Source organism: Anser anser, assembly GCF_964211835.1.
Source record: "Anser anser genome assembly, chromosome: 3".
Lineage (NCBI taxonomy): Eukaryota > Metazoa > Chordata > Aves > Anseriformes > Anatidae > Anser > Anser anser.
This window is the reverse complement of record NC_139722.1, coordinates 13,696,779-13,840,957: the sequence shown is the minus strand read 5'-3', so window position 1 is coordinate 13,840,957 and position 144,179 is coordinate 13,696,779. Positions and strand designations below refer to the sequence as shown.

Genomic DNA, 144,179 nt, shown 5'->3' with positions numbered 1-144,179 from the left:
AGTACCTAAAGAGGGCCTACAGGAAAGCAGGACTAAAAAAAGAGGGACTCTTTGTCAAGGAGTATAGTGATAGGACAATGAGTAATGGTTTAAAACTAAAAAAGGACAGATTTAGACTAGATATAAGGAAGAAATTCTTTACTCTGAAGGTAGTGAGGCACTAGAACAGGTTGCCCAGAGAAGCTGTAGATACCCCATCCCTGCAGTGTTTAAGGCCAAGTTGGATGGGGCTTTGAGCAACCTGGTCTAGTGTAAGGTGTGCCTTCCCATCGGAGGGGAGGTGGAATTATATGGTCTTTCAGGTCCCTTCCAATCCAGACCATTCTACAATTCTATGATAAATTGTCTTCCCCAGTTTCCAATTTTCATCCAGTCACTGGGACTTGGTTAGAATTAAACAGAATCAAACCTAAAAAAACTGATCTTAATTACCAATCCTTGGTATTTTCTTTATTACTTTCGCATGCTACGAAAACTTTGGAAGTGTCTCTTTTTTATGATAATAGAATTTGATATAATGTTACTCAGAAAACAGTTTCCTGTTTCTCGGGAAACATATTTACTATTATTACCAATCCAGACTTTTGATATCCACCCTACATTCAAAGAAAAAAAAAAATCTACCTGCCAGTACGAGGATCTGGGATAGACTTCTTCCACAACATTTTCCATCTCCCTTTCTTTTGCATTTCACTCAGCAAATTTTGCCATACCTCCTCTCATCTCTCTGGAACGCTTTACCTACCGTACTTTCTTCTTGATGTTTTTCCTGATCAAGTTCTGTATTAAATTTCCAGCCCTGACTTTATCTCACTAAATCTAAGTGATGTCACATAACTTCCTTGTTTGTTTATTTTTTGTGTATGCTAACATTGAGGTTTCTTTTCATTTACTTCCTATTGCATTGTATACATAGCTAAGAGTTCAACAAAATATGTTGCTCCGTCCACTTGTATTTTTTGATCTCCCTCCCTCTCCCTCCCTCTCCCTCCCTCTCCCTCCCTCTCCCTCCCTCTCCCTCCCTCTCCCTCCCTCTCCCTCCCTCTCCCTCCCTCTCCCTCCCTCTCCCTCCCTCTCCCTCCCTCTCCCTCCCTCTCCCTCCCTCTCCCTCCCTCTCCCTCCCTCTCCCTCCCTCTCCCTCCCTCTCCCTCCCTCTCCCTCCCTCTCCCTCCCTCTCCCTCCCTCTCCCTCCCTCTCTTCTCTCAACATGTGAACATGGTCATTGGTCCCTTGCCCATACTTTAAAATTTAAACTTATAAATAGGTCAATAACTATCTCCTATCTCAGCAGATACATCATGGTATTTCCTAGCAGTCATCTGTTACAGAATATCACGCAGTGCAATATAAACAAAACTTGCCAGGGAAAACTGATTTTGGAGGATTCTTAACTTAGCTTTTCATAGTAGAAGGTAGAGTCACTCAAAATATTGAAGTTTTACTGTTGTGCATATGATGACAACCTCACCTTTTCTAGAAAATTATGTGTTAAATGTGTCCAGAAAGTGAAAGTCTCCTATTAATTCTTCATTTTACCTTAGCTGACCTCCAATATGTGTTTTTCAGGAACTGTATCAAGTTTTTAACATGAATAACAATTTGGGAAGGACCCCCAGCTCATTTAAAAAAAAATGGAATAAATAAATGAATATGTTTAAAGATGTTATGTGCTTCTGCTGGTCATTTCAATAAACAGCAGTATTTGTCTTGGGAATTGTGAAAGCCTGTACTAAATGTTTCATATAACAGTCTATCATACAGTTATAAATAAGCTAAATAGCTATGAGCTGCTGAAATTTGGTGGATCTGTGAAAAAATCATACAGTTTCTAGACTTATCTTTGCAGTTCATATGGAATAGCCTATATAAAAAATGAACACTAGAAAACAGAGGAACCAATAAAACTAGAATATTTCAAGTATTAATTAACAGAGTAAATAAAGCTCTCCCACGAGAAGAAGAATTTTGAAACTGGGAGAAGTAACTTCTGCTGCTGCCACCATCCTAAACAGGACAGAAAAGCAATGCCCTTACACAAAATAGGGTATAAAAAATGTGTAACAAACTCTCAGGGTAGCCCAGAGAACAACTGTAACATTCTGCACAGTCTACCTATTGCATTCTCTGACAGTTACAGATTATGAAACCTTTTTTTCCCAATTTGGGAAATCACTAAGATTCTACTAGTGCTTAACCTATCATCTGCACAATGATAATGATGGCAGTTTTACAAATTTATCTATCCAGATCCTCCTCATGTATTTATGTCCCTAGAGAATTAATACTCAGCAGAATAATGAGCAATAGACAGAACCTGTACATACATAAATAAATAAAATAACATTTAAAAAATACAAAAAAAATATTCAAACTGTAAGTAATCCATTTTAAACTTGAATGCAGAGCTTGGTTTCCAGAAGCCCTTTACAACATGGGGAATGCTAGACAACTTTGGGGAAGTTGATTATTCTGTGATTCCACTGTAGTCCACGTCTAGGATTTCTTACAGAAAGCAAAACATATAAGGAAAGTTGAAGAGATTGGTGGATTTTCAGTTACAGTTTCAGTTTCTAGACCTATCTTTGCACTTCACATGGAATAGTTCCATTGTAGGATTGGAAGTGGCCAGAATGCAGACCCAGAAATAAGAACCTAGAAGTGCTCCAGACCCACATATTCACAGCACATGCCAGGGAGCTAAACCTACTATATAAATGACCCATGGTATTTCTGTCCAAATGTCTGCACCAAAAAATGTTCAAAAGCCAACAGTGTCTTCTAAATCAACTTATTACCTGGAACAAGTGAAGTCTGTTCAGACACTCATGCTAAAGTCTTGAAAAGAACAAGACCAGATCCTTTGAACAACCACTGCAAAGCAAGGCAAAAAGGATGCAGCATCTAAACTACCCTGACAACCAAGAGCATTTCCCAGCAGAATCCCCCTTTCCATCCTGTAGTCATTCCTGTGAAAGGCAATAGATAGTGCAAGATGAAATGAAAGCTCCAGTTCTCCTTGTCCAACTCAGCAGCTGAGAAATTGCTGATTCTGGGGCAATGCTGACTAGGAAGATGAAATGGTGGCTTCAGCAGACCCAGGAATATGAACTAGTTCCATGCTTATAAAACAACTGAGTGAACAAGGGGGAGAGAAATCTGGGGACAGATCACAAAAGAAAGGGAAAGGAGAGAAAATAAATGAAGACAGATTAGCAGCCTGCAAAGCTAGTCATGCACAGACTAACATGATCCTTCTTTTTTTTTTTTTTTTGGAACCATGTCTCCTATTATCAGACACCTAACAATTCAGCACCACACTCCAAGCATCACGGATACAAGTGCCTTCTGTGGTGATGCTTTCCCTACAACATGATTCTCCACACACAAATTGCAATTCTGGTAAAGACCTATATGTTTTCAAAAAAGTTCTCTACATGACATCTTCAAAATGCCAAAGCTATACTGGAGAAACTGTTACAGAAAGGCCTTCTGAATAGGCCTGTAACCCACAGCCATCAAGTTCAGCTGTTTCTGAACAAAGATTCATTTTTTTGAATTACGGTTGTGATCCAGTAGATCAGTTTTACAGAGTATGCTACTGAGTTGCAAGAGAGTAGGTAATGTAAGATAAATAAAAACAGAGAAAGAACTTTGAGAGACTAATGTTTATCAGCTCAATGATTCAAAATACTTTCATGAAAAGAGTTAAAATGCTAGCAAAATAAAGAATAATGAAAGAAATAATGAAAGAAAGAAAAAAAAAAAAGGCAAGATCAAAGATAAGCCTGTCCCGAGGAACAATGGAGGTGGACTTTTCCCTGTCTGATGACTACCAGATGACAGGGACTTATCAGGTGTCTCAGTGGGAGTGGGAACATATAATGATTAGGCTAGTAAAATATAAATCCTAGCTATCTATTATTAACAAAGAGAAACTTAACATGAATTAGCAGGTGGCCCAAATCCTGCTTGTAGAGTCTCTTTGTATATGGCTCAGGACGCACAAACAAAAATGTCTGGGTGGAGGGGAAGTTACATACCCATGCATGAATAAGGAGTGTCATCATGAATAAGGAGTGTCATCAGGCAGATGACATTCACCTTTATTCTCAGCATGGTTTGGGAAGTAAGTAAAATGAGCTGAAGAGTCTGCTGCTTGTATTCAGTAGTAATTAGGACAGAGAAATCAGTTCTCAATTTGAAGTCAGTGCCAAGCCAGCACTTCCTCCTTAATCCAGGGAGGTTCCCTGGATGATCTCCAGGTCCAGCTCAGTCACCCAAAATTTCCCCCTGAAACCTCCTTCACTGGTATGCACCCTCTGTCAATAAAGTTCTCATGGGGACACCATGAAGAGGGAGAATCCAGTGCATGGCCAAGAAATGGCTAATTATTTACTTAGGCAATGTGTAGCATTACTGCCATCCCCAAAACAATATCATTGATTTGGCCATCCTCAAACAGAAGGAAAGCAGCGCTCAGAAACTTCTCATAGCTGAGCATTGTAAATGCTGAATAAGCTCCACAGCATCCCACATGCTTGTATAGGCCATCCAGCTGTGCTAAGATTATTATCATCCCAGGCTCAACAATGACTACTTGTTCACTACATTAATATCGCCTGTGAAACCCAATCTTAGCTTGGCCAGCAATGTTATAACAGATGTGTGGTAGGAGATAGATACTGTCGATGAAAGTCACAAAGCTAGGCGTTCATGAAAATTATGCTGTATTGCTGGACTGCTTCTTCGTGCATGAATGTGGAAACATGTTCATGTCCTTCAGCATGGCCTTTTCCAGATTCTAACTACTCTGGAAGTTTCAGGACTTCTATGACCTTTCACTCCTGACAGCTGTAGTTAACTTAGCACATAAGTAGAAAAATGTCCTACATGGACCATAGAGTTCATTTGGGACAAATATAAACTAAACTGAAACAAAATAAAGGTGTCCACTGAGTATTGATTACTCATTTAACAGACCAGATGATCTATTTGCAAACGGGACCTCTTTGTTTGATCTTACAGACCATTTCATAAACTCAGAATAATGGATTAACTTTAATGGATTCAGTGAGTTAATTTGTAAATTTCTTCATTGAAACAGCTTTCAAAGAAGACTGTCTCATATAGTCTTCATATGCATGTATATGTATATAAAATTAGATAATCTCATGAAGAAACCTGAGCACATAAATTGTAGAAGTGTTGATCCAGCTATCTTTAGTACAAAGGCATGAGGTAGGGTAGCTGGGTTTTGAACACTCATATATACACATTCCATCATGGTTGTTTGTTGTTTCGTGGTGTTTTTTTGTTTGTTTGTTTTGTTTTGTTTTAATATAATTATTTACAGTTACACTTTTGCCCAAAATGAAGGCAGTAAAACAGATGGAGTGTAAATAAGTAGCTGAAAAAAAAATCAGTTGTTAAAATGTACACAGAAAGCTTTTGCTTTCAATTTATCTTGCTATTGCTGAAGGTGATGTTTTTGAGGCAGTGGGGCAGTGATGAATGACAAACAATGATAACTGAAGAAACTATTGAGTCAGGTGCAGGGAATTAAAGACATGCTGTAATGACAGTCCTACAACAAATGTCTGTCCAAGCCAATCATCCAGGGGCTTGTTCCAATTACAGATTGAAAAGCACTAAGCTTATGGGGATTGTATGCTTTCAGATATTTATTTGCTAACATTTAGAAATGTGGGGGATCTTTTTGGTCATCAGCCTCAAATTTTCAGTTCACGTTTGAGGGGTTTTCATTTTTTCTATGTAACTCTTCCTTTTTTCCTCTTCTGTTCTGATCTGATAATATGCTTTTCACTTGTACATGGTTATCAGAGGTCTCCAAGCACACCTGAATCTTTAGAAAAATTAGGGTTCAGCTCAGAGGACTGCTAGCTTTGCAGGTATTATGTTTGTCACTCACATTTGGGACCTCACAATGTTGAGAGTTATCGGCACAGACCACCAGCTGGCACAGTATTCCTGCTAGACATGCCTGAGCATATTATTACCTATATCCTTTGCCTAAGCTATCTATTTTGCATTTTGCTCTTTGGATGAGTTTGCTCATGTGCTGCATCACATTTTAAAATAGAAAGCAAGAAGCAAAAGACATCAAACTTTTGACACTCAAAATATAGTTGCCAGATCTGAAGACAGTCACCCTAAGCTCCCTTTATAGTGGTTATGAAGGTACATCTGCAGAGGGCAATTCATCTCATGTATCTGAAGTATCTAACTGAGATATCTTGCTTCAACTTTACAAAGTTTTGCATCAAAAGTGATAGCCAGAGACACTTCCAGTGATGATACTACTGACTGTTTTTAATAAAACAGCCCAGTGTCCCCTTCCCCCAAACCCCAGAGTCTTGATTCCAGAAGTAAAATATCTGAGTAATTTATCTTCCCCATTCCAAATCATCTGTTAATACTTCAGTTAAAGGATTCACACCTCCCATTTTATATATCTAAAGTAGCAAAGGATGTGGAGGAGGGAGACTTTGTACGCTGAAGCTGGGATAAGATGCAGCCAGAAGCATCAGAAGATGCAGATGCAGAAAAAGCAATTTGTAACATGGCTCTTGCTTAAGTGTTAGGCAAACAACCTGTAATTTAACACATACGATTTCTAGAAAACTCTGCCATCATCAATTTTCTACTTGATGATTGGGCCTTAGACAAAATGGAGACATATTTCATAGAAAATGTCGAAAACGCAAAGCCCAGGGGTTCCCACCATGTTAGGTACCAGCTCTGAATTAGGAGGTACCAATGGTGTTCCTTGCTACATCTCAGACAGAAGTCCTGCATTCAGTTGCAGCTGAATCTGGTATGTCTGCACTGAGTACAGACATTTGCTCCAGTAAAGCACCTTCCCTGAAACTACAGGGTAGGGACTGATCCACTTGGCTGGCAAGTGGTTCTGTGAGTGCATAAACAAATGCAAATTGATATTAAAGTCTTTGAATTTAATGTGTCAGATTGCAGGGGATTTGAAAGGCTTGTTTTCATGTTTCTTAGAAATGCCAACATTTAGCATGTTGCCTACTTAAAATCCCAACACATAAATGCTAATTAACTCCACATAATATAGTGGAGATGGGGTGCCAAAGTTTCAATGCTGAGGACCTAAACTGCAGAATTCTAGTGCTGAACACTATAATGCCTATGGTTTTTTTTGTGTTTTTTTTTCTGTTTTTTTTTCCTTGCTTGTTTTTTGTTTGTTTGTTTGTTTGTTTTAGAACTAGTCATAAAATTATTGTTATGAAAGTACAGTTTAGGAATTTAGTAAGTCATGGAACCTACGCAACCTCATTAAATCTGAAACCTGTATCATCTGTCTGGCCAATGGTGTTACCAAAACTGCATGCGCAGAACAAATTACTGTTTACAAATGTAAAATAATGTCCATCATTGAAAAAGCTAAAGAGAATTACAATCAGTTCAGTTAGCTCAATGTCTCACCACACTGCAGTAAAAGCAGCTATGCAACATTTCACAAATCCATTTTACAGCAACAGAAACTAGTGCATAAGGAAGTGATTCCTTAAGGTCTCAGGACATATCAGAAGATGGTCAGAGGCTGTCATGACCATGACATTCTGTTCCCACTAGAGCCAAGGACAAAATTGCTGTTGATTTCAGTGAAGACAGAACTTCAACCTGAAGATCATTACTCCCAAATATCAAAAGACATACATTTCTGTAAGTATTAACACATAATTTGTTTTAAAAAATAATAAAAAATAACATTTTACAGTCTACACTTTCTGTTATAGAAACATAATGAATGAAATTGACTCAATATGAACAGCCAAGGAAGCAGTTTTTCTTGTATGTATTTTTAATATATTGGTCAGCAAGTTCTGTCATTAATGCTGAGGAGAGATAAGCTTAGGACTTCATCTTCACATAAAGATAGCATTGTACTCTTCCAATAGCATATGCAGGAATTTAATCAGAAACTAATAATGTATTTCATTTGTGCTTGCCTTGCTGTAAATTAAATAGTGTAATGTAAATGAAAACAGTACCAAAGGTAAGGCAGCAAATTTCACATTATTCCATTTAAGAAAGCAAAGGTCAAAGTTCATTGAATTCTTTTTTTCTGACTACCAAAAGAAAGACAGTAGAGCTCCAAAATATACAGTTACTAATTCTCCATCATAAAGGAACAGGTCCCACACCATGAGGAGACAGAAAAACAGAGTATGGTGTAGAAAATTGAGCTTGATGAGATAGATGGGGAAAAAATACTCCACTAATAACTAATCCCTCTTCAGCCAAAAATAATCCTTGTAACTGAAAAAAATAATAATTTTACTTAATAATTTAGCTGTATTGAGGATGTATTTTATTGCAAAATGAATTCATAACAGGTAATAACTTCACAAACTAGAGAGTCTTTAGAACAGAAATAACATTCTGTGATCAGCCTTTCTCCAAATTTCATGCCTCTTTTTTTTCTTCAAATATCAGATATATCAATTTCAGAGGTTTGTTTTTTGGTTGTTTTCTTTTTTCTTGCAGATCATGCAGCAACACTCCAGTTTAACCAAAACCCAGAAGGAAATAAATGTGGAAGATGTGTACAGATTTACTGTAGTTATGAACTTGTAGTTCTTACCCACTGTTTTAGGTATTTCACTCCAATGACCAGCTGCACAGATGTTAGCACTTTCATGAGTGTTAATAGAGCAAATTAACAGGTAAAATATCTTTTTATATTTATGGAGTGATGAGGACTGTATAATCAAACTATAGGATATTCACCCTTACAGTTTTGACTGGACATTCAATGTTTCATAAAAATGCCTAAGTTCTATCTCCTACCCGTAAAATTATCCACTTGACTGACACTGAGAATATTACATTGAAAAAGGAGGAACATTTTTCTTCCCCGCTTCACATGCAATTTGTAGACCCAGGCATGAGAGCACAGTGAAATTCAGCCTTCAATTATTCCCACATTTCAACATTATTATGAGTCAACACTCATATGCAATATCTATTTTCAGTCCAATTATTTAGAGAATTATACAGACACTAATAAACATGACAGTGACTTAAAATGCATCAACACTCTTACAACATGTGCTGAAGTAGTAGCAAACAATCATTTTGGATTGCCTGGGCTGATGTAGACTCAGAAAGGTTGCAATCTTTCTCGTAGAAATGTGTGGAACAGTAAAATTTTAGGGATGTATCTGAATAATTTATTCTGCCAAAACAGGGTAGTCAAAATGCACAGCTAATGTATTTTGGTTTTATTCCAACAATTTCTTAAGATATGGGCAAAGGAAAGGCTGAGGAAATCTAAGGATCTACATAGGAAGCTGGGATCACATTGAAAAGGAGACAGGGAAATTATTTACAAATGAAAAGCAGAAGAAAACAATGAGGAAACTAAGGTTTCTTAGAACAAATGAAGGGCCATAAAACAATATACATCTACAACCAACCATATTAAATTTCAACCACCTGGATATCTGCTGAGAAAGCTATACAGCAGGCTGTAAGCAATCCAGGAGACTCCCAGAGTGCATTGGGGATAACTTCCTGGTCCAGGTATTAGACAAACCAACCAGAGGAGAAGTTTTACTGGACCTGGTGCTCAACAATGCAGATGAACTCATTAAAGAGTTGAGGACTCGAGGCAGTCTGGGCTGCAGCGACCATAGCTTGGTTGAGTTTGTGACCTCAAGGAATATGGGCCTGGAAAAGAGCAAAGTCGGGACCCTGAAGTTTACAAGAGCAAACTGCCAGCTGTTTAAAGACCTAGTGGAGGCTGGTAATGAGTGGTGTCCCTCAGGAGTCTGTCTTAGGACTTGTACTGTTTAATATCTTTATCAGTGACGTAGACAGTGGGATTGAGTGCATCCTCAGCAAGTTTGCTGACAACACCAAGCCGAGTGGTGCAGTTGATCCAACAGAAGGAAGGGATGCCATCTAAAGGGACCTGGACAAGCTTGAGAAGTGGAACCACAAGTACCTAATGGGGTTCAACAAGTGTAAATGCAAGGTGCTGCACCTGGGTCAGGGCAATCCCAGACATGAGTTTGGGACAACTCATTGAGAGCAGCCCTGAAGAGAAGGACTTGGGGGTTCTGGATAAAAAGCTTGACATGAGCCAGCAGCGTGTGCTTGCAGCCCAGAAATCTAATAGCAAGCTGGGCTGCATCAAAAGAAATGTGACTAGAAGATCAAGGGAGGTGATTCTCCCTCTCAACTCTGCTCTTGTGGGACCTCATCTGGAGTACTGCATCCAAGTCTGGAGCCTCCAGCATAAGACAGAATTGTTAGAGTGGGTCCAGAGGGCCATGAAGATGATCAGAGAACTGGAGCACCTCTCCTATGAAGAAAGGCTGAGAGAATGGGGAATGGTCAGCCTAAAGAAAAAAGTCTCCAGGGAGACCTCATTGCAGCCTTTCACTTCTTAAAGGGGCGTTATAAAAAAGATGGAGAGCAAATTTTTACTCAGGTAGATAATGATAGGAAAAGGAGAAATGTTTTTAAACTAAAAGAGGGTAGATTTAGATTAGATATAAGGAAGTAATTTTTCACTATGAGAGTGGTGAGGCACCAGAACAGGTTACCAGAGAGGCCCTGGGAAACTTGATCTAGTGGGTGGCATCCAAGTCCATGGCAGGGGGGTTGGAACTAGATGATCTTTAAGGTCCCTTTCCAACCCAAGCCATTCTATGAGCCTATGATTCTATGAATGAAATTAATTGAAATAAGTGTGTTAATTATATAGAAGCATCTCATACATATCTGCAAAACTATTCCACTCATACTAAGAAATCTTTATGATGGTGGCAGAGGACTTGACATATGAATAGATTATGATGGAAATTATTAAAGAAATGGTACTCACTGTTAGCAATGAGCTCCTACAGGTGTCCTAGCATCACTTAAGGATCTTCAGTTCAGCTTCCAAATTTATGCTTGTTTTGGCTTTATTTTATCAGTAATCACTAAGTCTAGAGGAGGAAATCCTTTTTCTTTTTATATTTCACATTAGCAATGGGATAGTCTGGAACCAACATCAAATGCATTGCCAATAAACCACTGGCTTGTAGGTGATGCTTAGACTACCCAGATTGATAGATATTTCCTTTTAATTTAGTATTTTCACAATGAAACAATACTCCATAAAGCACTCTAAGTGGTAGCTTTAACTACTGAAGTTGCAAAATGGTTTACCTTGAACTTAATTTTTAAAAGAAAACCTAGCTGAATGGACAGCAGGTAACTGTCAAAGGATTGAGAAAGCACATGACTGCACATCATGGTAATTTATTTATTTTTTAGTAAAACATGATGTAATTAACTCTGGGTACTGCATGAAATGACTGGTTTGGAAAATTATAAACAGATAAGATTTTGATAGCAACATTACAAGTGGATTTCTGTTGGCATTTTTGCCACTTGGATATTCTCCAGCAATATTGCTGATTCATCTGCAATTTTCATCAGAAGTAGAAATACAGATGCCAATGAAACTAGTTAGGCTTTACGGAAATCTTCATGAAAGTAGAACTAGAACATTTTCCATTTGGCATCTAGAAATTTGTTTCTACACCTACAAAAATATTGGTTTCATAAAAATAAGAACATCTCTAGCTGTAAAATTTAATGGATGGGTGCTGTAAAAGATGTAAAACCCTTTGGGGAATAAGTCTGGGGTTTAGTAAACACTGTCAAATTATATTAATGTATCTTTAAGACAGCCAAAATGGGAACATCTCAGGCTTGATATTAAGACTGTTCAAAAAGACATATATTTTATTTAAAAAAAAAAATGTGGAGTGACAAGAGACAAGTAATGCTATTTTGAAATACATGCATAAATTGTGTGGGTTTTTTCTTTTTTTTTGCTTATTTGTTTTGTTTGTTTGTTTGTTTGTTTGTTTTAATTTTTAGGGCAGCACACCCTACCTGAGTGATGTAAGTAGCAAACCTCTTGCTTCAACTCTATATTAATATTATTCAGCCACTGGGGTTTGAAGCTGACCTTAAATTGACTTGTTTCTGGCAAGGTAAGAAATTCTTTTGGAATCACATACAGCTTATTTCTGCTGCCCTTTAAATCATTGGTAATTTTCTACTCAACATCAGCATAAAGAGCTTTTCCACTGTTGCTATGGGAATGTCATGTTTCTCTCCGTTATGTGATTCCCCACATACACTGAATTACATACATCCCTCAGCAATGCATTTGTACTTCTTTTGTGTACACAGTCATGACAACATGCATACTGTAGAGAAAAGCATAAAATACATGCTGTATGTCAAAATGCTAAATCAGTTCAAGCAAGGCAATCGGAACTGTAAAAGATGCACTGAAAAGTTTTTTCCTATGTCAAGCCTCAACCACTCCTGCAGTCACCTAGAAATTAAGAAAGAACAATCTGAAAACAAATCTCTTGAAGTAGTGGAAAATGGTGGACTGTCACAGAGTCTTCTGACAAAGATGATTTCTTGTTATCCTTCAGAGATCACCAGGTTTTATTCTCATACTTTTGGGGGGTTTTAATCTAGATCCTCCTTCAGCTCCTCCTTTTGATCCTCTTAGACTGTACAGTAAAAGGAGTCTTTGTACATTGCCAATCAGTCCAAGTACATTTTCAGCCAATAAAATTGATATCTTACTGATATAATATTCAGCAAACTTTACAAAAATTATTGATTAACCTTCCAAAAACACCTTGAGACACATTAGAATTTCCCATCAATTTTAGCGTTGGGAAAACCAACAGTTAAATGGCTCACCCTAGGTCTGGGAGTAGGTCAGTGTCCAGAACATAAGATTACAGCTCCAGTCCTGAGATCATAATGCTCTGCAATTTTGTTTCATGTATGTCATTAATTGTACCATCTGTAAAGGGCTTTGGAGACAAGTGATAAAAATAAGCCACAATACATTGGAGTGCAAAGACTCTAGACACTTACAAATGTAAAGTGTTTTATAGCAGGCAAATCAAACTTAAAAGCTGCCACTTATAGTCACTTTCATTTAGGTTTTAAGAATCATCCTTCCCTACTGATGCTGCTTAAAAAATAACTGTTCCCATTACTTTCCCATACAGCTATAATCATGTCACTGTTTTCTATGGCTGTCTCACTCCCAGAGGCTTTCCTAACCACCCTTAAATGATTTGGATACAGTTTCTCACACATTAATATTAATACTTCATTGTCAACAGCAAACTCTTTAATTGCTTTCATAGTGAATACTTGATGTGTCTGGGTAAGCATTCCTTACTTAAAGTTGTTGCTCCGTTAGTAATTGTAATTATTGTATATGCCACAAATAAAAGCCTGAATTTAGTATACTTAAAGAGTGCAAGATATGAGTAATATATTACCTGACACAGAAAGTAAGGAGAAACTCAGGGAGAAAATGTGAATATACAGAAATGTACTGGAGAATAGCTGGTCTGTAAAATGCAAGTTCTTTTTAGAGGTCAGAGTACACATTACCTTTTTAAAATTTACATTTTCCTCTTACTTTTCTTTGGTTTGAAATCTCTCTAGCATAATTTCTGGGAAGTAGCCAGAATTTTCTCTCAAATGCAAGCCTAACTGAAATCCATTTTTTTATCATTTTCCATTAGAGTAGTTTTATTTCTTTTATGGCTTTCCAAACTCTGCACTGCAAGCTATACAGGCTTGCAAAACCATTGCACCTTTAGATGATGCCTCCCTTTTAAAGGCACCACCATCATTTTTTTCTTTTTCAGCAGTAAATTCATAGAGAGAGTCCAGGAGTAATCTATGTCTTTTCTTTTTTAACTCTACTTTGCACAGTGTATGAATTGTTGTGTCATATGTTGGGGAGTTCAGAAGCATCTCTTCTGGCTCATCCCTACTGTGGCAGCCTTCTACTCCACTGCTTTCCTATTACTGAAGTTAATTTATGCAGACTTTCTGTGCACACTTGGTCTAACTGGTCTTATATCCAATAAATCCCAAATCCAAACAGAAAAATAGGTGTTTAAGTCACACTGAAGATCTTCCGTCTTTAAAGAAGATCTTAGGGTCATTTTTAAAACCAGCCTCCAGTGCACTAGAAAGTAATTCACTGGTCAAAGCTCTCAGTCTTTGGAATATCCAATATCATAAAATCATACAATGATTTAGGTTGTAAGGGACCATAAAAATCATCTAATTCCAAACCCCTGCCATGAGCAGGGACATCTTCCACTAGACCAGGTTGCCCAAAGCCCCATCTGACCTGGCCTTGAACACTTCCAGGGATGGGGCATCCACAGCTTCTCTGGGCAACCTGTTCCAGTGTCTCACCACTCTCATAGCAAAGAATTACATCCTTATATCTAACCTAAATCTACCTTCTTTTCATTTAAAAACATTACTCCTTGTTCTATCACTACACATGCTGATAAAGTGTCCCTCCCCATCTTTTCTGTAGGTCCCCTTTAATTACTGGAAGATGGACTCACTGTAATAGGTCCACGTCCTTCTTAACATTGGGGTGCCCAGAGCTGAACGTAGTACTCTAGGCGGGGTCTCATGAGAGCAGAGTGCAGGGGGAGAATCACCTCCCTCAACATGTTGGTCATGCTTCCTTTATGCAAATTTGATACAAATTTAAAATATTGCTTCTCTTACCTCCCCACACCTACAACCGTCATGTAATCAATGTGGCGTGGAGATACTAATTTTCCCTTGAATCTGTCCATAAAGAAAATGAATCACTATCAACTTAAGGAAGAAATGCATGAAAAATACAGTTCTTCGTCCTGGTATGTAGAGAACTTACCCCTCTATTTTGTTACTTTAATAGCAACTAAAGTAAAAGAGGTTAACAGCTGAAACTCAGACGTTTAGGCATGCCAATTTGTGATTCAGGTGCCTAAATTTCTTCCCTTTTTCCATTATTCTTGATTTCCGATTTTACATTTTCTTCAGTGACACTTCACATTCAGATCTGTGCAGCCATTATTCATCTTTCTTTCACACCCTGTTTAAACTCTGGGAAAAGTTTCCTTCTGGTACTTTACTTACCACTATGTCCTGGTTCCAGTTAGGACAGAGTTAAGTAGCTCATAGTAGCTGGTAGGGTGCTATGTTTTGGATTAGGATGAGAAGAGCGCTGATAACATGCTGATGTTTTAATTGTTGCAGAGCAGTGTTTACACCAGGCCAAGGACTTTTCGGCTTCTCGCTCTGTCCTGCCAGCGAGCAGGCTGGGGGTGCAGCAGGAGCTGGGAGGGGACAGACCCAGGACAGCTGACCCAAACTGGCCAAAGGGGTATTCCATACCATCTGACGTCATGCTAAACAATATATAGGGGTGGCTGGCCGGGGTGGGGGGGGCCGGCTGCTCGGGGATAGGCTGGGCATCGGTCAGCGGGTGGTGAGCAATTGCATTGTGCATCACTTGTTTTCTTACACATTATTATTGTTAATACTATTACCATTATCACTATTATTATTATTATTATTATTATTATTTTCCTGTCTTAATAAACTGTCTTTATCTCAACTCACAGGCTTCACTTTCCCGTTTCTCTCCCCCATCCCAGAGAGGGAGGGGGGAGGGTGAGCGAACGGCTGTGTGGTGTTTAGCTGCCAGCCGGGTTAAACCACAACACACTACTTCTAGATATTCCCAGCATGACTAGATTATACTCTCAACAGAGTCAGTAATAAAACTCTGGCATTAGCAGAACTAGCTAGATCAGTCTTGAGAATTTCTGGTTTGCAAATGTTATTATTAGATTAGTGAATTTAGAGTAAAATATCCTGAACCATGACATAATGCATGATACTGTAACTGTGTTAACCTTTTTCCCCACAAAAAATAAAACTCTCTGGGAGTCATTCTGAAAACAGTCCTTTCTTTGAAGATTTCTTCAATTATAGCTCAATCATTAGAACATTTCTTAATACCATTTAGGATCTACACTTAATTAAAAAAAAAAAAAAGGGGGAGGGGGGGCAAGAGAGAGTCCTAGTTGTTAATGAAACCATATCCCTACTGTTTTTTGTTTTGTTTTGTTGTCATTGTTTTTGTTGTTGTTTGTTTTTGTTGTTTGTTTTAAATCAGATATGTCCCAGGAAAAAGGCAGGAATTAAATATAAAATATTTGCCTTTTAGTCATCTATCTACTTGACATGATGCTAACTTTGTTCTCATGAAATGTGTCTTCCCTACATCTGCTTTACTGTTAACCTAGATAATCTTCCATCTTTATAGCACTGAATGTTTTCTTCTGCCTGTAGGGAAGAAAAAGAAATGTTGCATTATACACCAAAACGTTTCTATAATATCTCTCAGGTTGTATTATGGAGAAATACACAATTTGCAATGAGACCTAAGGTACCAGAGCTTTGAATTTTATTTGCCTCAACCTTCTCCTTAGGCTCACTATCAGAAGGAATCCAAAGACCTTTAAAATGCACTTTCTGTCAAAGTTTTATTCCAGTAAAAATGTTAGAATATTTAACATTTTAAATGGAGAAAATTCAACATGACCAAGAGAGTGAGAACAGAAATAAAAAGGAGTTATGAGCAATTCCCTCCTTTACATTGCCTCCTTGCAAGTGAGTAATTTCTTCATTTTTTTTTATTTGTTTGTTTTATACAGAAGATAGAGAAATAATTAAATGTGAGGGAAATATAGTTTCCAATAAGAGGAACTGTTCAGCAACGTCAATGAGAACAAATTTGAATAAAAATATCATAAAAATATGATATTGTGACTTTAAGAATAGGATGAAAATAAGAAAAAAAAAAAAAGACAAAAAATAAAAAGATTTTGGGAAGGTACGTTTCAAAAATCCTGAAAATCAAATTTAAAAAAAAAATAAAAATCTGGAGTTTAAATTAAAGTACAAAAGTACTACCTATTTGTTGAAGAGGAAAAGTAGGAAGAAAAGAAAAAAGTTAACATTCAAAAAGAAGAAAAAGTACATAGGAAGTATAAATTAGGCCATGTTATTAAACACAAGTGTGGAAGAATTGTTTAAGTAGATAAGAATAACAGAAATACCAAGGTACAGAATGACATGAAAGTAGAAAGTATTACTGACTGTTCATCTGCCTTCACCACAAATGGTTATAACCACATAGCTATAAAAACAGTAATTTCAGCAGTAAGGTAGTGAGATAACAGGGTATGAATTCAGCCTAGTAAAAGGAAGGAATGGTTAGAAATTTCTTTACCAAACTCTATTTGACTACAAAACTACCTAAAAGAACTCTGATCTGTTGATGGACTTTTGAGCACTACTAAATGATGTTTGATACTCTGGAAGACTAGAAAAAACTAATGTGGTGCCCATCAAAACAGAAAAGGAGCATTATAGACCAGTTGGCTTGTGCTTACAGAAAAATACTGTAAAAGGTAATCAAACTATTCATAAATACCTAGAAGATAACACAGATATAAGTAATAATCTTCATAGACTTTCAAGAACAACTTGCAGACCAAAGTTACTGCCGCAAGGTGGTAACTAGTCTTGTGAAGATGAGATAAAAAGAGTGTGTATCATTTATCTTGACTGTGAAATGATGTCTTGATAGTGTCTCAGATGACCTTCTCATAAGCAGTTCAACCAAATAAATAAAGCTGAGGAGAAACACTAACATTTGTAAAGAACAGTGATTGAAAACCCATCCTTACACTACAGCTATTAGTAACTGGCTATCAAAATGGAAAGATGTGATGAATACAGTTCTCCAGAGACCTATCCTAAGCCCTGAATATGGAACTATTCAATATTTTAATTAATAAGATATCTGATAAAAATAAATTTAAAAAAAAAAAAAAGAGAGAGAGAAAATTAAATCCTTATGCCAAGCTCGAAGTTTGACAACAAAATTAGGGTTCAGACTGATCTTGACAAATTGAAGGTATACTGAGACAGAAATAGGGTGCTATTCAACTGGGTAGGTACAAGATACAGCTTTTAGGAATAAGTGTGGGCATAAATGTAGAACAGATAGCTGGTGATTAGAGAGCAGCATTACAGAGTCTTGGAATCACTAGGGTCATAAGGTGAACCTGAGTCAGCAAGGTTATAAAGTTGCAAGGAAGAAGACATGCCCACATGAACAAAGACTGTAGCCTGCAGAATACATGAAGGAATATGTCTACTCTACTCAGTACTGGTTACGCCTAGATTTCAGTATCTTGTACAATTTCTGAGCATCAAAATTCAAGAAATATGTCACCTACTGGAAGAGACTTTTTGAGAGAGTTGAGAGACCATCATAATCCAACAATAATTTTATTAATGTGAAGTATTTAACTGGAAATGTTCTCTACTGGTTTTGCCATATGGTTTTTTTATTATTATTTTTATTAATTTCACCAATTTTTTCTAAGTCCAATATCCTTTTTATATGATTATATACAGCTCTTTCCACTATTGCACATAGACAGAACTAGACTGAAGATGATGCAGAGGCATGCAGAGTGGGAGACTTACTTATACAGCCCAGCATCATTCACTGCAGAAGTTGGAAATATGTAGTACTTGGAGAAAGAAAAGCAGTGTTTTTTATGAAAAAGGAAGATAAACATTGCTTTGGGGAATTCAGTTCTGTCAACATAATGGAAAAGTCACTCTATTCAAGCATTTCACAAGTGATCATTAATTGTATGTTCCTCATTTCCTGTATTTTAATTAAAGGCTATGATTTTTCATTTGAATGCTTTCAGCTGCAGTTGAAATCATAGGAGCTGTGCTATATTTAAATACAGAGCACTATATAATACAGCGTATTCTGAGATAAATCAGGATATTTAATATTGGCATTCAAAAACAATAGATGTTTCTGTATGTCACATCTCTCTGACCATGTTCCCTCTATGTTAGATAAGAATAACAATTATATCATGAAACTGCAGTGTATATATAAAACTAGTGTTTGCGAAGCATTTGCACATTATAGTAAGGACTGCTATAGAAAACCTGTGGGGAACATTATCCCTTTTGTCTCCAGGGTAGTAAAGATAGAATGCAATCACATCAACAACCATTCATTAGCTGTGAAATAAATGGGACTGAGCCCTGGAGAAAGGTTATGCTCTAATGTACACACGAAGGTCTAAAAGTACAAGCAAGCTTCACAATAACATTTCATGACATCATATTCCACAGTCAAAATCTCTCAAGCTTTTAATATGGCTTATTAAATTTAGTAAATATCTATATAAATACAAAGTACTGAAGAGAATTATGGAAATTATAGTATTATCTAAATACTAATGATTCTGTAGTGTATATAAACCAGAAAGATTGTATATTGCATACAAGTGTATTTCTGCCTTTTTGGCATGCCAGTGGGTTATTTGAGAGTAATACTTTGCGTATCTATGAGGTTACTCCTGTCAGTGAAGTAAACACAGCTAAGCTCCAGAGATTTAATTCAAAACCTGAAGAAAACTGAAACTGGGATAAGCCGTGGACAATTCACAGCACTATTCAGTCTGAACCTGTTGCTCCCAATTTTGGAGAGAATGCCCTAAGAGGAAACAAAATATTCAAGGAAAGTGATCTTGGTTGTCACGCACTAAAGAATGCAAGAATGACATGAGAATAAGAGCAAATGTGGAGGAACTTGATGCTGTTGCTTCGTGTTTAAACATACCTGTAAAGGAGTCCTGAGAATCTAGTTTCTTTTCTATTGACTGCTTAAAAACATCACATTGTAAAACTGTGGTACAGGAATGTTCACAGACTTAGTCAGAAGGACACTTGGATACTATAGCCCAAACAACTGAAACAGATAGGTGTTTACATGGTCAGTCTATCCAGTGTAATGGTGGTTCTGGGCATGATTCAGATTGTATTAGGTACTTCAATGTGTTCAGCAGCAGAGAAAAGGGTTTTATAAATCACTTCTTTAGTTTTACTTATCTAAATCTTTCTGATCAAGCAGCCTCATCCCAGCTACTTGGTCATGCTAGTCTTCTTCAAAGTACTGTCATAGGCATCATGTCTCATTATTTCCTCAGGTACATTTATATAAACACAGCTCTGTATTCCAACACCCTGTATTCTAACATGTCCAACATGATCCAGCACTTGTAATTCAACCAGAATACCATTCTAATTTTATCATAGAAAGAAAACATAAAATTTAGCCAAAAGCATTTTTGTGTGTCATAGATTATATAGAGACCTCTTTTGGATACCTTTGCCATCAGAAAATTTGTCAGCCTGCTTTTACTGCTTCGTAAGAATTTAAAATCCTGTTTGTCTAAATGATACAATTTTATGCCTTCCAAATCTTCTGTGTCAGCTGATTTAGGTTTTTATCTATTTGTTTTATATTTATATTATTAATATTATTAATATTATTAATAATACAGTGTTAATAATGTAAATAATAATATAATTAATAATGTTTATATATTTTTTATTTTATTTTTATATGATATAGTTATAATATTTATTTTATTTATATAGTTAGTAAAACAAACTGTGTCTAAATGTGGAAGACAGTGTCTTTCTGGTTAATATTCACCTACTGAGACATTATTTCCTAGGCACTTTGAGGTGTTTTGATAACAATGTTTTATCTTGAACCTCTTCCACAATGATGCCCTTAATTTAAGTTCAGTGATCATATATACTGTCATACACAATAAGTATCTTGTTATATGTCTATGTTTTTAAGGTATCAAATAGTTTCTTTTAAATTCATAGAAAAATCCTGTCTGATGTAGACTAAAAGAGCAAATAATTAAAGTACCAATTTATTGTAGACACCATTAAGTAAAAATGTTTTATAAGTCTCACAGTAGTGTAACTTTGAGTTGAAAGAGACGAAAAACAAAATGAGATCGCTAATAAATTGTCAATGTTCTCTTTCTAAAGTGCCCAATTTTCCATGATAGTTTTCTGTTAGTCTCACCCTGTATATGATAAGATATACAATTTATTTCACAGTCACTTACATTAATTAAAACTGTATTATATATTGACAAGATGCTCAAAATACTTTTGATGCACTTCAGTGATCTATTATTAAAAATTACTTAATAGAATAATTGTAGTTTCTATTGGTTTGTTAGTTTTCTGATTCTCATCATGTATGACAAATTTACTCTGCCAACAATATGCAATTTCAGCACAGAACAGGAAAATTGTATCCCCTGGTCTTTGAACTCTAGCCCCTTGTCTGTCAATCACAGAGATTTCATCTCTCCTCTAAATCAAACACAATGTACTAGCCACAACCATACACAGGCATGATATCAAAGAGAGCTAATTAGCTAAAACCACTCCAAGTTGTTAAGATGCTTAGCTCAAAATGAAGGAACTCATGGTTTCTTATTCAAAAGAACATTATCCTAGATTGTTTTTTCTGCATTTGCACCGCTCTCAAAATCTTAGTTTTCCACCAGTTCCCCCACTCAGGGGGAGGAGGTAGAAGAGGGTGGACGAGGGGAAGGTGTTTTCAGCTTGGTTTTTTGTTTGTTTGTTTCTCACTTCTCTAGCTTGTTAATAATAGGCAATAAATTTTATTAATCTCCCTATGCTGACTGGTTTTTGCCTGTCACGATAATTGTTGCTGAGTGATCTCCCTGTCCTTATCTCAACCCTTGAGCCCTTTTTATCATATTTTCTCCCCCTTTCTCTTTGAGGAGGGGGGAGTGAGAGATCAGTTGTGGTGGACCTCAGCTGCCCACTTGAACAAAACCAACCACAAGTTAATATCCAATTAGTTTAAGTTAAACAGAATTTGTAGATCAGGAAAATATTAAGAATGGTGAGGAAGTATGAAAATGGCTTAGAAAGTACAGGGCTAAGCTACTACTGTGGAGAATTTAGAGAATTCATTTCTACACGTTATACTACAGTAATGTATTCTGAGTAAAATGGGATTTCAAGCTTGGGAAAACACAGATGGAAGGCTGAGGGTTGAAGGTGTGAAACATGTAGCAGGCCAACAAGGGGGAAAAGAAAGAGAAAAGAGATTGATTTAAGTAGAGGAGTTGAATCTGACCCTCATCTCTCAGTTGAAATTGGACCGTATCTATGTGGTAGAGTTGAATTTCAATTTAAGAAAAATAATATTGATAAATATATTGAATAAAATGTAGGGTATTTCTTCAGTTGCTCATTAACATCTATTGCAATTTAAGTTACAGATGCATCTTGCCTTTGTGTGTAAAGAAGTTTTCATGGACCTAGTATGTAAGATATAAGTGTCATAGGAAACCTGAATCCTTCTGGATCATCAGATAAAAGCCTTACACAAGATTTTGGTGATGCACCTTAAATGGTGCTAGATGTCTATGGAAGGACAATTAACTGTATCTTAAATGTCGACTTTAAACTGAGTTCAAGCTTTTAGATTTCTGTTGTTCACTACGGAGCCTGAAACATCTGTCATTTCTGTAAACATTTGCATGTGGACACCTATTACTCAATTCAGTGAACCCTTTGCAATATCGCCAGCTCCCCGAATAACCCATACTTGAGAACTGATCTTTTCAATAACAGCAGAACATCAGAAGGCTCATCCATCCATATGTCAAACAGCACTGGACATTTGGTTCAAAAACTGAATCAAGCCCCTGCTATTTAGCAGATTCTCGTTTGGTTTCAGTGGGATTACCCATGTGACTTTGTTATGCTGTGCTAAAGAAATTTCCATGATCACGTTTGTTGCAACTATGGTTTGGAGGATTTATAAATACATTACTTCTGTGAGGTTTCATTATTCAGTTTTCCTAGAGAAAAGGATATTGATGAGCAAATAATTTTTGGACAAGTAACCATTAATCTTGAATCTATCAATCTTTCAGCATTTACAAAAAATTAATACATATCTGTTAATTATTCAAATTATCCAAAAAGGTTTAAAATGAATACCAGTCCATGGCTCAGAACAAATTATTTAAAAAAAAAAAAAGAAGTACACAAAAATACTGTTTTTGTTGTTGGAGGGTTTGGGATTTTTTCATTCTCTTTGATCAGTTTTCAATTTATAATTAAACACAAACTTGAAAGCCTGGAAAATTAGAAAAAAAAATGCATTTTTAACATTCAGATGAAACGGGAAAGAGGTGAATCATTGATTAGTGTTAAAAAGGACTACCCAAATGTATTATTATAATCAAAAACCAAAACCGATTCACCTGCTTCATCTGAATCTCGGGTTCAGATAAATGTGAAGCTTTCATCTTTTAATATTACATTAACAGCAGGACTCTTTTTATTGGGAAAATACCAAAAATGATGTAGTCTCTGATTTCAGATGGCAATTACTGTTGTTACAAAAATAATATTTACAGTATGGAAAATATTGCACCATGTTCAATTTACATGGTTGAAAATGACTCACATTAACATATTTTAAGAAACTATGATTAATTATAGCATTTCAGTTGAAAAGATAAAAATTTGCATTTGAGAAGCAGTATCATCTATGCAAAGGCTGGTAAGTTCTTAAAAGTCACTTTCAGTTGTGTGGAAGTGCCTTAATATTTGAAACATGGACAAATGAGATCGTTGAATGCCTAGTTAGACAAATGAAAGCAACATTCTAAAAAAATAGTCATTTTAAATAAAAAATTCAAATATTTTCCCCAAATCTACCAGATATGAAAGAAAACTTCCCACTAAGCTACTAAGCAGCTTTTGTTGTTATTGCTTTCCTTAAGAAGATATCTAGCCAAAAATTAGAAATTCACCCCCTCTGCTGAATGAAAAGGAAAGACACGTTCCAGGGTGGGGAGCTGAGTAAGGCAGATTGATCAGCTCTCTGAGTAACAACCAGTACAACTAAGAAAAGGCAACAGGTTATAGCAGTAGAAGACTCTCTTCTGAGAGGTACAGAGGCACCCGTTTGCCAACCTGATCCTCTCTTGACAAAACTGCAGCTTACTAGAGGCTTGTATTGAGTATGTCACCAAGAAACTGCCAAGCCTCATACAGTCTAATGACTGTTATCCTCTGCTGCTGTTTCACGTGGCCACTAGTGATAAAGCCAGGAGCAGACCGAGGAGTATCAAGGAGTACAGAGCCCTGGGAGCAGCAGCTAAGGACCCAGGAACGAAGGTAATTTTTTCATCAGTCCTTCTGGTCAAAGGGAAGGGGATTGAAAGTGACAGTCAAATCAGGCAAATCAACATACGGTTACAGGATGGGTGCCACAGATGGGATCTGCATATCTCCACGCTGCAGCCTGTGGAGGAGCCCCCGGTGGAGCAGGTGGATGTGGCCTGGAGGAGGCTGCGGCCCATGGAGAGCCCCCGCAGGAGCAGGCCCCGGGCCGGAGCTGCAGCCCGTGGAGAGGAGCCCACGCAGGAGCAGGGGGTCTGGGGGGAGCTGCCGCCCGTGGGGGACCCGTGCTGGAGCAGTTTGCTCCTGGGGGATGGACCCCGTGGTACGGAGCCGTGTGGGAGCAGTTCTTGAAGAGCTGCTGCCTGTGGGCAGCCCCCGCAGGCTCAGTTCGGGAAGGACGGCATCCCGTGGGAGGGACCCCACGGGGAGCAGGGGCACAGAGGGACTGTGAAGGCGCGGAGGGGACAAAATGTTAGGGACTGGCCGCAGCCCCCACTCCCCGTTCCCCTGCGCTGCTCGGTGGGAGGAATTGGAAGAGGGTGGATGGGGGGGAGGTGTTTTTAGTTTTCCTTTGTTTCTCGCTTCTCTAGCTGTTAGTAATAGGTAATAATTTTTTCTAATCTCCCTATGGTGAGTCTGTGTTTCCTGTGATAATTGTTGAGTGATCTCCGTGTCCTTATCTCAACACTTGAGCCCTTTTCATTGTGTTTTCTCCCCCTTTCCCTTAGAGGAAGGAGAGCGAGAGAGCGGTTGTGGTAGAGCTCAGCTGCCCAGCAGGGTAAAACCACAGGGTAAAACCACCACACTATATATTGTATATATATTACAATCTTTATATAACCATCTTTTCAATATCTGCTTTCCTCTACTACTGACTCATTTTTTCTCATGTTAGTGGTTTTTATCATTGCTGCTGCTTTTCTTCTTCAGTGGTGTTAGCTAGAGCTTTACTTTGCCAGCACAGACAGAAATTCCACCTTGCCTTTCACCACGTACCATATTCCTCTCCTGTCACTCTCATGACTCATCTATCCAGTGAACACCAAAGTAAAAGGTGCAAGTTGTCACATCTGTATTCTCTTAATACAGCTATTATTATGAATTATACAGATACCTAAATATAAATTGTGCTTGGAGGTCATATAATTGATCATCTGCATCCAGGTAGAATCAACAACACCTAAACCTTTCCTATCAAATAGTAGGTCTAACCTACTTTAATATAATAAAAGAAAAAAAATTTAAATGATGATCTTGCTAGCTGCTGCACTGGCAATCTACTCCTCGCACAGGTATCATTACCCCTGAAACAACTGATCTAAGTCCCTTTTGTTTCAGTTACGCTCACCACTCACCATTTTGGGAGAATCAATGAAGTGAAATACACATTTAGGTGTAGTTAGCATACATCAGCATTTGAATTGTTTTGAGCCCTTCTAAAATCCAAACAGAAACACACAGTGTGGAACTTTCATGTACAGGAAAATTTGCAGCATTTTATTCAGTTTATGAATAAAGGAACCAGTGATAGGATTGCCCTCTATTTCTGATTCATAACTTAGTAGATATTACAGTTTCTTGTCTTCTAAAATTGTCTCTTTTTTTTTTGCTTTTTTTTTCTCCCTGTCTTCAGACCTCTGATTGCTTTTATTGGACCTTTCCAGATTGCACAAAATAGTTCCGCTCTATTCATGGCACATACATATAACTGAGGAAGTCTCTTGGCCAAAGCATACATATTTAGTCCCTTGTTCTTTAATTCAATTTCCTAAGCAAAGTTGGTATTCTCCAAGAACTTCAGCTAACAATAAGTGACAAACTTCAACCTCCAAAAACATTTACATTTTTTCATAAAAATTTCATGCCATCAATCCAGATTAAGAATTTCAGAGACTGAAGACTACTGATCTGCCAAAACGTTAATTTGGAGGGTAATAGTATATAATGTCCAAAATTGTATTATATTATTTTGCACCATCTGAAGGGTTTCTTTACCACTCTTATATATATATATTTATATATATATATAAAGTTTTCATGGCTGCTCCATACCAGGTGTTATGAATATTGTTCACTAGGCTATTATTTGTGTGAAGTAGTGAGTAGAATAGGAAAAATGTTATGGAAACACTGGATATTGTTTTAGTCACCAAAGTAAGACATCTTGACATCATCATGTTATCTCTACTGCTTTTTAACCCCCCTTTTGAAAAATGGGAGGCTCAATAGCACATTGCACATCCCATTGAGAGCCATCCATTTCTATTAGTCCAACCTTTTGCTAAAAAATTAGTTCATAGTGTTACAGAGATGAAAGAGTAATTTTTTTCCTAGTATTAGTTTTTGCCCAGAGGCTAAACAGATCCTGTGTGAATTTCAAAACATTTCTCAAATTTGTAAGTAAGTTGACATTATTTTTAAAAACTCATTTTTCTCTTTTGCTCTTTTTTTTTTTTTCAAACTTTTATATTATAGGCAGAGATATTAAGTCGATCTATGGTTAAGGTTGACTGACGTTTTCTATGATAACATTTTGTTTTCAATGGCTTTTAATTTTGACAAAGTATAACCATAGGGACTAAAAATGTACTTGCCAACTGACTGCACTAGGTTGATTTCCTACTTGCTTGCTTCAACCAAATCAATTCATGCATTTCCTAAAAAAGGGACATAGAGAAATATTGTTTTCATATACTAAAAAAAAATATTGAAAATGTTTTTTGAAGAAGGCCTAACACCTTCTTTCTCAGAAGAGGAAATTGAAATTTAGGAAGAGTTGCTTTTCTGCTGATGATGCCAGATGCTGCCTCTCCGGACTCATGTGGGCAGTCAGGTGGATCCCCTGAGGGGTGAAGTGGCAGTCCAGACAGGTGACTGTGGGGAGCTCCGGTATCTGGAGACCCACCTGGGTCCTGAGGGAGGAAAGGGCTTTTGTGGGTGCAGGTGTGCCCTGCTTAAGGAACTCCTTGAGCAGCTGGCTGGGCTGCAGCGAGAAATCGGCAGCCTGAGGGGCTCCTGGGAGTCTCTGAGGGTAGCAGACAGGAGGTGTCAACCTGCCCCTGCTGATACCCTGCAACCCCCTCCTATGTCCCTGCCAGCAGTAGAAGCTGACCCAGCAGACCACATGCAGGACAGAGGGCTTGACTGCCCACAAGAGAAAAGGGGCTGGACCCTCGTCACAGCTCGCAGCAGAAGGAAACATTTGCCCCCGACACCCACGATGCCACCAACCCCCATGGTGTCCTTGGGAAATAGATTTGAGGCTCTTAGGCAGGAAAAGGAAGAGGTTGAGGGTCTGGACAGTAGTCTGAACCCGGGAAGCAACCCGGAGAAGCGTGTCAACACTGGGGAAAGTACTCAGCGTAGGGATAGGGACCGGAGGGGGCGCTGCATCACAACCAGTGCCACAAAAAAAGAACGGAGAGTGTTAGTGATAGGAGACTCCTTGCTCAGGGGCACTGAGGCTCCCATTTATCGACCAGACAATCTATCCAGAGAGGTGTGCTGTCTTCCTGGGGCACGTGTCGGAGACGTTAGGAAGGCTCTGCCACAACTCATTAAACCAGAGGACTACTATCCTCTTGTTGTCATTCAGACTGGATCCAGGGAAGCTGCAACTAGAAAAATGAGGTATATTAAAAAGGACTTTGCATCCCTGGGAAGGATGTTGAAGGGATCGGGGGTGCAGGTAGTGTTCTCCTCTGTCCTCCCGCTGGGTGGCTGGGACCCAGAAAGAAGGAGGAGAACGGGACAGGTAAATGACTGGTTGAGAGGGTGGTGTCCGGACCAAGGATTTGGGTATTTCGATCTTGGTCAGTCCTTTGAGAAGCCGGGTATGTGGGCTGATGACCGCCTCCAACTCAGCAGGTGGGGCACAAGTGTGTTGGGGAGCAAGCTCTCTGGACTGGTTACCAGGGCTTTAAACTAGGTTTGACGGGGGAAGGGAGGGGAGCTACAAGTGACAGAGAAGGGCTGGAGGAAGTTGTCACTGCTGTCACTGTTGAAGGCAGAAGGGAAGCACCTCTGAGTTGTCCGATAGGATTGTCTGAGGGCTCCTCAGAGATGGTAATGATCCCGATACCCCGTCCGGAATCTTCTTCTTGCATCCCTCCAGAGGTAACTGCGCCCGCTGCTTCCCTCAAGTGCCTGTACACCAATGCGCAGAGCATGGGAAATAAACAGGAAGAGCTCGAGATCTGTGTTCATTCGCAGGGCCACGATCTCACTGCGATCACAGAGACGTGGTGGGACATCTCGCATGACTGGAATGCTGTCATGGAGGGCTATGTCCTTTTTAGGAAAGGCTGGGGAAGCGAGGGGGTGGGGTTGCCCTTTATGTGAGGGAGGAATTAGAGTGTACCCAGCTCCACCTGGGAGAGGGTGAAGGACAAGTGGAGAGCTTGTGGGTGAGAATTAAGGGGTGGGCTGGTATGGGAGACACTGTTGTGGGGGTGTACTACAGGTCACCAGATCAGGAAGACGTGGTCGATGAGGCCTTCTACAAACAGCGGGTAGTAGCCTCATGATCACAGGTGCTGGTTCTCATAGGGGACTTCAATTATCCAGACATCTGTTGGGTAAGCAACTCGGCCAGGCACGAGCAGTCCAAACGGTTCCTACAATGCATTGAAGACAATTTTCTGACGCAGGTGGTGGAGGAGCTGATGAGGCGGGGGGTGCTTCTGGACGTTGTCCTTACCAACAGGGATGGGCTTGTTAGGGGTGTGAAGGTTGGGGGCAGCTTGGGATGCAGCGACCACGAGATGGTGGAGTTCAAGATGGAACTTGGTGGAAGAAGTAAGGCTAAAAGCAGGATTGCTACCCTGGACTTTCAAAGAGCCAACTTTGACCTCTTCCAAGACCTGCTTGGAAGTATCTCCTGGACCAGGTTGCTAGAAGGCAAGAGTGCTTGTGAGAGCTGGGCTACATTTAAACAGCACTTCTTCCAAGCTCAGGATCGGTGCATCCCTAAGAGTAGGAAATCAGGGAAGGGGGGCAGGAAACGTGCGTGGATGAGCAAGGAGCTAATTGATAAGATCAAAAGGAAGAGGAAGGTCTATGAAATGTGGAAAAAGGGCCTGTCCTCTTGGGAAGAGTATAGAAGTGTTGTCAGGGCCTGCAGGGACGCGACGAGGAAGGCTAAAGCCCACCTAGAGATGAGGCTTGCAAAAGAGATAAAAGATAATAAGAAGGGTTTTTTTAAGTATGTAAACAGTAAAAGGAAGACTAGGGATAATGTAGGTCCCTTGTTGAATGAGGGGCGTGTCCTGGTAACAGGAGATGCCAAGAAGGCGGAGACACTAAATGCTTTCTTTGCTTCAGTCTTTGCTTCAAGGACTCCCCCCCGGGACTCCTCAACCCTGGTGGGGGAAGAAAGGGGCTGGGAAATGGAGGGCTCCCCTCTGGTTGACCCGAGGGTAGCTGGGGAGCGCCTGAGTGGGCTCAACACACACAAATCCATGGGTCCTGATGGGATGCATCCACATGTGCTAAGGGAGTTGGCAGAGGTGATCGCCGAACTGCTCTCTATCATCTTTGAAAGGTCCTGGAGAACAGGAGAGGTGCCTGAAGATTGGAGGATAGCCAATGTCACTCTGGTCTTCAAGAAGGGCAAGAAGGAGGACCCGGGAAACTACAGGCCGGTCAGTCTCACCTCTGTCCCTGGAAAGGTGTAGGAACAGCTCGTTCTGGATGTCATCGCCAAGCAATTGGAAGAGACGAATGTTATGAGGAGTAGTCAGCATGGATTTACCAAGGGGAAGTCGTGCTCGACCAACCTCATTGCCTTCTATGATGACATCACCAGCTGGGTAGATGGGGGCAGATCAGTGGATGTCATCTCCCTTGACTTTAGCAAGGCTTTCGATACTGTCTCCCATGACATCCTGATAGCAAAGCTGAGAAAGTGTGGGATAGATGAGTGGACAGTAAGGTGGGTTGAGAACTGGCTGACTGGCTGAGCTCAGAGGGTGGTGATCGGTGGCGCAGAGTCCGGCTGGAGACCTGTGACTAGCGGCGTTCCCCAGAGGTCGGTGGTGGGTCCGGTTTTGTTCAACATCTTCATCGACGACCTTGGTGAGGGAATAGTGTCTGCCCTCAGCAAGTACGCCGATGACACGAAGCTGGGAGGAGTGGCTGACACGACAGAAGGTTGTGCCGCCATTCAGTGAGACCTGGACAGGCTGGAGAGATGGCCAGGAATAAACCAAATGAGGTTTAATAAGAGCAAGTGTAGAGTCCTGCACCTGGGAAGGAACAACCGAATGTATCAGTACAGGCTGGGGGACGACCTGCTGGAGAGGAGCTCTGAGGAGAAGGACCTGAGGGTCCTGGTGGATGACAGGTTGACCATGAGCCGGCAGTGTGCCCTCGTGGCCAAGAGGGCCAATGGGATCCTGGCGTGCATTAAAAGGAGCGGGGCCAGCAGGTCAAGGGAGGTGATCCTCCCCCTCTACTCCTTCCTGGTCAGGCCTCATCTGGAGTACTGTGTGCAGTTCTGGGCTCCCCGGTACAAAAAAGACAGGGAACTCCTGGAAAGAGTCCAGCGGAGGGCCACAAAGATGATACGGGGCCTGGAGCATCTTCCCTATGAGGAAAGGCTGCGAGACCTGGGTCTGTTCAGCCTGGAGAAGAGAAGACTGAGAGGGGATCTTATCAATGTGTATAAATACCTGAGGTGTGGGTGACAGAGGAATTTGGCCAACCTCTTCTCAGTGGTTTGTGGGGATAGGACAAGGGGCAATGGCCACAAGATAGAGCACAGGAAGTTCCGCACCGGCATGTGAAAGAACTTATTCACGGTGAGGGTGACAGAGCACTGGAACAGGCTGCCTAGGCAGGTTGTGGAGTCTCCCTCTCTAGAGATATTCAAGGCCCGTCTGGATGCCTACCTGGGCAGCCTGCTCTAAGGAACCTGCTTTGGCAGGGGGGTTGGACCCGATGATCTTTCGAGGTCCCTTCCAATCCCCTTCGATTTTGTGATTATGTGAAAAAATGTGATTTATTGTTTTTATGAGAAAGCTATAAATGGGATCAAGCCTACAAAACGAAAGAGTAAACAATTCTTCCTTTTATGCTCAGTAAAGAAGGTTTTAAAAATTTATGTCTAAATTTGCTACGCAAATCCATCTAAACCTAACCATCCAGAAGAAAATGTTGAAGCAATGAACTGTGAGTTGGATGAACACTCAGCTAACATAAGTAACTCATGTCTATGCTAAATTCTGCTTCAGAGATCTGGGTATTAGATCACCTAATATCATGAGGAATCATTTAGAAGGATTGTTTCTGAAAATCCAGATCACTGACTAAAACTAAATAAAGAGCTTTCTAATTTTTCATTTCTCTTTTTTCCCTCCATTCAGTAAAAAAGGTGCTTTACTGTTAGGGAATTCAGAGTTTCTCAGGGAAACAAAGAGGAAAAATCAAGTATCTTATCCTTCTGGGAAATATTTTGGAAAAGGATCTGTGAAGCTTCCTGTGCTTAGTGAATACCATCTACTAGCCACAGTTGCTTCCTGTGTATGCTCCTACCCGCAATGCAAGAAGTGGTAGAGCTCCCATTTCCTCCACTGAACAAAAAAGAAATCCAGCTCCAGGTTCCTGAAACTTGTTTTCCTATGCTCTGCTGGGGCTGTTTTATAGAGAAAGTGAAGGTAGAGCAGTGAATTAAAGTTTCATGGTGAGCTTTGTCACTGTCCTATGAATCTATGTTGATGTGGAATTGAACGGAGAATGATCAATGATAGGGTTTGGTGAAATTCACTGACACTAAAAGAATTTCATCCTGATATGGGAGACCAAACCAGAGGGCTACACTTTTAAAGTAAACAGTCAGAGCATCAGTTCAGGCATTTTTTTTATAATTATCGTAGCTGATAAATTGTTAACACATCCTCTAGACCTGGTTTTGCCTCAGTTAGCAAGCACTCCCTAGAAAATTCCCAAGCATAGGGAATTATCATTAGCCACAGAACTGTTCCTAAGTACAATATGGATGCAAAGAGAGTTTAACTGTGTGGATGAAAGCTGCACTATGTCATCTTGCCTGAGGACTAAAAGTGCTCCCCAGAAAATATTGTTTTCTAGTATAGACGTAGCCTTCAAATCACATTTACACATTGTCTTGATCTGAGAGAACAGCAGAGGCCTGGAAATATTTAAATGAATGTGGCATAAGATTATAGCTTTCTACAATTTGAGAATATACACTCCTGTTGTGCATACCCAGCTCTCAGAGATTAAGAACATTAAGAACTACCAGGCCTGTAAAACACTGATGGATATGAGCACAGACTTGGCTGTCATTATAGAAAACACCATAGTCAGTGGCAAAGCCACTTAGAAAATTCCTGCCCTTTCATATGCCACTTGTTCTGTCTTTATTCTTCAATTTAGTGTCCCCTCCACCGTGTCTATATGGTTGTCTGCAAAGTCATATTGTAAATCGTTCCATCGAGCCAATCTGGATCAAAAGTGACAGGATGTACTTTAGGGGATTATTTTCATCAGAGTTCTTTCTTTTTCATTCAGTTTTGGACAGATAGTGCTCAGCCCTGACTTTTGGTTGACGTTTTAAACTTCCCTATGTTTTGAGTTAAATGAGGCATTCCTTCACAATGCAGCATGACTGTAGGTTACTGAGGAGTGTCATGGCAGAGATGATTGCATCCCAGTGGCAGATATGATTTGTGACAGTGATGTCCTTGGAGAGCTGAATGGTGAATATTAGATGGTTATTAATAGATGGTTATTAATAGATGTCATCAGTAAAGACAGCAATGCAAAGTTTCTCTTTTTTTCTAAAGAAATGGTGAATAAAATTAAGACATTAAATCAAGATAAAAACTCTCAAAGATCAACAGAGAATCAATTTTGTAATTAGTATATGGATGTTATTTCCATGATTATGGCTTATCTTATTCTCTCTTTTAAATTACGTTAAGCTGACATGGAATTCAGAAATCTGAAGATATAGATAGCACATTTACAGGTATTTTGAAAGTTACGCATCTTTGAAAAATATATATGGTATATTTGTATTGCTCAGTCCTAATGCATAATGAATGTGAGACAGTTTACAACTCTTTCATGTATACATTACCTAAAATGTATTATATAGAAAGAACATTGGCTCAGGTCTTATCATAAACTAACAGAACCAGAAACTGGCAATCATAAATATTGAAGTCAAGTAATACTCTTCTGCTCCCCAAAGGTAGCTAACAAATGTAACAGCCAGCCATCGGTGGAGTATCCAATGCTGTTTTCGGGGGGCAGAAGCCAACCAAACCCTCTGCTGCACTATCTGTTAACACTTCCTAAACACATTGTCTGTAGCACTTCATTTTCTACAAGAAAATTTTCCAAACTGTTCTGGGAAATAATGTTTTATGAGCACCAGGAGGGAATCAGCTTGCTCCTAGAAACACATCAGCACAACCTGGTGTGAACAGCAGGAGACTGGAAATTCTTATTTACACAACTCTATCCATTCAGCCCTTTTGAGCAAATGGTGATTTGTAGTAAAAGCTTGTGTCACAGCCTCAGCAAGCTCTCTGCTGTGCCTCAATTCATCTGTGGAGCCAGAACAGAAGAATGCAAATATTATAATAATGATGATAATGATGATAACTCTTAGAAATAAAATATGGAACGGCTGGACTATGTAGACAGTTTACTGAAAGGGTCAACGTACTTCACCATTTTCCTCTGGTACACTGGATACAGCCCGTATCCTATGAACTGGCACAGCAAACTACTGCAGCTCTTTGTTTCCTAAGTGGATATCACAGTCTGAGACACACAAGTTATTTTGGCATTAGGAGCATTTGTTTTTGTGACTCCAAAGATATACCTTGACAGCTTTGCCAGCATGAATAAAAAAATATTTCAGCACTACATTTTCTTTCTTTATACACAGATATATCATATGTAATGATACTACTGAAATCTCTATGTTCTTTTAAGAATATATTATTAAATGACATTGTTAGATAAGCAGCTTGAACATGAGGGGATATGGCCTATAACTTTTTTAGCTGAAATATGATCCTATTGCAATTAGTCATATCACATGTTACTCTGATGTATCATTCTGGTATTTTTCTAATCAAGATCTCAAAATGTATTTTTGGGTTAACCACTCTAATCATCAGTTCTGTCCTCCGTGCTTCACAAAAGGAAGTATAGGTAAATAGACACTTCCTAAGATAATGTACATGGAATAGTATTTTGGAACAGACTTATGTAACAGTAAATTATTCTGGTACTCGCTGTATTACCGGATTCATACTTTGGCAGTAAATCAGCTCTCTGACGAAATCTTTGGGGTGACACAGAACTCAGATATGTGGCAGTAAGAAAACACTACACTGAAGTTCAGCATTAACTCATTTAAAGAAAGAGATGCTTTCTGAGCATAAGCTTTGAGTAAAAAATCCTGTTTATTTTTGTTATTCTCCAGTTTTACAAATAGCTTTCAAGGAATTTATATAGTTCTTTTCTTCTCTGGTATGAGTGCAGCTTCATGTACGCTTCCTGCTTGAACTGGTGGACATTGCAAGGTTAGCACAGAACAAGCAACATGCACCTTTCAACAGAGATGGTCAAGAGTGCTGCTTCACACAATGGACACAGCTGTGTGGGAGGAATATCATTAACCTGGCTTGCTCACTCCTCTCAGGTAGGTCTCTGATGGGCAAAAGTCTCTTTTCAGAGATCATACACCAGTGCTATTCTGCAAGAAACAATTCTTGCCCCTGCATTGAATGTGTGTGTGCTAAGAAATACAGAGACACTATGTGGTTTTACACTCGCTACTAAAGGTATGAGGGAAATGTCTGGTCTGATATTAATATATAGGAGATGTAAATACCCATTGATTTCAGGGTAAAAAAAAAAAAAAAAAAAGAAAATGCTCATCAGACTGCTGTTTTCTCTGTTACTTCTGCATGCTTGTTTAAGTAAGGGCCAGCAATACTAGAAAAGTGATGAGACCTGCAGATGCATTATTAATTTTAAATTTTCAGAACACAATGGAGGTTGTTCTTCCTTGTCATAGCCTTTCCACTGATGTGTTTGAAAACTGATACTGTGGCAGGCACAATGGCAAGCAGTTTACTGTTGGTCTCCACCCTGACCTGTTAAAACTTATTTGTCATTACAGAGCCCACGCAGGGTAGCATCAGATGATCATAATCAAACCTGTTGAAACAGAGCTATACAGTATTGCTGTGATATCTATGTCCAGTTTTATGGCTGAAGAGAGTACTATTCAAGACAGAAGTAACATGCACTAATATGTGAAGGATATTCAAGGAAAACAGATAAATCCTGAACACTATGGAAGAACTCTATTTGCAACAAATCTGTGTGAAAAAATAAATAATTCATTACAGTTAGATACTTACAGACATTATTGCCCAATAGGTATTGCCCATAGCATTCTAACCCAGGGCCCTACTATTTAAGACACTGTCTTCTGTGCTTTAATTTTACAAAACCTCAGAGTGGTTGAGGATGGCAGGGACTTTTGGGGACTTCTCTAGTCCAACCCCCTGCTCAAAATAGGGTCAGCCAGATCAGGTTGCACATGGTTGTGTCCAATCAAGTTTTGAATATCACCAGGGATGGGAACTCCACAATCCCTTTGAGCAACCTGTTCCAATGTTTGAACACCTTCACAGTATTTAATTATTATTATTATTTTTCTTATTCTTAAATGGAATTTCCTGTATTTCTACTTGTGCTCATTGCTTCTTGTATTTTCACTGGGCACCACTGAAAAGAGCCTGGTGTTGTATTACTTACTAACCCCAACAACTTGTTTTTCTGATTCCCCCATGGATAAGATCCTCCCTGAGCCTTGTTTTCTCTTTGATGAACAGTCCCATTACTTCATACGTGGCATCACAAATTCAGAACTGAGGGGAATTCCTTGATCTTCCTCGACCTGCTGGTAATGCTTCTCCTCACACAGCACAGGGTGCTTTTGACCTCCTTTTCTTCAAATTTGCACTGCTGTTTCATGGTCAACTTTTGGCAGCCCTCAAACCCAAAACCAGTTAATTTTACAGAATTATTTGGAATTAAATATCTACTGAATAAGTCACTTTTCTTCATCTTTCCTTAGGCAGACATCCTGGATATGTCTCCCCAGTTAAGAATTATTTATAGAATGTGTTTTATTTATTTATTTATAGTAGCTTCATGAGGAGAACTTGAGATTTTTTTCCAGAATAGTGTGTAGCTTTTTGATAGTCTGTGATCTGGGCATTAGGACCTGCTGAACTATAAGAAAGCAGATTTCTTAACTTTGAAATAAATTTGTTGACTTGAAATCCCATAGAAAATGTTTGTTTGCTTGTTTGTTTTCCCAGTTGGAAAACTCTGGTTTTCAACTATCTTTTTATTGAAGACGTATTCAGATGCTATGTTTTGATAAAGCCTGTCTCTTTGGGAAACAAGTGAAATTAAGATTTTGACAGTTATATACACACCCATAAGCGGGAAATATGTGACATAACTTTTGGTGAAAGCTAAATATCTAGGGTTTTCAGATATGTAAAAGATCAAAGAGCCACCATGGGAAGTCTCAGCGACTTTTCATTACCTAAATCTGAATTATTTTGTTGTAATACTCTAAAACTGAGCAAATAAATAATAATAATAATAATAAACACCTGTTAAGGTTTGTGTATGTATATATATATATATTTGATCAAATTCTTTATAATTTCGTAGAATCATTGAATATCCTGAGTTAGAAAGGACCCACAAGAATCATCGAGTCCAGCTCCCAGCTCCACACAGAACCACAAAAAAAAAAAAAAGAAAAGTATATATCCAAGAACATTGTCCAAATGCTTCTTGAACTCCAGCAGGATCAGTGCCATGACCATTTACCTGGGGAGCTTTTTCAAGTGCCCAGCCACCCTCTCAGTGAAGAACCTTTTCCTAATATCCAACCTGAACCTCCCCTGATGCAGCTTCCTGTTGTTACCTCAGGTCCTATTGCTGGTCAACAGAGAGAAGATTTAATGCTGCTGGTGTTGATTGCTTCCCTTTTGAACTAGTCTGTGTTTGTAGTGATTCTAAGAAGAAACTGATCTGTTCAAGTACAGGCAGGTGTGTGTTGGTGATTTATTTCATACCGTCTCTGCTCTTTGGATTTGAAATAAGTAACAATGAACTCCTTCCAATTCTACTCTAAGCTTAGGTCAGGGCTTTACTATTCTACAGCCTACTCATTACACATAATGGTATGGGGTGATTATGTGATATAGCTTGCTGCCCAGAAAGAACAATAGGGACAATATTCACATTTTATTTTTGATTCTCAGGCTAAATTTAAATTGTATACAAGGAACGTTCCTCCTGGTATGATTCTTAATGAGTACAATAGCTTCTGGAATTCATGCCAGAATACTTAAATGTGGTAAAACTGATTACATTATAAATATCTTCTTAGCATGTTCATTTCTCCTGCTACTTAAATACACTTCTGTTTTCACAGAAAACAATGCTTGTGGTTAGTGTTCTGTAGTACTCCTGAGGTGTGTTTTGTCATTTTCTTTCAGTGGTGTACTTGCATAGCATGTACAACCCAGAAAAATTAGAAGATGCAGGAAAAGGGATGTTGAAAATCCAAACAAATATGTTAAGGTCCATGATCTACATGGAATGAATTTGTTGTTGTTGTTGCCCATTACTATTTTGTTTTAAGAACAGAAGAGTAGAAAGGCATCTGCAATCTTCACATTGTTAATGTGAGCATCCCTGGAAAGTACCATTCATATGCAAGACTCACAATGAGATTAGGCTGTGAATCCATATGCTGCCCATCTCTTAACTTGCCTCTATGGAAGCTGTGTTATATACACAGTGTGTAGAGGTTAGGGGCTGGTTAAGGATGCCAGGCATCTCACACTTTATGCCTACAGGTTCTTATGTCATTGTTAGATATGTCAACCTTGTAGCCTGTAGAGGTCTGCATGTACCAAGGTTCCCCATTGTATTGTCTCAGCAGTTGTATGTTTTTGATGGCTGAATACACAAGTCGGACCTTGATTTGTCTGTCACTTCCAGAGACTTCCAGCTTTTGTAGTGTCTGTGATGCCAGCCTCTGTTGCTATGACACTGAACTACATTTAGTCTTGCTTGCCAGCTCAGTAGTTTCATGCCTTGCTACTTAACAACAAAACATTGAGCCACACTTGCTGAAGAATGCTTTTCTGGTTGGCTTGAATGGGAGATTGTTCTTCTCCTGTAGAGTTCTTTGTGCTTTATATTATTTCTCTATAAGGAAATCAGACTCTGAAGAACACATTCTGAGCATAGAAAATGGACTTTTTTCAGTCCATGTTCCCTGAGTGTTGTTTTCCTTCCACCTAAGGCTATGGAACAACATGGTATTTGAAAAGGGAGAAGTGGCTAGTGTTAAATCCTCTGTGTTCTTCCCCACCATGTCCTCAGGGACTGTCTAGATACATATCAAATTGCAAAAGCCTTCTCCCCAAGGCCTTTTCATCCTCTCAAAATCTGTTGCTCACTTTATCTTCCCAATGATTCCACACCCGATTCACACTTTTACTTTTCTTAACATTAGTTTTCATCTAGATAGCCTCTCCTTTAAAGAAGATAATGATTTATCCAAGCAGCAGCAGGTGCCCTTCATCACTCAGGAGGCAGGAGGGACTTTGTACTTGCATGTCACTCATTGGCAAGAGTGTATATGAAAGAAAGGCTCTGACTAAAATCAAAGGTGCTCCAGAAGTACAGTGAATTATGAGTCATTTTGTCAATTTTTTTTTTATTAGATTCTCACAGAAGTAGTGGTTTTAAGATGTGTGACATATGAGTGGGCCAAAAATAAAGCTCAAAATAATGCTCAGGGCTTTTTTGACCTTATGTTCCTTAAAGATCTCGTGTTTCTATCCAGATCCTTACAGACTCTTTCTCTTGCTTCCAAAAGGTCTTATTTAAACTATCCTGAGCATTCTTAGTCTGTTTCAGTCAAAAGTGGATGGGCAAGTCTTGAAGGGATTTGACAAGGTGATTGTTAAAGACAGTCATATCAAGGAAACCTCTCCAATAAAGAAATGTATTTTTTTATGCAAAAACATTTTTTTCACTCATTCTAAACATGCTTATCATTTGTCACAACATTTCAAATTTGCTGAGAAGAGAGTAAAATTCACAGTTGTGCAAACACTCCTGTCGGTTTTACTAAAACTGATTTATATTCCAGTTTCTCAATGACATTTCCTTTAGTTGTGAGATCAAGGATCATTTTTGGGATATGTGTAAGTGCATATAGATGCATGGAATGGGGTCCACCATATTTCCATACAAAAACTGTGCAAGTTACAGCTGGATAGACTGTGAGATGGAACTTGATCAAAACATTTCCCAAGCACCAAGTAATAAGACAAGGGGAAATGGCCTCAAGTTGCACCAGGGAGGTTTAGGTTGTATATTAGGAGAAAATTCTTCTCTGAAGGGGTTGTACAACATTGGAACAGTCTGCCCAAAGAAGTGGTTGAGTCACCATCCATGGAGGTCTTCAAGAAACATGTTGATGTAGAACTGAGTAGCATGGTTTAGCGGTGGACTTTAGTATTAAGTTAAAGGTTGAACTTAGATCATTTGTTCTATGATCATCTATGATGATCTTAGATCATCTTAGATGAACCTGAATGATTCTATGATTCTATTTTATATAAAAAGAGACAGTACAAAAGTCCTACTAAGCTACAAAAGCAGTTGAAGGTAGTTTCATAAGGAGGTTTTGTGAGGATTTGACAGATTAAAAGCTAATGTCACTGCTGTCACAGTCTCAATGGAAATCCATCCTGATCTCATTAACAACAAAGAGCTAGAGACACACAAGAACAATGAACAGAAATGATTCAGAATGCAATGGAAACTATTATTTAGATTCCAGGTCTTCTCATATATGCACAAGTCATAGGAAAACACAGAACAGGAGAAAAAGCTGCTAGAATGTAAAAGATGAATGACTTAATGTAAGTCAGAGTTTAGCTTTTTTTGAAGTGTTAAGAAACAGATTTCTGCAGTAAATCTGTATCTACAAGGGAGTTTGTGTCATAATAAATTGTATCAAAATCATGAGAAATTGCAGGAATAAAATCACAGAAGACAAGATGGTTCAATTTAAAGTGTTTTCAAATTTTAAAACATTTTCACTCCTGTCCATCCAGCTCAGGCTCAAAGTGAATGCATTTTAAACTTATTGGTTGGTATAAGTGAGATAACTTCTTAATAAGCCATACATATATTTGAAAAAGAATATAATCTTTTAGATAATTATGCATGATGTAAACTGTAAATCTTAACCAGTTAATTTGAAAGCAACTCTGTAACTGTGTGCTGATGCTTCACCTTTAATTTAAGTATCATTTTATGCTTTAAGAAGAAAAACATTACTAAAGAGCGATTCAAATTTCTGAGCTTTTTTCTTTGTGTGTGTGTGTGTTGTATGTCTAATATATCTTTGTGTTTTCTTTTTTCCTGAGATCACATTTTTTGCGATTATTAGGTTTTATTTAATTTAGCAGTCCTGAATTGGGATTTTATGGGACAAATCAGAAACCGCTATATGCTAAACATTATTTGAGACATGCAGCTTTAATGATGGTACCTGGTTGTCTCATTTTGTCACCAAGAAACAGAAATGCTAAAATAATGATCCTAAATAAAAGAGTTTCGTGTAAAAATTAGAGACTGAAAGCTGAACTAGAGATCACAGTGACTTTTAGTATTTTAATGGTAAATAATCTTCCTTTTGTGATGCTTTAAGATGTCGTGGATTTTCACCATTGCCTTATGAAAATGTATAGTTTAAGCTTTAAATAATAGCAATAGTAGGTTTTATTCTGTTCATAAGACGGTATTTCTGATTTCACAGAGCAGCTCATTAAGCTTCTTAGCTGATTTTATTACTTTCCATGATTTTTTTAAAATCTTCATAATAGCTGTGCTTTTCCTGATGCAGTAAGATCATTGCCTCTCATCCTGATTAGTCCTGTCTTTTGGTTTCTTTTACACTAACAAGCATGTATATATTTTATTACAGTATAACTACTTGAATAGAACCTTTTAGTTCTTTTGTTGTTGTTGTTTTCTTTTGTTTTGTTTTTTTGTTTTTTCTCTACTTACTGGGAACTCTTATTATGCAAAGAAAAATGATGTGGAAAATGTATAGATAGCTCTTCCTAGCACAACTATATGGCTTTTCCAGTTATATAACACCAGACTGCTATGTTTCCATTTGTTTTCCTAAACAAAGGTGTGTAGTGTCAACTGGGAATCCATACCAGTGGTCTGGTAGCAATGGCAAGAGATCTATGAATGACCCATTGAGTGGACAGAAAAATGAATGAAGGCATTTGAAACTGTACTAGATGCAAACTTTTAGGCAGCTTGACAGCACTAGGCACCTGAATTTCTAGTACCTTTCATGGAACATGGTATTTCTTGATTGTTTACACAAGATAACTGAATTACTATATTCATTGTTCTAATTCTAATGGATCCTAATTAGTTGTTACTAGAATAAATCATAAAATAAATGGATATTTTATTCCTCAATCCAAAAGAAATTATATGTTGTTAAAGATATCTATTTTAACAGTGAGATTTCAGGTCCAACAAGAGGGACCAATTGTATTCCATACCTGGGATGACAAGCTGTTTCTTCAGGCTTTTTGAATGAAGTTATACATCTTTACCTTACAGCATGTTTTATTGTGGGTGCATACATAAGGTAAGAAGAGGGTTGCCATTGGTGGTTTCACTCTGATGAGCATCTAAATTCCACCAACACTGCTCTCTCACTCATTGTTCTCCCAGCTGCTGTTGTGCAACAGTTTTTTTTGTTTGTTGTTGTTTTTGTTTGTTTTGTTTTTGTTTGTTTTCCCTTTCTTCATTTCTGCTCTCCCAGAGGCCCAACCAGCGTTGCTCACTGGCTCAGCTCTGGCCAGCGGCCGGTCCCTTTTGGAGCTGGCTGGAGCTGGCTCCGATCTGACATGGGGCAGCTGCTGGGCTCTGCTCACAGAGGGCACCCCTGCAGCCCCGCTTCTACCAAACCCTTGCCACATAAATCCAAAAAAATGGGATCTTATCATAAGGATTAGTTAATTCGTTTAAAATAGGCAAGTCCTTCATGATGATCATAGAGATCTACACAGTGGAAATTATCCCAGAGATTTGCACTGCCAATAGTTTTGGTGTTCAATGTGCTGCTGCCCAATTTATCTGTGTGTGAGTTATTGATGACCTCATTTAGGTCTCCTGTATTTGCAAGAGAAATGTTTCCAATATTTTTGAAACCCCTGTGGGCCAGAGTGGAAGATTCATGGGCTCCACAGTCTGCCGCAGAAGTGTTTTATATCATTACAGTGGGTGCATGATGTGTTCCACAGAGCATGACATGAAGGCAAGGGTGTCATGTATGTATGCAAACTCTAATAAACCAGCGTTGAAGAATAACACTGGTTAAAAGAAGCTAACTTTAACATTACTTCCTCTGCACTATCTGTAGAGGTTAGCCCCTAAAGAAATCTATTTCTTCAGCTGCTGTTAAGGTTCCTCTATGGAGTGAAATAGTCTCTCCCAAAAGAAACCTGGAAATTGACTTACTGAGTGTAGGTGTAAATGGATTATAAACGAGTACCAGGGAGAGAAACAATTAACAGGCCTATGTTTCTTAGCCTATGTAAACAAGCAACAGAGGCTCCCTATTCAGCTGCTGTGACATTTAAAACTAGAGTGAATAAAAGACTAGGAAAGAGGATATCTGTAATAAGAACAATGACATAATGTAGCACTAGATAAGCAAGTATCTGCAAATCTTTACTGAATGTCAAAGCTATTCAGTACCACCACCAGTAGGACAAAAATCCAAAAAGATAAGTTCTTCATTTCCTTAGCCATAATTTCTATAATGACTTTAGGTCAACTCTAAAAATAAAATGTATATTCAATCTACCCAGGATTCCAGTTTAATTGAGTTCAAACAACACTGGCAGAGATGGAAGAGATTAGATGGCACTGACCTCCTGTGGGTAAGAATGAGGACCACTACAGTAGTTGGTTGAGCTAGTGTCAGCAGGGAGATAAGGGATCAGCTTACTATGAATCTTTAGCTCAAGATATAAATAAAAGTTTCAAAGTACCTTTTAGTAAGAACTGTCCTTTGTACACTGACCACAAAAATATACACCAAAATGCAAGACAACGATGCATTAATTAACCTCCAGTGTGTGATAAACAGCAGTGTGTGATAAACACTGTATCATAAACAACCCAGTTTCTAATGTTGTTGGTAAGTCTGATGTAATTGCTAGTCCAGTTGTGTATTTTCTGAGTTATTTGTGCTGTATTGCAGAAATGTCATTGTGGATAGGTATGAAAGGGGAACTGAATTTACAGCATATATTAAGGATTAGCACTCAACTTTACAAGTTTCCCTTATTCTGCATTAGCACTTATACATATGACTGTGTTGCAGTTATAATTTAAAAGAATATTTTAAGGTACACTGCATTTTTTATTTTCAGTTACTAAATTAAAATGTTAAGGGTCACCAACCTGCTAGTTTGCCTCTTGCTGCAACACAGTAGAATTTGCAATGCAAATGTGACAGGAAATTTGAAAATGGGAAAATCCTTTCTGTTAATGCAGAACACTGAAAAATGTCCATATCCTCTTTATGGACATATATATATATTTAAACTTAGAGTATATAGACAGATAGATTGTGAAATATTCATAGATTCACACTGTCCGTGATATATAAAAAGCACCAGTTCTTGTTGGATATTGTTAGGTACTGACTTTCCACTACATTTTTGAGAATACATTCCTTTTCAAAATACTTCAAGTCATAACATTTTCAATTAAACCATGGTATTGCTTTATTACTATTGTCATTCTTATTATTTGCTAATCACAATAGAATATTAAAATTACTTATTATATGAAAAGACAGCTTATCCCACAAGATTTGCTATGTTTTTTTTTCATGTTCTTTAGAGTTTGCATAAGATTTGCCCTTTTGTGGGACTGAACCACCTTACATTACTAGGGAAGACTCCACAGGGATTTGTTAGATACAGTCTCTCTTGGGACACTTTAAGTTAAAGGTTGAAGTTAAATTGGAATACCAGTCATCAATTTCCCAGCCAGAAATACAAAATTTTGAATTCTAATTTCTTAGACCAAATTTTGATTCCAGCCTTCACGAACCATGTATTCATAATTATATGGTTGCAGTTTTTCAGATACAACTTACAGTACATGTAGGCACAATTTCCTGTCCATTAGGTTTTTGGAAGCTTTTCAGCCCTTGCACATTTATCTGTTAAGTCTCAACTACAGGGAAAATTTCACAGCTTTAACCTGAGATCTTAACTTCCATGTATTTCAGTACACAATTCTAGTTCAATTTCTGGATCAAATTTTGACTGGGTTAGAAAAGGCTCAGTGTATGCTGGAAGAAAAAAAAAAAAAAAAAGGTACTCCAAAAAAAAATTAGAATTATTGAAACAGACTGCAAGATTATTTCTTTTAGATCAGCTTAAGTTAATCAATGAAAGATCCTATAAACATTTCAGGCTATATTGAATTATTAACATAATTCCATACAATTGCTCGTAGGCTTGAAGTTGGGCATCCCTTTATGTGCATGCATGATCAAGTACTAAGTGTTCTGAATTCATCCCATAAATTCAAAGGCAAGGCTAGTGTACAGAACTTGAAAAGTCAGTCCACCTAGCAGTTATAGAAATGTATGTGATGTACGCTTGTTTTTGTTCCTTATGTATGTGTGTATGAAACTCTCCCTTGTTAGTAGTTACTTCACAGTATGAAATGTTTTTAATTTGTCAAAATAATAAAAAAATATAAATCAGAAGTACTGCAGGTGGTGATGAGGGTTTGGGGAGTGGGAAAAGTCAAGAAAATGACAATCAATATTTCATCAACATATCTCAAAAGGTTTCTAAAACCCCATTTACAAAATATGAGACATTTTAAGACAGAAAAATGTTGCATATAAAATGCATTAAAAAGTGAGCATTTGCCAATTTTATTGAGAAAAAATATAGTATATATTTTCTGCTGAATAGCTGTATATTTTAATAATTTATTACATCCTCAGCACACAGAAGTAGTGGCTACTTTCCCTATTTTATCTTTGGCATGGAGATGTAGGAAAAAAAAAATGAAAAAAAATCCCTGGAAGACTCAATAGTCTACCAATGTGATACCAATAATCTGACAGCACTTTGCTGCCCATAGAAAAGTCAGAAGACAGAGTCAACATATCTACTTATACCATGGAACTTGGCTTAACTGCCTTTGGTAATTTTTTTTTCTGAAAGATGTAGTAAGTAAATTCCTCAGCGTGGGGTGAAGCTGAGAAGACGATGGATAGACTCTGGTCAACTGATGCTACTCTACCAAGTTTATTTTATACATAGCACATAGTTCCCTACATGCACATGTGAATTTTGGGTAACCTAAGAATGGCTTCTCTGTGTTCAAAGGTGGATACTGCCTGTGTTGTCCTCTGTGTGGCTGTAGGAGAGTGTGGATAATGCAGAAAAATGTTTTCATACACTTAACTAGATAGCTGTAAAATGCTTTTTCACCAGGGGGGATCTGTAGCTGACATCTAGGTGCATCTTTCAAAACAAAAATTGTGCTGGAGTCTGTTCTCTGCCTTTGATGTCAGCTAGCATAGTTTGACTGCATCTTTACTAATAAAATATTTTAGAACTCAGGACAGGGTAACCACATCCAAACTGCTTACTGGGAATGGTATCTGTTCTAGACTAGCTATTAAATCATGGCCAGAAATAGTTTGGGAAATCTTGTCTGCGATTCTAAAAACCTAATAGTTCGGGTAATTATATTTCTATTATGGCAAGTATACCTGTGCGTTGCTTAATTTTCTAGTACATACTCATCCTTAAAAGGGAATTTCCCTCACCTGTTTTAGCAGTGAGATACATCTGTGTATTAGAAAGCCTAAATTAATATGTTGACATATAAACATCCATGGAGTGCTGGTTGCCTACACTCCAATTATGGAGAGGAAAAATCAAGTCAATAGAGTTACTGGAGCTTATTCATCTTTTAGTGAAGGGTGATTCATAGTCATTGACCACAGACCAGGGACAATCAGTGCATTTTTGAATCATAGTGTACATAAGAAATCCAAATGGGCATGACAAGTATGAAAGCGCCCATAGGGTGCTTGTGCCTTTGTGGAAGAAGAGCTGGAGACCAGATAGGGTATTTCAAACAGCACTAGGTGCCCTTGTTTAGGCAGCTGAACCTGACTTGGTCGCTTCGAGAATACAGTTCATGCAAGCTGCTTTACATTCCCATTTGAAGATGGGATATATAAGTCCTGGAAACTCTTAATTTTCTCCATAATTTTAAATGGAATCTGGCATGGTTCTACCATTATTGCCTGTTGGGTGACTTCAGCATCTACAATATAAGTAGATAAGATCAAATATTTGCCCATATATTTGAACCTCACTACTATATTGAAAACAAGTATGTAGTTTAACAATTTTTTTTTCTAGAAAGAAATGAAAGATTCTCTGTAATGATTCTGCTTTCATTCTAACATATCAATAGAGGAGATATGCTGTGATATGCGGGAGATGATGGGAAAACCAGGCCTGAACATGCACAAAGGTAAGAATTCACTTCTGATGTTTAACAATAGGATCAGCTGATACAATGTTCCTTGCAAAGATCTCCTATGGTATCATCAAAGGAAGATCTGAGCTTCTCTCATTTATGAGAATGTGAAAGCAAGACTTCTTAGCAGTATGGGAATGACTGCCTAGCTGATTAAATTCTGTTCTCTTTATGTTTTGTGGTTGTTAGTGGTGGTTGTTTGTTGTTTTTTGTTTGTTTGTTTTGTTTTGTTGTTTTTTAATGGATTCACTGCTGAATCCAAATTGTAGAGGAACTATTTGAATGCAAATTATAGATTTTTTTTCCTGTTTCATTTGTCTTATGTATTGCATGTAGATAGCAGCAGGAGGGCTGCAGAGTTGACCTCTATGAAAAAATATCAGGGACTGCCCTGTGACAGACAGAGACATTTCTAGGTGGTTCCAGCCAGCTCTGCTATGGACTCAGCAGTTGGTGGCACCTCTGTGAAAACATAACTTAGAAAAGACAAAAAGCAATGGACAGGCAGAAGAGGAAGGAAGCAAAAAGAATGAAAAACAGCTGCAGGAATACCAAGCTCAGAAGAGAAGGAGAAGCAAGAGGAGGAGGAGGAGGAGAAGGTGGTGGAGGACAAGGATGAAGAGGCACTCTGTGGTGCTGGAGCAGATATCCACTGGTGCTCATGCAATCATAGAATCATAGAAACATAGAATCATAGAATAATTTGGGTTGGAAGGGAACTTAACAATCATCTAGTTCCAACTCCCCTGCAATGGGCAGGGACACCTCCCACTACATCAGGTTGCTCAAAGCCCCATCCAACCTGACCTTGAATATTTCCAGGGACTGGGCATCCACATCTTCTCTGGGCAACCGGTTCCAGTGCCGCACCACCATCCGAGTAAAGAATTTCCTCTTTATATCTATTCTAAACCTATCCTCTCTCAGTTTAAAGCCATTATGCCTTGTCCTATCACCACACTCTCTGACAAAGAGTCCCTCCCCAACTTTCCTGTAGGCCTCCTGGAAGGCACTGGAGGGCCTCTATAAAGTCTCCCTGGAGCCTTCTCTTCTCCAGGCTGAACAACCCAAATTTCCTCGGTCTGCCCTTGTAGGAGAGGTGCTCCGGCCCCTTGATTGTCTTCATGGCCCTCCTCTGGACTTGTCTTCCATGCCTTTCTTGTGCTGGGAACCCCAGAGCTGAACGCAGTACTCCAGATGGGGTCTCATGAGAGCAGAGCAGAGGGGAAGAATCACCTTCCTCGACCTGCTGGCCACGCTTCTGTTGATGCAGCCCAGGATGCGGTTGGCTTTCTGGGCTGCAAGCACACATTGCCAGAGCACGTTGAGCTTCTTGTCGACCAACACCCCCAGGTCCTGCTCATCAGGGCTGCTTTCAGTCCATTCTCTGCTAAATCTGTATTTGTGTTTAAGATTGCCCCGACCCAGATGCAGGACCTTGCACTTGGCCTTGTTGAATTTGATGAGATTCACACAGGCACACCTCTCAAGCCTGTCCAGGTCCCTCTGGATGACAACCTTTCCCTACAGCATGTCGACTGCACCACACAGCTTGGTGTCATCAGCAGACTTGCTGAGGGTACACTCAATTTCACTGTCCATGTCACTGACAAAGATGTTAAACAATATCAGCACTGACCCTTGAGGAACACCACCCATTACTGATCTCTATCTGGACATTGAGCTATTGACTGCAACTCCTTGAGTGCGACCATTCAGCCAATTCCTTACCCACCAAGTGGTCCGGCCATCAAATAGAATCTTTCCAATTTAGAGAAAAGGATATCATGGCACATGGAAGCCATGGCAGAGCAGGTGAATATTTCCTGAAGGGACTGTGGCCTATGCAGAGCCTACATTAGGGCAGTTTTATTGAGAGCTCTACAGCCCATGGGAGTACAGTACTGCTGGTGGAGCAGGGGAAAGTGTGAGAGAATAAGTGGCAGAGGAGGACCATTATGCACTGACCATAATCTTCCATCCCACTTCCCCCCTGCACCATTTGGGACAGAGAGTAGAGGAGTTGGGAGTGAAGGAGTGAAACTGAGCCAGGGAGAGGGGGAAGGAAAGGTGTTGTTTTAATATTTGTATTTGTTTTTCATGACCCAATTTGTTTTATTTGAAAATAAATTGATTTTCCCCAAGCGGTTTTGCCTGTGACAGCAACTCATAAGCAATCTCCCTGTCTTTATCTCACCCTCCAAGCCTTCTCATCCTACTTTTTCCCCCTGCCCCTCTCTCTTTGAGGAATGAATGAGCAGGTGGCTGGGTGTTTGGCTGTTTCCCAAGGCTAAACCAACACAGCTTCAGACACAGTTGAGATTAGCATATAATGCTAATGTAATGCATAGCCTTTACTAATGATTTCTAAGAACACATCCTTTAAAAAAAATAATTAGGAACTGAGTTTCTTTGTGATATTGTAACTAACATGTTTAGCATACATTTTTAATTAAGTTGCCTAAAGTGGGGCTAAAGCAGAGGAGCAGCCACTAAGGGCTTGACTCATTTGCCAGTACTCAAGAAACTTATGCCATATGAAGTAACCTGGGAGATATCTGGCACTTCAGAAAGGCTTCCTGTAGGTCTTATGTCTTATCTGAGCATTGCATGCACATATTTTTCTTATGATATCTGAAATTACACTAGATGCTAACAGCTAGTTATTTCTTTGGAGATAACAAATATCTCTTTAGACTCTGCTAACTGAACAGACTACATTTCTTCAAACTAACATAGCAAATCTGTAAACACCTAAGTATGGATACTTGCATTTAAGTGACAATGTCAAACTGAATTTTACCCTTCATAAACATTTTTTTTATTTTAATTTTATTTTATTTTATTTTTTATGGTTACTGTTTGCAGATGTGAGATACAAGGTCTGCTCTTTCTTTAGCTTGACAATTAAATATTTCATCTCCACGTTCACATGAGGTGCTTCCATACCAGGTTCCATTTATTGTGGTAACAGAAGAAATATATTTACAATTTGGATGAATCTGTATCTATTGTACATCCCAGAAAATAAATAAATAAATAAATAAAATTCTACATTGAAATAGATTCTGTCAAATTCGCTCAGCCTTAAGCAGAATACTATGTACACAGAGGCCCTTCGTAGTTTAAAAGTTTGAGAAATATGCTATAAGTAAGTTAAAACTAATCATCTTTAATTTAGGCTGTAGGTCTTCTCAGCATGACTCATACCCTCATCATTATCTTACCCTTCCAGCATTACTAAAATGCTACTGTAATTAAGATCAGTATCTTACAAAATTTATCCTGAGGAAATTTACAACAGAAAAAGAATATGTTTCAGTTTTTGACAGTATGAGACATAACCTCCCTTTATGTTCGTAAAATTGACAGTATATGACTCCACTATATGGTAAAGAAATCTTCTATATGATTAATTGTTGTGGTTTAACCCGGCCGGCAGCTAAACACCACACAGCCGTTCGCTCACCCTCCCCCCTCCCTCTCTGGGATGGGGGAGAGAAACGGGAAAGTGAAGCCTGTGAGTTGAGATAAAGACAGTTTATTAAGACAGGAAAATAATATTAACAACAATAATAATGATGATGATGATAATGGTATTACTAATAATAACGTGTATGAAACAAGTGATGCACAATGCAATTGCTCACCACCCGCTGACCGATGCCCAGCCTATCCCCAAGCAGCCGGCCCCCCACCCCGGCCAGCCACCCCTATATATTGTTTAGCATGACGTCAGATGGTATGGAATACCCCTTTGGCCAGTTTGGGTCAGCTGTCCTGGGTCTGTCCCCTCCCAGCTCCTGCTGCACCCCCAGCCTGCTCGCTGGCAGGACAGAGCGAGAAGCCGAAAAGTCCTTGGCCTGGTGTAAGCACTGCTCTGCAACAATTAAAACATCAGCATGTTATCAGCGCTCTTCTCATCCTAATCCAAAACACAGCACCCTACCAGCTACTAGGAGGAAAATTAACTCTGTCCTAACTGGAACCAGGACATTAATGTATTTAAATACACTGCTTATGATTGCAGAATACCAAACAGGTAAAGCTAATCTACTACTCTATTAGGAATAATGTGACTTCAACAATCAGAATTAAAATGCTTAACAGAGTTGCTCCAATGTTCAGCTCTATTTTCAGTCATTTCAAGTATACATGATAAGCAAGGAACGTTACCTGAAGCAGTATTTTCAAAGACATAAAATACAGATAGAAGGATAGAGAAGTATGTACAAAGACACAAAAATTAAATAGTCTTTCCCCCAAGTTTTACAGAAATATTTAAGTACCAATATAATATATTAAATAATTCAGGTAAATATACGCATGAAATATTCTCTGTTGAAGACCTTTTTTAAATTGAAACAAAATAATACAAATAAATAAACAAAGTCCTCAATCAATTTCAGAGGCAAAAAGTAATCATTTTTATCCAACTTCACGAAAAGTGTTCAGCTTCATTATGTTAAGCAAGTTTTAAATCAACAACTGTGGACAGCTGTGTAATCAACAGTGTGACCAGTTTGTTTTATCAGCTCAAGAGCAGAATTTTTACATTAAGATCTTCGTTGTGATTGTAGTAGTGAACACATAGTGGGATTGGTGAAGCTGATAAGAAAAGTTATGTGTTTTTTTTTTTTGGGGGGGGGGGGGTTGTGGCTGTTTTGTATTTTTTGTCCACACTTAAGAGGTACTTCTCTGGACCATGATAAAGACTCAAATACCTGCAGATGCCTTCATTTTTTCCTACACTCATTATCTCAATGTATACATGGGATCATCTCCATTACGCACACAAATAAAAAATATGAATTTACCTTATGATTCCTATTATTACATCAGTTTATTTTGCAAGTAGATATTTATTAAGTAAATATGATTAGGAGTAACCAATAGTACTACAGTGTAAAAGTTACCCTCTGATGTTTGTGTTTTTATACCTAACCTACCATGCAGAGAACAAGGCAGACCAGGAACTGCTAGATGAAAAAAAAATAGACTAAGAAATTAATAAAATAAAAGCTAAAAGTCAAGTAGAAATTTCTGGTTTTAGAAAACCTCGTGTTTTTTACAGTTAATATTAAGGATATTCCTGACACTGTCTTTTTACAAATTTGTATGAGAAAAATAACATTTCGACATCAACAGTCTAAAATACAGTAGCTATCTTTGCTTCCCAACATTTTATTTTTATATTACTTCATAGATAATTTCGTATTACATGAGGGATCTAGAACTAAAAACACAGCTATTTTTATGACAGTTGGCACTTTTTGTCCTACCCTGTCAGAAATGTCAAAGCAAGAAAATTTAAGAAATGTGTCTGTCCTGTAAAGATATTTACAGTGTTTTAGTGGACTTTTAATCATTTTTAAATAAGCTAACTTCAGTTCTTGAAGTAACCTAGCAACAGAGATAGAGATTTATATGAGTTTCTTTACTTCAGACTTGCTGTCCTGATTTCAAAGAGATCCCAAGGAACAAATAGATGAAATTATATGAATAGATCAATTCAGGAAAATTATTATTGTTGTTGTTTTTATTATTATTATGACTATTAGTTTCATTACAGGCCCTGATTTCCCACATAGAAAATCAGAAAAATAGTCCCTTAACATTTCACTTATAGAAAATTAGAGGAGGAAGAATACTCCTAACTCTAGGGATGCATATGAATAAAAGCATCTCATCACCTCTTTGTAAATGTGATTGAAAAATATCTTCATTGAAGACAAACAATGAAATGGAACTGCATGTATCAATTTCACTGACTTTGCCATTCTGTGAGAGGACCTTGCTCCGTTCATCATTTCTTGGGGCCTTCTTAACCGTATGAAACTTTTAAATCATTCAGCTCTGCTGGTCGGTGTGATAGTAGATTACAGAGGCAGCACTTCAAAGCTGCAGGAGCATGATCCATTTTCACTTTCTTTTGAAGGGACATGCCAGAGTTATTCCAACCAGTTCAAAAGGCAGGGAAACAGGGAAATCAAAGCGGTAATAGAAAGTACAAACAAAGCCTAATGTCTGCTGGGCCTGATTCCCATACTTCAGCCCTTCCAAGCACAGAAGGTTGACACTTCTTCTCCTTTACATTTAAAGGCCAGTTCATCCTCCCCTGTAGGTAACAGACAAAGGAGTCAGTAGCATACAAGCATCTGCTCTTTCTTCTTTATTTCTTCTTTCCTGGGTTGCTCCTACCTTTGTGTGCTAATAGATATCATTTACTTTTGTGTTGTCTATCATACTTTTATTTTTTAACTACATATATTATCTGCAGCCCTTTTCTGAAATAGACTTTGACCCCTCTGGCTGCTATTCCTTTTTAACTGGGCTGCAGTTCTCTATGCCAGCTACTGCTAATTGGTCCCTTAGTTGCAGCTAGAGAAATAATTGGTTTATATTGGCTTCTTTGAACCATGATAGTGTCTTTATATCTTATCTTATTCACAATACTCCTGAATACCCATCATGCTGAAAGATTCAGAAGTTCAGAGCTTTAAAAATTCTAATACATTTGGTATTAAAAACTAGTTCTCAGAGTGTGTCTTTGGATTTGAGTAAGGTTGCCAGTCTTAAACAATATATTCTGGCGTAATTATAGGTGGAGATTGTGCACAGATTCATTCATGGGGGTTCAGCAATCAAAGGATCTGCCGCTGTCTGACCTAGTAGAATACAGTTGGCTTGTTTTCCCATAGAAATATACGTACACCCTTCACTGAAATCCTGTCAAATGAGGTAACATACATCTTTATAGTGGGCTGTGACCACACCAAGAGAATAAAGGTCACAGTCAGAGCCCTGTAAAAGACACTGATAGATTATGATGCAGAGAGATGACAGGACGTATTATTTGTTGAAAAAAAAGTAACAGTGGCAACATGGCCACTTCCCCAGCTCCTGGAGCACAGCCAGGTACATTGGTATTATAACATAAATGAGTTTGTATAGCACATTTAACGGTGTATCAACTTGTTTCATTTACCTGATAACAGCTTTTTATTATTCTTAAGAGTTTGCAATTTATTCTGTTTGCTTTTCATTTTTCTTTGTAGAGCATAAGCCATCCAAAAAATTTTGGCACGAATTTCAATGCTGTTTACATTATTAGACCAGCAAATGTGAGGTTATTGCACTTTATGGGATCATTTTGATTTGTTGTTTGTTCAGCTTCTCTTTTCATCAGTGTCCAGCAACAGTATTCTCTAATTGTTCCATTTATTTTGTTGAAATAGTAATCAACCATGTATTGGAAGTAATCAGCTCTAGGAAAATGAATACTTTTTGATGATTTTTACCTATATACTCTTGTTGCAACTTCCAAGGTGTGACTTTAAAGATGTTTAGTGCAATTTTTGGCATACTTCCACTAAAATTTTGTGACGCCATTTTAAATGAAAAAAATATTTCATTAAAGTGAAAGATTGGAATCCAGAATAAGTGGGTTATTTTCTGAGTTCTCTTATAGCTCTCTGAGTACTTTGGATTCTGTGATTAGCTGGGACAAAGTCACTTTGGACTCACATGTCAGTGTTTCTCATGCAACTTAAACAAGTAAAGCACAAGCACCCAAACAGTAGGGTAGCTGGATTATTGAAGGAAGAACTTTATAATGAGATTTGTCTGAGTGCTTCATGAAACAGCATATTAGCTACAACAAAATGTAATGAGCTCTAAAGACTCATCTACCTATTCTTTCACAGCTACAGAAAAATCACGTCCCTGGAGAATTTACTACAAACGCAGGAATGCTACAATGAATTTTATAGTACAAGCGTATGAATAGGGATATGTGCACCTTCTATTAAGGTTTTGTCCCCTTCTATTTTTGAAGTATAAACATTTTAGGATTCACTGGCTTGCTATATATTACTGTTTTATCCTTGCCTTGAGGATATTGATCTTAAATGTAAATTGCAGCATCTGCACTCTTCAGATCCTAAGTTATCAACAAGTCAGATTGATCTGTACATATTATGAAGGTTATTGTGAAGCTTATTTCAATTGATTCATTTTATTCAGCAAATGAGTTAGAAAAGGATAGAATTTTAGATTTTGTGACCTGAAACTGTGTACTGAATACTAAGGTCTCTGAGGTTGATTGAATATATTTTTTAATTGATTTTATTTGTTTGCTTTTTATCTGTTGTGCAGAACTTCATTCTGTTAAATTACAAAACAATAATTACTGAGACCCTAAAGGAGAAGTTGGAAACATTAGTACAAGAACACTATTTCAAGATGTCTTTAAATTCAGTGTAGCAGAACAACATAGTCAATAGGCAAAGCAACCACCCTAAGTTGAAGTGAAATCTGAGAAGTCTCATGCAACAAATTAAATTAACCATTTAACACATAATAGCACAACCATGAATAAAGATGGTTACAAAGAAAAAATGATTGCAAACACACAGATAATACCTGTCCTACTGATCTATTATGACTGAAATTAAATAATAATAGTAATAATAATAATTTATGTCAGATGGAGCCATTAGTGGAGAGAGAGGTGTTTTAGATGTTGATTCCAAGGAACTTAAAATGGAGAAAATAAAAGTTTAACATGCAAAAAGCGTTCCCAGTGGGAAAATGTTTCATCATTCATGCACACATACTTTCATGCTCTTTGAACAGAATTTCAGAAGGAAGATAATCTGTACCACATCTTTAAAAACACCTGAACAATTTAATTCACTCTCTTCAGTGGTGAGATATATTTAAAACAATTTCTCTTTAACCTACACAAGGGTTGCATGTTTTTTCCTTTGTTCCTAACAGTTCAATTATCTGGGTCGTCCTGGGATGTGTCACCCTGGGAGTGCCAGTACACCTGGGTGGAAGATGGGCATTTTAGGATTGCAATTAATCATGTGCATGTAGGGTTATCAAATAAAGTGGAGCCTATGGAATCTAGCTAAGTGCAGATTTAGCTCAAATAGATACAATTAGCATTGAAATAACAATTATAAATTATAAATTTAACATTATAAAGAAACAACTTTTTTTTCTTTTTTTTCTTTTAGTTTGTGGTTAATTATTCTCCTATGTGATCTTAGCAATTATATTTTGGAGTGATATTTAGCCAAATCCTCTAGTAGAGGACAATATAATCAATGGTTTATTTAAATACATTTATCTTCAGCTTTTGCTGAGTTTTGATAGTTTTAGCAAGATCTCTCTATCTCTGAAAATAATTACTGCATTACAAGTTTTGGCACTGCATTACATAAACATACCTATTTTTAGAAAACAAGGAGGAATTACAGATCTCTGTAATTCAAAACATAAGATGATTAGTTTAAAATTATATCTATCAAAACAATGTATCTCTCAAATCCGTCTTTTCTGTAGGTGTTACATATATATATATATATATATGATTGAAACATTTTTTCCCCCGAGGTAAGCTCAGAAGATCATCTACTGATTATTTCTTTTGATGAAACTGTATTTCTAAATTCATTTCCAGAGTGCAGTGCATTCTCACTTATTGCACTGCTGGAAGATTTAAAAAGAATTTTCAAAAAAATATATTCTTGAGATGCTCCTTTTCTCTCCCCCTCTCTTTAATTTTTGTGAATTGTTGTAAACAGATTGATTTCATTTAAAAGATATTCAGGGACAAAAATCTTAGCAGATTCATACTTTTTTTTTTAATGGGGACAGAATTAGGAGCTGTTCCTATCACTTTTCCATCATCCTAGCCTGAAATAAAAGAAAAACTTTATATACAACTATGCAGATTTTGGGTTAGTACTTGGCCATAAATATAAATTTGAGTGAAGCTATCCTAAATCTTACTCTACTGCTTTCTTATCCTACTGGAAGCTTCAGCTGTGAAACTATACTGACTCGTACCCTTGAAGATGTGGTATCAAGGATGTTGACCCATATGTCAACATTCCTATGTGCAGACAAGGAATACACTCGGTGAAAGCTTGAAGAGAAAAATTACTTTTTTCAAGATGATGATATGAAAACAAACAAACAACTTGAATGGATCTTGAGTTAATGAAATCTCTGATAAAGAGGTGAAGTCTTTACAGATCCTTGAAACTAGTCTGCCTCCCTCTGTGTATGTGAGAGCAACAAACTTAGAGAGATGGTAAAAAGCCACAGAGAAAGCAGGTGGGAATCCAGTTTCTCCCTTTATTTTGTTACCTGAGCTAAATGGTTTCATACTTGCTTGGGTATTTCTGCGTGATGATGCAACCTATTGTATACCCTTAAGTCACTTTGTGCCTTCTATATGATTCTATTTTCATAGACACATACTGGATTTTTTTTCTTTATATCCTTGAAAGTAACTTTTCTCTAGAGATGGAAATGTACAATTTAATTGATACTTTAATTGCCATGGTTTAAGAATAAGAAACAAAGAGATAAAGTTTTATTAAGATCAAATATTATCAGGAGATCAAATCTTAAAAGCTTTAAACTTACATTTAATTTCTAAGATAAATATTGACTGACTGTATTACTGAAGTTTTTTGTTTGATGTTTGGTTTTGGCTTGGTTTGGTTTTTAGCACAAACAGCTCACAAACTTCTTGGTACAAATCTTCAGGTATTTTATGAACTGCTGATTTCAATAGTTTAGAATCTGGAGTCTGTAAATGACAAGTTCATGCCATCCAGTGGGGACCAAATAATATATCACCAAAGTGGGAGTCAGGTTGATATGCTTGCGTAAGTAAGGAGGGAACCACATAGCAATGAGAGGAGTTAAAACACACAGACTGTAACAGTAAAGGGTAAAATCAAGATTTAAAAAGTCACATGCCCGTTTAGATCAAAATTGACCCCCAGATCAACAGACTGAATATAATGAAAATCAGGATGGATTTGGAGACAGGGACAGGCAATATGAAGGATTGGGAAGTAAAGCAGAAGCTCGTGTAATTCATAGATTCCCTACAAAACTGTTTACTAAAATGTACTTGACATTTAAAAATCCTATGGTGAAATTTCTGTTAAGAAAAGCTGTCATTTTTCTAATCAACAGAATTATGTTAAAATCTATTATACCTCCATTTTTTCAGATGAAGGAATTAACACTATCCTGTGAAAATCCAGGAAAAATCTACAAAGGATATATTTTTACTCATTTCTGTTGGTGGTGATTGCACCTATGAGATTCATTCACCAGATGACAGGTGTCTACAGAGTAAATATCTGTCTCATAGAATCATAGAATAGTTTGGGTTGAAAGGGAACTTAAAGACCATCTAGTTCCAACCCCCCTGCCATGGGCAGGGACACCTCCCACTATATCAGATTGCTCAAAGCCCCATCCAGCCTGGCCTTGAATACTTCCAGGGATTGGGCATCCACAGCTTCTCTGGGCAACATGTTCTAGGGCCTCACCACCTTCTGAGTGAAGAATTTCCTCTTTAATCTAAACCCACCCTCTTTTGGTTTAAAGCCATTACCTCTTGTCCTATCACTACAGATCTCTAAGTTTGCCTCTTTAAAGTATTTTTCAATTTACTGAAAACAATAAGGCAATTCTATTATATGATCATTCTAATACTTCCATGTCCATCTTGTGCTGGGGGCCCCGGAGCTAAACACAGTACTCAAGGTGCTGTCTCATGAGAGCGGAGTAGAGAGGAGATCACCTACCTCTAATAGGATATGGTTGGCTTTCTGGGCTGCAAACACATTACTGAGTCATGCTGAGCTTCTCATTAACCAACACCCTTCTCATCAGGGATGCTCTCTATCCATTCAACACATAGCCTGTGTTTGTGGCTGGGATTGACCCAGCCCAGGTATAGGACCTTGTACTTGGCCTTGTTGAATTTCATGAAGTTCGCACAGGCCCACCTCTTAAGCCTGTCCAGTCCCTCTGGATGGCCTCCCTTCCCTCCAGTGTGTCCACCCCACCACACAGTTTGGTGTCATCAACAAACTTGCTGAGGATGCACTTGATCCCAATGTCTATGTCACCAAAGATATCAAACAGCATTGGTTCCAATACCAAAACCTGAGGGACTCCACTCATTACTGATCTCTACTTGGACACTGAGTCATTGACCGGAACTCTTTGAGTGCAACCATCCAGCCAATTTCTTAACCACTGAGCGATCCATCTGTCAAATCCATGTCGCTCCAATTTAGAGACTAGAGACAAGAATATCATGAGGGACAGTGTCAAATACTTTGCACAATTCCAGGCAGAGGATGTCAGTTGTTCTTCCCCTATCCACCAATGCTGTAACCCCATTGTAGAAGGCCACCAGACATTTCAGGTACTGTTGGTCCTTAGTGAAGCCAAGCTGGCTGTCACCAATCACCTCCTTATTTTCCATGTCCCATGGTCTAAGTAGCCCATCATGGTCTAAGGGTCCTTTATCCAAAGCACTGATTAGGCATTTGAGTTTAAAGAATAATAATAATAATAGTTAAAAAAAATGAGTTTAAACATCAAACAAAGAGATGGGTGGGGAATGGAATTAACTCCATGGCAATATAAGGATCTGAACTGAATGGTTCAAAACTGATTTTTAAATACGGAAAAATAGCCAGAATATTATATTTCCAGAAGAAAAAACACCTAAGCATCTGGTGACTGCTTCACATGCTTATACTAATTAAGCACCTCCACAATGAGGTAACTGAGTAGCCAGGAAATTTTGAAGATTGTTGTCAGCAGCCTCATGAAAAAGCCAGTCTATAAAGAGTCTATTCCACCCTTGATTTTATATCAAACCTCCATACCATAATGAAAAGTTTATATCCGGTATTGATAATGGAGTAAGACATCTTCATTTCTTTATTCCAGCAAGTAAATCACTTTGTTTCTCTCACTCCATGTCATATGTAAGGAGACAAATTATAGCCAAAGGTTCTAGTTAAGTGAAACATTGTCTTAATCTTACTGGTACTCCGTTATATTACATTTGTTAATAGGAAACTGGCATTTGTCTCTGTGAGTGATAATTGATATATTGATCATTTGAGAGACTGCACTTTATCGCAAGCCACCACACCAAAATCTGTTCATTTGGAAATAACATGTAATACTATGTTACACAGTGTATTCATCCAGTCTTGGCAAGTGAACAGGTGAAAAGATAAATTATTGACAGCATCTTAGAATTAGTTTGGTTTTCTCAGATAAAACAAAGGGAAAAAAAACCACATCTGTGTTCTTAACATACATATTTGCTCTTGTACATCAAATAATGTATTACTATACACTGATGAGATCAGATGTAGACTGCTCTTAATCTGAAAGAGAAATCTTAGTGGTAAATATGATTCCAATATGAGTAAAATTAAACAACAATACCTTTAATATCACTGGACATTTTACCTGATTTGGAGAGAGTGGGAGGAGTGGGGAGAGCAAATATTTGCCAAATTTACCAATAGTGGTGAAGAATTATTATGTAAGAGGGAAAAAATATATACAATCTGTCCAATGCCAAAGATAGTAAAAGCTTTTATGCAAGAAAAATATGAAACCTGGTGTTTTCTTACTCATTTGATGGCAATATGGAGTCATATACTGACCTTACCTGAAAATGATCATTTATGGTTTATATTATATCTTATATCATACTTGTGTGATGCTATGGTCCTTCAATGCATTAGAAGTATACGGAGCATAATGTCTGAAACTTTTTGAAAATGTAATAAAAATTTACATTTGAGGTAATATTAAGTAATATTAGTTAAGCAAAAAAAACTTTTCTAAATTAAAGGGAAAAGTATGGCTTGGGTCAAATACTACACATACACACTCAAGGCATAGTATGTAAATAACGTTATTAAAAAAACTCTTTTTTTGTCTTTGTTGAAATGAACTGATGTAAGTCAGACCACAGAACAGGTTACTGTAACTCATACTGGGTTTGTTTCCCGTGGGAGCAAATTATAGGCATGGGGTTCAGTTAAGTAAGAATAAAGAATGTTTTCCACTGGACATTGACCAGTTCTCATACAGCTCCCCACAGAAAATGACAGGAAAGGTTTGAGTGTCATCTACTTCTTCATGCATATCACATAAATCATATAAATCTGGACCTTTCTATGTGCACTATAACTTTAACCATCTCCAGTGTTATCCTTGCATTCACCAGGGCTGGATTTCATCCATATATTCTTGCAAATAGAGCAATATGTGAAAATAAATTGTTTCAACTCTGTCATCAGCTGCTGGAAACTAAGCAGCAAATAAAGTTATCAAGCGAGCTTGTGTAACAATAACTTCTCAAAGATCAACAGAATGACATTCATACCTAGTCCTTTTCTTGCAGTCATATACTATACAATGGATCTGGTGTAATGGAATCATAGAATATATTTGTTTTTCCCTTCATGGAGATAATACCTACACCATTATTCCCACTGTCTGTCAGCTTTGATGTCACCTCAAAAAACATTTGAAAACAGAGAAACACAGCCCAAGTAAACAGCTGTAGATACAAAGACTTTCTGTTACCAAATGCCCCTTTCATTCCCTTAACAGCCATTCCCACAACCCACTCATTTCACTACAGTGACTTAATAGCTTCTTTTCCAGGTGCAGCAGTAACCGTGACAAATTTGGCAAGCCAAATTTCCCACAATTGACAAACCTATCTCACCACCTCTGGCTATGGCTCAGGCCACTGAAGACTCCACCAGTGTACAATAAACAAGCAGAAATAAATGTGCCATTCTTGTCCAATGCCTCCCACTTCTCAAATTTGGCTTTTACTGCAATATCTTGGAGACCAAATAGCAACATTTTATACCAACATCTGAAATACATTTTATTTCAGCTGACATTAATTTGCTTTAACATTGAGTAGGTGGTGTACCTTGAAGAAAGTACAAAAACAAAGAATAAATAGTTCAATAAATATTTACCACTAAAACCAGTCCTTTTTCTGTATCACTGCACAAATTCTTCTAATCAGACTCTAATTTGTAAGGCAAGACCAAAAAAAAATTTAAATGCACTTTGTCAGGTCTTAGAGAACCAAAAGATACCTCTGACAAGAATGCAAGAATGCAGAGAATGCTGGTCCTATACTTTTCTTATAAACCACAAGAAAGAGCATTATAGGCATTTCTTTTTTCTCGCTACAAGCTTATTTCAGGTCACCTTACGCAATATCTTTCAGGCCTGATAGGGTATCTCACTGCTTTTCATACTTCAATAACTTCACTGACTTCAGGGAGTTCTTTCTGATTTACACCCGTGTAATGGAGCACAAGATCAGGCAGCTGTTCCTTCCCAGGAGACAAGAATTAACATTCCAATTTCAGGGAAAATCTACTGCAGGCCAAGTAAAGACCTTGCAATGTCTTGATGTTAATGTGCTGTATCCCCTCCATGCTAATCATACCAGAACAGAGTTTCAGATGATGGAAATAGTTGTAGCTTCAAAATTTTATTATTAAGAGTTATACTGTTCTCACTAGCTGAAGATCCAGCCAGTCATTCTATAGCACAGTACGCAGCACAACAGAAGATGTCTAATCAATTTTTTACATAATTAAATAGGGAAAAATATATTAATAGAACATTATGGTGGTGGTGTCATGTACATAATAGACAACATATTTAAAATTATAGCCCCCACCCCAAGCAATTTTAACTCAGCTGCTTTGTGTTAATATATTAAAGCATTAAAACTAATATAATGTGCTGCAAAACAGAATACAACATATTTGCCAGGGTAATGAGATATCATCAGAGAGGGAACTGTAACTTTTAATTTGCTGATTTTGGTGAGCATAAAATCTAACCCTTGGCATTATTTTCCACGTCTTACTATTTTATTATTTCACCTTTTTAGTTTCGCTGAAGTTAATTATTTGCAATTTATAAAGGAAAACATTGTCTGTTGATCCCATACACTCTATCTCCAGCTCTTGAGAGAGAAATGTCTTTGATGTAAAAATAAGTTACCCAATATGAACATGAAGGATAATTCACAAATCAACAATGCAGCAAATACTAGAATACAGTTCTAAGCAGAAAAGCTAAAGTGGTATGGCCCTCTTCAAGTCAAGATCCTACCAGTAGCAAAATTTAATTCTTAGAGGCCAGTGATATGAAATATTTTTTTTCTAAATTGTCATTAGTATCTCAGACAGCAAAGGTCGAGGAAATTCACTGCCAAAATCAAAGCAATTTAAATTTAACCTTAACAGATTTCAGAACATATTCATAGTACACACTAGATGCTATTACTAGTATGTAATAGTACACACTTCTGTACTATTTCATCTAAGTCCCATTTGCACTCAAGAGTGTACAAAAATATTTATGACTTAAAATGGTATATAGTTATGTGGCTACCATTTATGTTGAAGAAAATTGCAATAAAATGTTCTTTTTATTTTTATTGTGGAAAGAAATAAACATGGAAACTTATAAGGAACATTGCATGGTTTGCACGCACAATAAACTCTCAAAGAATCAGCACTCTATATCTTTTATCCAAAGCAGCCTTAAGCAAAGATAAACAACCTTTTATAAGTTAAAAAAGAATTGATTCAGTTCAGTGAAGTGATGGATGATATAGGGCTACAAGGTAACTAATTATTAACTGTAACATTAAACAAGTAGTTAACAAAGATTAATCTTCAAGTCAGTTTACAAGCACAGATAACTCATTAGATTACTATTTTTTTCTTTGTGCCAGAATAATAGGAATGATGCACAACTCTCATTAATGAGGATGTTATTTCCTCTCTGCATGAAGACTTTTGAAATTTTTGTTTGAACATCATGTTTGATATGCACAAAAAAGGCTATGAAGCAGATGGATCTTAATTGGACAAGCAACTAGAATTTAGAGTTAAACATGAATTACTAATTAGTTTTCTTTTTTAAGATTAACCTTTTCTATATTGCTCTGCAGGACTGTAATTTCCTATTAAAATCATCACTTTGTCATGTTGATGAGATATTGACTCAATGTTTATTCAATAAAATTTGTTTTTAAATGTTAAACATGGAAATCCATGTAATATAATAGACTCTTTCAAAGTTCTGCTGAAACATATGCTTGGCACCTGGGACAAAATATAGCTTTGAAAATTTATTGTTTTTTGAAATGTTGTATTTGTTTTGAACCATAAAATGGTTTTAAAATATCATTCAAATACTATATTTACAAAACTTTAAATGAGTAAAGGAAAACCTCTGGGAAAATAATCTAGATATGGAAACTGGTCTTTAAAAAAATAAAGAAAGAATCTTTCTTTTAAGAGAAATAATCACAACAGTATAATTCCATTAACAGGAAGGATAGATTGCTCTTCTTTTTCCTGTCTCGAAATGCAAATATAAATTCATGACAATACGCTGTGTCTATGCTGTGGAGTTATTTCTTGATGTTCACAGCAACATCTTTCAGTAGTACTCTTCTATCAAGTTCAGGCATTACAATAAATTTATTTAGTTTTAGATCCTTATTCAGAGTATTTTGCTGTTTTTCTTCATTGTACATTTTCAAATGAACAGAAGAATCAATGACTCATTTTCTTCTAAAGACAATTCTGTCATGTCTGAATTATAAAAGTTTAGGAAACAGTTCCTATCAGTCAATTCTTTAATTAAGTTAAAATAAAACTACAGAAAAATATTCTCTACAGATTTGTGACCTAGACAATTCAGTTTCTCTCTTAGGTATATGGCCCCTCTCCAGATATACTTCAAATTTATTCTCAGAAGCCACCTTTCATTTAAATTGTCTTGATTTTAGTCTTAACCTTGAGGTCAAGCTGAAAAACACATCAGCTGAGAAAAATAAGCATGAATGAGTGATGTGCATTTCAGTAAGTTTGTTGTGTGCTCATCGACAAGCTAAAATCTAGCAGTCATACCTTCTACTTCTGAGTCTCGAGTGAGTGATCTAGAAAACTAAAATATTATTATATATCTGAAGTGAAAATAACATGACTCGTTTTCTGAGGTAAATCTGTATCCAAAACCTTTACTTAACTTTTCATATTGGAATACTTAGAGCCCAAAGAACACAGAACATTAAATTAAATGGTGTCATTATGTAAACGTAATATCCTTACCCAATGGAGTATGACCACTGATATCCTACAGTTTCAATCTTATTGGTCAAGAAAGAGTTTTTTGGGCTTGACTCAGAGGATTCAAGTAACTATCAACCATCTGTAGGACATATAAAAGCATACAAATGTTCTTAAAAGAAAAAACAAAGGTCTCTTTAGCTTAGTCTCCTCTGGCCAATAGACAAAGCCAATGAAAAGGAACCAAAATCTAGATGTTTTTCTCATCCACCACAAGGATGGATGCCCCATCCCTGGAGGTGTTCAAAACCAGGTTGGAAGAAGCCATGGGCAACCTTATACAGGAGGCATCCCTGACCATGGCAAGGGGATTGGAAATAGATCATCTATAAGGTCCCTTCCAACCCAAGCCATTCTATGATTCTAGCAGGTGAACTTCCCAAACCTGATTTCAATTTTTTAACATGATGTTCCTTGTTTTTATCCTCTGTGTACCTTACTTAGCTTTTACTACTCAAAATATCCTGTGGTGAACCTCTCATTTTGACCACATACTGTGCAAAACAATTACTTGTTTTGGATAAGGTGAGAACTATTGTTCCTTGTTCACATTTTCCATGATCCTCACAATTCTACAGACTTCTGCTGTACCTCTCTCCCTCATCAGTCTTCTTTTTTCTTGCATGGGACCCTTCATAAAGAAAACACATACCATGCCTTTCATCAACTTGATAACCTTCTCTCTTTCCATTTCTAACTTCTTGACATGGAGGACTCAAGAAGCACATATCATTCAGGAATGTTCACCACTGGTTTACACCGTTATTTTAATTATATTTTGGCTTTCAACTTTGTTTTTTTTTTGTCCTAATAATTTATAATATTCTTGTGTTACTAAGCTTACATTTTACTATTACAAATCTAGAATCCCATTCATGTGTCACAGTAGCGAATGGCCAGTTCAACATATATCTCTTATGTTTTTCATTTCCTTATGCCTCACTTTCTAACCAATTGATCTGCCACTTCATCACTCAGTCACTTAGCATCTTGAGGTCCTTCTGCAGTTCTTCACAGTCAGTTATATACTGTCTTTGCTTGCTTCAAGAGAATCCCAGTAGAATGATCTGAAGTATAACTAGGTCAGTTTCAAGTAATAATAAGAAGAAAGAAGTGAATACTAAGGATTTTCTTGGAAATTCCTGACTGCTAGCATTTACTTCAGCAACTCATAGAACTGATCATGCAAGTTCTATTTTCATTATTTAATTTTAATGTAGAAAGAAGAACAAAGATAAACACATGGAACCCCAAAGATTAGAACTTTAATAGGTTGTAAATATCACTGCGAACTTAGCCTAAAAACCTTTTGGTATTTAACGTGACTTAGAGAACAGCTTGTATAATCCAGTATTTGATATCAATATTACATGATTTGAAGCAGCTTTCATCTTTGGAATATGCAACAAATGATAGAACCTCTAAGTGTCAAAGTGCTGTTTCAAAAGGATAAACCTATATTTTGATTAATTTACTCTGACATAGTCAAAAAAGAAGGCACAGATGTATATCTTTAGGTCTATATTAACCTCCTTAATAGCAACCATGTGCTCAGTTTCACATGTTGTATAAGACAATAAAAGTTAAAACAACCTGATTAAGAATCAAAAAGGGCAAGGGGATGCAAGAAGTTTACGCTGATGCCATTTTACACAACTGGGAAGAGGAACATTCTCCATGTTAAGCAGAAGTTTCATTTTCTTATCCTTATGTCTTTCCCTTTATTCCACAAATCCCACTGAAAGTGAATGTATTTAAAACAATTTTTACCCTTTGCATTGGCTTGCTGGTATTAAACTTTCTCAGTAAGTTTTCCCAGTAGTTTTTCCCAGTTTTCATAGTACTTAGTTTCATTAAGACCAGTCATAATCTTGCCTGGTCTTTATCTGCATGAAAGTTCTCTAAAAATGATAAACAATGAACCTAAGGGCCCCCAAAAGAAAAATATGGGCACCCAACATTAAGCAATCCTTTTACTGCCATACAAGGCTGTTCAAATTCAAAAGAAGATTATGGTTAGCATTACTAACAGCAACTATAAACCTAAGAGAATTAATATAGAGAGGCCTTCATCCACCATGAGTGTAAAGAAAGCGTGAAGAAAGGTTCAAGCTAACTCCAGTTAAAACAGTTTCAGTTACTTATTTAGTCATATTGCCCTTTCAGTATCCAAAGCTGAAGCAAAAGCACTAGAATTGGTGCTTCTGGAAACAGCCCAGTCCTCTGTGCTGTGCTTTATACACTGTTGAGCTAAGCCAGATAAACAAGAACAACACAGCTGCTGCTCATCCTGCTTGATTTCTACATTTCTGCTTTGCCCCGCCCCTTTCCCAGGTGATTGGTTGGGTACCAGGTGGGCCTAATGGTATATAAGCCGCAGGTGTCCCATCAGAGACCTTTTTCTGCCTGAGCTGCTGTTTGGGGTACGTGCTTTGTTTTTCCTTCAGCCAGTTGCAGGGTTCTTTAGGTGAGTCAGAGTGTATGGGCTGATGCGTTTCCAAGGTGAGAGAGGTAAGCATGTCTTAACAATTAGTAATGTTAATAATTGGTAGTGTCTTTTAGAGTAAAGCAAGCTATATGGTAGTAGGTGCCTTGACTGCATGCAGCTCTTCTTCAGGTAAGTAACTTTTAGAGCATCCTTATGGATAGGAAGATGGTGTTACTTTAAGTGTTTGCTTTGTGGTTCTAGGTCTCTTATGATTTTTGCAGGATTATGGGGCTTACTGTGAATGTGACCTTATGCCTTCACCTGTATGTCAAATGTTATCAAAGTTACAACCTTGGTGTTAAAGTGATGCAGCAGGGTTTAGGGGAAATGTGTCATCTGAGTTCCCTGTGTCAGTGAGTATCTGAAAACTACAAAAGTAGGTATGTAAGGTGTAGCCTTTTTCAGGGTTAGGGACAGTTTTTTATATTTCTGGAGCTTTTTTCTGTTGTTTTGATGGCAGTAGACTCTTCAGACCTTGTAGCCTTCTAGATTTTAAGTGCTTGAAATTCCCTTAACAGAGGGATATTTAGCAGAGGTTGCCGGCTAACTTGTTGTTGGGATGTGGTGGGGTACACTTCTGTTTTTGGGTTATGTTTTAATCTCTAGATATATCAAGCCATTTGTGTAACTCTCCAGAGGATTCACAAAGAGCTTCAGTATGTACTGCAAGGGGCTTGGCCACATAGGTGCAGTATTACCAAGAGACTGAGCAGGGTCACTTTTTTCATCTGTGAAGGGTAAGTCTCTGATTAACTCTGCTGGGGCTGCTGTGTATTCATGTCCTGTTGGCATTTGTGGATCTGAGTTTTTTTTTCTGGCTCTGGTGTCTGTGCTTGAGTCCTCTGCAAGGAGCTGTACTGTTTGTGTGTCCATCATGGATATGACCTTCTCCTTTTGTTTCTTGTAGAAAGAAAATAAAAAACTTATTCTACCCCAAGCACCACTACAGGCTGGTAGATGGGTGGTTGGAAAGCTGCCTGACAGAGAAGGACCTGGATGTATTGGTTGATATGCAGCTGAATATGAGCCAGCAGTGTGCTCAGGTGGCCAAGAAGGCCAACAGCATCCTGGCTTGTATCAGAAACAGTGTGGCCAGCAGGTCTAGGGAGGTGATTGTCCCCCTGTACTGGGCTCTGGTGAGGCCGCGCCTCGAGTACTGTGTTCAGTTTTGGGCCCCTCGCTACAAGAAGGACATGGAGGTGCTTGAGTGAGCCCAGAGAAGGGCAACAAAGCTGGTGAGGGGTCTGGAGAACAAGTCTTATGAGGAGCAGCTGAGGGAGCTGGGATTGTTCAGCCTGGAAAAGAGGAGGCTCAGGGGTAACCATATCACTCTCTATAGGTACCTTAAAGGAGGCTGTAGTGAGGTGGGGGTTGGTCTATTCTCCCATGTGCCTGGTGACAGGACAAGGGGGAATGGGCTAAAGTTGTGCTGGGGAGGTTTAGGTTGGATGTTAGGAAGAACTTCTTTACTGAAAGGGTTGTTAGGCATTGGAATGGGCTGCCCAGGGAAGTGGTTGAGTCACCATCCCTGGAGGTCTTTAAGAGACATTTAGATGTTGAGCTTAGTGATATGGTTTAGTGGTGTAGTAGGTCAGAGGTTGGACTAGGTGATCTTGGAGGTCTCTTCCAACCTAGATGATTCTGTGTGATTGTGTGTGAACAACTTGGAAATCAGAATAATTACTTGTTCTCACCTGCTCTTATAAATAATTTACAAATCTATTGAACAATGTAGATCCCAATAAAATGACCTAGCTGCCTTCCCTTCACAGTAGAGGCAAGATACTCCTGTAACTTGCTTCCTATCTTATCTATGGGAAGACTGCATTTCTTCTCTCATGACAGCTTTACTAAGATTTTGGTAATAGTGATGCCTTTTATAAACTTGAATATTAATTTATATATTCCTTATTTATGCACATTCATTCATTCAAAGTCCAATGGATTCATAATAGATGACTTCCTATACAAAATCTGTATTGATACTTTTCCTTTATCCATGTGCCCCATAATACTGTAATAGCTTTGGCTAATTTATATGACCGCTTTCCCTGTCTACAGTAGTTTGTAGGTACCATTTTTAGAAATTGCCACCTTCTAAATCACTGGCGAATTTAAACAAGAATTTACATAAAATAGTCATCTAGTTCATACTTTAGATCCAGTACACCTCTTTTGATCTTTTTAGCTCTTTTTTGCTTGCTGTATAATTTCTTTTACTGATATTTTCACTTGATACAAATCTCCAAGCTTTCTTTGCATGGGGAAAAAAAACTATCATACAGCCTTCTTCCTCGCCTCCTCACTGAACATACATGTAAAAATTAGTTTTTCTACCAGGTCTTTATCTTTTCAAAACACAATTTTTATAAATCAATCTTCTTTTGGATGTAAAGACTCTATGGCTTCCCCTGATCCCAGTGTGTTTTTGAAAGTGTTTTTTATTAGTTTTGACTTCTCCATGGTTTTCTACAAATGTTTTTTGACTTGCCTTGCTAAGGTTTTCATTTCATTTAATCTGTTAGATTTTTTGGACTTTCCTTATTCAATACAGCTTCAGTTTCCTAAAATATGCTTTTTAGCTTTAAAAATCTCTCTTGCCTTAGTGTTAGATTGTAGCTTTTTTTTTTGGTGTACTGTTTAAGGTTTACCTAACCATTTAACTAGGTTTGAGGTATTTCTATCTTCTGTTTCCAAGACATATTTGCTATCATTTGTATCAATTTTCAATCTGTTGAAAAATACAGATAGGGTATTATCACACAGCAGTCTGCATGTGACTTGCAAATATTTCCCTTCTGGCCATGTCTTCTAATTCTTGTTTAACATGCTTTCCCATTTTATGCATCTCTCCTTAAAATTAGGCATTGTCACTGTGGGTGGATAACCTCTGTTCTGCTTTCTGGAACATACTCAAATTTTTATACTCAGTAACTTGGCTTTATACATGTTGTATTGTGTCCAGGACAGCTCTGTATCTCCCTCAGTTTTTCCAGCAGAATCTATCTCCTTTTGTGCCCTCTGTGACTAGCACCCATGTTAATCATGAGCAATTATCATGAACTTATGCAAACCAAGCTAATGCCATAACACACTTTTTCTGCTCTGTAGCACTGGGGTTTCTATCCCAGAGATGGAAATGATCAGTGATACCTTGAAGTTATCTTTGATCTTGCTGTTGCTCAGAGATCTTCCAGTTAGCTTTCAGAGTTCAGCTTGTGCTTTGTTAGAGTACTTCATCTCTGAACACTCTGAGGTGTCTTCTATGAACCAACATATACCTTCCCTGTGTCATTTGATATACATTGGAATTCCACTTCCATACATGCCAGTTCTGTTCATGGGTGGAAAAGAATTGGATGCTCAGCATTGTGTGGCTTAGAGGAGACATAAAAATGCATTGAACTATTGTACTTAAAACTGTGTTGACATTGCTGGTCTACTGTGCATCTTAAGCATTATCTTGGATTTTTTTCTCATGTGGAAACTTGTCTTCTACTGTGTGTTCAGACTTATCCCTCAAATTGTAATGAATTTTTGTTTTAAATTTAATTCATGCTGCAATTAGTTATGCATGTGGTCATATTAAGGCATAGTGTGACTGTTGCATGTCATATGGCTCTGTAGGACTTTAGTATATCCAGATGGATTTTCCTGTAAAGATCCTGATAATGACTGTCACAAGGACAAAATGGAATCATAGAAAAACTGCACTGGAAATGCTGTCACACAACTTTTAAATATGGTATAGAAATAAGTATACTGACCACTTAAGGTTAGTCCTAACTCCTCTTTAAGGAGGATACAATGCTATGAATCATTTCTGAGACTAGACCAGTTTTCAGAAAGGATGAGTTTCAGGAAATGCAAACAAGTTTCTGCAAAGTAATTTCCATTCCAATCCCTATGCCAGTCAAGCTCATCACAGATGAAATGAGCCTGCGATTTTGCTTTTCGACTATTTGAAGATCAGATTCCCTTACAACTTCCAATTTTCCACTCATATTTTGCTTGTGATTGTTTATGGTTCTGGTTTGTTTGTTTTCTGTCACTTTTCCTAGAACTAGGTTTCTTTTTTTCTGAAGGATGCTTTAATGGAATCATTTATTGAGTTCTGCTTTATCTTTTATGTAGGGTATTCCATGTCTCCATGACTTCTTAACGATAGCCTTAGGAAGTGTCCATGTACTAGCATTTTAACCAGGATTTGCCAAAGACTTACATTTTCCTCATCGATGTTTTTCAAAAACAATCTTGAATTGAGACAAAAACGTTTAAATTTTTCACTGAAAGACAAAGGAAAATACAATATTTGGAGAATTAAATGTTTTCTGTTGTTCTTCAGTCTGTTCCATGCTGTAGACAGTTGTCTCAAAAGCTGTCCAGTACCCCCAGGCAATTATCTGTTTGGAAAATCAGGCTTCATGAGGGATCAAATACCTACAGAGTTAGTCCTCTTGCTGCAGTTTTACTAAAAGCTACAGTATCTGGGAGCTGAACAACTGTGGAAGGCAATAACTCAGGATAGAGAAGCTCTGACAGACTTAACACATTATCATGAAACACTTAGAATCTAAGAAATCAGGAGGATTTTTTGATAAAGGAGTATGTACATTAATGGCTGAGTTTAAATCGTATCTTCTGAAGTTGAATGTCATTTGATTACATTCTAGTATCTTTTTTTCCAGATAAAATTTTGTCTGTTTTTTGTCTTTTATGGTCAGAATTTGCAAATGCTTCCACTTCAGTTGTTTCCTTTTTCCATCATTTTATGTGAATTGAAGAGAATAGCTTGAGACAAATTTCTTAACTTGTACACATGAGAAGTAATTGTTCTAAGATGTAATTGCTTGAAAGTGTTAGGAACTACTTCTCCTAATATTGCTTTGTGATATTTGATCAGTTTGTGTGCATACAGTTGAAATAGTTCATTATTACTGCTCTATTAGTTTTAATTCTTTTAAATGTCTCACAACACTCTATTCTCCATTTGCTCTGATTATGAGGTCAACAGTACAAGTCTATCACATTTTTAATGCACTTAAGGTTTAGTTCTACATGTCCATCTTTATTACCCACATTTTTTCCTTTAGGAATAGTTTGGAATAGTTTTTGGCTCCCATTACTCAAGATCACCCACTTGACAGTTTAACTCTCACTGGTTTTACATCCACTTATATACTGTAGCCTATTCCTTTCTCTTTCTCTGCTGTGGAAGTTAAAGCAGATGCTGTATATCCTGATTAATTGTTTTCAGAATGGAATTAATCAATGTCAGAAACTCTTGCAGATCTGCTTTACAGTTTTCTACCAAGGTAGAATCACTATAGAACTTAGAAGAGCATGAACTAATGTTTAAAACAGCAACTATATATCTAAATAACAAATTAGTTTGTTTCACTAGTCTCAGAAAAACACTTCTGCTTTTCAGTGTCTATTTCCAGGTGTAAAAGGAGCTACAACATTTGAGGAAATTAATCTCCAAAAATTCCAGAAATTCAACTTGAATTTCTAGTTATCTGTCTGTAATTACCACCACAAGGAGAAGGGGGGGAAAAAAACATACAGGTGATAATTTGCTGACAGATTCAAAGCACATCTTAGAACATTTAAAAGCAAGGACTATTCAACCACCCCTGTGTAATAATGCCAAGTATTATGTCTAATTGGGTTTCTAAAAACTTGCTGATCGTACTTCCACGGAGTCTGATTTCCCTTTTCTCCCTCTGTGTTGATTACACATTTATTTCTATTCATTTTCTATTTTTTAAAAGCTACAAACTATTATCACCACCACCTGAATTTAGTGTTCTCATTTCACTTTACAATCATTGCTTTATTCTGGTATCTGGCTTATTTCCTTCATTATTTTTTACCTTCTGTGAATGCAGTTTGTGTGGTTCTAACTGCTCTAACAAAGCTCACCATTCAATTTCTTTTATTCCTCTTGCTCAGCAGCACCTGCTACTTTTTATGGCATTTTAGTGCTCAGATGGTAGATTGACAGCCTTGAATGCAGAAGTCTTATTTGTATGGTTACAATATCTGAGCAACCTGGAGCAGTAAAAGATTTTATCAAGGTACTTCAGCTTTGCTGGAAAGGCCACTGATATGGTATTTAGTCCAAGTTTTCACTTCAAAATCTTAGGAGCTTGCAAGTTGTAAAGGGATTTTGTTTTTTTTAAATGGATCGCTGCCTACTGGACTTAGATAAATTGGCAATTTCTGCCTTAGGAACACAGAAGTTCTCTCATAGGCCAGAAAACATCTATCAATTGCCTGGTTACAACTCCTGCATTCCATTTTCAGTTCACAGTACCTGCTCACCCTCCACAGAAATAATCAAGAACATCATAATTTTGTTCTAATCTAGCTCTTGTGAGATGGGTAAATAATTCCGTTCCCATTTAAGAGACAAGAACATAGGGTAAATGAGATTAAAAATGAAGTTCTGTATAGTATTTAGGCACCTGAGTTTATACAGCTAAACACATTTATTTGATCTGTGTTTAAATGATTTGCTCAAGTCCACATGGACAGTCTACCTAAAAGCACAAGGTGTTTTAAACCAGCTAAACCCACCACTCTAATGACTTAAGCATTTATTTTTCTTTGAGATCCAAACCACTGAATATAAAGATAGATTTTGTACCTTCAAGTAAAGATGGAAACATAATTAGAAACAATCTACCTCTGGAGCCATTTTATCAAACCATTCTTTTGTTTGAATTAAGAGTTTGAAATATTTGGTTGAGTGCACTGAAATTGTCACAACTTAAGACATTTTTAGTTTCCATAGTTTCCCTCCTTAGAAAATCACTATTGGCATTATTTTGTATCTTTTTTACTTGAATGATGGAGGAGTAATGTAGATCTTAACACTAGCCTCGTGCTACTCCATGTCCAATGGCTCAGCAGAGAGATGGTGATTTTAAAAAATGCAGAAGAACCATGCAGTCCATTTACAAAGAGGGTCTGATAATATCCACTTAACATTATATTGTCAAAGCACAGATCACTCAGCTACAAATTAATTGTCAACTGTTCAGATGACTGGATTAGTATATCAATGTCCTGGATACTTTAAATTGACAGAAAGGATCAAAACATGATGATTAAAACACAGATGAGAAACTTTAAAAGGAATTTGTTCTATTCCTCTACTCTGATGCAAAGTTTAAACTAAGAGCTAAACTGCTTCTAGCTGGTCAGGATAGCCCATTGGTACATGTATCTTGTTCTCACGCTTGCTTTGTATGGAAAAAAAGTGAAAGAATAACAATACTTCTCTAGATGAATCACATAACATTGCTGTTTCAGATCTAAAATTACATGGATGGGGGCACTTCTGAATCATAACCTTTTCATTTAAGACTCATCTCTGTTACCATATCATAAGGTGTTTGTGTTTGTTACAGACCACAGTCACTAACCAGTTTTGTTTAGAACACTTATAATCAACCTTCTCATTAGGAACTAATAGCCCTTGGTTAAATTAAAAGATAGGTAGTCAACCAGCTCAGATGATGCTAATTAACAGATCACCTTTCAGTTTGGGAAGATACATCTTCTTGCTGATGTATTATGGTACAGAACAAGTTCTGAGATTCGCATTAATATGTGAAATGTTTCTTAGTTAATAGTAAAGTGTGTTGATTGTTTTACCTGTTCTAGTATTTAAATTATGAAAACTGCAAATTTCATGGAGTACACATGTAGTAGAAGAGATGAAGCACACTATCTATGCCCATATTCACTGTCCTGTTACTGTAATGCTTAAAGGCTCATAAACTTCATCCTTTTGGTGTGAATGGTAGTAACTATTGTGCACAAAGTATGGTGTGCTGCTTTCTGACATGTTATGGGATCTAAGCATCTACAAATGTTGACATTTCTGAGTCAAACTCCCAGACAGAATATATTCTGAAAAGATATGAACTATTGCTCAAGATGGAGTCATTCACTGTTTTCTATTGAATTGGCTATTCATCAAAAAAAGACAAGTTTTAAAATTGTATACTGCCACTTTTCATTAGATTCATTTCAACTGAACTTCATTGTCCACTGTACAGAAGTTTACATTTGAACTGATTGTCTAGATTTCTTTCATAGTAAATGGAGAGAGGCACATTTAGTAACAATTCATTTGCTATATTTTAAAATTTGTCTGAGAATTAGATGAATTGTTGCTTGAATATTTGTTGTCCATATTTATGTGAATCCTCTGCTTTACATATAAAAATACCAATAGGTTCCACACAAGGGCTTGGGGAGGGTATGAGGGGGGCCAAAGAGTTCCAGAGTGTGGCTTTAAGGACACACTTCAAAGCGATGATAAGCTTGTCATAGCACCTGTCCATGGCAGGAACTTCTATGTGAAGCAAAAGATCATTGGCACATTTTAAAGCCAGAGTTCCTCACAGCTGTGCGTACCTAAGAACAACCCCTTCCTATAACAGATTCAGAACTTTGTTTGACAAGAGAACACAGACAAAAGGAGAAATTCAAATCCTTTTCCAAATCCGTACAACAGTCTCTTATCAGCTTGCACACCTTTGAATCTTCAGGGACTAATAAAGAATTGCAAGCAATACAAATAGAAGAACAGCACTTCTTATATTCACTTTTTCCTTAGGCTGCCACTAAAATACCAGTAAATGCTGATTATGGCCACACTTGAAACAAGTTTCTTTAGTGATACTACCTCAACACTTGCAAATGCATTGTTTCTACTGAACCAAATGCCACTTTTAAACCTGTCATTATAGAACAATTTGTTTTTAGATTTCCAGACAAAAATGAATTCCCTCTCACTGGAACATTAACACTGAAATGTTAGGTTAATTGAAAAGAGGAAAAGATGGAATTCCTTAAATTCAGTATGAGTTCTGTGTCCAGCTTATTCTAAAACATTTATTTTACTCAGTAACAAAAACTTCCAGATGCTTAGGTCATTTTAAAAGAACATATCCCTATTGTTAACAAATGTTTTTTTGACCAAAAAAAACATGACAATGAACCTTAATATTTAAGCTATCCTTTTCCATAATAAAACATGATTGTAGTCTGCCTTTGTTGAAAGCACTGAGACCATAAGGGGCCCTTCACAATCCTCCTGTTGCAGAAGTAATGTCAAAGTGCTACTAGCAGTACTACAAGTCAACAGTTTAGCTCCTTATTTTTTATTATAATTTGTGAAAAATAAAAAGATAACATAGCATCTGTGACTGAATTAGAGATACATTCAATGGTGGGAAAAACAAAATTAATGTGGCAGAATGGTTTGCAGGAAGATATTTCTTGCTATATGAAGCTGTATTTTGGCAATTTATTCTAGCACTTCCTGTCATGCAAAATTAGTCCCAAGTCAAAAAGGAAACAAATATATGAAACTTAAAAGCATAACACATTGAGGTACCATGCTTTCAAGTGACTGGCTCTGAACACATATAACATTGATACTACAAGGGTTTTAGTGTAGTATCTACTTAGAAGGGTCTGCTATTTGAGCAGGCATTTTAAAAAGCCATAAGACAGACAAATTATAGAAGACACAAATTACAACCAAAAGGAAGAAGATACAAAATCAAATTTAGACCTTCAAGTCATTTGTTTACTCAAGACAGTAATTTGAAATGACATTATTTAAATGTTGCATTAGTTTTCAGAGAAAAAAAGTAATTTAAATATATTGGTCATGTTTAATAATCATTAATATAAGTCTTCCAAAAGCATACTTTCCATTTTTTTTACTGTCTAAAGTCAGCATATTTCAACCAGTTTCTAGTACAAGCTCAAAGCTAGAAGAGTTGGTATAGCTTGTTTCCATGTAAGTATCGATTAGAAAAAGTCATCAGTTCTCGCCAGGCCCATTTTCATAAATTGTGTTGCATATCCAAAGCTCCACATGTGATATTGTTCCTTGATCTTGCATTTGTCATAAATATCAATACACATGATACTCATGGAGGCTTTCAAGGGGTGCAAAATAGATCCAGGATTAAAAGATGTTTCTCTGCATTCATAGATGAGCTATAACAGAATGTGATAATAGAGAATTCTCCTAAAGACTAGAAATTGCTTTCCTAGGAAGGAGGAGCATCGTTGTCATTTCAAATTTGCTCTCAGGTTCTCACCTCAAGATTCTGTCCCCTTTGAAGCAATTTTGCAAGCCTACAGCAGACAGACAATGGTTCAAATTCTACTTTCTAGTGACTCCACAAGACTGAACCTTAACCAAAATAACAGAATTGATAGCATGCCATGACCCAGATGGTTGTACCTGGAGAGGATACATCTATCTGCCAAATTATTTAAATCCACAGTTTTCTTTTGTATCCTGGTCCCTATAATATTCACACCACTAATATATTAGTTTGCTCTCAAATGAAACTAGAATACTGAGATAGTTTACTCCATGCACCACTGTCTAAAGTCACTATTGACAAGAGCAGAAGTATGCATGTTTTCATTCTACATTGTCCACAACACACAATTCACTTTACCCCCCAAAAACTTACTATGCCTTTCCAGGGAACTCAACATCAAAGGGTATAAAAATACTGCTTTGAAGAATTGTGACACATCTTCATGTTATACTAAACTGGAAAAGCTTTTTTTCCCCCTGAGATCCACTGTATGAAGTCCGAAGTAGCAATCACAGCAATCTAATTGCTATGCTAAGTGGGCAAAGCCTTTCTGCCTAGATGAGGCTGACTCTGAGCAATGTGGTCACAAGCCACTTTGTATCTTGAGGTACAAAGATACTATCTAGGAATAATTTCTGAGGGCAAGAGTGCCTTTAGCCATGGAGACATAACCAGTGACTGATGTGAGAATGAGATTTTAGATAGAGACTTTTCTCTATCTAACAAATCTTGTTTTTATCAAGACACACCATGGATAGAGTTGCAATGATCAAAGCATTCAACAAAACCCTAAGTGGTTTTTGTTCGTGTTATTGAGTATACTGTCTCCTTTTCCCTTTTGGCTGCATTTGCTATTCCTTCAAAAAACACATACTTGTTTTTCTCCATCGCTGAGGACTCTTGAAGGCTTGCAAGTAAGAACCACTTTAAACTAAAGACTTCTTATGCTGATAAGTTGAGCTAGAAGGAAGAGAATGGCTGTGAATTAGAGGAAGAAGTAGAAGCGGAGTTAGGCTGCGGTTTTATTCACCTCAGAAAAAGACACTTTTGCTGCACCCTCTCCTTGTTGATGCCACTAAGAAGAAGGAGGGGGAGGCTGTGGTTTTGAGCCATCTTTGCAAATTTTTTGCTGATGTATTTTTGGTTTTCTTCAATAACTGTTCACTGTAGGTGCAGTGCAAGAGAGCAGTGACTGTGATGCCAGGATCCAGACTCTCAGACAAGTGCCCTTAGCTCTATTGTTTCTCCTTCATGCTTATCACTTGCTTGCTTTGTTGCGAGGTGGTGCAGACTCAGTAGGAAGTGCTGCAGTAAAAGGGCCTATGGTTCTAACATGGTCCTAAGAAATAAAAACTCAGGGATCAGTCTCTCCCTGGGTGCATTTCCCAAGTGAGGGTAGCCTGCAGCACAGCTCTCCTCGGGCTAGCTCTCCACCAACTAGGCTAAGTCTAAAAAGGTAGATAACATCTTCAGCACCTGCTGTCATGGAAAAGAGCAACAAACTAATTTTAAACCTATTCCCAGATATAGAGCTTTACTCTCTGGCTCCTGAGTGAACAGCAGTATTCATTGTTCAGTGTTATTCAGATGGAGCCAGACCTGTGACAGAGTCCTGGAAAGGTAATGGTTGTCTCTAGCAATACTCCTGCACAGCATGCTAGTTTTCTAAATCACCTTCAGAAAGCACATCTCACTATCAACTGAACAACAAAGACTTTACCTACCTATTTGAGTAGGTATAGATTGCCCTGCCAGTGTGATTATTGTATGCCTTAACACACAACCTGAATCTTGTTTTAGAAATAAAAGCTTACAGAATGTCCATAGTAGCTCAAATATGGTTAAAATTACACTATATGAATATCAAGAAAAACTAACAGATCTAACTAGAACATTCATTAGGTAACTTTTCCCTCACAATTCTCTATGCCAGGGCTTGGAGCTCTCAAGTGTTTGACTGGCTGGGCTCAGGGTCAATTTCAATAGTAAAGCTGTGCATCCTTGAATGAGAGCTGTGTAGAAAGAGCTGTGTGAAAAAAAATTTCTGACAAGCAAGGATCTGTCCTCTTCAGCAAGAGATACGCTGAAGTCCAAGCTCTTGCCTTTTTTTCTGCTGTCATGCCCATGTCTGGCTGTGCACTTCGCCAATCTGGACCAGACCCTCACCCTTGGCTTCCTGGCTTGACCACAGGAATGCCTTGTCAGTATGGATGGACTTGCCCCACTTGCTTCACCACAGCTCGTCTGCTGGTTTATCTTCCCTTACTGAGTAGCTGTGGCATGCTGACACTTCATTCTCCATTTGTACCAGTACAAGCTAGGTCATGCTGTTAAAACTGCTGTCACTCACACAATTTTGTACAGCACATTGGACCTGAAGCTAATAATGGAGCTCAAGAAAAGTCTTTAGCACATTACCAACCTTCTTAGCACAGTGAACCATAACAACATTGCTCCCTCTAATCTCCTATCCTGAATACATCAGTCTGGTTTTCAACAGTCTGTGTTTGGAAATTCCAGGTATCTCAGCAACCACATTCTCATCTTTCTATGACACAGTAAGAGAACTTCTTTGCTTTGGAATATAACAGATGCCCAAACACTGAAACAAAGATCCATTTTAGTGGAGGAACAATCTGAGGCAAGTCTGCTGTCCCCAAAAAGTCAATTGGACTACTGACATGGTTCAAAGTTATGCATAAGGCTTAAACACCTTTTAAGTCATGAACAAAATAGGGAAGATTTAGTGTTCATACTCAAGTTTGCTCAGCTGTGGAATGAGCTGACAATCTAAAATCTGACAGCTCTTAGAGTGCTCTACCTCCTTTTTTTTTTATGGTTCTGTTACATTACTCTAATGGCAACAGAGGAAGGGTAAATTGTCAGAAGCAAAGAAGGGAAAAGGACGAAATTTGTTAAACAGACCTAGCTGTTAAATAGCTAATACAACAGCAGAAATTGTAAAATAGAAAACTGATAAATAATAAGAAGAAGAATCTAGATTGACTGATATTGCTTTTAACAGCTAACACTTTGTAGAAGGAGAAAGACTTGGCCTGCATTTCATAGGGTCTCTATAGAATGAGGTGTACTGCATTCCACCAAGAGGTCAGTTTGTCAGGTGAGCAAATTGCAAGAACGGAGCAAAAAAACATGACATGCACGCAATTCCTAACTTCAAAAAATTTTAATAGTTAAAATATTTTCTTACAATGCAGGAAATAATAGCTTCTCATTTATTTTACACAAAACCAAAGAAAATAAGTACAACATATCACTCAGGTAAATTTGTGTTTGTGTTAGTACTTAGCATAAGACTCTTATTACAGTAAATCTGCATTAGGAATTTCATTAATACTAAAAAAAAGACCATAAAGGGGAACAGTAAAAAATTGGTTACAGGCCCTCTAAGAAACTAAACACTTTAATTGCCATGCCTTCTGAACACTTAGGCATGTAAACAACATGCATAATGCTGGACTCCCCCAGTCAGCCCGGTCATACCCTTAGGAACCTGCAACATTTTGCTAGGGAACAACTTTGTCTCTGACCTCTCTCAGCAGAACTGTTGATTTCCTTTCTGAAACTTTAAAATACTCTGCACAACTACACAGATTTATCAAGTTTTGCATAAAGACAGCCATCTTTAGACAGCTGATGTATCGTGTATCCCCAACTTGTAGGCCTGCAGTGCTGAGCTGTGACAGCTCAGCTCTGTGTTCTTGCAAGATCAGAACCAGTGGGTTGAGACAAGGACAGTTTAATAAGAAAAAAATAAATTAATTAATTTAAAAAAAAAAAGAAGCAAACGAAAAGAAATAAACAACAACAACAAAAAGAATAAAGCAAGAATGCACAATGCAATTGACTGATGCCCAGACAGTCCTCGAGAAGCACCCCACCCCCCCAGCTGGCCAGCTACCACAGTTTTTTTGTTGAGCATGATGCCACATGGTATGGGACATCCCTTTGGTCAGCCTGGGCCACCTGTCCTGGCTCTGTCCCCTCCCAGTTTCTCATGGTATCCTCAGCCTCCTTGCTGGCAGGGCAGAAAAAGGAGCAGAAAAGGCCTTGGCTCTGTGTAAGCAGTGCTCTGCAACAACTAAAATATAGCTGTGTTATCAGCATTATTCTCATCCTAAATCCAAAGCACAGCACCTTACCAGCTGCTAGGAAGAAAATTAACTCTGTCCCAGCTGAAAACAGAACAGGCTTTAAGAGCTAAGCTGCTTTGCCATTTCACTCTTTTGACTGTAGTCAGCTCATTCTAATAAAGGGCAGTATTATATCCGTTAGCTTCTTGTCATTCGGGCACTATAAGGCAAATTATTAATCGTATCCCCAACACTGAGGGCACTAAATCTCCAAGTAAAAGGAAAACTATGTAGGACAGTCTTTAAATATCACAAAAGAAAAAAAGTGAAACTGAAAATATTTTCCTTTTTGATTTTAAGAGGTCCAGTTTCACACAGGTGAAATATTGATGGGAAATATCAACAACTTGGAGGGGATTTGGGAATAGATTGGCAAGTGACCATGTCTGTTTACCCACAGAGCTGAAACAGATCTGTCTGAAAGTGAGAGTATGTCATTTAGGAGTCAGAACATAGTGGGACCAAAGGTACTGTCACACTTCAGAGAATGCTTAATAGACATTCATTAGAATCATAGACTCATTAAGGCAGGAAAAGACCTTAAAGATCATCTGGTCCAACCGTCCCCCTACCACTGATATCACCCACTAAACCATGTCCCTAAGTACAACATCCAAACTTTTCTTAAGCACCCAAAAGGGATGGTGACTCCACCACCTCCCTGGGCAACCTCTTCCAATGCCTGACTGCTCTTTCTGAGAATAAATGTCTCCTGATTTCCAACCTAAATGCCCCTGGCGCAGCTTGAGGCCATTCCCTCTAGTCCTATCACTAGTTACCTGAGAGAAGAGGCTGACCCCCAGCGCCGCACACCTTCCTTTCAGGTAGTTGTAGAGAGCAATAAGGTCTCCCCTGAGCCTCCCCTTCCCCAGACTAAACAGCCCCAGTTCCCTCAGCAGCTCCTCACAGGATTTGTGTTCCAGATCCTTCACCAGCCTCGTAGCCCTTCTCTGGGCACACTCCAGGGCCTCAATGTGCTTCTTGCACTGAGGGGCCCAAAACTGAACACAGTCCTGATTAAGGATTCCTTCTTTAAAGGATTCAAATATCACCATGTGTACTCTGCAAACCACAGCAGAAATCTGGGAATAGGAATTAGTGCCAAGACCCCAGACTGGCCAGACCTGAAGAGCTAAGCCAATTTCTTCTATAATACAAGTACACCATCAGGATCTGTAGCTTATCATTGTACCATATATCTGTATCATGGTGCATAATATTTTGTTAGAATAGCCTTACACACTAGAACAGCAGTACCCTTCAAGTAGGAAGAGCAGGACTGTGAGGTTAGACTATAGGGTAATCCTAAACAAGGGATTAACAGAGATCTTCCTCCTTTCAGCTGCATCTTTTTAAGGGAGGTACCTCCCACAAGTTGGCCTTTCTCGCACCCTTCAGTGGATTTCTGGATTTTTATAAACTACAGAAAACTCTCACTAGTTTCTTAGGAATTCTTTGTATTTCAGTCATTTACAAGGCTTTCTGTAGCTCTGCTTTCTTGATGCCAGCCCGTTTCCGCTGCAAGGTATTTGCCAGTTTCTAGCAGTGCTGACAGTTCACTATTTCCTGTCCCTCTCCTACTTCTTGCCCATATTCTCCAGCTTTCTCTGTCCAGTTACTTCACAGGAAAGCAGAGTTTCCAGCTCCCTCCATATGGCTTTACCTGGCCCTCATCACAGCAGACAGGACAGGCAAACCAGCAGCCTTGCATCCTACTGGTTGCAATAAATAGCATTTACACACTCACCTGTGAAATCAAATTGTATGGTTCAGCCACTCACTACAGCTTGCCAAAGGCAGGAAAGTGTCACGAAGCCAATAGGCTTGTAGAAAGTCTCAACAGTGACGATTAGAAAGGAAAACCTCTGTCAAAGGACAACCTCTGTCAAATATGTTGTACAGCACATGCATTGTCATCTTGCATGAATACAGTTGCAGCATCAGTACAGTGGAAAATAACTAAGCAGAATCTGAACACACATGACAGACTTTTAATTAAAACTGATGTAGTTAAAACTATATTACTGGAGTTACCCCAAGCATTCACCTACAACACTGCTATCATTCAGATTCCTAGGATAAGCAGATCAGTTTCATCATAGCCACTAGTTTTAACACAACTACATTAACTGCAGTTTCACCCTGCCTTTATCTGGCCTAGATATCTCACTGGGCAGCCATTCTTTGAACATAAGATTTGTTCAGTGGCTCCACACCTCCCCAGTTTGGAGATAGTATCTCACATTTTAGGCCACAGCATGATCTTTCTCCCACACCGCAGGATCCCAAGTGACAGCTGGTCTGTCAGGGAGATGACAGAAAACCGTACTGCACTTAGGAAATGTAACACTTTGACAGTCCAGCGCTAAAAGGAAATACTTTAGAATCCCTGTTCTTCAACTACCACATTTAGAGAACATGCTCATGTCTCTTAATAAGCTTTCTGTTATCACACGTCCCAGCATATAAAAGTAGATGGGCCTTTAGATCATGGAGAAATCTACTGATTTATGCTTTACCTCTTTTTTTTTTTTTTTTTATTTTGTCAGCAGCAGCCTTTAAAATAAACTGTGAATGGGTAGATTAGACTCTACAGAGAGCCTGCATAGCTCTATGAATTCTATACTGGGTACAGAAATTAATGTAGCCAAATAAATGTTCATGGCTATTTATACTATATATTCACAGAAGAAATATATTTTTTCTGACTAGTCTGGAATACTTTTGGTGACGCAAAGCTTAAAAGTAATAGATTTGATTATATACACACGTTTAACAAAATGAAAAAAAAAGTAATGGTCAAGCAGGAAAGTTTATCCTTCTTCAATAGCCTTTTAATACATTCACTGTGTTAAGCTTACAGTTAACTTCATGAACACAGATCTTGATTAAATGCAGACAATTCACTTTGAATACTGAGGATTTACGTAAAATGTTAAATTATATTTTCTACTTTCTATTATGGACTATAATACCCTTTACCTTAAAATACTTTTTTAAATAAAGCAGACACAAAATAAAAGGTAATTCTAAATTTTGATTTACTTCACCCTGTAGTTTAGTTTTCTCACTGAGAAGGCAGACCACTGCAGTAAAGACAAACTATTACTTACACACATTTAAGGCATCGCCCCCAGCTTCATCACTGTTCAGGACTTCAAACGAAGTCCCCAGTGCTGAAGCTTCAATAACTTCTCCTCTTCAGTGCCATAATCTGTGATAGCAAATGGGCTTTTTTAATGAATGAAATCATGCAGGTCATTGGTTTATAATTTCAATAAAGAATATTAAAGTTTAATTAAAGATTAATGTGGCAAAAGAAGCCTTTTTGTTGTAGCAGCGAATGCATGATTTCAATGAATAGCACAGTCATGTAGCATATTCATCTCTTAGCAATGTTCCCATTTTATCTCTCCTGGAGCCGTTTTTATATCTTTTACTCTGAGGGCATTTTTTGCCCTCACATCTGTTAATGGTGATTCAAATCTATGGATTCTTCCTACATAACTTTCACTGGATGATAATATTGGTTTTATTTGCTTGTGTTTTTTTGTTTTGTTTTCAGAATATTTGGCAGCAATTTCAAAGTAAAAGAAAATTATTTAATTATCTATTAATTATCTACACATTCAGGTCATACCTATTTTGGAATAAAATCTTATGATATAAATAATATGATTTTTTTTTTTAAGAAATGCACTGTCAATGCCTATCTTGTCATTTGTTGACAACTTTATACTGCTGTTTTAGGGTTACAGTCTAGAATTCACAAAGCTGGAATTTTTGCTTTAAGTATTTCTCTCGATACAGATTGTCAGAAATGATCTAAGAACAGAGTTTACCTCTGAATGCTTATCAAGAATCAGGCTCATTTTTCCATTGTCCTTTCTCTCTGTGATCCACGAGGTGTGTTTCCTCAAACTCCTCTGGTGCTTCTCAACACCTTATGTGATGTAACCTCACTTATGAAGCATGGGGCAGGGAGAAGAGCTAAAAAAAAAGATAATTTGCCACTTTCAGTGCAAATAAATAACGAAAAAGGAAGAGATACTTGGGTAAAGGAAGAGGTAAGAAGTGGTATCTTGGTCTTTCAGTTTCAGACTATCAAACTGCCTTAGTCATTTGTCATCTCGTGTAAAAGACTCCTTTCTTTCCTTTCCCCTTCCCCGCCATGAGAGTACTGTCAGCCTTAGGGTATGTGTAGGTCCGTGAATACCAATTGTTATATCAGCATAATATCTGCAGTATACAATTGTACTAGAAAACTCTTCTGCACAAGTGAAATCTGAACATATTCTATTCTTAACATTTCATCAGCCCTCACTATTCTCTTCAAGGATTCCATTTTTCTAAGTGTCCTGGGATGTGCTTACTAAAGTGAAAACACTTTTTTTTATTTATTTATTTTTCCCTCAAAGCCTCCAATTTCTGAAAGAATAGTTATTCTGGCTTTAGCAGCAAAACAACTTCAAGAAATTTCCACCCCCCTTCACTTCCCTGTCTTATCATTCCTGTGCCACTGGTGTGATTTACCACCTCTTCAGGTCTGCCACCACCTCAGCAGTTTGTCTGCTGCTCTGGCGAGCTAGAAGACTGTAACAATCTAGATAAAAAGTAGACCTCTGATAGAAAGGGTCATTTTTAATTCAGGGCATTTCTGTCATCTGCTACTACAGACTCGTAAACTATTGTCTCAGCATAACAGGGGAGACAGAAGATTGTGGCACTGGAGAATTTCTAATGAATGATTTCACCCCCAAAGTCAACACATTATGTACACACCAGGGGTAGATATAATCTAACTTAGATATGCCCAAAGTAAAGCTGAGATTCAAACTTCTGAATGTAGATATTTTCATGTGTATAGCTACATGGATACTAGGTGTATAAACTCTAGGACAGTTAATAGAGGGAAAGTTGATACATGCACACAGTGATTTAGATGGCTCAGTAGCTCACATCCAGGGCACTATGAGATATCCAGAACATCTGCATGGCAGATATGCCACAGAATCACACTGGAAAAATTGTGACCTCTGAATAAGCACCTAAAAGAACAGAAGAAACACCGTAAGGAGCCTCAAATGATGTGAGGTACCTATGTTTAAGCAACTGAAGTGGACTCTAGGAGCCAACCTTAGTGTGAACCACATTGGTGTACAGCTCCACTGTGTCAACTAGCTCTCCATTGGCTAAACAGGTACTTAGACAGCTACCATGTATGTGGAGACATATGTTACAGCCATACATTTAAGTTTCTTAAACTCAAACTGAATCCCAATTCTAAAATTTTATGTCCACACAGTAGATGTTAGATTCCCACATATTGATATCTCATATTATTTGAGACATCCTACGATGTACAATCTACCTGGGACTGTCAGACATGAGATATGGCCTGTGGCAGACCGGTGCCTTCCAGAGATGCCAGACATGATGTTCAAATAGCATTATACATCAATGTTCAGCAGCAAGGCCTAAGCCCTGAATGGGTAGACATTGCTTATATGTTCATAGACATTTCTCTTACAGCATTGCCAGTGTACGCAATCTTCCACCCCATGTCACCTTTTAGTTCTGTCAGGAGCATTCATCATAGACTTCCTTGTTGAAATGGACCTTTAGGCAAGATATGATCTTTCTCTGAACTGGTTCCTTCATAAATTTAAAATCAATTATATTGAAAGAAATGATGTGATGATACAAGGGGCCACTCAGCAACTGAATGAGGAAGAGAAATAAACAGACACAGCAGAAACTTAAGCCGCTATTACACCAGGGAAAAAAAAAAAAAAAGAAAAAAAGGAAACAAGCAATTTCAGAGAATCATAGAATGGTTTTGGTTGGAAGGAACCTTAAAGATCATCTAATTCCAGCTCCCCTGCCATGGCCAGGGATACCTTCCACTAGACCAGTTTGCTCAAAGCACCATCCAACCTGGCCTTGAACGCTTCCTGGGATGGAACGTCCACAGCTTCTCTGGGCAACATCTTCCAGTGCCTCAATACCCTCTGAGTAAAGAATTTCTTCCTAACATCTAATCTAAATCTAACTTCTTTTAGTTTAAAACCACCGCCACTTTTATTATCACTACACTTCCTGACAAAGAGACCGTCCCCATCTTTTCTGTAAGCCCCTCTAAGTACTAGAAGGCCACTACAAAGTCTCCCCAGAGCCTCCTCTTCTCCAGGCTGAACAACCCCAGTTCCCTCAGCCTGTCTTCATAGGAGAGGTGCTCCAGCCCTCTGATCATCCTCACATCCCTCCTCTGGATTTATTCTAATATGTCCACGTCCTTCTTGTGCTGGGAACCCCAGAGCTGAGCACAATACTCCAGGTGGTGTCTTATGAGAGCAGAGAAAGGAAGTAAATTTGGAAGGGAATATGGATGGGAGGTCTCACTCGACAAGACTTATGAAGAAGCATGGATGCGGGTGCCTCTCTTTTGCTCTTCTTCCTGGACCTTAGTCATTCTCATCCTTCCCAGTTCTTTAGGGAAGAACATCTTCATATCAATCTCTCGTCTCCTGGGTGCTTACAGGTCATGACTCTCCACTTCTTCCTACTTCTCCTTTTTCTGTCCCTTCTACTATTTTCTTTGAATTTGTTATAGGATTGAATTCATGCACCAAAGAACCGAAAAGAAAATCATTTGGTTGGGGATGTCCTGGTATCTCTTGGCTCCAGGAGTCCCTGTAGATTGAATGGATGAGATCAGATGTGTATGTACTGTGCAATGGAGCATGACAGATCTGTTCAAGATGGAATGATGAGCATTGTATGGACAGTAGTTTGGGTCTGAAAAAGTCTAAATTAGAAATTACAGTTCTGCACCCAAGACAATGGCTTCGTATTTCAGGTTTATTTAAAGGTAACCTGGAAATGCTGTCTTGCAGTGCCAAGTTGCCCATAAATTCCTAGGAGCATGGCACACACAAGAATAGCATAAACAGAGCTTTGTCTCACAAAATAACTGAAAGACTTGAAATTTTAATGCATCAGCCCCTCAAAACATCAGTGACCTCAACATAGTCATGACTGTGTTTTCCTCCATCTCTTTTCTCCAAAGCTTTTATTGTTGAAGATGCACCATTTGTCTTCATGCACATATTCTGGCATTTCTATTTTATTTAGGACACAGGTATGTTTTTCACAATGCTTCTACCTTCCTCACCTGAAACCAGTTTGGTAAAACCTGAAAAGTGGGAAATAAAACCTTAGTCCTACCTTAGTAGTACTTAGTCCTACCCAACCCTAAGTGCAAACCACTTGCTATTTCTCTCTAGCCACATCTTATCTTCTCCATCAAACTTCATTTGTGTTTTTAAATCTTGAGGAAATGGTTTGAGTGGGCTTTGAAACAGTTCTCAAGGGAACAGGGAGGAAAGGATATCTTTGGACAGAAAAACACTATTGAAAAAACCTGCACAGAGAACAGACAGAAAAGCCTGCAGTTCTTTGAACAAAAGTACTCATCACACATTTTTTTTATAAATCAACGTTCTCTCTGACACTGCCCGCTACCACTTCCCACTGACATCAACAATCTCTATTGTGTACACAGTCTGACAAGGGCCTAATCCTTTTGCTTGAGAAGCATCTTTGGACACTTATTACTCCAAGAAATTAAGTGTTGGCTTTGCTGGTTCTTAGAGATATTCAGTAGAGCGCACTGTGGAGTAAGACTAGGAAGAAACCTGGTGTGCATATCACACTTGAAAGCCCATTGCTATACACAGAATTTGTTTTTATGCACTTTGTAAGAAAGTTTCTATAAAGTCTTGTATTAGTTGAGGCAGTACAGGCAAAATATGAGGGAGAATCAACTGGTGAATTCTTTTTGATGATAACCATGTTGTCATGCACCAGTAGAGGGGTGTCAGGGATTTCTTTCAGATTCCAGAACAATAAAGAAATCAGTCATGGGAAAAGTAAATCAAGTAGAAACAGGGAAGGGGAAAAAATGGGAAAATACTAAAAATGAAAGTAATAAAAAGTTTACTTACTTATTCTCTACTGCAACTAGATACTTAGTTACAATCAATTGATTCTTTAAGGCCTTTCTCCAGATAATGCAGGTGCACAACTTAATGTTCTCACCCATATCCTGTATCTGGTATAGGTTTTCCTTGCAATGTCCTCACCACGCTCAACTTGTGATGGGTTTAATATCATCTTCCCTGGCAGCTGGCATCAGGGGCATCCCCACTGATGGGTGGTGGGTTGTCAGTCCAGAGGCCAGCTGACAGTGATTTTGAGTCCATACAAAAAGCAGGTGATTCCTTCATTTAGAACTTTTCTTATGCCCAGCTGGGACATAATGACTCATGCTCAGGTGAATATGATGTTGGTGATGCGCTCCTGCTCAGCTTATGCTCCAGGCTGTGTCTAGTACCTTACTGTCCTTCAGTTTATTCAATTTACATTACTTTCTTCCCTTTACCACTGTTTGTGTGAGTCTGCGATGTCAGTGGAGATTCATGATGGTGTGGGAATCCATCAGGCCTCGGCTTGTCATGGTGGGACTTTGCTCAACCCACACAGTGCAGTGACTCAAGTCATAACATACTCAGAAATTCTTTGAGGACATCCCAAAGGTAGCTCCTTCTTGATGGACTATGCCATCCCAAATCCTGCCCTTGCCTGTGCAATGCTTGCCACACGTTCACTGGATTTTGGGATAAGCATTAAGAGAAGGTCTCATTTGGATAAATGACACTATAAATCGCAAACATCTGTGCTAGCCATGCTACACTCCCTTGACAGCCAGTGATGAATAGCGGTCATTTCCAGAACACAATCCATTGCATTGTAAAGTAGATATTTGAGATGTCTACTACAATTCAGATAAATTACATCCTAAAATTCTAAGAGTTAATGATATATTAGACTTGGCTTTGGTTACAAGGAAAGAAATTTCAGAAGAACTAGTTAGAAAAAATAACCTTGGAAGCAGTAATCACAAATTTAAATTAAATAGTCTGTAATTAAGGCACTGTTTCAAGAGGGATGACTTTGAGCTATTAAGAAAGCTAGTTATTAAATTCAGTGTGATAGAAAAATAAAGGATTAGAACACAGTGAAACTCTGTAACTTCCTTTATGTGCTGTGGAACTTCTACAATTACAAGGAGAAACACTGTACAAAAGGATTTCAAACTGTCCACCCAATATTTCAGAAAGAATATGGGGAATAAAAAAAGTAAAAAATTAAAGAACTGGGGATTCAACAGGAGTAAGATATATATTTCTAAAAATAAAAAATAGAAAAAGAGTAAAATACATGTCAGAACTCAATTCATTTCTTACAAACTAAATCAAAACAAACACTAAAAGGTTATCCACTGGAAAGTGCAAAAGCAAGACAAGTAAAAGCAGATATTAAGACATAAGAATGATTTAAAATAATGTAGGTATGATCTACGGAACAGGTGACTGATGATGTGTTTCAGTTTTCAGTTTGATAATATTGGCTATGGAGAGGATAGAATAGATTACAGGCAGTGAGAACTGGTAAATTAAACTAAGAAAATGTGAAATTTGATAATTAAAGAATTATAAAAACATTGTGGAAGAGTGATTAAGACTGAAGCATAGATACTCACATTTTCCAACTGTTTAGGAAAGAGAGGAACAAAAGTACAAAGGAAATGCAAACTGTAGACATAGAAGTAAATTTTATTTTAAAAGAAGAACTTTAGAAGTAACATGTCATCCAGGGTACAAGCAGGAAAACAGTAATGGTAGGAATATACCTGTAAGTGAGACTCTCAACTGTAGTTACATAATATGGTGCCCAGATTTTGGCTATGTGCCCAGACTGTACACCCACTCCCTTGTTTCAGCTCGTCTCCTTTTTTTACCTTCTCTCTGTCTCTCTTAATTCTTCCCAGCTACTCTTCTAGTCAGCAACATCAAGTGATTAGATTTTAAGTACAACTTTGTCCATGTTGGTGTGATCATAGCCACAAAATAAAATCTAACAAAATGTGAATTGGACTTGATCCCTTCATGTACTGTCTGAGAGAGTTTCAACCCCTGAGTTCCACTGTGCCGTTAAGGTGTTTGAAAAACAAATTCCTGTGCTGAGCTGTTCAGCCACCAAGCCCTACCTAACCCACCCTTAACTATTTACACTTGACATCTGTATTTAGCACAGCATTAAACACCTTTGCTACTGCAGGTGTTTAACCTTGAACTGACATGCTTCTCAGAAGTATAGTGTTTACAGAGAATCCTGCAATCCTCTTGGCACAAAGTGCTGATTATCCTCCATTCCTTTCTTTTCCAAAGAAACTGTGGCAATTTGACAAGAATTTTTAAGGAATGAGTGCTTGGTCCATTCCTGCTCCTATTAAAGTCAATAACCAAACAATCCATTGTTTTGGTTTTAAAAGCCTTTTTGACAAATTACCTGTAAACCTGCAATCAGCTTTATAAGTTCTTTATAACTTTTATATTTTTATTTAAATGTTTAATTTTTTTTTAATTTTATAACAGTTTATTTAAAAGGTTTTAGAAATAGGTTCTGTTTGTTAAAAGAAATTGTTTATGATTATGAAAGGTGTTAGAACTGGAGACTACTTCCCCAAAGCTGTTCAAAGTAACTATTTCTTTTTCGCATGCTTCTAAAAGCACTAAGAAGTTCACAGGTGCAGATTAGCCACTAAGTATGTACAGGGGAGGTTTTTATTTTAATGTGCAATCAAACAGTCAAATGAAATAAGTTACTCAGCAGGTGCCCAGTTGAAATCTGCCAGCTACTGTAAGAATCCTTTTAATACACTAAGCAATTCCATTTAGGAGGAGTCAGGGCATTATTATTAGCCATCTGTAGGTAGGGATCAAAATAGTATCATAAAGACAAGAACTAGAATTCTGTTCTCAATATCTGTTTGCAGTGTACCAGTACATTCCTTGAAGTTGTTTTAACTTAAGCTCTCAAGGAATGCAGATGACCTGACAATGGTCATGATTTATTCATATTTTCTTAGATATTTCTCTGAGTCATAAAAACAGATTATAACATAGTTTATCTGTGACATGAGATCATTAAGTCCAGAAAGTAACAAATGATCTCTCTCCTGGGTAGAGTTCTTTAAAATGCTATTCCTAAAAATTTAGTGGCCTCAAAAAGTTCACCACTTTGTCATATCTACCACTTGTATCATATTAAAGCTATTAACACATGTATTTTGCAGTCTGATAAATGGCTACGTACAGTATTGTAATGTGACATGTCAGATTGAAGCACAGATCATTGTAAACTTGTATTTTTACTTGGAATATTCCTAGATAAGAGAACTGATATTTAACAAATGTTTCCATAACAAATATTTCCACTTTACACAGATTGAAATGTTTTGGCATCACTGCAATCAGTAAAACGTCTGAAAAGGGTGGATCATGTAATATTCTTTCACCCAATGAGTACTGCTACAGAGACAGAAAAGAAGCTGAACTGAAGGACTAGAGGAGTTAGTTGTCCTTTTATCAGCAAGGTGTTTTCTTTAATATTGTGTTTATTTAAAGTGCAAATTAGCCAGATGTTCAAAATAGGTTTATTGATTTTTCTGGGGGAGGTACTGGTTCTGTTCAATTTTTAAGGAAAAGTTCAAGTCCTGGATCTACTCAGACTTTGTCAGTCTGATAAATAGACTGAGGTGTGACTGATAGGCAATTGATTAAAGGATGCAAGAAATGGGTTGTTCCAGAAACAGTGTTCTTGGTGGCAATCAGCACTTTATGAATAAGTGAGTTCTGTGCCCTTTAGGGACCTGTATCAGTTACTGGAGTGCAGTAAGTATTGACCTGTCAAGTCAGTCAATGGGACTCATCTTTAACTCCAGCAATCTGAAAGTTTACCTTGAAACAAATTCTCTGGGTTACATATGTAGTCAATGAACAGAGCAAGGGAAGACCACCTACAAAAGGTAATTAGACAATATATTTTAGATACATATTTCCATTTCTCCACTGATAATAAAGTGTAGGGATGAAATTCATCTCATTTAAATTTTGCTGTGTAAAACTTAGGGCTTATTTTTCTCTATAGGCAACAAAGACATCTAGGGTGACTAGCTTTGACTGAGATGCAGGCAATGAAGACGTGAGTTTAGGTGAGTTGAAAGCCACCCTGATAGCACTATATCAGGAATTTGTTCGCACATATAACACTTAAAGCAGTGAAGTGTTCCCTCCTTCCTGGCCTTGAAAAATTTCACAGTTTTGAAGACACTCGCTGATACTAATCCCATCATACTACCTAAAACAAAATTATCAAGATATCCCAAAGCAAGGATCAAATCTACCTATAGGAATGTGTGACTTATAATTCCACGTTAGGCACGTAATAAAATACGTGTATCATCTTTTTATTATTATGAGTAATTTGAGAGAATCTTTCCTTGGAGGCATATATTTATTTCTTTCCGCTAACTGTATAGACAGCTTGCACACTTATTTAAGACTGATTCACTAGAAAAGGGCTCCATCTTGTCTACTGTTAGCTGTTTAAAAGTTAGTTACTCTAACTTATATTTTTTTTTAGCCAGTGGAGAGAGACAGACTCCTAGAGGTTGGGTCATCCAGTAGTTATTTTATCATTTCACTGGTAAAATAAATCCTAATTTAGATATTTAAATTTCAGATTCAAGTTAACTGAACTTGAGAGCCTTTCTCTGAATATCCTGGGTCTTTCATTACCTAATGTAGATGAGAGGCACTTCCACAGAGCAATGACATTCATTTCTCCTTCCATGGAGAGTGATATTTTAGCCGACTGCCTAAAGATATGAATCTAGCCCAAATGGCTTGTCTAAGTAAACTCGAATTATAGAGTTCCCACATGAAATTACACAAAACAGAAACTTTGTCTAAATTTGTCTAAATTTTAATTGAATTAGGATCTTAATTATACTTGTTTATAAACCAGAAGTAATTTATTTTTTGAGGAAGTTGCTTAGATTTTTGCCTATAGAATTAAATTACACAAATTATTTATCAAATTTGTATCTGTGGAAAATGAGCTGACATAGTTCTCACCCATTTATTTTATTCTGTCCAAGTAAGCTATCCTTGATTTAAGCTAATACTTATGACTAAACCTGGCTTTTTTGAATCTTAGATGTGACTTCCACAATAACCCCTGTAATAAATTAAATATATACATATATTAAATGATGTTTCCATACAAGAGAACAAACTTTATACTTACAATACAAAATAATTTCCATGGAAAACTACATGTGGAAACTCAGTATGACCTGCCTGAAGTAACAAGGTTCCTAGGAGTCTATAAACTCAAGCATCAGTAATAATAGCCTCCACAGCTGTAAGAGATTTCAGTCAGTGAATTACACTAAGGAATGGAAATTCATCTTTCCCCAAACAATGTAGTATTGGCTCAGAGTTTTGGAGCTCTGCAATAAACTGTGTCAGGAAGGTATTCAGTATTGCAACCTGATAGCTGTCAATAGAGCTGCATACATTTCTGAAAAAGCAGTTTCTGCATCTTGATGGGATAGTCTCTGGTCCTTAACCTAGCAAAATTGTCGTAGAGGCCCCCAAAAGCATTATGCACAGTTATTTAGGCCTGCCAGAGATGAACTGAGAATTGAGATTGAGTCCTCCATTTTTATTGGAGTTACCTGTTTGATTCTCTAGAACTCAGTGCTGTGTACTAAGCCTTAGCTTTTTTTCTCCTCATCCTATTAGAGGGAATAAAATAAAATAAAATAAAATAAAATAAAATAAAATAAAATAAAATAAAATAAAAATAAAGTTTAATAGCTTTTTTGCTTGTTTTCATTCAAGGTTTCTTGTTCTAGCAATGGGAGCACATATGAGGGCTAACTACGTTTGAGGGGGTTGTAATTCAGAATTACAGCAGAGCTGACTTGATGGAATCTTTTTTCTTTTTGCTGTATAGGACCTGACTGGAAAATCTAGCTTAGACAGAAAAATATACGTGGGAAGAACTGGTGAGGTACAAAAGGAAAAAAAGTCACATACACCTTATCAAAACCATATTTGCACAGTATGTCATCTTTCTAAGCTTTCCAAAGGAAGTAGAAAAAGAATCACAGAATCACAGAATCATCTAGGTTGGAAGAGATCTCCAAGATCACCTAGACCGGCCTCTGACCTAACACTAACAATCAGATATTATTCCCATGAAGCATTGACTATCCTGTAACTTAAGTGAGAACCACTACAAAAAATGAGTCCTAACAAGGAATGTTAAAGATAAAGGAAACAGAGAAGCTGGGTCATTTCTGCAATGAATATGCTCATTTCAAATAGACTGTTGTATGACCAAGCTTTTCTGTTAGCTACCATTGTATGAACTTCCTTGTAAACAAGATAAACGATGCGCAATAAACATAACTGCCTCACACAAACCTTCCCAAAACTCATCTCCAACAACCTTACCCTTTAGCAGATATTTAGTGCTTGCTAATTTAAATTTATTTTGTCAATAAATCTGTAGTGCCAATTTTTAATTTACACTGAAAATATAACACTCTCAAGTTGGCAGTCCTCATCAGTGAGAGATGTTTCATACAGACTAAATCTAATCTAAATGACATAATGCTATTCATTTAATTTCAATTATTATAAAAGCTTGCTTAGTTAATCTACCTGCTAAGTCCTTTATGCACTGTGTTAGATGAATTCATTCAGAATGCCTGTATGAAGTGGTCTAAGTAGACAATGAATCAGAGAAGAAATCTTGTCCTATACCTCCAAGTCTCTCAAGCTGTCAAATTGGGTAAAGCATGCAATGAGTCATTAACAGCAAATGGAAGATATTTTCTCACTACCATACCTTTGGGTAGACTTAGTACTCAAGAAATTGTAATCTGTAACTTTTGCAAAAATGAAAATTTCTAGAAAATCATGATTTTTTGCAAGGAAATAATCTAGAATGTTTGAACTGCATAACCTTAGGTGTTTAAATCTCTTGTAAGAATAACTTCAATGCAGCAAAATTCAAAGCAAAACCAAAACAAAACATACTATATTTCAACAAAACAAAAAATACTGTATTCAACCCCTCCAACAAAAAGATATGGATTAGAAGATCCCACTGTCATTACAGTATTAATATCTCCTGCCAACAGGTAGTCCTATTAAATCCACAATAGTCCAGAGGTAAATGTGTTTAGCACCACCGAGGATCTTGCTAAAAATTATTCTTATACAGTGAATTCTTCACTCTTCAGAAGGGATATAAATTTCAATGTGCATTCATGAATTTTCATGCTTGGCAAATTATATGTTAAAACATTTTAAAATAAAAAGAGGGAAAAAAAGGGATTTTGACTGCATAATTTTCTCCTCAATATATATAATCTCAGTTTAAAACCTAGTAAACTGTTTATTTGAATTTAACTCTACCAGTAGGATAAGATGAAAATTCACTTTCCTACCTACAAACACCATTTTGCAATCAGCTCCTTGGTATTTTCTTTCATTATTTAAAAACAATAAGTAATTCCTAGGCTACTTATAGTTTAACTGAATTCATCAATCTGCAGCATTGCTCTGTTTTATTAGAATGAGATTTTGTTGTTGTTTTTTTTTAACTCTCTGAGGTCAGAAGCTTCAATACTTCACAGTGATTACATAGTGCCAGAGTATGCTAATAGTCCCACTCTAAACTTCATTCACAAAGAATGTAAGTTTGTTACTGCCCAAGGCCATGAAACCCAGTTATGCAGCATGGTTTTTTACAGGTTAAGGTCCCCACTATTAAGGAGAACATCACAATCAGTTCTTCAAATAATTTAAATTTCTAAGCAATAAACCTCAGACCCTTTCCACTCTTTGTGTAATACTGCTCGCTGGTCTGGGAATTTGCCCTAATATTCATACCTATTTCTTGCTCTGCTGTAGTGCTCAGGGTCATGATGAAACAGAAGTACTGGGAAACTGGACAGAAGCACTGGTTTTTCGGTAGGCAGAACTTTTAACAGCTCAGAAGCTGTTGCAACTATCGGGTCACAGGCTAGAAAGGTAACAGAAAACTATTTAACTATCTTCCCAAAGTATAATGATCACTACTATGACACACCTGAGCATCTGGTGCATGATCACGATGAGGGGCATTCCTCATAAGGGTGAGCAGAGAGGGAGCCACTGATCTCTTTTCTCTGGTGACCGGTGACAGGGCCTGAGGTAATGGCATGGAGCTGCATCAGAGAAGGCTCAGGCTGGATGTTAGGAAATAGTTCTTCACTGAGGGGGTGGTCAGGCACTGTAACAGCCTGACAGAGTACAAGAAGTGTTTGGACAATGCTCTCAGAAACATGAGAAACAGGTAGTCCTGTGCAAACCCAGGAGCCAATGGACTCAATGATCCCTGTAGATTCCTTTCTACTCAGGATATTCTATGACTCTATGATGGATAAAAATGCTTACACCAGAATCAGTTGAGAAAGCACAGAGCACTGATGTATACAAATGCTGTTTTTAAAAAATAGTCAGGAAAAGCTTAGTTTTGAAAGGTTAAAACAACCATCAGAGAGATTTCTTCAAAGTAAAATATAAATGTGTTAACTGTACATAATAAATATTAATTATTCCATTAGTAATCGCTAATTTGTTTTATGGTGGTTCCAAAACATTAAAAAATCACTCCATTATGAGGTATTGGGGTAATGCAGTGTACTGTTTTTTGCTGATAGACTGTTTTCTTCATCTATGCATCTATGGTACTGCACTTTAGATCTGTCACCAAAACAGTGCTAATAACATACCGATGTTTTAGTTGCTGCTGAACAGTGCTTACACAGAGACAAGGATTTTTCTGCTTCTCATGCTGCCCTACCAGTGAGAAGGTTGGGGATGCACAAAAAGTGTGGCGGGGACACAGCCAGGACAGCTAACCCAGACTGGCCAAAGGGATGTCCCATATCATGTGGCTTCATGCTCAGCAGTAAAAACTGGGGTAAAGAAGGAGGAAGGGGCAGACGTTTGCAGTGATGGCGTTTGTCTTACCAAGAAGCCATGGTGTACGAGCTGTGCTTTCCTGGGAGTGTCTGAACACCTGCGTGACGATGGGAAGTAACAAATGAATTCCTTGGTTTGCTTTGAGTGCACATGCGGATTTTGTCTTCCCTAGTAAACTGTCTTTATCTCAGCCCATGAGTTCTTGCACTTTTACCTATCCAAGTCTCTCCCCCATCCCACCTGGGATAGAGTGAGTGAGCAGCTGGGTAGCAACTAAGTAGCCTGCGGGCTTAAACCATAACAGAGGCCATATAAAAATGTTGTCATGTAGTAAACTGATATATCCTATTCATTATGAATAGTAAGTATTAATGTAGTTGAATTAAAAAAAATGGTGCTAGGATTAAATTTTTGTTTATAAAATATCTTACTGTTTAGAAGATTACATGACAAATCACTCCTATGAAACACAGAATGGCTGAGGTTAGGATTAAAGGATATTGGATAAAGGATATTGGATATAAAGGATCGATTATAGAATTGTTTGGGTCAGACCCCAAAGACCATCTAGTTCCAAGTCCCCTGCCATGGCCAGGGATACCTTCCTCTAGACCATTTTGCTCAAAGCACCATCCAACCTGGCCTTGAACACTTCCTGGGATGGGGCATCCACAGCTTCTTTGGGCAGCCTGTTCCAGTGCCTCATCTCCCTCGCAGTGAAGATTTTCTCCCTAATAAATTTCTAACCTAATAACTCTCCCTAATAAATTTCTAACCTAAATCTAAATTCTTTTAGTTTATAACCACTACCGCTTGTATTATCACTACACTTCCTGACAAAGAGACCATCCCCATCTTTTCTGTAAGCCCCTCTAAGTACTCGAAGGCCACTACAAAGTCTCCCCAGAGCCTCCTCTTCTCCAGGCTGAACAACCCCAACTCCCTCAGCCTGTCTTCATAGGAGAGGTGCTCCAGCCCTCTGACCATCCTTGTTGCCTTCCTCTGGATGGACTCGTAATAATTCCATGTCCTTCTTGTGCTGGCGGCCCCAGCACTGAATACAGAATTCCAAGTGGGGGTCTCAGAAGGGCAGAGCAGAGGGGAGAGAATCAACTCCCTTGACCTGCTGACCACTTTTCTTTTGATGCAGCTCAGGTTGCTATTGGCCTTCTGGGCTGCAAGCGCACATAGCCGACTCATCTTCAGCTTTTCATCCATCATCAGGTACAAGTCCTCTAGAAGGGACTAGAGGTCATCTAGTCCTACCCTCCTTCTCAAGCAGGGACACCTAGAGCAGGTTGTACACCATGTCCAGACGGCTTTTGAAGATCTCCATGGAGGGAGACTCCACAACCCCTCCGGGCAACCTGTGCCAGTGCTCAGTCACCTTGCACAGCACAGAAGTGCTTCCTGACATTAAGATAGGACCTCCTCTGTTTCAGTTTGTGCCTATTGCCTCTTGTCCTTGCACTGAACACCACTGGAAAAAGCCTGGTTCTGAAAGTATTCTAGATATTCTTAAAGCTGAAATAATACAAATAGCCTCCATGAATAAAATCACAATCGAAACGAAAGCAGAGCCTTTCTGTGTGGAACAGAGCTTTTCACAGATACTTTGTGTGATATGTATCATCTGAGAAGAAAAATGCATGCTGTTATAGCAGTGCTTCAGGCCGTGTCAGAGTAGAGTTAGAGGAGGAGCCATTCTTCTATTAACTCTACAATAAAGTGGCTATTATCAAGAATCATGGGATTTTAGTCTTTGTTAAATTAGCTTGAAATTTATGTCAAGTGCTAGAAATGAATAAGAATGGAGAAATAACATTTTAATTATTACAGACCAAAAATACAACATGGAACTGTAACAATATAGTTCCCCACTTTGTTTCTCTAGGATGATTCATTCTAATAATGGAGAAATTTATTTTAGGGCCTGAAATGTAGTTCCTGTGTAGCTGTCCATGCAGTTCTAGCTTAGAATATTCATTACTCATTATTATAATGTTCGAGAACCTTTCTTTTATGTATGCCAGAAGGATTGTTAATGGTAATGGCAATGTGATGTTGTGAACACCTGCACTTATGACATGGACAAAACCCAATTTATTTCTCAGAGATCATCATCAAAATAGTCTGTTAATAATACCTTACAGTCTCATAACAATGGGGATAGCAGAATTATTTTTAAAGTTGAAGACACAGAAATAATACAGTAGGATTAAAAAGTAATTTTTGAAAAGCTAACATTTCTCACCACTCAGAAAAGAACAGCTGATATGCAATAAAACAGTAAAATTCTATTCATTGTGCCTTATGATTAGGTATGGTTTGATGATAAAATTAGTATTACTGTCTGTTGCTTTTACGTCGTACCCACTAATTTTCACAGAATTTCAGAAAGCAAGTATGACATTACAGATGAGTATGATTTATAATAATGATTTTATGATGAAGCCCTAATTAATTTTCAGTAAATAGAATAAAGTATGTTCCATAAAGAACGTTGTCTAGAGTTTCCAATCTAGGCAATATAAGGATTTATTTTTCTGCTGTATATCATTGAGTCTGGAATCACTGTTTAGGCTTGAATGCCTTTGTAAATGTAAATGCAAACTGCATGCACATTAAAAAATCCTGAGGATAATGAGTCTGCTAGAGAAAATACTTCTGGTATGATTCAAAGTAAGACATCAACCAATATACTATATTTTCCTGGTTTGGGTTGGGATAGAGCTAATTTTCTTCTACGTAACTGGTATTATTTTATTTAGGATGAGAATAATGCTAATAACAGAAGGGTGTTTTAGTTGTTGCAAAGCAGTGGTTATGCTAAGTCAAGGACTTTTCAGCTTCTCATATCATCCTGCCAGCAAGAAGGCTGGGGTTGCACAAGAAGCTGGGAGGGGACATAACCAGGACAGCTGACCCAAACTGGCCAAAGTGCTATCCCATACCATATGGCATCATACTCAGCTATAAAACTGGAGGAGCTGACTGCTGTTGTTCAGGGACTAGCTGGGCATCATTCAGCTAGTGGTGAGCAATTGAGTTGTGCAAAAATTGTTTTTTGTATTCTTTTAATTTTTCTCCCTTTTCTTCCCTATCAAATTGCTCTTCTCTCAACCCATGAGTTTCACTTTTCTTTTTTTTTTCTTTTCCCCAATTCTCTCCCCCATCCCTTGGGCAAAGGTAGTGAGCAAACATCTCATGCACAGTTGCCTACTGGGCTAAACTACATTTATGAAAAGTCAGCTTTCACAATGACTTAGAAAATAGAATCAGTGTCAAAATAAATAAATAAATAAATAAAATGGGGTGGGGGGCGGGAGGGGGGGAGGATTTCACTGGCAAGGCCAGTAAGTCAAATGTCATTCTTGCCATCCTGACCTTGTGGTGGTTTAAATCAGCTGTGCAGCTGAGTTTCACCACAACCGCTCTCTCGCTCTCCTTCCTCAAAGGGAAAGGGGGAGAAAACACAATGAAAAGGGCTCAAGTGTTGAGATAAGGACACGGAGATCACTCAACAATTATCACAGGAAACACAGACTCACCATAGGAAGGTTAATGTAATTTATTACCTACTGCTAACAAGCTAGAGCAGTGAGAAACTCAAAACAAACTAAAACACCTTCCCCCCATCCACCCTCTTCTACCTCTGCCCTGTGAGCAGCACAGGGGAACAGGGAATGGGGTTGCATTCAGTCCTTAACACTTCATCGCCACCGCGCCTTCACGGTCACTCTCTGCCCCTGCTCCACGTGGGGTCCCTCCCACGGGATGCCGTCCTTCCCGAACTGAGCCTGCGGGGGCTGCCCACAGGCAGCAGCTCTTCAAGAACTGCTCCCACACGGCTCCGTACCACGGGGTCCATCCCCCAGGAGCAACCTGCTCCAGCACGGGTCCCCCACGGGCGGCAGCTCCCCCCAGACCCCCTGCTCCTGCGTGGGCTCCTCTCCACGGGCTGCAGCTCCGGCCCGGGGCCTGCTCCTGCGGGGGCTCTCCATGGGCCGCAGCCTCCTCCAGGCCACATCCACCTGCTCCACCGGGGGCTCCTCCACGGGCTGCAGCGTGGAGATCTGCTCCGTGTGGGACCCATGGGCTGCAGGGGGACAGCCTGCTCCACCAGGGGCCTCTCCACAGGCACAGGGGAACTTCTGCTGCATGCCTGGAGCACCTCCTGCCCTCCTGCTGCACTGACTTTGGGGGCTGCACGGCTGCTTCTCAGTCCTCACTCTCCTGGCTGCTGTTTTGCAGCAGTTTTTTTTTGTTTGTTTGTTTTTTCCATTTCTTAAAACTGCTTTCCCAGAGGCACAAAAAACATCGCTTATTAGCTTGGCTCAGGGCAGTGGCGGGTCTCTGCCAGCTGAAACTAGCAGCTTCTCTACACTTCTCAAAGAGGCTACACCTGCAACCCTCTGCTAATGAAACCTTGCCATGTAAACCCAACAAACAGGCCTGGTACAGTAGGTCTCAAACAAAACCAGGTGAGTATCCATGCAGACGACCATTAGTTGGTCTGCAATTCCTAAATATGTATATAAGATAAGGTGCCTCCATGAACGCACTTCTGTGTGTAATAGAGAAGTTGAAATATATAGAACCTTCCAAATAAAACCTTTATTATATATATTATATTACATTATATTATATTATATATTATAATATTCATGAGGCATTTGGACAATGCTCTCAGGCACAGTCAGATTTTTTGGGTGGTCCTTTGGGGACCCAGCAGTTGGACTTGATGATCCTTGTGGGTCCCTTACAGCTCAAGATATTCTATGGTTCTATGATTATATTTAAATGATCATTTTACTGCCAGTTTTCTTGTAGATATTGACTATATGAATGGATTATTATTCGTTTCTAACAGGTCAGAAGCAGAAATCAACATAGGAGAACAAAGAAAATAATTACAGGGAGAGGTTTAATTTGCTGGTATGTTTAGAAAGAATATATTGGTCACAATTCTCTACTGCAGCAAGCTGGTAGAAATCCATCAAAAAACAGTACTTCAGTCTGAACTAGCCACCGATAAGTGGGTCTCTTGCAAAAAAATGTCTGTTTCAAAGTCCTGAAGGATATATGTAGAGATATCATTCAGTGCCAAGCAGTTATCACATACCCTGAAATCACACAATGTTGCACTCAATATCCTTGTGTATTAAAATGTATGCTAAAACAGTTAGCTCTCCACATCAATTGGATAATACAGTGCCAAGAATAGATAGCTAAAACACCTTTAAAAATCTGAGCTCTGTGTGATTTTGAAAACTCAATTCCACTTCTAATTAGCCAGGTATAATCAAAGTTCAAATTCAATTCTCATACCTTCTACCTTTTTTTCCTCTCACCAACAGTAAAATATTTGAGTTTCAAAATTTATCATAGTTAGGAATCCCTGAGGATTGTCAGAGGAGGTAATGATATGTAATTCCCAGCAAAGACTTATGCTTTCCACATCTCAGATATGTGAAGGAGAGCCATTTCTAAGTTGCATAACTACATATGAATACAGACATGATAGAATCAAAAAAAAAAAAAAAAACATATCATTTGTTTCCTTATGATTGATGGAAGAGGGCAGACAACAGAGAGTACCACTCTCACTGACGATGAATTGCCTTTTCTTTCACAAGCATTTAGTTTTTGGATCTATTGTGATATTAAAATGTAATATCCTTCATCTCAATGGGTTCATTTAAAATAAGGTGCATGTAATCTACCCTGGGAATAAACAAGCTAAATTTAGTCTGAAAGGCCAGGTAGATATAAATGCTGGTATTGGAAAACTGTATTCTCTTCAACTGACAATTTATTTCTAATTCTGTTTTTTATTGTTATCTACAGCAAAAAGAGACTTAAAGACAGCACTTCTTCACTTCATTGCCTAGTGTTTTGATTATTTGTTTGTGGTTTTTTTTTGTGAGTTTTGTTGTTGTATGTATGTTTTAAATAAGACTTAGGGCTATTACAGATTTTTTTTTATATATCCGGTATCTATTACCCTCGAAAAAAAAAAAAAGTCATCTCTACTGATAAAATCATAAAAATAACAGGCCCAGAAGCAGCAACGGACATAATACCTAACTTGCTTGTTAAATTCGAAGACCTGTGTTATTCAGGTCAGACTACTGGCTTTCAAAAGCGTACCAAATTAAAGTTAGAAACCAAATCCAGGGCATCTGTATTTGTTACTCTCTGTACAGTGCAGAAGCTTTTAACAATAGCTAAGAAAAAGGAAACCTAAGAAATTTTCTTGACCAAGGGACAGTCATTCTTTGGGATTCCATTTCACTTGCCAGAAAAGAAATTAGAATGAAATATTTAAAACCTGGAGACTGAAACAGCAACTGTCTTTTGAAATTGGCTGTTTTAAGTATATACAGATACAACAATAAGCAGAGTCGGACATCTTGATTCAAAACTACTACTTAAAAATAATTGAAATTCCACAATGCCTCACTTCAACCCTGGAATGTTCCCACAGGGGAGAAAAAAAAAAAAAAAGAAAAAAAAAAGGAAACATCCCATCTCCCATCAAAGCTTCTTTAATATTTTTTCTTATATAAAGAAATAAATGTTTATGTTTAGAAAATAGGAAATTATATATTTTCCTATTATTCCCTATATATTTTGATATAACAATACAGACTGTGTTCTAAAGTAACTAATTTAAGCATCTAAAACATAAGTGCCTTACCTGAGCAAAAAGTCAATATGAAGGCAAAGCAAGGCAAGGCAAGGAATACTAAAGTAAAAGATCATTTTTGCTAGGAATTGCTGTAATTAGTGAGGAAAGAATAAGAAAGGATATAAGGTAAACAACTTATAAAATGTAATGTTCCCTTTATTTACATAAAGGATTTGTATGGTGTAATGCAGACCCCTGGCAGTCCATCGACTCACAGCTATGCTGACTGGAGCAGATGGTCAGATCCAAAGCCACAAGGTTTAAACACTAATGTTGACCCAACCCTGCCTAAGGTTGAGTCAGACAAGAGCTGGTAGTACTATGGGTTAAAAATAAGGGGTTGATCAGCAGTCAATCTCAAATGCTTCTGAATCAACTGGACACTATCCCATGCCAGCTCAGGGAGTGCAGTGCCTATGACAGGCATGGGATGGAAATGTATCCTAGCACCTAGCAAGAGAGCTATGAAGAGCAGCTAGCTGTTGGTGATCCTGTTTGGTTGGAATTTCCAAAATAATGGCTCCCTGGGTCCTCCCTTTTTCTGTCAAGAGAAGAGCCATCTACCATCTCTGATAAAAAAAAAAAAAAATGTTATTCTCTGTTGGTACCTCTCCAAACAGAGTTATTAAGTTGAGACCCTTACCTTGATCCTTTTTTTTCCCTCTTGTAATGTTTTTGGGATGATTGCTGCAGTGCTTAGTGTTTCATTCAGCAACTAAACCATCTGTTGATAAGCTTGATGGCTGAAGTTCTCTTATCCAGCAAAAATAAACAAAGCTGAAAAAGATTCATGTTCCTGAAGGAAGCAGCAAAACCTATGAAGTAAATGCACCTTGGAGTAGAATTTTCTGTTACAAGACCTTATTCAAGTGCTTTTGAAGACATCTTTGCTGAGTTGACAAGTTTAGATACTTTTCTTTAGCCTAATATGCCATTAATATTATCTGAACTTAGGCAGTAAGGAGTTCTGCTACATGTAATATAAAGTATTTTAAATTGATTAATTTTGGACTAAGTGAAACGTTCTAGCCTAGATACCTAATATGCTTTACATCTGTGCATTTATATTGGCATATTGACAAAGTGAGACCAATATGACTGAAATAAAATCAGATCATATTGTGTTGAAATATGATTTGGAGGTAAAATCTACTGGTATTAGAAATAATAATAGGAATCTGTAGAGGTGTCATATTTAGCACATTTCTGATGTGCAGTGGAGCTAATCTCCAAGAATCCTCTCAATTGCAAACCAACATTCCACTTTCTTTATCTCGCCACTTAAAAGCTCTCCTTTTGATTACACATGGAGATATTTTTCAATTTATTTGGAATGTCATTTTACTTATCCTTGCCTGACTTTCGTGAGAAAGCATAATATAGTTCTAAATTATTTGCTGAAGAGTGTTTGACTCCCAATTGACTCAGAGTTTGGAGGAAAGAGGGAAAGACAAGTTAATAGCTCTGTCTTTCTCTCTGCCTAATAAATCTTATTCAGTCTAGAAAAGGAGTTGGAGATTGTTTGCTTACACAAGGCCTTTGAAAAACCTGTCTAATTTGAAGGCAGGGACAACAGAAGAAAGCAAATGAAATTACACAACCAAAAGTAATTGACTTTAAATATTAAAAAGTCAATACTTGGAGAAGAGTTTATATACAAAAGCCACTTTAAAGAATGTATAAAAGAGACAGAATACCTATAATTAACATGTAACATATAATCATATGTCCTATATAAATATATAGAATATATAAAACAATATTTAGCAACCTAAATCAGATTAATCTAACCTGGGAGTTACCCCTTCTGTCTCAAGTCATCATCTATGATAAAGTCAGACACTTCCAAAGGCCACTTCATCCAACATATATTAAGTATCTATGCTACAATGCTTATAAATCTGTTTTGTCTGTATTCCTCCACAGTGTTGAACCACGTTCATCTCCTTCCACAGACTAGAAAGGTGTGTTAAATGTAGCAGGTGTGTTAGAATAAATTCTAAGGTTTAGATGTCGAGATTGGTGAGATGATTATCCAAATCCTTGGTGATCATGTAACGTGAAATATTCACAACATTAACTGTTAAGAACAGATGGCACTCAAAGAGAGGATAATGAACACATTCAACTATTTAAATATTGCATTTGGAAAGTTTCGCTCAAGTGCAAATACGCTTTTGTTCTGGTTTCTCATACACTGCTGTTCTATACTGAAAATTGCTTCCGTGAAAAAAAAGACATCATTTAGTGCCAACGATCACAGTGATTTCCATATCAAGCAAGCAACAGTTAATAATCAAGTGTGTTATTTCTTAATCACAAGGCCTTCAGAGGAACTACAAAGCCTGAAAACCTAAAGGATTTTTATAGCTAACAGACCACTAAGAATAGGGATTCAGCAATTCAGATTTACAATTTTCAATTCTGTTCATGTAGGAAGCCAGCTAAAAGTTCTCTATCTCATATTTTATTTCATCTATAAATGGAATGAGTAAACAAAGTTGAGAGTGCATGATTTATCAGTCCAAACAAAAACAAAAAAGTAAATGTCAATAGCTTTTTCAGCTTTAGCTACGTATTTGTGCTGTATTAGGACTTTCCACTCCCCAGAAAAAAAAAATATATATATATATATATAATAAAAGGTTTACTAACACATATCTAGATCTTATTGAAGAATTATAAAAAGGAGAAAATACAGGGAAAAAAAATATAACTTCTAGAGCTTAAATGTAAAGACTGCTGATTTTACCATCTGAAAATATTTATCTTATAACCACTGGGTCTGCTGAATAGATATCAGAAGTTAGAACTCATAGATAGTCACTCACTAGGAAATACTTCACAGTGGGTAATAATCTGTGATATAGTTTCAGTTTAACAGAAATAAAATATACTCACTACCAGTAGCATAAATCAGTTTCTTGAAGGTCATAATATCACGGCTGTCCCAGCTGCGCAAATCCATATAATCCATATTAAATTGTGGCTTTAATAATATGTCAAATACACACCATATTTTTCATCTGAAAAAAAAAATATATATATATATTCTCAATAAGTCTGGTTTTGTACGAGTACAAAGACCTATGCCATGAGATGCTGAATTTCTTTGGAGAGGTAACAGACATCTTCCATTTATAGATGCAGCAGCAACTCCCACAAGCAAACTGATTCCCTTACAAAATTCATCAGATCAAGCTTTTAAACAATGTTTCCAGTGGCAGTCTAAATTTATACCCATATAAAGATAAAGAGAGAGCAGAAACTTTTTTATTTTTTTTTAAAGCAGAGGCCTTAAAAGAAAGGGGATAGGGACATAGAGAAAATAATTTAAGAAACAGTGGTGTGTGATATAAGATCTTTCAAAATAATAACAACACTCTACAGGCCATTGGATATCTGGTATTCTAAAGACCCTTGCAGTGCTCTGAAATTATAAAAAGTGTTACAAATGAGTACACTCATTAAATTCGCCCTAATCCAGTAAGCGCATTTACTTTATTGTTAACATAAAGCTACCATAATTTTCCCATTTTAAGTTTAGCCACAGGAGTGTGCACAGGAAAATGCATCAATCTCACTTGTCATAACTTGAAACTGCTGAGGGGATTCAACATCTTAAATGGCTCCAGGCCAAATAAATTTCAAATCTTAAGAAGTGAGGCCACCTGCTTTTCGGCAAAGGTTTGTGGCTTTGCTATTGTTCTTGATATCATTTTAACATTTTCTATCACAATCTGTGGGAAATGTTGATTGTTAGATATCCCCAAATCTCACTTCCGAGCATATCACAAGACTATTCTAACTCAGTAGGATTTCTTGAGAAGCAGTAGAGCAGGGAAAGATTGGGAATACTTGTAAACTTGGAAAGATTTTTTCTTCTTGCTGCAGTGCTCTATTTTTCTTGCATCTCCAGTTCCAGTTCTCCAATGGTCCAGGGAGGGAGGTGAGGTAGGTCTGTTCTCCTTGTTAATTCTGCAACTATGGAAGAACAGCTTGAAAAGTAAAGTTAAGTTTCTGATTACCAATTTTGTTCTGCTAACATTGCAATTAAACTGTCAAATTAAACAATAGAGAGTCAAGTAGAGTGAGGAGAATGATTTCCATACAACTAAAACTTTCCAAGGAAAAGAATGTCTCCCTCCACACACACTATTTTTGAAATAAGATTAAAAAATATATTCTGAAGTTCAAAGAGAGTGAACAGTCATAGAGAATAAAGAATCAGGTGCAACAATATAAAAACGAAGACCTAGGAGGATCTGCAGGAGATTATATACCACAGTTATCTTCATTGAATCAGGACTGAATATAGTTAGATCATTTCTTCATCTAGACAGACTGGTGGTCATCTAGTAGGAAGCATTTCCAGTAAGGGAACTGTAGTGTCCCTTGTTCTGTTGTAGTGTTTCACTACCTGTGCAATTAGAAAGCTTTTTAAAGAATTCATATTGAATCTTCTCTGAGGCTAATTAAACTTTCTTCATTACTGTGCACCAGACAAAGTGTACAGCTTTTTATGTAAAATACTTATCTTTCTCTGTCCTAGACTAAGCAAGTCCAAGTCCTTCATTGCTTTCTCATGGGTCGCATTTTCTCAATTTGTCATTTTTGTATATAGCTTCTGTTGAGACTGCTGGAAAACAACTTAATTTTCAAGGATGTTAATTCCGCTTAATTGCTGTTGAGAATGATTGAAAAGAGAATGATGAATTGATAACTAGGGCCTAACTTACATTCTAGGATTGGTTTTGGTTATTTCCTGAGGGAGAAAATAGAAAATATATATATACATAACTGAACTAGAATTCTGCAAAAAGATCATTGTTATTTCATTAACATTATAATACAATGCAAACAAAAGCGTGTAACCTTTTATTATAGTTCAGAGCAATGAATGTTTGTCAATACCACACAGTGAGGATATTTGTCAAAGTTTTTCATTATGTATATACCCAAGTATATACCTTTATTCTACTGTAATTCACCTCCCAGAAGCTAGTTATTTAATATTTGAAGATGTTGGTCATCTTTTTTTGTTAGAATTTCTCCTGCAGTATCTAAGAACACACTAATGTGAACAGAAACAGCCTGATCCTACAAACTTCTTTCTTTCAGATATATTTATTTATTTATTTGTCACGGGCACCTTATTAGTACATTTCATGGCAATTAAATGGTTAACTGGGCAATTAGTAATTCCTATTGCTCATTTCCAAAGGAAAAACAAAATAAAACAAAGCAAAAACTATAAAACAGCAGCAAAAACAAAGCCCTGACTGTAACCATAGCTATGACTTTCATTTGTCTGGACAGAGACTGTGAAGCTGTCATTAATCTGTTTAATTCAATTAAATCAGACTGAACCTCCTTGGTTATTACTCATTCCTCTTGTTGGCTGCTGACAAGGACTGTGTGGCTGCCATGTCCATCTGCAGGTATGGTGGTCTGTCTGCCTATCTGTCTTCTGCTCTGTCAGGCTTTTTCCTAGCCACCCATTGCAATTTTTGAACTTACTGGCTAATTTTAGTCAAACCTGAGAGATGTCTGCAGGCCTCAGTGATAACAACTGCCTGAAAATGGGCAACTGATCCAAAAAAAAAAAAAAAAAGAGAGAGAAAGAGAGAGAGAAATCCAAATTATCTTTCTCCATCCTCCCTGCGGCTAAGGCTGAAATGTAAAAGTGGTTATCTAATTATGCACAGGAAAAATCAAATAGCAGAGAACTACAGGAAACTAAGCTGTAAGTGGTGGGGCAAGTGAAAGCACAGCTCTAGGTATGATTAGAGGAATATTTTGAAATCAGTAGGGTAAAAAAAGTAAATTTCTGAAATAGTCTTTTTCCGCATAAGGCTGGCTGAACATGAAGGGCATGCTGAACTTAGATGACTGAATCTTCTTTTAGGTATGCAAAAGCTTTTATGGCTCTGGTACTTTCTTCACCCTGTGTTCAGCTAACTGTCATTTCCAGTTCTTTCCTCTTTACTGAAGCAAAGTCACAGTGAAGGACTCACAAATCTCTATCAAAAATTACTATTTGGCACAAAAAGACCATTGAGTTATTCTCATCATTGGCATTTAAGCACTGTTTAAACTGTACTTACTTACTGGCTTGAAGAAAAAATGTTACACTGACTCAATCTAAAACTTCAGAAAGCTGGTGAATGAAGTTCATACTGAGTTCATATCAATAAGTGGCTCAAAAGTTGCAAGCACCAAAGACTTAGGTAGTGGTAGAGCAGTGGGGTAAGAGTGGTGGTAAGATGTTGGTAAAATATTCATCTTTTTCTTTCTTTTTTTTTTTTTTTAATTGGCCAGTTGCTGATATCTAATAGCAAGGGAAACATGCAAATTTCTCTGAACTCTCCCAGATTTCTTCTGAACCTGATTAAAAATCACTTAAATTACACACTCAGTTATGTTTGTTGCCCATGCATTGTCATTGAAGGGAGTTGTGTCTTTGAAAACTCCTGAAATCACAACCCTTCCTCCTCTGTATATGGAGAATAAGCAAATTAACATGCCTGGACACTGAACAGGGAGCATCCCAGATTCATTCTGTATGTACCATGCCATGTCTGACTCAATGCTTCACAGTAATCATTTCCTACAACCTGCAATTTTAAAATGTTGGGTTCTCATTTTGGTTTTGCAACTCACTCACTTTCTGACTGTAGTATCTACTTGTGTTCAGGCATCCTATCCCCATCATTAGCTTCCTGGGGAAGTCAAGCACTCTGCAATAAATGCTTCTGGGCTCTGCTCAGTCATGGATGGAATTTAAGATCCAAAATGATGCACTAGCTATTTCTGTCTTTAAGGTGCCTCCAGAGGTATTATCAGTTAAGAACACTAAGATATATGTACAAAGAATCTCAATTTATAAGACATGATTTTCCAATAAAAGTCACATTTTGATCATTTGTAAAATCTTGTTCAGATCATGTAGTGTAACAACATATTTCATCAGACTGGGAAATCCAGGATAAACAAAGTAGAACTTTGATTATTATTTTTTTTCAGTTTTCTGAAAAGGAAGTGTGTCAAAAGTCAGAGGAAATGGCACATAGTGTCTGATAACTACTTATTGCTTCAGGAAGTAAATGCAAAACAATCTGTACCAAAGAAAAGAAAAATGCTTTGACCCCAGTAAATACAGCCAATGAACAAGCCTCTAGAAAGATACTCACCCTGAGAATAAAAAGATGTCAAAATCTATTAATTTAGCTTTTAACGCTGTAATTATCATTTTCCCAAAGGTCTTGTATTATAACTTTCTCTACAAATCCTGAGAATAATTTAAAAAACAAACAAAACAAAAACAAAAACAGAAAAATAAATTCATCTGTTTCAAACTGTGGAAAGCGATTCAGTTTGCTCAAGAGTATGTACCTGCAATCACGCATATTTGAATATGTATGCTCATGGTGACTAGTAACACATCCTGATTCTGTTATAACTTACAGAAACTTGATACATGCAAACACTCACACTGCATCGCTATGCAGCTGGGACAAATAACTAAGAGACATATTTAAAAAAAAAAAAAGATACAGGGAAAACAAAACAAAACAAAACAACAACAAAACTCTTTCCAGGTGGATAAATAACTCAGTGGCTGAGGAAGCTGGAAGGCATATATCCAATTCCCTTATCTCTGTCATCCAGGCTGGAACAGTAAATCTCATACAAGAGTTGTCAGGTCAAGGCTGCCTATTTCTCTGTTGTGTTTTCTCAGACTTCACACTGGAACTGAGTGGTGCAGTTCCCTGGAGAAAGTTTCAATGAAACTGGTGAGTTCCCATGGAAAATTTCACATTTTTTGACAAAGCACCAAAAAGTATTTTTTTAACCAAAGCTCTGAGTACACCATTAGAGTGTTTCTCACATGCTAAAATACTTCAATTTTCCTATGCATGCAGGAATGGTCCATCATCAGAAACTTTTGTACACACTTTGCACTACTCTGTATGTGACTAATAAACATTAACTATGATGTCATAGTTTACCTGAATAGTAGAGAGAAGCAACTGGGCTTCATTTCTATTCTGCAGCCAATATAATGAATTTTGACTGGAATCCTAGGTTATCATGCCTCCAACATTTTGGTCTCTTCTTTTTCATACCTCTTTTCTACTTCAGGATATTGATTGATGGCTGAAATTCTTTTGTCCAGCAGACAAACAGAGCTCAAAAAGAAATATGACAAGATGAACATTCCTAAATGAAGCAGCAAAACTTATGAAGTGCCATGCATGTAGCACCCTACTTGGTTGCACACAGATTACCACTGCAGTCTTTTTCTTTCCAGAAAGCATGAAAATTTCTTTCCATATCTCTTAGAGATGTTTATAATAAAATTATTTCTCTATTCAATAGAGCCATTGCTGCTCTCCAGAAATATACCATAGAAGAGGAACTAGCTATTAATTTCTTCCCACACAAGGTGGCATATGCTTATTACTAATTATAGAATCAAAAACTTTATCAAGTTACAACAAAAGGACTCAGAATATTGTTCCTACCTTGCAGTAAAGAGCAAATATCACTGTTAAACTGGTGGTTAAAAAATCAACAACCAATTAGCAGTTGGTCAGAGACATAAATTTCCTGTCAGTGGAGACACTCACTAGTTATACAAGCTCATACAGGTGGGTTGAAAGGTGCATGTAGCATAGCAATTGAGACATCTGATTTTCAAGGCATAATAAAAGGCTCATAAATACTTTCATGAAGGAGCAGATCTGAGGATCTGTGGATCTAGCCTGCAAAATTTCATCACGTTACTGGAGCATATACAAAGCAACTGTAGAAGAGACCAGGAACTCTATCTTTTTCTGCTGTATAGACCTATAACTGTGTAACCTCTTCACAGAATCATAGAATGAATCATAGAATCACAGAATGGCTTGGGTTGGAAGGGACCTTAAAGATCATCTAGTTCTTGCCACCCATGAGATCAGTTTTCTCAGGGCCTCATTCAACCTGGCCTTGAACACCTCCAAGGATGGGGCATCCACAACCTCTCTGGGCAACCTGTTCCAGTGCCTCACCACCCTCTGAGTCAAGAATTTCCTCCTAACATCTAATCTAAAGCTCCCCTCTTTTAGTTCAAAACCATTCCCCCTCAACCTGTCAATATCCGATTGAGCAAAGAGTTGCTCTCCTCTATTTTATAAGTCCCTTTTAAGTATTGAAAAGGTCACCCTGGAGTCTTCTCTTCTTTAGGCTGAACAGCCCAAGCTGTCTCAGCCTTTCTTCACAGGAGAGGTGCTCCAGACCCGTGATCATCTTTGTGGCGCTCCTCTGGACCTGCTCTAACAGATCAACATCCTTCTTGTGCTGGGGGCCCCAGACCTGCATGCAGCACCCCAAGTGGGGCCTCACAAGGGCAGAGCAGAGGGCAACAATCACCTCCCTCCACCTGCTGGCCACTCCTCTGTTGATGCAGCCCATGATGCAGTTGGTCTTCTGGGCTTCAAGCACACACTGCTGGCTCATGACAACCTTTTTGTTCACCAGAACCCCCAAGTCCTTCTCTGCAGGGCTGCTCTTAATCAACTATTCATCCATCAGCTATTGCTGCTGTCCTGTTTTCAGCTAGGATAGAGTTAAGTTTCCTCCTAGTAGCTCGTATGGTGCTGTGTTTGTGATTTAGGATGAGAATAATGATGATATCACCCTGATGTTTTAATTGTTGCAGAGCAGTGCTTACACTAAGCCAAAGACTTTTCAGCTTCTCGCTCTGTCCTGCCAGCGAGCAGGCTGGGGGTGCAGCAGGAGCTGGGAGGGGACAGAGCCAGGACAGCTGACCCAGACTGGCCAAAGGGGTATTCCATAGCATATGGCATCATGATGAACAATATATAGGGGTGGCTGGGGGGGGTGGGGGGTACCAGGGATAGGCTGGGCATCGGTCAGCAGGTGGTGAGCAATTACATTGTGCATCACTTGTTTGTACACATTATTATTAGTAGTACTATTATCATCATTATTTTCCTATCTTTTCTGTCCTAATAAACTGTCTTTATCTCAACCCATAGGCTTCATTTTCCTGATTCTCTCCCCCATCCCAGAGAGGGGTGGGGGGAGGGTGAGTGAATGCTGTGTGGTGCTTAGCTGCTGGCCAGGTTAAACCACAACAGCTGCAAACCACTGCCTTTGAACAGGGTTACTACACAGAGGGGTGTTCTGAGAAAGTCCTTGAGAATTTTAAGAATCTGAGTCTTCTTCACTCTTTTCCTCTTCTTGAAAAAATATTCACAGAAGGACGCTGCTATTGGTGTTTGATGTGGGATATGTTGCTTTCCTGTTCCTGCTGTGGTCTGCCAGACAATAATCCTCTGAACACCATCTGACCTCTCAATATATTTCTGAATTATATCACACACACAAGTTAAAACAGGAAGCATGGCATCAGTTCCCTCCCTTCTCCCCTGGAAGACTACCTATACTAAGCTAAACATTGACACAAGTTTTCGTAGGCTGTTCATAACATCTTCTAGTGATGGAGATCCCACAGTCTGCCTCAGCAGTCTGTTTCATTGCTTACCTATTCCTGCAACTAGAAACATTTTTTTTAATCTCCAATTCTCTCTTTTTGAAATATGATCTCATTATTTCTTGTATTATTCTCTGTAATTATGAAGACCATTTCATTCATTTTCTCTCTGCAGCCAACTTTTATGCACTTGAAGTCCATAATCACTATTCACTCCTGCTGTATTCTTTGGGTAACACAGTTATAACAGGTCACATCTCCCAGACCTGTAAATATTTTTATTATTCTATGGTTTCTCTCCAAAAGGTCTGCAGTCCTAAAAACTGCAGGAAACTTAGGAAGTTCCTATATCTCGAGTTATCCTCTAAATTTTATTTTCATCAGACCTTAAACAACTGAGAAGCCTGAACTGGTATTCCCAAGGCCTGATTAGTGTAGCTGCGATTAATCTATGGTAAAACATAATTTTTATTTATATCCAGAAGCTTTCCTTCCTACTGTAACATGCAAATAATAAACTTTGGGGTTATTAATCCTTAAGAAAGTATTCCTAAGGGCATTATTCTATGGACACAGTATCTGAATTTTTTAAGTCCCTCATGATAATAGATTCTGGGATTCTAGAATAAATATTTCCTTGTTCCAAAGAAAAGCAAAATAGCTATGCTGTCTACATGCTTGCAGCCATCTGGCTGAAGCTCTCCAGATTATTTTATCTTGTGTTTATTTAAATATTTACATCTTTTTTTTTTCCCGAATAATATATTTTCATAATTCTTCAGCATTCACATTTCTTTCTGCATTCCTAAAATTTTAGACTACTGTTAAAAAGTGGAGAACCACACATGATATAAAGCTTGTCAGTCACCCATATGGATAACATTAAATGATATAGCATCCCAATCAGCTGAAGATCATTCTGCATTTAGAAACATAAAGCTTCATTAAATTATAATGATTTCATTATTGAATCAAACCATGACTAAATTATTTCAGGGATAATTTATGAAAATATGCAGTTAGATTGGAAGTTACAATAAAGTAATTGATTGGGATACTAACTTAAACAGTATAAAATTTTACTTTTTTTAATAGAGATGCTATTGTTCAATAATTAACCATTAATTATTGTTTAAGAAAATTAATTGTGCTATATGCAAATAAAGGATAATTGAGTTTCCTGTGTGATTTAGCAATAGTTATATATGAAATAGGGAATTATAATCTAATTTATGGAATTATCATGAAAATTTTGGACTGTGCAACTGCTAATTTGCAGAAGCTCTACGAGTGTCTATGAACTTAATATGAATCATCTATTAGAATAAAACTACTTTGAACACAAGGTTGTAGCATTATGTCCAGGACTTTTAAAGACCAGAGGCAAGGTCAATATCGTGGGCTTTAATCCATCTACAATGAAAACAAGGACCAAAGATTTGGCAGATATATCTGCCAAAAATATATCTGCGTGTGTCTTTTATGAGTCTTAACAGTTCTCCAAGAGAATAAAAATGCATGCATTTAAAAATAAGCTGACCCAGTACTATTTTGTTCACATCGAATAAACTAATCATGCTTCTATTGTGCTGGACTGCCTCTGAAGTTATTCATGTACCACTGGCTACTGGACTTTTTGATACAAGATTACCAATGGGAACGTACAGTTGTCTGACAATTTGCTAGTATTTACATAATCAATGCAGAATTATTTCAAAACATTTCTACAGGGACCCTTCTTTAAGTCCAAGACAAAGGAATTAGTTGAGTTATACATCTTCTAAAAATAAAATAAATGAGGCTGGTAATTTAAACACAAGACAATAACATTTAAATATCCAGACACTTTTAGTATCTTTTTTCCAGAAGTTGATATAAATGTAAGTATTTATTTGCTTGAACATTTTTATTTTTTTTTCCCTCAGCTTGGGCTGCATATGAAAAAAGTTGCTTTAATTAAGATAAAATTTCATGTATTATTTTCTGATGCATTTGTACTATTTCTTGCAGACACTACAGCTTCAAGACTTCCTTTGTCCAGTAGATGTTAATACAATGCAAAATAATATGAGCGACCAAATGCTTCAGCTTTTATTCAGGTGGATTTGTGTGAAAGATGGCTGACAGTGGAATATCTTGGAAAAGTTACACTACTCAACAGAGCAATAAAGTATTGTTATAATGTTCGTACCATTTATATATTATGATTTATGTACCATATATATATTATGATTTTCTGAGGATGAGCTATGGGTGGGGACACTTTGTAAAACTATGGCTGTCAAAGCTTTTTTTTTTTTTAGCTTATAAAAACTATAGGGGGTTGTGTAAATAAGATAGTAAAGGGATTTTTATTAGAATTAGAATTGGAGCATTTAAAGAACTCTGCAGAGAGCAGACTGTGTCATCATTCCTACTGAAAATTGTGAAAAATGAGCAGTGTGATACAGAACTGGCGCTCTCTGTGTTATGTTAAGATACCTCCCAATTTCTAGTGACCAGGTCACTGAGAGATGGCTTAGCAAGGCATCTAAAGAGGATATTCTCCAGCTTCATCCACAGAGAAGCAGCTTGTTATGGGAGTCAGGAAAGAAGTCTCGAACATCATAAATATGCTATGCTATGCTTCAGTTTCTGACACGCACTGTGGATTTCGGTGCATCTGTCACAAGACAATTATATTCCTTATTTATTGGAAGGGGGCAAGCTTCTTGTCTAACCACAGTAACAAATAGCTCTGTTGTCCCCTCTGGTAAGATCCAAGCATGGATGATGAGAGGATGTGTAACTGGCAGGCAAATAGGACTATTTCCTCAGAATATACTCGCAGACACCAGGGAACTGGGAAACAATCACCTCTTGAATTGGAGGTAGAGACTCCATGTCTAATTGCCTCTGATGGATTTTTCTTTTTTTGTACTCCTTTGGGTATTAAAAAGTGTTAAAAAGGCTAGGCACTTCAAAAAACATAAATAATTTAGATCATTTGAAAGACTACTTCTTTTTAACATGGATAAGGCTTTGGCTTGCTGCTCCTTTTATATCTCTGGGAGGAAATTTCTCTAATGTATTTTCTTAATTAATTTAAAAGTCTTTCAGTGTCTTTGATAAGTGTTTGTTACTTGTGTCTTTTCTCTGGAGACTTTATGCCAAAAGGAAAATCTTCTAGTTGAAGAACTGGATGAGAGAAAGAAAATAATTTTTTTTTCATAATCTTTTCATCTTATTCATGAGTAGCTGTCATTAAATGTAATAGGGAGTTATTCTCCCCACCCCAAAATCTCTGTCTGTGAACTTGTACTGTGTGAATCATTTTCATTGTCATCAAACACACCATGTGGCACAAAAAAAGTATCCAGAGATTTTACCCAGGACAAACAAGTCAACGTAAGGCAGTCAAACTACATTAGCATCATTTGCAAACCACAGCCACACAGTACTGACTTTTTAAATGGACGCTTTGCTGAATGCTAAGCCTAAACAGAGCATGAACAGAGCATCATGCTGTCAAGATGAGTCCTTTGCGTTTTGGAGCAGCATTCTAGTATCACAGTGCATAACACATTTTTCAACTCTTTTTCCAAATCAAACAGTGAATCAGAACAATAAAACAAACCATAAACCTTCCTACCCTTTTGCCAGTTGTAGTAGGAGCAGTGCTAGCTGTCACTGCTCTGTATTAATTATTTTTTTTCAATTTTCAGTCCCTTTCCTAGGTAAAAGCTTTGTATTTTAAAGGTAGGCTAGTCGGACAGTCCAAAGGGCTGACTCTAGTGAAGTTAGCTACATCTTAGCTGTCTTTAATTTAGCTAGCTCAGGTACTGATCACAGTGCAACAACAGCAATACAGAGGTTAGATTTCTCAGCCCTTGAATCAATATCAGGACTGTTATTGACATGTGGGATTCTGAGTGTAGATATGCCTATGTGCACTGCAGTCCCTGAGCAGTACTGCAGAGGATAATGTGGGTGGGAATGATTAAGATTAATTGTTTTAACCTATATATATTTTAAAAACTGACATTTTTCCAGTATATAGTATTATGAGGTCTGTCATGTTTTTTAATCTCCTTACATTTATGTTTACTCCTACAGACCTTAATCTAGCAAACGTTATTTTAAAGTGAAGATAACCCCAATGCACAAGATTATCATGAGTCCTTATTCTCCTCTCAAAAGTGTAGCTGAAAGGACTGAGTGTCTGACTTTTTCTCAGCTCAGAAAACCTGACATGGATACTAAACAAATGCACACAGATAGGGCTGGGCACAAAATGAAACAAACAAGGTTCTGTCTGAATACCAGAAAACACTGTGCAGGTGACGAGGCACTGCAACAGGTTGCCAGAGGGGTGGTGGAGACTCCCCCGTGGAGATCTTCGAAAGCTGCCCGGATGTGGTCCTGGGCAACCAGCTTGATCAGGGGGTTGGATCAGATGGCCTCCAGAGGTCCCTTCAAACCTAAGCCATGTAATTCTATGACTGGAAAAGTCTTCGTTTTCCATTACAAGCAAATTTTTTAACCTGATGATTTCTACTTCAGCCATCTCAATCTGTGCTTCCTCAGAAGCTGAGCTGTACTTCAGCTGTCATTTAGCAATCAGAAACATAACAAGTGTGTTGTGGTTTAACCCAGCAGGCAGCTAAGCACCACACAGACATTCACTCACTCCCCCATCACCACAGTGTGATAGAGGAGAGAATTGGGGGAAAAAAAAAAAAGAAAAAAAAAAAAAGTAAAATCTCATGGATTGAGATGAAGATAGTTTAATATGACATAAAAAGAAAGGATAATGATAATAATGACAAAAAAATAAAAAGCAGGTTATACACAATGCAATTGCTCACCACCTGCTGACAGATGCCCAACCAGACCCCAAACAGCACCCCACTCAGCCAAATCCACCTTTTTTATTGTTTAGCATGACACCTGCCCTGGTTTCAGCTAGGATACAGTTAATTTTCCTCCTAGTAGCTGGTATGGTGCTGTGTTTTAGGTTTAAGATTATGATAATGTTGATAACATGCTGACATTTTAACTGTTGCAGGGCAGTGGTTAGACTAAGTCAAGGACTGTTCTGCTTCTCATGCTGCCCTGCCAGAGAGGAGGCTGGGGCTACATGAGAAGCTGGGAGGGGACACAGCCAGGACAGCTGGCCCAGACTGCCCAAAGGGATATCCCATACCGTATGGTGTCATGCTGAACAATTATATGGGGTGGTTGGCTGGAGTGGATGGGGGGACCACTGCTAGGCATCAGTCAACGGGTGGTGAGCAATTGCATTGTGCATCACTTGTTTGTACCTATTAATAATAATATTTATTATTATTATTATTATTATTATTATTATTATTACTATTATTATTATTCTTATTGTTGTTTTGTTATTGTTATTATTGTTATTATTGTTATTATTTTCTGTTCTATTAAACTGTCTTTGTCTCAACCCACAAACTTACTTTTTTTTAGACCAGTTCTCTCCCCCATCCAACTGGGGGGGGTGGGGGACTAAGCAAACAGCTGTGTGGTGCTGAACTGCCTGCCAGGTTAAACCACAACATCATATAGTATGGAACATCCCTTTGGTAAGTTTGGATCAGCTGTCCTGGTTCTGTCCCCTCCCAGCTCCTTGTGCACCCCCAACCTCCTCGCTGGCAGGGTGGTATGAGAAGCTGAAAAGTCCTTGACTTAATGTAAGCACTGCTCTGCAGCAACTAAAACATAGGTGTGTTATCAGCATAATTCATATCCTAAAACCAAAACACAGAACCATACCAGCTACTAGGAAGAAAATTAACTCTATCCCAGCTGAAACCAGGACAAAGTGCCACTAAATGAACATTTCAGCATAGGTTGCTGAGGAAACTTTGTGTGAAAGCTCACCCCAGCATCATCCCTCAACAGGACCTTGAAAACAGCACTTGTCCTGGGAAAGACACAAACAGGAAGATCACTTGTCCCATCATTATGTGGTATCAGTACAATCCATTTAGTAGACCACAGGTTAGTATGAAGTTTGTGACTTTTCATTTTTGTATAAGAACTGGAAGTTTACAAGCTGCTGATAGGAAATGGGACCTGCCCGGTTAGCCATAGAGAAAAATGACATACTCAGATCATGATTCAGTATTTTCTTCATGCTGTGAGTTACTACTTATATAATTGGTGGATCCCAGGTTTGGTATGTACCATATTATTCACTAAAACACACAATCAAAGACTGTGAATGAATAACTGTACTCTATTTTTTTCCCCTCAGACTTAGTCTGCTGCCATATGGAGTAAGGAATATTAGAGGATATTGGATATTCAAAGCCAATTTTCATTTGCGCCATAAAAAGGCAGTTATGATAAATAAAATTTTCTATTAAAAAAAAAAAAAAGTTGTTCCAAGGAGGCATCCCTTGGATAACAGTACACGCCCTCTTATTAAAACATTTCTGAAGCAGAATTTCTGAAGCAGATTGTTTAGGTTGTGGGGTGTTTTTTGTGTTTTTTGCTTGGTTGTCTGTTTGTTTTTTAGCCATTTCTGTAGCCATTCATGTAGTACAAACTGTGCCACGCATCCATATAGATAATACTATAATTTATTGAGGTACATTATACTCAAAAGGAAAGAGATACAAATGTTCTGAATCTTGATAAGCAATCTAAATAGCTATGAAGGATCTCCTTTCCTAAGCAAACAAAACAGTACTAGATGGAATCCATTCCTCTGCCCCAGCACTCAGAAGTTTGTTACCATTGCTGAGGAAGTACATGAGCCTAAATGGAGAGCAAATTAAATGACAGTTTAAATCCTATACATGTGGAGGTGCATGTGGTGATATCAATGATTTCTATTTACAGCAGTGACTCATCTCATCTTCTTTCTGAAATACAGCTGTGAGAACTGGATCAGTACTGTGCTTCTCAACTGCAACATTATTTATCTTCATTGCTTGCACATCACGGGGATCCACTGGGCTAATCTCATGCATAGAGCCATTGTGGTTAATCCAGATCTACCCCATAACTATGAATGAAAGCCATGGCATTTTTCGTTATATATTTCCTGTACCATCTCTCAAAAAATCTGATGTCAACCATCTCCAATCATAACATGAATAAAACCACAAACTTTCTGTGAGGTTAAGAATAACAAACTTCTCACTATCAAGTCTCTGTAATCCTTAGCAGAATTCCAAAAACTTCACCTGCAACATCTGGAAACGTGCTTCAAAGCAGCACAGACATATTCAGTTCCTTTTCACCCTCTTTGGTTGCTCAGAGCAGAGAACTGTAGGACTGCAAGACAGAAAAACACTTCAATTCTCCAGGGCTTGTTAGCATGCCTGAAAGGGTATAGTTTATTGCTATAAAAGGCATCAAAATTGGGTTATCTTTTAAAAATAAAAGCTTAAATACCAAGCACTAGTGAAGGGATATGGTAAAGGTCAACAATAGAATGCTGAATGCAGTCACTGACAAGATATTCTTCAGAGTGCATGGCCAGCTATGCAGCAAAATGTTATTGGAATTTGGTGTGTTTTGTTCAGGCTTCCCTAGAAAAAAGATGAGCACGGCATACAGAATCCCTAAAGCAATATTTGTTTGTTTTATTATGATGGTAATAGACCTCTGCAATATTGTAATGTTCTTCATTTCCTTTCATCTCAGTTAAGGAAGCCACACAAAACTCTTATGAGACTGGCTGACTATTTTAAGGCCCAGAAAGGGCCAAGTGAAATGCCTCAAGTAACACAGTCAGTGGAGAATCAAGAACTGAACCAAAGAGCTGTGACTCCAAGTGCCAGTCACCTGCTGTAACCCAAAATACTAAAGAAACTAAGTCATCAAATAATTATCTTGCTTTTCAGTGAAGCTAACCAACTGCACTATTTATTAGCTTCACGGGAAATGAGCCTTGTAGAAAAGCAAAATATGATAGTTTTTTGGTTTTTTTTGGTCAAATCAAAAATGGGAAGTCTTTAGGGCCATTAGACAACTTCACATGATAACAGGGCTTAAGACAAAAAAAAAAGATCGGAAAACTGTGGATTTGCTGTGCAGAAGTGTAAGCTTCCACTGGAGAGAAAAAAAAATAGAAAAATGTTCTCATACACAAATTTAATTTTTTATGAGATCTCAAGGAACTAAGCAAAATATCTGGCCTTTTCAAACTGCTTCAATATCAAAGCATATCTAAATTTATCTGATCAACATGTCTGTTCTCTAAAGATTCAGGATATTTTCTTTTATCATTCAGCAGAAGCAATATCCTAATATCATTTATGTATCTTTGATTCTTTCAAATCATACATTATATTTCCATTAATTCAGAAACATGATCAAAATTTACTTTCCAAATTTATTTACACTTACTATAATTCAGGGAAGTCATTAAATAAATAAATAAATAAATAAAAACCTTAAGAAGATAATCATCTGAGATTTTCTACTAAATCTGTTATTGGACATCCTTAGAAGTGTAAACACAAACGTTGGTAATCTTTTTCACTCGTCACTCAGACATAAATTATACCTTGCTAAAGTGAAAATAAACATGATATATAGAGTTAGCAGCATTGTTTTTTTCACGTTTGTTTTTAAACTTCAAATTTTTATTTTTGTTCCAATTTCTGTCTGAATTAATTGCCTTGTAGAATAAAGTTATAAGAACTGTCAGGTATGAGAAAGGTATCTTAGTCATTAAAACTTATCTAACTAGAATACCAAGGAGGGAAGAAGATAAAATGTTTCAGTATGATGTATCTGTCATGATCGTGAATATGTAATTATTGTGCTTCAGTACTGAAACAACTGTGAGTCATTTTGCTGTACATCTTGCCTTGTGACATTTCACAAGTGCATATATTTTATTCCTTTATATAATATTCACATTAAGGCTTCTGAGAGTCTTGTGTTGACATAATACATATGGGAAGTTCACCATTTAGAGTACTCTAACATGGATCTCAGAAGACTAGTTTAATTTGCTGTCTAACACAGTTGTTCTGAGTTGTTCTGTGTTCTTCAATTCACTATTTATCTCCTATAGATCTAGCTCTAGCCCACCTCTAGCTATCTCTCAGCATGCCAGTCTGGCTTTTAGGTACAGCTAATATCAGCTGAGATTCATCTCATCTATGTTAGGAATCTAAAGCTAAAGTGAGTACTCTAGAGATGAAGTACTTGCAAAGCAGCATTCCACTTGGGTTTTGAGTGCCTACAAGAATGCACACTCTACAGGGAAGTCTGTGCCAGGGCTTGACCACCCTAAGAGTACAAAAAACTTATTTGTCTTCCCATCTTACCTGCTTCTAAAATGAGTCACTTGAAGTCACTCTTCAGGTACTTTAAAAAAAAAAAATAGTTGCCTAAATTTTAAATTTCTAAAGCTAGAGGTGAAACCTGCCCAAAGTTGCCAGATGCAGTCAAATAGGTTAGCAGTCAGATAAATAACCTCCTGAGGTTATAAGTAATATAGTTCAAGCCCTTTTTCTGTATAAGGAATTTGAATTTGCATTTCAATATTAGAATCATCTAGCCACTGGACTAATAGACTATTCTAAAGCAGTGAAGCAGTGGTGCTTTCTCTCTCACACACACACAATTAGAAATTACCTGATATTAGCATTAGGAGCAGGTTCACATTTAGGATACCCACTGAAAGGAAGAGAAAGTAATAACTGTTCTGAGTTAGGCTAATATCTAGGCATCACATGAAACTCTTCTTGCATTGTTCCCTTCTGGATGGCTATGGTAATTCTCATCCAAGCTGGCTACTGAATATATGCATCTGTAGTGATCCATTCTCCCTCCGTGTATTATAGAAAAACTGGGCATCTATGAAGGCTTCTCCATCTTCGTGGAGAAGCATGTCACTTAAGAAGTATGAATAATATTTTGGACCTCAGTTCTAAACCTATGTGTGTACTAGACACAGTGTTGTGACAATAAATACATTGAAAACTAGCTTTGGCCACAGATAATCTACACTGACATGTACATCATTGCCCATCTCTTGCATCTTTTTAATGCAAAGTGGAGCATGTTCAATTTTGCCTTTTCTACTACTTGAAAGCAATGTGTCATATCTGATAGATATGGCTCACTCCTCCTCATACCATGTTCCCAGTGGAGAAAAAATGACTATGTAACACGTTCTTTTGGTTTCTTTAATTTGCCTTTTTTTTTTTTTTTAATAACAAATGCGTGCAGAGTCCCATGCCACTGTATTAGAAATGATAAGGTCAAAGAGATGTGCCACATGCTTGAAACAGAAAACAAAGTTTGAGGTTATCCTCAGTCGCTGGGGGAACACATTCTATAGTTTTGAACTAAAGGCAGTTGGATAGTTAGAAGATTTTGCCATAACTGCCTTATCCATGAGGCACAAGCCATTTTCTGACACAAGCAGCAAAGTCACTGTTTAATTAGTTAAAGATAAAGAGCCTTAGAGGACTACAAAGCTTTTTTGTGTATCCAGTGATGTAAACATAGAATTTCCCTTAGAGTTATTAGAATAGACATGTTGTTTCTGCTCTGGGAATTATTAGAGATGCTATAAGCTCAAGTAATTAATGTGATCCATTTATAAAACTCATGGAACTGTTTTCATTACTGTTGAGACTTCTGCTGAGTCCTCTCTTAATTATGTTATACAGTGGTCAGTATCAAGAAGCCAATATGGGCTAAAATTTGTTATGGGTAAATATTTTAATACAATACTGTTGTTCCCTCTGCTGAATGCAGCTCCAATTTAAGAGGATGTTTATTCATGCGCTTAACTTGAGAGCACATGATTAAATCAACTACTTCTGGGTGTTACTGCGGTTATCGATGTAAAGATGTTTAGCTTCTTTGCTAGAGTGGTAGGGTTCTCAAACTAAAAAAAAAAAATGTTTAATGGAAACACTTGTCCTTCTTTGGGTAAGTTTATAGCCATTTTCTTACTTACCTGTCACTTGATATAGTACTGCAACTTGTATCATAAATGCTACAGCAGTTAATTACATTGTGTATTACACAGAAACAACAGCAAAATAAAAATGTAAATTTATTAAAATGATTACTCAGTTTCAAAAGACTTCATTCTATCATAGTCATTTAGTCATTTTTCCAGAGAATTTCTCCTCTTTGTTTCTCTAGTTTCAATTTCCAGTTTCAACAAGAGGTAGGTTGTTCATTGTGTTGCAGTTAGCAAACTTCGAGTATAAACATGATCCATAATTACCAAAATCAAGAGAGAAAGGGAAGGGAAGGGAAGGGAAGGGAAGGGAAGGGAAGGGAAGGGAAGGGAAGGGAAGGGAAGGGAAGGGAAGGGAAGGGAAGGGAAGGGAAGGGAAGGGAAGGGAAGGGAAGGGAAGGGAAGGGAAGGGAAGGGAAGGGAAGGGAAGGGAAGGGAAGGGAAGGGAAGGGAAGGGAAGGGAAGGGAAGGGAAGGGAAGGGAAGGGAAGGGAAGGGAAGGGAAGGGAAGGGAAGGGCTAAAAACTAGATCTTTCAGGCAAAAAGGAAATTTATACAACTCCAAGCAAAGATGTCAATGGACTGCCTTTGTGTTATTGCTTGATACTAGCTTCTTGATTCCCTAAAGACAAGCACTGTATGGCACCTTCTGAGGGTGGTAAGGCTAGTGGGAGCACCTCTGCTGCTCTAGGGAGCACTGTGAGTTCAGAGCACATCTGAAATGCTTGTATACCAATGCACACAGTATGAGGAACTAATGGAATGAAGTGGAAACTTTGGTCCTTTCCCAGAGTTATGATATCATTGATATTAGTGAGACTTGGTGGGATGGAGGGCTCTCAGCTATTCAGGAGGGACAGGCAGGGCAGCTGAGGTGGAAGTGTTTTGCTGTATGTACAGCCTGTTCCATTATCGATGACACGGTAGAGAGTCTCTGGGTGAGAATTAAGGGGACAGAGAGCAAAGAAAATATCATCAGGGGTGTCTACTATTTACTGCCCATGTAGGATGATGGCATGGATGAGCTATTCTGCAGGCAGTTAGGGGAAATCTGTAGATTGGTTGTTCTTGTCCCTATGGGAAACTTCAACTTCCCATAAAATGGGAACATCATACTACTGTGGTAAATAAGTTTGGGAAATTCCTAAAACATGTTGAAGATAACCTCCTGTCACAAGTACTAAGTGATCCAACTAGGAAAGGTGCCCTCCTAGATATGTTGTTTGAGAATAGGAAAGGCCTTGTGGATGATGTGATGTGATGGTAGAACAAGTCTGTAAATCTAAGCAAAGCCCTCGGAAGAGTTCTGGAGATTTTCCCAGGTGATATTGAAAAGCACTTAAAGAACAAAGCTATTATCAGGCATAGTCAAAATGGGTTCATCAAGGAAAAATCCTGCATTAGTAATTTAATGTCTTTCTATGATAAGGTCACCCACTTGGTGGGTGAAGGGAAGGAAGTGAACATAATATTTCTGGATTCCAGTAAGGCCTTTGACAAATCCTTCTGGACAAAATTGTCCCACTGTGAGATTAAGAGGTTCATGCTATGCTGGGTGATGAACTGGCTCAATGGTAGATCTCAAAGTGTTGTAGTGAATGGAGCTATGTCTGGCTGGTGCCCAGTCATTAGTGGTGATCCCCAGGGCTCAATTCTAGGACCAGTTCTGTTCAACATTTTTATCAATGATCGGTGGAATGCATCCTCAGTAAGTTTGCTGATGATACTAAACTGGGATGTGGTGTTGACTCTCTGGAGGGGTACACTGCAGCATTGGGTAATCATCAACAGCATGAAGTTCAGCAAAGGTAAATGCCGAGTTCTGCAATTGGGACAATGCAGATTGCACACTGGGACAGACTGAACATGGGTACAGATCGGGAGATGAGTGGCTAGAAAGGGATCAGGGGATGCCGGTCAACAGGAGGCTCAATATGAGTCAGCTACTGCCCTGGCAGCCAAGAGGACAAACTGCATTTTAGAGTACATTAAACCAGTTCATCATCAGCTGTTCCAAATAGATGATTGCTGCCCTGTATTTAGCACTGGTGTGACCTCACCTTGAATATTATGTACAGTTCTGGGCTCCACAATATAAAAAGGGTCTTAGGCATCCTTGAAAGCATCCAGAAGAAGGAAAAAAAAAAAAAAATCTGATAAAAGGGCTGGAAGGCATGTTCTACCGGGAGAAGCTGAGGACACTTGGGTTGTCTAGTCTGGAGAAAAGAAGACTCAGATGTGATATTGCTCTCTACAACTTCTTGAGGAGTAGAAGCATAGAAGGAAGTTCAGATTTCTTCTTCACTGTAACCACTGATAGAACATGAGGGAATGGCATAAAGCTGTGACAGGAGAGGTTTGGGCTGGACATTCGGAAAAATGTCTTTACCATGAGGGTGGTCAAACACTGGAACAGGCTTTCTAGAGAGGTGGCTGATGTCCCATGCCTGTCAGTGTTCAAGTGTCATTTGGACAATGCGCTCTATAACACACTTAAATTTTTCGTTAGCTCTGAAGAGGTCAGGCAGTTGGACTAGATGATCTTTGAAGGTTGCTTCCAACTGAACTATTCTATTCTATTCTAAACAGTCAAAAAATGGAGAAGTACCTGCCGCTAACATTCTTGGAAAGGTTATGATATGCCGGTGATTAAATGCAATTTGTCAAGATGATGTGTGTTAAAGATGAACCATTATGTAGCATGAAGATGCGGTTTCATATTGCATAAACACTTTGTAATCTTTCAATAAAATTACAAGGAGAAAAAGAGAAAACAAATGATAGAGCCTAAGAAGGGTGGCATCTTCCATTTACTTTATGTTTCTACTATTGGCAAATGCATGCTAGAAGTTATTGTACCCCTTGATAATTTTCTCTGATAAGAGAAAATTTTCAAAGAGCTGTTGTAGAAAATATTTTCTATATCTATGGGGAATCAAGCTGACTGAGAGCTTCCATACGCCCCTTCAGATATACGACAATTCAGCACCATTAGGAAACTGCTGACATTCATGGTTCTGTTTTAAGAATTAACTTTCCCACTTTTGTTAAAATGATGGACAAAAACGATTGCATTGAGGCCAAATGATGTGTACAACAAGTACTGGAGGAATCAAGTAAATCAATCTTCTGCTAACCCATAAAGGACATCAGTACAAACAGTCTGTTCTCCACCTGGGAGTGTTCACACTCTGAATGACTCAGGAGCAGGGTTAAGCCTTAACTGCAAACTTGTCAGTCTCTATTTCCTTCCCTCACATTCACTGTAAGTCTTAACTTTTAAAATCCTTTTCAAATTAAATCAAAGCTAACAAAACATTATCCGTGTAGCTAGTCACTGTCTTCCGTATTGCTCCCCTGTAGACACATAGAACAATAAATAACACAAATCCAAACAACTGGATGATATACAACTGAAGACACCAGCCTCTACAACATCCTGGTTATAATAACAGGAAAACAGTTGAACTGTACTAGATGCAGATAGAATTGAGTGAGTCCACTCCAAACTCAAGGACTCTGGAGCAAAACGCCTAAACTCCACTAGGGATTCTCATTGAAGGAGTAGGAAAGGAAAACAAAAGATGAGGCTGCTAAGCACAAAGGAGAATTTCTATTTCAATACAAATTCTATTTCAATATTTCTCAGTGTTTCAAGATTCTGCCCCTCTTTGTAAAGAAAGAAAAGAAACCACACTTCTAAGGCATAAAAAAAAAAAATGCAGAAAGAACCTCAGTGAAATAGAAAAATAGCAGCAAGACCAGATATTTAGAACCTCTTTGATCAGATCAATAGCTTGGGGTAGGTGATTCACAGTCCTATACACATTTCTGGAAACCTTTCTCAGCTTTCTTGTCATGTATTATCATTATTTTTTTTATTATTTTTGTTTTCTTCCAGAAACTTTCCCTGTAAGGAGACTTTTTATTTAAGTGCTCAAAGGCTTGGAGAACTCTAAGTAGAACAGAAAGAGGGAGTGTGAAAACCAGCTAAAACATTTTCTAAGTAATTTTATCCCAAAATTGCTTGGTTTGGCCCAAGTTCTTAGCCATCTATTTTCATCCTGAAAGCAGCTCATCTTCAATGCTGGTGGCAAAATTGTTACAAAGAGGAATTTGCTTAGTGTGCCTAATGTTGAGAACACCTAATGTTCTGAAAAATGAATTTGGAAAACTTCCCAGATTGCACATCTGTCTCTAAAACTTGCAAATAATGGACTGAACAGGAGAAGGGAGGATTAAGTGAACTCTTGCTCTCCTCTGCTTTCCCTCACCTAAACCTGTGTGGTACCTCTGGGTGACCTTTATCTCGAACACCCTCTCACAGTATCTTGGCCACAAGCTTACAAAAGTAAAACACCTACCTGACATGCAGATGTATGGATGTGCTATTGCAATCAGCTGGTTATGAGTACCATATGTCTGTGGTTGGAAAGAAGGGGCCATTGGAAGAAAACTCACACTATGATTAATTAGTAGTATGAGAAGTTTTTTTCTTGCTGCTGCTTTTTTTTTCCCTTGAGTTAGTGCCTCTCATCCTGCCTTGATAGCGCAGAATTAACACGATCACAGAATTTACACATGAACAGGATTCTCAGATCATCACCCCCTTTTCCTGTTTTGCAGAGATGATTCAGAGAATATATTTTCTTGACCTTCATCTACTTAACAGCATGACCAAGAAGTTAGGCCTCTGCTATTTGCCTTCTGGGACAATCCTGCAGCATAATGCATTTCAGTGTCCAAAAATGTATTCCCGATAACCAACCTAAACATTCCAGGTTTTATATTTCTCTCATTAGCCTTTACAGAAGACATCAGATGAAATTACTTATTTCATGTTTTGTGTTCAAATCTAGGCATAGAAAAATAATGAATTTAAAACAGATCTCTAGAGGACTATACCCAGTACTAATACTATCTCTACCTAATTGCCAAAGCTATTGAAATTATAGCTGGTTACCCCTCATTTCCAATTGTGAGTCAATGTTTCCACATGCTGATCTCCTTTGCTAATACTGCTTTTAACCAGTAAAGGTGCAAGTTTGTATTCTGGATGTCTGCCACAAGCAGGTACTTACTAATTCATTTAACATTAAAACTGGAAAAATTAGACAAAGGGATGAAAGAGAATTACGAGTTTTTGAAGAAACATTGGTACCTCTGATTTAGAGAACTCAAATTTTGTGAGTTGATTGAAGGATGTCTGAAACATTCAATTTTAACTTTAAAAAAAAAAAAAACACCTAAATTTTGGCTCAAAATAGAGCTTTCTTGTAACTTTTGCAGCATTTACTTTACAAAATGTATCTGTCAAAGACAGTATCCTCCCTTAGCCATGTGTTACCACTTTATTGGTTTCCTATTCTGGTGAATAAGTATAATTATAGCATACTATATTTTACACAAAATAAGCCAGGTATGTACAAACAGACAGTGTGGTATAGCAACTTTAGAGAGCTCAAACAATCCTTCCATGGAAGGGGCCAGTAACCTCCAGCCAGCAAATATTATCGCAGAGCAATAACCCTTCAGCTATTATACTTAGATCTATAATGCAGTGTCTGAATTTCATCTTGACTTCTACATGCTCTGTAGCTGCTTCTTGGAGCTTAGTTTCACATATTTTGTCTGTTATTTATTATCTGTTTCAGATTTTCATGTCCTGAACTGGGTTTTCACCACAGCTATAGGAGCTCTATTGTGTGGAGAGCAGTATTTGTGACTAACATAATGATGCAGTGTACTTTCATACAGGCTTGGTATGACAGCAAGTGACTTGAAAAGTCAGGCCACAGGGTGCATTGTAGCAGAGTACAGGCATGAGATGATAAGGAAATGGGACCAGGTTTACAAATAAGACCCCACAGCTATAAACAACTCCCCTGTGGTCAGTTAAAGAAATGCAGAGCTGAGCAAAACTGTTTCAGAAGTAAAAAGCAGAACAAAGAGCAGTGTCTAAGCTACATCAAACACACAATACACAGTAAATTTGGAAGTAACATGGACTTGTATTAGAGCAAGGAGGCATTAGAAGCAGTTGGTTGAAACTTTCTGGAAACGTGAGTATTTGGGAGAGTAGAAACAGAACTGAGGCATGGACACACTGGAGGGACTGGGTAGACTGTGCAAAAAGGACTATACAGGATAGAAACATTTCCCACTGAAACCTGCAAAGAAAATTGAGGTATCAGGACAATTTTATGCAGTTTAACAGAGCCTTATTCTGTTCATATGTTATGTTACAATCTTTAATTTACTGATCAGTGCTAAATCAATAATGATACCACATTCTTGTTTGTAGACTGTTATAAATTGATCATTTTGATTTATATGCTGAACATAGGTGAATGCAGCTGTTGCATCAAAGGGTAAGCAGTTTGGCAGAACCTAACCCCCCTTGTGTTCCAGTTTGTCCTCAGATATCAGAGGGACTGGGGGTGGCTGGGCTTGGATTCTGAGTGATGCCCAATCGGCCATAAAGTCCGGTCACATTCAATATATTGAATTACCACAGTCACGGGTACACAAACAGTGCAATACACATTCAGTCTAGTAGATTAATGACTGGTGTAGTTTATGGAAGCAACAGGAGCACATGTTCTTTGGGATTGCCAGTGATAAATACACTGTCTGCAAAGCACGTGCAAATACAAAGAATATGACTAGCACAACCAACTACATATGAGTTAACTTATGAAACAGCCCTATAGAGAATGTTATGTTTCCTGGAGAAGCACTCAGTATAACCAAGGGTTTGAATCTCACGTAATAGTCATCCTTATGGGGGGTGGAAGAGAGGTTCAGCCCATTGACTGTCTGATCTCAGAAGTCATCAATGCCCTCCAGAGTTGTCAGCGATGGTATCTTCCCTAACATTTTTCCTCTCTTGAGCCATTTTTATAGCATTTTCTTTCTTTTAAAGAGAAAGTAAGAGCCTGAGTAACTCTGGTCATATGTATCTTTGAGAAATTCAGAGTGCATGCTCAGCAAGGGGTGGCCACACCTTGGAGGCAGGTAGCCTTTGGGATTCAGGTGTGTTTGGGGATTATAATGAGATTGTAATGAGCAAAGTTCACCCACAGGACATGATTTTGTTATCAGTTTAGCTCAGGGCTGGTCAAGCAGACTATCAATTCCCTAATACCATCAAGTTTCCCATCCCTGAGGTGATACCACAGAGCCTGGCCAGTGTCTTCACCCCTCTCCATGAGCTCCATGCTACTTCTCTTACAGTCAGCACACCAAGCTCCCCTGGTTTTGCCAATATTTAATGCTGCAGTTTATGTTGCCAAGGGGACTACCATCTAACAGATTCCTTGCATATCTGCCGCATCTCATCCTGGAATTTTTGTCAACACCAAACCTTCTCTTAAGATGTGGACATACCTTCAGTCTCAATAAGTCACCTCCAGCAATTATTCCACAGCAATCTATAAAAAACAAAGTACACCATACTCTGATCAGAAAGCTTAATTCCTACATGAATGTTGATATTATTCTCACACTCTTAAAGCCAAGAAGTAATTCAGTTATGCAATCAAATTAAAGAATGTGTCCAAACCTATAAGTACCTTCATCATTAATATAATAAAATAAATGCTCAAATATTTAAGTAAAAAAAAAAAAATTTGAAAGAAATGGGTACCTAATTGATCTGTGCAGTTTGTACAAACTCGCTACGAACAGTTTATAGGCTGAATATGTTGTTCTATTTATGTACCGCATTCAGCACAATACAGGTGGATGGTCACATTTTTATTTGTACATGCTAAAGTGGATGACATAGTATTACTGATTTTCATTCCTTGAAAAAATTTAAAAAATAATAATAAAAAGATTGAAATATTCTATCCAGCCATGAAGTTCAATTAATGGCATGAGTCATTTTGTGTTACATGGAAGGTAAATACAGCAGAAGTAAACAGTGCACCAAAGGGAGGGGTAAAATGGATTTTGGATGCTAGATTGATCTCCATTAAACTGTTTGCAACAACTGACATTTACTAGCCTCTGAGAGATGAGGTACTACAATCATTCCTTTTTGAAAGTAAGAAAAATACCTGCTAGCTTATGCAAATTTTGTTGGCTTTTTTTTTTTTTTTAAAGGGGATCACTATTCACAGTCCTAGTACATTGAAATTAACTGACAACAATTATTGGAAAATGCATTTTCCTTTTAGCAGAAAATATTAAGAAACTAAAAAGAATAAAATGTGGTGTGTTTTGTCGGTGGTGGTGGTGGTGGTTTTTTGTTTGTTTGTTTTATAAGGTAAGCAGAATTCACTTGTGAAATATAACTTTACTGCAAGCAAACCTAGTGGTAGAAAAAGTCATGGTAAGATGAACAAATAATGATGTTTTTCTGTTACATTCTAATTTTCTCTCAGGCCAATTTGCTCTTATGGGATTTTTGATAGTCTGTTCTTAGCGATATCTATCATACCTGAAGGACAAAAAAAAAAAGGCCAGATGTTTGCCTGTAGACTTTGCAAATACTTGTGAGCAGTTTTTATCTTAAACTTCTTCTAATAGTTCAGCTGTGTAATACAATTCAGTGTCTAACATTGAATTCTCCATCTTCATGAAACAGCCCCCAGATTGCTCTTTTCTCTGCTTATAAGAGAGGAGGTGTTTAATATCAGATAAAATATTAAAACAGAATTCAGTTTATATTTGCTAAACACAGGGTTATTACAAAGGAATGTTATGCTCGTTTTTATAAAACAAAACATCAATTATAATAACTATAATAACTGCTGCTACTTTGAATTTAGAGACATACATTAGCTAATGTGAGACAGAAGCTGTTATGACTAACTACTCAGTACTCATTTTGTACACAGTAATTTTTCCAGTATAATCCTTAGTGTATTAAATAAACTTGAGAGACTTAGGAAAGTCAGTCAAAGATCTCTGATCTTAGATACTTCTACTTAAATGGGATCTACCCATTTATCTATATGCATATAATATACACACACAAATATGAATAAATAAAACATTTCATAGATGTATCTGAATATGGAATATTTTTGAACCATTTCCTATGAATGAGGCACTTTTACATGTTCCATTAAGAAATGAGCCACAACAAGATTACAGCCATAACCAGAGATGAATAATGGACTACTCTGTGCAGTTGCATGAATGTCTATGAATGTACAGATATGGGCTCACGCCCTAATGATATTTATATACATTGCACCATTGCATGAATTTTAAGTGTCAAAACAAAAAGCAAAACAAACAAACAAACAAAAAAAGGCAGTGTTTGCAGTGAGTTTTCACATCAGCTGTTTTGTGAGCCACTGATTGTTCATCAGGCAGTTTGACCTTCTCTTAAATGTATGTGTTGAGTCAACCTTGGTTAGCTGACAGGTTCCCACCAAGCCACTCTCTCACTCTTCCTCCTCAGCAAGATGGGAGAGAAAATACAGGGAAAAATCTCATGGGTCAAGATAAAGACAGGGAGATCACTCACTAGTTACTGTCACAGTCAGAACAGACACAAATTGGGGAATGTTAATTATTTTATTGCCGTTTAATAACACAGTGGAATACTGAGAATTAAAAACTAAAATGACCTTCCTTTATTTGCTTTTAACAAAATACTCCTCCACTGAAAAAAATAAAAATAAAATAAAAAATAAAAGTAAAAATAATACAAATAAAAATAAAAATAAATAAATAAAAATCAGTATTATCCAGAGATTTGACAAAGCTCTCTATGAAAGCATTACCTGAATTTCTACTTTTGGTCCACTCTATTTCCATTCATCTCCCCCCCCTTGCCCTCTCCCACCCCCCAAAAAAAAAGTCATTTTAATCTATTTAATTTTTTTCAAAATATCCTGAAGTGTTCCATAAAAACCTTCAAATGAATCATAAAAGACTCCCATTTAAGTATAATTTTTTTTTTTCTAAAACTTTGTAGAAGCTTGTCCAACTGGAACAATTTAATTTATAAACTTACCTTTTGGCACTCTTTATCTTCTCTGGACTTATTTTTCATAATATATTGGCATGCTCAAATAGTTCTCTTTGCCACATGTACAGTTTTCATTCTTGCATGCTTCCAATCTCAGACATGTTGATGGCACTTAACTACTAGATAATAAGATTGGCTCCTAAAACTAGCTGTTATTCAGTCCAACAGTGAAGCAAGGCCATCATTCTGTTCACCAATAACAGACATTTAATCAAACAGAAATAGCACAGAGTTGGGTCAATCACTACCATCTATAATCAGCACTTTTCTGTGCCAAAGCCTTTTTGTTTGACAAGAGTTTCAAATACACGGTACACCTGTTATCGACAGAAATTCCCTAAAGAAAGAGCTCCTGCTTTCATAGTGAGTCAGTAACTGGCTCTAGCAGATTGCCTTATCTGTGTATCTTCAAAATCACTATTCATTTTGCTACTTGTCTTAAAGGAAAGTTATATCTTATAAGAAATTATATCTTATAAGAAATATACATTAATGTTAACATGAATAGTGCAGGTTCAGTGCTATAATAACCTCTACCTCTCCCCAAAGCCATTCCAAGACTTTAAGTATGTCTTCAAACCAATTATTTAACTGTGGAATAGCGATTTCCTTTAGCAACCATGGTATCCATTATGTCCCCCAGGAACTTAATAGTTTGGGAACAAAAGAAAAGTCAGACATTCTATCGTATATCTTTCTTTAATAAATAGGATCTAATGATCCTTAAAGAAAAATGCAGTCCATGGGCTAAAAACAAAATTAAAAAAAAAAAAAAAAAGGTTAATGAACTATTAGTTAGTGACAATAGATGTGTTATGGTGCTAGAGTATTTATATAATACTTGAAAAGTACTGATTTGTAATAGTCATATTGTTTCTTGTTCAGCAGCCAACACACCCAGAACATTTTATGTGCAATTATCATGAAATAATGCACCCAAATTGGCCAACTGTTTGAAATATACTTAGACACAGATTTACAATTGAAGTTAATTCATTAAAGATTTTTTTTTCATAAGTTGATTTCTAAACCATGGCTCTATGATTAGTTCATAATTATTAATAGAGAATTTATTAGGACAAAATGTGTTTCTTAATTAATTTTTTTTAATTTACATTTCCACTCTCTGGAAATATTTATGTCCAATTTCCACTTCTGGAACCAATCCTGCTGTGAAATTGCAGCCTTCTGAAACATTTGGCAACTCAAAAATCTAGCTATGAAATTTTGCTCATCGTTACATTTTCCTCTTTTCCAATTTTACACTTAATTATAGAGCATTAAATCAGTCCTCAGTAAATGTATAAGACTGTCAGTCTTACACAGAGCAGTTCTTTATTTACCATCAGTGACAGAATGTTGGAACACTCAGAATGAATTTCTTTATACATTTATTTTTCATACCACTTACTGTAGAAAATGCAGAAATCCCTAAAATAGCTTTACAGTCACAATGCTTGGCAGTAACACTTAATCCAAATTTGCCAAGTCACCCGTATTTGATTCAGGTTTTCTTCAGCCCTGTATAAAAAACTTTTCTTCTCCCTTCTTCGAACTGTACCTCCCTTTCTCAGTCCCCCATCTTTTCAGCATAGAAAGAACTCTGGACTCATTTTAATGTTTTTTTTTCTTTTTTTTTTTTTTCCTCTCAGTTCACTGATCTTGGGAGCTATGACCCAAGGGTTATAGTTCTACTACAACTACGTATTGTGGTTTCAGTCAAGATGAAAAAGAAACGGATGGAAGACTGAAACGTAAGAACAAGACAGGGAAAAAATTTCCCATTTTCTCTGCTTACTAAAATACAAGAGGCTTTAAGATTGTTACTCTGTCTACTGTTCTAATACTTCCCAGGCAAACATTTTATATACTCTTCTCTCTTCTAAACTTCTTTGTAACCTACAGACAATGGCAAGCATACCGGGGGAATACTAAATCACAAATGCAGAACTGAATCTATCAAAAAGCACTGCACTTTGCCATTACCATTCAGAAACAATATAGAGGGTACTTATTTTTATGAGTAATCCATTCATCAGCATAAGGGAATTCAAATCTAAACTCCCATTTTCCAGTGGAACATGGGTCTATACCAGCAAGCCAGACAGTACTCTGAACAGAAGTGCCTTTCCTCATCCTGTTTAAGAAGTACTATGGTCCCAGTAACACATGAGCTATGGTATCAGAGTATTTCATTAAACTTAGTGATTAGGCTATTCAACAACAGACCAGGGACTAGATATTTGAATTGGAGCTCTAGTTACCACATCTTTTTATATTTTGAAATGAAACATTGATTGGATAAAACACAGAAATAATGGCTAACGGGCAGAAATCTGGTCCTGCAATAGTGAACAGCATCTAAATTTTCTTTAAATAAGAGACAAACTCTTTCAGTATGTCAATCAAAAACCATTTATTTCTACAGGAATATATAGGCAATATCAAAGATTTGAACCTATGTTCAAGAATGATTCTGAATATGTGTTTAATCCTGAGCAGAGAAGTAGCACTGACAACTATAGTGGTTACAGTTAGCACATAATAAAATGTGGTCATTGCATACTTTATTTGCTTCGGGAATCAGGCTTCCCGATTTTAAGAGAGAAAACTAAATCTTATTTCTCTTAACCTGTCCACTGCAATACACAACAGGGACAGTAAAGCAGATTTTCTTCCACCTTGTCCATCACCGGAGGAACAGACATTGTGCCTAGGTCACTACTGTACAGCCAGTATGTGCAACACCACCTATAATGCAGGAAGTAGGTAGTGGTACAACATATGAAGATGATGGGATGATTCACCAGAAGCATCGCTGTAGTTACAGAGATTTATTATTATGTACTAATGAGCAAAGATGAAAGACCGGATCAAGCTTCCAGCTGTAACTTCAAATCTTTTTAAATGCATCAGGAAAGGGGGAAAAGGAGATATATAAATATATATATCCTATGTATATATTATTTTTTGATGAATTGAGTATAGTAAAGGCTGTTGAAAGTATACGCAAACCTCATAGAGGACCTCTTCCAAATACTTCTATAGAGTAGTGATTCAGTTAATGATGTAGTATGCATGAAGAAAAAAAATTACACGTTGTAAAGGAACAGTAATGGCCTTGTAGTGTAACGTAATTATATCTCTGTGGTTCAAGGGAGGTAGAATCAGTTACCTGAATCACAGTATCCCTCCCCTCCATTTTGCTAAGACAGCACAATAACAACAATGGCTGAGGAGCGTGAGTATTAGGAAAACCATGGAAAACAAAAGAAAAAGAGACAGAAAATACAGCTGCTGAGTTTTTTCTGAATTTCCCAGTTACCAGACCACTGGACTGGAAAGCAGATCCTACACTAGTGATGGTCACACTTCTGCTGAGGAGACGGTGCTGCTTATAGTGACTCAAAGTAACTATATCCTAAATTCCCACAAAACATATCCCAACAAACTGAGATTGCTTGAGTTTCAATAACTCAGAGAATGACAGTATTGGATAGTACTGGATGGTGCTGGATCATCATTTTCTCTAAGTGATGAGTGGTGCTCCAAACAATTGCTCAGGCAGCATAGTTTCCTCCATTCCATTCAGTAAGAATAAAAAGTCTTTATTGAACACATGGTGTCAAAAGACAACTTTTTCATTGTCTTGTTTTTCCACACATCCATGCTTTTTCATCCTTTTATTTTTAAAAATCTATTATTTTGTCATATGGGAAGCAATTTGTCTTTCTTTTAAATAACATCTTGAGAGGACATTTGAGAGGAGACTGCTTACTTTGTGTTTGCTGCTGTTATTTCTTTTTTTCTTAGGTTCTTGATTCCCACAATTGTAGACAGTAGCAGAATTAACTGCTCAACATTTCTGATTAGTTGCTCAGAAGAATACCTATATATCAGTGTTCATAAAATTCTCAGACTAAGCTAGTTAGTCCTCTTCAGTGATATTTTAATTCTTACTACATTTTTCTGAAACACAATCTTATTTTACATGTCTTAAATAAAGAAAAAATATCCTCATAAAATTAAAAAATGTTCGTTCCATAACTATAAACTCTCCTAATGTTGCACAATGGAACATAAATCAATAAACTTCAAGGTGCAGCACTGCAGACATTAAGAAAAATATGAATCTAAAGTTTTCATTCTGATGATTTCCTTTTTATTGTTTTGTTTGTTTGTGAGAAAACACAACACCCAACACTTTATTTTCCAATTAAACATTATGATACTCTTCTAATGATCATCCAAGAAACATACAGTATGCTTTTGAAAGTGCAGGGATTGATAACCTTGCATTTAAGGAACTAGACTGAATGATTCTATTCTCAGATGTGCAAGAAGCAGTTCCTGTGATATTGAGCCTGTTTTTTTGCTTTCATATTTCATTCTTCATTTGCGAGATAGAAACTCCTATACCTCTTTTTTTTTCTCCCCCCACATTCCCCCTTGCCTACATAGTGCTACCTAGTTTGTGCAATAAAAACAATAACTCCATTCACTTTTTGGTGAAGTATCTGTCAGTGATCACAGAGGCAACCTGGCCAATAAGGAGAAGAAATATATTATTCGTTCAACATATTTTAATCATTTAAAGATCCTGATACAGTGTACCATGTGGATGTAAATTTATGTATAATTTATATGCATACTTTATTCATATGTAAATATATATATAAACCAATTAAAGTAATTTAAGTTCTATCATCAGTGTTTATTAAATACTAAATGTAATAATATTTTCTGATAATACCTCATTTTTATGAGAAGAATCATCATCCCTCAAACAGCAGTTTCAGACCCCAGCAGGAATCCAGTGCTGTAGCTTCTGCATAAACTCCAAAGAAGTAACAAGCTAAACAAACTCTAATTTTCAATATTTAGAGGGAATAGAGATATAACCCTCAAAAGTGCTTGTGAAGGTCATGAACAGCTCATAGCTGTCAAAACCGGAGCCAATATTTTAATTTAACAAGGGCCACTTCTAAAAGTGAGGGAATATAGCTGATCTGTGAATTACACTTTACTGAGTACCAGGAGCATTGATTAAAATAATCATTAAAAGTAGAAAGATTTCTAAATTAACATAGTATAACAGGCACAACCAGCCTGGTTTCTAAGATGAAAAATCCTGTTTCTTTGATAAATCATATTTTTTTTAGGTATCAAATATAGGCACAAGGGGAATTGCTTGAACTTTCATTATTACTTCGAGCATTCAGTTAATCATTGGCAATAATCCTCATTGCTAAAGAAAACAAATAGGTTAAGAATTTTTGTAATTAATTGTTTCCAGGACTGAAAGAAAGTATTAGGAAAAAGTGGTCAAATATTAACATTAAGGGGAGGAGAAAACAAGTTTCTGTATTAGCATCAATGCCACATTTAACACATACCTAACAACTAACTTGTCCTCCTTCTTTTCCCCTCGAATTATAATGGTTTACAAATACCTGTGTCCTAAGCTGCAATGCTAAATGATTCTTAGAACCTTTTCCAACATACCAGTCTATCAATACATCTCAGGGAAGTTGCAGAGTTGCATTCAATCCATGTAAAAAGCTGCTTGTGATGCGACTAATAGCAGATAAACAAGTTTTTGTTACCTTTGGAAAACAAGCCAAGAACAAATCCAAAACCTTGCAGACAACTCTGGGTTTAAAAATAAATAAATAAATAGATAGATAAAACCCTGGAGAAGAAACTAATGAATGAGAAACAAGACTGACATTCTTTTTCAAACCCGATTGATAAACCCATGCAAATATGAACAGTTAGTGTCTTCAGAAAAAAAAAAATCCTTCCAATACGAAAATAAACTCTCCAGTTTCTGCCTAGTATGACATAACTCCACATTATTGTTTTAGCTCAGATCAAAAGTGAGCTTTTTCAAGCCAATTTCCAAGTTCTCCCCACTTACTGTGCTATATTTTTTTGTTAAGGTGCAGACCCGAGCAGGGAAACTTCACTCTTATCAGATGAATCATAACTGAAAAATGTATTTTCGGAGTGCTGACCATGCTCCTGTCATTAGGAGGCATACAGTCTCTGGATCAGAAGATAACTAATTAAAACTAAAGTGCTCAAAGTGCATGTAGCACCTGCTGTTTCACCCTCTCCAGTACTCACCAGCCAGTCTTCCACCTACTTTACAGTCTATACACCCAAACTACATCTCACCAATGTGGCTGTAGAGATGACATGGGAGATCACATCAAAAGCACCACTAGCCTGTCAGTTCATCAGAAAACAGTCAGATTAGCCAGGTAAATTTGCCCATGGCAAAGACATGCTGGCCATTCCCAAACACCTTCTTGGGTCATTTAGGACCTCCTCTGATCGTTATAGCATTAAATTAAAAATAAATTAAATTAAATGCATTAAAATGGTAAAATACATCAGTCAGTGAAATTAGATAGATACTAAAAATACAAATTACAGTGCCCAAATACAATGCTCAGAATACCTTTGTAGAAACATTTGGAAATACCAGGAACGAAACTGAACAGGTAAACTGGAGAGGAGAATGAACTTATTCTAGCCAAAGAAAAAGTTATCCATATTTTTCAATAGAGAAGACTTGTTAGCATTTTTCTAGAAAGCCCTTAATAGGGAAGTCAGCAACAATAAAACTCCATTGTTATTGGTGCATAACGACCTTGTTTGAAATGTTGACATTCTGGTGACAACACATTCTACATAAATAATCTTAGCACAGTATTAAAGAGCACCAGACAGAAACAGCTGGGACTCAATTGCAGCTGAGACCTGGGTAGAAAGAGACTGAAGAGACAAGCTAAGTGAGATGCTGTTATAGGTCGGGATAATTATCCAGGGGGGATTTATACATAGACAAAGCATCTAAGCACCTGTGGAGAATATTCAGACTTGTTAGCATCACTGATAAGAACTGGTCTTGGGCAAAGAGGAGTTGAACAGCTTGTTCTTGTTTATCTCTCATACAAGACAGAGGTCTGCAGGCTCGGTATGAGAGGTTGCTGAAGGAGGGAGTCTTGTGTTGGCAGGACAGACCTGTTTTGGCAGCAGAACAGAATCTTGAAGGCCATGAGAATGCCTGGAGTGAAACATTTTGCTTCATCATTTGTAAAATTAATATGAAAGTTAATATCTATGAATATGATAATGAGCTTATGAGTACATGTTAAACATACACCCAAATCATGCTAAACATTACCCCAAGGGGAGGAACAGATAATGTTAGGATATAAAAGAGTGTTAGAAGTTAGTATAAAAAGTTAGTGTTAGGGAAAGAAAAAAAAAAAGAAAAAAAAAAGTGAGGAGAAAAGAAGAGCAGTGGGGAGAAAGAAGTTGGCAGTCAATGGGCTGTGCTCCTTCTCCTCCACGAAGACAGGGACACCTTCTTGGTAAGCTCTGTGACTTCACCTTTTTGTGAGGAATACCCAAGATAGCAT

The 144,179-nt window shown here is 37.6% G+C and overlaps 1 long non-coding RNA gene across 1 annotated transcript; it reads left to right on the top strand.

The window, feature by feature from the left end:
- The first annotated feature begins 33,979 nt into the window (after positions 1-33,979).
- LOC310896227 lies at positions 33,980-119,350 on the top strand. Its single transcript, XR_014581294.1, has 3 exons — positions 33,980-34,747; positions 46,741-46,800; positions 117,816-119,350. It is a non-coding gene; the product is annotated as an uncharacterized lncRNA (long non-coding RNA).
- The last annotated feature ends 24,829 nt before the right edge of the window (positions 119,351-144,179 follow it).